The 144179-nt window shown below is 44.1% G+C and overlaps 1 protein-coding gene across 1 annotated transcript; it reads left to right on the top strand.

The window, feature by feature from the left end:
* Nucleotides 1–80581: 80581 nt before the first annotated feature.
* Nucleotides 80582–133740, top strand: KCNK12 (potassium two pore domain channel subfamily K member 12). Its single transcript, XM_006273922.3, has 2 exons — nucleotides 80582–80937; nucleotides 130909–133740. The coding sequence occupies exons 1-2, from the start codon at nucleotides 80592–80594 to the stop codon at nucleotides 131802–131804; spliced, it is 1242 nt and encodes a 413-aa protein (XP_006273984.1). The 5' UTR covers nucleotides 80582–80591; the 3' UTR covers nucleotides 131805–133740.
* Nucleotides 133741–144179: the final 10439 nt, after the last annotated feature.

The following is a 144179-nucleotide window of genomic DNA, read 5'->3' as shown; positions in this document are numbered from 1 at the left end:
CCTTCTTTAGACTATTATCTATTTTTGCAAGGGACAGGAGTATTTAACTTTTGATAGCACAATATTTTTTCTTTTTAATTGCAAGCAAATGGCTGTATGAGGTATATGCCTCCTTAACCATGAACTTCAGGTGTCCCAAAATAAGAATAATTGTTTGCTATTACATAGCAAGGTATTTTCTCATTCTTTTACCTTGTTCAGGAATAAATGATCTCCATGTAGAAATAGTGTTACTATTTGTTTGCTTTCAATGTTCAACACTTCCTTTCCATAGGGTTTTCTTTTTTTTTCATTCATTCTCACAGTCCTTCATGAGTGCATAGAGACCTAATAGCTAAATGTGTATGTGGTTCCTACCCAGGCATGCTATGGCATGGGCAATTGTCACCCAAGCTTCCCACCATCTTCTTGTCCATGTGTCTTAGGCCCATTTTGAAGATACTATGTCTAATAGCAGGAAGGATTTTATTTTCTCTTTTAGGCTTTCATCTCTGCAGAGATCACCAGTAAAGGTTCCCAGGCTAGGTACAGATATTCAAAAAGCCTGAGGTGGAATTGATCTAAGTTATGCTGTTTTCTGTAAGCAGTATAGTTAAGATTGGAAGTGAACAGAACGCACACTTGCCCTTTGGTGGGAGGGCAAAAAACTTAGACCGTGTTCTACCATTTTTAAACCAGTCTGTGTGCACCAAACTTCTGTCCTGTTACAAGTATAAACCGGTTTCTGATTGCTTATATCGGTAGAAGTGTTATGTCTATACTTTACTGTGAAGAAACAGGGAAGCTGATGGGTTTTATGATATGAACACCATGAGAACTAGAAAGAGGTCACCAGGGCATTTTACATAAAGAATTTTTCTTTTAGACTGCTAGTTTCCTTGCAGTGGAATCATTGTAAAAGGCAGTATAAAACTGTACATAAAGTAGGGTTTCATAGTTTCATAGTTTCACAGTAGGTAGGGTCAGAAGGGACCTGAGCAGATCATCAAGTCTGACCCCCTGCCATGGCAGGAAAGAGTACTGGGGTCAAACGACCCTGGCAAGATGTTCATGCAGCCTCCTCTTAAAGACCCCCAGGGTAGGAGCCAGCACCACTTCGCTTGGAAGTTGATTCCAGATCCTAGCTGCCCTGACAGTGAAGTAGTGCCTCCTGATGTCTAGTCTGAATCTACCCTCTGCCAGCTTGTGATTGTTATTTCTTGTCATTCCTGGTAGCTCTTGGGGGAACAGGGACTCCCCAGTGCCTGCTGGTCCCCTCTGATTAGTTTGTAACAGGCCACTAGATCCCCCCTCAGCCTTCTCTTGTGGAGGCTGAACAGGTTCAGGTCCCTCAGCCTCTCCTCGTAGGGCCTGCCCTGCTGACCCCTGTTCATGCGAGTGGCCCTCCTTTGGAGCCTCTCCATGTTGTCCACATCTCTCCTGAAGTGCGGCACCCAGAACTGGACGCAGTACTCCAACTGCGGCCTGACCAATGCCGCATAGAGGGGGAGGATCACCTCCTTGGACCTGCTCGAGATGCATCTGTGGATGCATGACAAGGTATGGTTGGTCTTCCTGACCATGTCCCCACACTGTCGACCCATGTTCATTTTGACATCAATAATGACTCCAAGATCCTTTTCTGCCTCTGCACTGACGAGAAGGGAGTTCCCCAGCCTGTAGGTGTGCTGCTGGTTCTTCCTCCCCAGGTGCAGCACCTTGCACTTGTCAGTGTTGAAACCAATCCTTTTCTCATCTGCCCACCCCTGCAACCTGTCTAGGTCCAATTGCAGCCTATTCCTCCCTTCTAGTGTGCCCACTTCTCCCCACATCTTAGTGTCATCAGCAAATTTGAACAGGGTGCTTTTTACCCCCCTCGTCCAAGTCACTGATGAAGATGTTGAACAGTGCGGGCCCAAGGACCAAGCCCTGGGGAACCCCACTGCCCACATCTCTCCAGGTTGAATAAGGCACGTCCACCACCACTCTCTGGGCGTGGCCCTCCAGCCAGTTAGTGATTCATCTGACTGTGTAGGTGTCAACACCATAGTCCCCTAGTTTTTTAATGAGAATGGGGTGAGAGACTGTGTTGAAGGCCTTCCTAAAGTCCAGAAAGACTATGTCCACCTCGACACCTGCATCCAAGGATTTTGTGACCTGGTCATAGAAGGCCACCAGGTTGGTCTGACAGGACCTGACTCTAATGAACCCATGTTTGTTGCCCCTAAGCATAACCTCCCCTGATGGCCCCTCGCGGACATGCGCCATGATAATTCTCTCAAAAAGCTTACCCAGGACTGAGGTAAGACTAAGAGGCCTATAGTTTCCTGGGTTACCATACATCTAAGTTTTCCCGGACATGTCTTCTTTTTGGGTCCTCCCATCTAGGTGCGGGAGGTTTTTTAAAATATCAGCAAATGTCTGGGATTTGGAATTTGCTCTGCTCAGCATCAAAGGTTTTCCTGGCACTTCCCAGGTAAGTCTGTAGCGGGTGGGGCTTAGAGGAACAAGGCTTGGGATTGTCTGGGTGTATGTGTGTGGGTGGGGGGAAGGGCAGGGTGTGTGGACGGGATGGGTATGTGAGGGGGACCATGCTGGCCAGTGCTGGGGGAAGCTGCCCAGATGCTGGGGCTGCAGCAGGGCAGGGGAGGCACCTGCCCCTCCAGCAGGGGAAAGGGGGCAGGGAGCCTTTTTGGGGGCAGCAGGGAGCTGTGTAGCCTAATCCAATGGCACTGGGGCTGGTGCCCTTGCTTACAGGGGCAGGGCAGCCAGGAGATGCTGCAAGGCTTGTGGGGAGCAGGGGTCTGTCGGTCAGGAGTGAGAGGCACTGCAGGTCTGCGGGGGACTGTGGTTTGGGAGTGAGAGAGACTGGCGGGTGGAGGACTGGGGGCGGGAGTGCGTGACACAGGCAGGTCTGTGGGACAGGAGTGGGGTTGGGAGTGAGGAGCACCAGCATGGTCTGGAGGGTGAGATGCTGTGGGTCGGGAGTGAGGGGCAGCAGCAGAGCTGGTGGGGGGGATGTGGCTTGGGATTGAGGGGCAGATGTAGGGTATGAGTATATCACTGTCCCCCCACAATCACATTACCTCTCCTCCCCCCCACCCCCCTGACACGTGTCGTCTTTTTTGAACCTGGAAATATGGTAACCATGATACAGGGAGTTCAAAACAGTGAACCCAACGTGTTCTGAAAAGTGCTTTGTGGGTGTACTTCTAAAGCCTGTCCTGCTTTTTTGCTCCTGCAGTTTGTGGTTCAAATAATTACAGCCATGATTGATGTCTAAATATATGCAGGCTCCATCAGGTAAATGGATCTCTTAGTAACATCAAATGTACCTACAAATAATTGTGCCTGCAAAGCTCTGAATCTAAAACATCAGAGGCCAGAAAAAGGCCGAGCTGAAAATCAAGCCAGAAGGTATTACTGTTGTTGAATTCTACTTCCCACTTCATTCCAGACACAATCCCCTATTTTCGAAATAACCAAATACATTTCCATTAATGTGGATACCATGTTATAAAATGAGATCGCATAATATTTCAATATTTTTACTCTCATTCTCCTATCACCTTGATACGTTTTGATTTATGTGCCTTCACCATTTCCTGACTGCTTGGAAACCCCTAGGATTTTCCCATTTGATTGGAATGAGAATCTGAATAGTTCTTTAAAACAGCAGCTTACAACTGGAAGCCTACAGTCCACTGATGAGTTGTTAAGGTGCTGTGGGTGGGCTCCAAGGACATATACAGTGGGGTTGGGTTATACTACTCACTGTTCCCCAAGTTGTGATGATGGGTTTGCAGTTGTTAAGGTGGGCAAGTATATCAAAAAGGCTGAGAACCCCACTGCCTTTGATTGTCCACTCTGTGGCTAATACCATCAAAGGATTTAGGTGAGTAATGTGGTGCTTTGGTGGAAAGTAGGCATCCAAGCCCAAAATCGTGTTCCTTACCCTGAACACCCCTGACTGTTGCTACTTGACCCTGAAGGCCCTGTACTTTTTGATTCTGAAGTTTTCCAGAGTCGCCCCTAGAGTTGCACCTTTACATAGGCCCCAAACTGCTTCTGTTTTGACAGGTCTGAGCAGCTTATGCATACGCTCACCAGAAGCTCTGTATTCCTCGAATTTCCCAGAGGGGCTTGATGCAGGAGGCATTTTCAGAACAGGTCTAACATTTCACCACAGCTGTTTTATAAAAGGGAAAAAAAGAGAGGGAGAGAATGACCATTCTTCATTTGTTTGCAAGAATGGACATAGGAACCTATTCTAAGGACAGGTTCCTACTCTAAGGACAGCTGTGCATGCCAAGTGATGAAGATGCTTCCTTGCAGCCTTGAGTAAGGCAATTCAGCCCCAAAATGGGCAGGATTTCAGACAGTGCTATTTGTTGCAGGTAACTGAAAGCCAAGCACGCAGACTTTAGATAGCTTCCTACTCAGAACACTGGCTGAGACAGACCAGATGTTGAGGCACTGAAGTCTCCTTAGGCACTGCACAGGCACCCAAGTGCTTTAAGACAAAGCTTAGGCATTGTGGTGTCAAACACTTAGTTGCAGAGATCCTTTCCTGTATCTAGCTCTTTGATCTAGCTCAGTGAAGTTGAACCTCCATCCTACAAACTGAATCCAGGCTGTGGGGGCATGTTATCTGCCCCCTGGGGATCCCCACAGATCCAGAAATTTGGCAAAGGAGAAGGGGTAGAGGCATTAATTGTGGCAGCCCTGGAAGTGTCTCTAGCCCTGGAAATGGTGCTAGAAGCTATGGCAATGAATGCTGCCACCACTCCCTTGCCGCCAAATTTCCAGACACATAGGTAGTAGGGCTGTGTGAAACAGCACCATTCCATTTCAACTTCTGTTTCAACATTTCTACAGAACAGTATTTTGTTTCGAGTTTTGCTGATTTTGAAAGCACTATTCTGTTTTGTTTTGTCGAAACTGTTTTGCTGTTTTGACGTCTCGCCCATAGGCTATTCCACAGCCAGTGCTGGGAAGAATGGCCTTGTGCCCCAAGCAGCTTGGTCAGCATCATTACAAGTCCTACCCTCCTGCAGAGTTTATTAGTTTTGTGCACCCTAATAGGGGTGCACGTGTAGATTCTGAAACATTTACTGCAGTTAATTAGTAAAATGCGCAGTAAACATCTTGTGTAAATGTGCCCTCTGAGACCTGGCTGGCACAACAGATCACACCAGACTGACCCTGCACCCTGACCTCTGCTGGATCCAGCTCACAAACCAGCCCCACCCATGGGATTTGGCCCATAGACCATCCCTGTGCCAGTCATCCAGCCCATGGGGCTGAAAGGTTGAGCACTGCTTTTCTAGCTCATCTATTGTTTACATGTGTCCAAACCTGTGGAGCCGAATAAAGAACCATTAAATGTGTTGGAAGCACAACTGGTAGAATAAACTACTCCAACATACTGCATGTTTACTAGGAATAGGAAACTCTGGTTGGGATGTTTCTGGCATTCTAGGATTACAATGGCCTCAGAGGAAATAAAGATTTGTTTCCTCACTATTACAGATCAGTGTATTAAGTGGATATTAATCTATTTTCTAGTTTCTCATCAGTCTATAATCAGGTAGGAAACACAGCAGGAATAATTAGAAGCCAGAATGCTGAGCCACGGAAAGAATGTGGCTGGACCTGGTATAATATGAAATGTCCTTAAATGCTTTCACAGTCTTCTTAGCCAGAAAAAGATTACACTAAAACTTCCTACTTCTCCCAAAAGGCAAAGAAGGTGGTGTTCATCACATCACATCATTAGGTATATATTTAGCCTTATAAACAGAGCAGACTTTAGATAGTTTGACTTTTGGCAGCCTTCCACTGTCTAATATTGTCATAAAACTTAAGTAATTGATGGACAGTGCAAAACTAGTGTTTCCACAAGAGAGGAAGGTGGAAAGCAAAGCTGTTAAAATGCTGAACTGCCAGAACATACTGTACACTGGATGGATGAGACATTTGCCTTAACATAGGATTATCTGTTGGCTTAGGTAAAAAATGATATCATATCATTTTCTTCTTTTCAAAATATGAAATTCAGATCCTATTCAGGGAAAGTCGGCCACTAGAAACAGTTAGAGCTATTTCCTATTATTCTATGATACAGCCCAAGCTTTGCTACATCTCCCCAAACTTTTCCCTATGATTTATCTTGAACCTGTGTTTGAGTTCTTTCACAGTGTTATGGAAAAGTTTCAGTTAGGGACATCTGCATCTGTGCTGCTGCTTACTGAAATGTTACTGCTTATAGTCAGTCCTATGGTACGGCAGTGTTAGAGTGATGTTATAGCCGTGATGGTCTAGGAATTATGTGAGGGGCAGGGGTTTCTTAGGGTGATATTTTTTTAAATCAACTGCATCCTCGGAATAGCATTAGGCAAGCTTTTGAATGCAGGGAATTCTTCTTCAGGTCATCTGAAAAAAATGATCAAATAAAAGATGTCACCCTAAGAAACCTTTGCTTCCCTATGCCATTTTGTTATATCTCTTAATTGGCTTTGGTTTATAGGCAGTTCCCTGGAATAATGATGAGGGTCTCGGAGGACATGATGTACTGTTTATGAAATAAGGAGAGCCTTTTGTTTTCTGAAAATGCTTCTTGTTAGAAAAGATCCTGTTCAATTCTCCATGGATTAATGCTTGTTCAGTCATTTGCACTTGTACAAAGGAGATGTAAAGTTCCAACATTTTCATTGGGTGGCATCTCAGAATTACTTTGAACTGATTTTCTAGAGCTGTAAACGGTTACCCAAGGTGCATAAGATGGGGAATCATGCTCCCCATAGGTGAAAGTTACTCACAAGCACATACAGGTATGTATACAAACAGAACTGGTATGCTAAAACTCCACCCCATATTTCAAAAGGTTTTACCGTTTCCAGAAAGATCCAAATTTAACATGGAGAATCCAATTAGAAACAGTAGAATTTAAGTGGAACTTTTAGCATAGGTGAATTATAATGATAGAAATGGCCCATAGACACATGAAATTAAAGCATTTTCAAATTTGCATGGGGTTTTACCCATTAAGTTACTGAGAAATCCATGTTTCTTAAACAATGAGGTTAGATTCCACAGTACAGTGAAGCTGCTCCTTTATGTTTTGTTTTAATTCTACATTTTACTTTCAGTGACTGTACAGTATTCCTAATATTCTTGCATCTGCAGGGGTTGCTGTTAATTCTGAACATAAATCCACAGTGTCTTGTTTAAATTAATGAGCTGTTTACTGTTTGAAGAAAAATCAGTTTTCTCATTTAAAGATAGTTCCTTGCTTAATTACAACATTTTGTAATGCACAATATGCAAAACTATATTAGAAATTTCTGGGAGACAGTATCACGTTGTCTTTTAGATTTAGTAAAACACCTGAATCTCATTTTGAAAATGCCAAATATCCTTTCACTATATTCTCTGGCAAAAAGCTGTGCATTTCATTATATTAAAGAGGCATTTGGCACCGGTGAAACCTGGAGATTGAGAATAAGGAAAACCAGTGCTGTGAATTTAGCTGTCACTGGTTCTGTATGCCTGTGGGCAACTCAATCTCTTACTTTTATCCTTAACATGAAGATGATAATGCCCATATGCCAAACATATTGTATGGATTAATTATTCTTGTAAGAAAGATGTAAAGCACCATAACGAACTTAGTATCACTATTTCAGATAAAATTTGATTGGGAATTATATTCTGCCATTAGTAATTTCTTTAACAGAAAATCGGTGGAACTTGAAAATATCTGAAAGAAATTAGGCTCTTACTGCAAACCAATTTCAAACACTTCCAAATAATAGTAACAAATAATAGTAACAGTAGTTAATCATGATGTTTCTGTTGGGTCACATTCAAAAGAGGGTTTTTATCCCGAGTGCCTGAGAACGAATGAATTATGACATTATCTGAGGAATTCAGCAACTACCCCTGTGACTGAGTGCTTGGCTTCCTACCCTGCTTGAACATTGGAGGAGTAGGAAGACTTGCAGTTCCTAATGGTTACCTCACCGTGTTGTGCTGCGTGATTCACCACATGAGCAGCACCAGCTCAATTGCAGAACAGATGGAAATCCTGCAGTGACATAACATTGTCTCATTACTTGCTGCTGATGTTTATAATCATCTAGAAAACAAAATGCTTTGCCTGAACAGGGATTAGGAACAGCAACCGGCAGGCTGTTCTATCTCAAACATGAACTTTTCTTTCTTCCATACATGCCCCACTAGGCTCTGGCACCGGCCTGATTGGATTGGCACATTCCAACATACACATTTCCACAGGGAAAGTGCCCCCTCAACTGGTTATTCTGATTTTCTTGCTCAATGATTTTGCAGTGGCTGTTCAGAAGTGAGGGACAGAGCTGAGTTGAGCTGCTAAAGCTACAGTTCTGTTTTAGTTCACATCCCATGTGCCCAGGTAAGCAAGAAGCTGCTGGTAATAACTATAGAAAGGAGTAAAGCTACTGGACCCTTTGATTTTTCTCTAGTTCCCTGACTAAATGCTGTGTTGCCTGATATCACCTTAGATAGGGTTGCTTTGGCCTGTCCTGACCTAAGCATTGGTGGAAAGGGTACCCAGCAAGGTGACACTGCACATCTCGTATTTGAAGATAATTCACAAGAGAGGCAAGCTGGAGCTGTCTTATTGCAGTGGGACCATGGACTGGTAGATGGACCACAGCCAGTAATGGTTTTCATCACCTAGAAATCATTGCCACCTGTCTGCACCTTCTTGACGATCTTTGGGTATCTTGACCAGCTTGACCACTTTCAAGTTCAGCTCCATTGCAAATATGAAAAAAGGATGATAGGTCTTCTTCTTCCACTGGTTTGTGTCTTTTGTGGAACTCTACACCAGTGAGAAATGAGCCAATAGAACAATTGGTCAGATTGCATAACATTTCCCATTCAGTTTGCACCTATTGAAATTGCTACAAGAGAGGCGAATCAGTTCGATAATATCTTCCTTTTTGTGATTAGGGCCAAGATTGTTTCTAATAAGACCCATTGTTGTGGTTCAGTGGTAGAATACTTGTTTGCCACATGGGAGATATGGATTCGACTCCTGAGCATGCATGTAACTACAGCCATCAAGTCATCAAATGTCTGGACTTTGTCTGGCCTTTGGATCCTGTCTCAATGGTCTAAAGGCAGGGTGGACGGTCTGGGTAGCCTCCCGTCCCCCTTACTCCTGCCTAGGCTTATGTGTCAAAGGTCCTGGTGACCTTTCATACATTCACCATGATGCAAAAGGAGCAGCAGTTCCCTACTACTATTTCTGACAGGGTATGTTTAATATACAGCAGTGCAATTGTATTTGTGGCACACTGCCTGAGCTTTAAAGGGCATTACATTTTGTAAAAGACAGGCCAATATCATATAAACTACAGAGTAATTTTCTTCCTACAAAAAAGAAAGCATGGTTTCACTTATCAGTGAAAAGAAAATTAATGTTGTCACTTATACATATGTCTTCCTTTTAATTTTAAGCTTTCAGGAATGGCAAGAAACAAAATGCTGGAAATTGAAAAGATAGACTCCAGCATTTAAAGTGAAAAAAGTACTAGTTCCTGATAAAGAACAGCATGGTGATTCGGAGTCCTAAAGGGAGTCCTTCTGCTACTAAATATTTTGAATATTACAAAGCTATTTATACACCATAAAAGAAGACCGAGTACCAATCCTCCTCATGAACCCACAGTGTTATATTTCTGTGTTACACAATGAGCAATGGGGGTTGAAGGCAGTAGCTGGAGACTAAAGAGTGTTCTGTCTTCAGATAAACATGAAGAGGTCCTGTTGTAGGCTAATGTCATGCTTACATTATGGATTTTTACTATTCTTCTCAATATTATCATAACAATAATATTTCAGAATATTGTATAAAATCTTCTCTGGATCAGTTAGATTGCTGGCACCTCAAGGGCTCACCAGAGGAAAGCGAGAAAAGTGTGCAAAAAGTGAATTTACTATTGCAGTCTGTGCATACGTTATTATTATTATCCACTGTTATAGTACAGTAGTGCATAAAGGCCCCAAACAAGATCAGGATACCTGATAGTGGACATAGGGTAAGAGAAGGGGTGGATCCGGGAGGGAGCGGGGCGGAGTGCAGCACTGTAGTGTAGTTGCACCCTCTTTTGATTATTAGTCCACCCAAAGTTTAAAACCAACTGCTTGGCAGTGGCAGAAGCACTTCTATTCAGGCATCAGTGAGAGAGTCACTTGACTTGATGGCTCATTATAATCTACTAAATCCCTTCTAAACTCTTCATTCTACAGTTGTTAACAACCCTCTCTCCTTTTTAATGGTCTTGATGTCCACTAATCAACTTATTCTTTCTTCTGCAATCCTGCTGTCTATTAGCTGCTCCTGTTAATGAAGCTCCTATTTCATAGCCCTTCAGACAGTTTTTAACTTTAACTAAAAATATTAACTCAGATGTGAAAATAATTGTCAGTGAAGCACTGGATGCACTATCAAGATGCTGAAGAAAGCTAGATTTTGATCTGAAAGAGATACACATTTAGTTCTAATGACTACAGGGCTAAAGAAACATCTTGTAATGGTTTTGCCATAACGTATGGCATAGCAAATTAATGCATATTGCAGTAAAGATATATTTGTTTTTGCTTCAATCTTAAACTGAATAATATAGCCCTAAGGTCCTAGTATATTAGTATATTAGCAAAGTTTCTAGTTTCTTTTTACCTGGAGAAAAATATGTGTTGTGTTGTATGTGATGATGATGCATCACAACATTTGTACTCCCCCCTTTTCAAAATCCTAGATCTACCCATGGGTAAAAGACAGTCTCTGGCCCAAGACAGTTATCTATAGAAAACAGTCACAGGGTACAACAAATGTAGTATTATTCTCTTCAGTTTCCAGCAGGGCACACAGATTTAGTAAACTGCAAAAGTTCACGAGGAAAACATTTGTGGAAGAGATGGGAATTGTGTTCAGATATGTCGCATTCTGGCGTAGTGCCTAAACCACAGGTTTATTCCAGTCCACTGAAACTTTTGAGACCAGTCCACACCAAAATCTCTCCTGTGGTAGAAGAAGCCTCTTTGCAGCCAGCAGAGTTAAATCACCTCTGCTGTGCAAAATAATGGTTCTGCTGCTGTCCAGAAGCAGGTAGAAGGCACACCTAAATGTTTTCACACTTTCTGTTGCAGGCTTTCCAGCACCTGGTGCCTTACTGGGATGCATGTTGCACTCTGTCAGCCCTGCTGCTGAGTGAAGCCATGTGGAAGCACTAGAAGCACATAGATGCAAGTATACTCTGGTAACTCAGTGGTGACAAATAAGTATAGACAAGGTTTTTTCTCACCAGGTCGAAGACTATAAAAAGGCCAGGGGATCATTGCTTCCTGAAGGCAGTGGACAAGTACTGCATGATTCCCCGGAGTGACTCCCATGTGTTCCCTCTGCTCCTGTGAGTAGCTCTGGCTGTGTCATCTGTGAAGCAGTCTAGTCATTTGCAGACTATTTTGCAGCTGAGGTACTGCTCCTACCTTTGCTTTAGTGTGCTTGGCATAGGCTGGCCTCATTAACGCATGGGCCAGCTGGGCCTAGGCCCAGGGACCCCTGCCTTGGCATGGACAAAGCCAGTGGCTGGGCTGAGCATGCCCAATGCAGCAGGCCATGGCTACCAGGAGCTGTTTGCCAGGCACCACTGCAGCCGGACTGAGCGGCAGCATGGTAAGGTGTCACCCTCAGAGCATGGCTCATGCCACATGCACCTGGCAGGCAGCGACTTTGCACCCCCCGCACTGGCTGCAGACCTGCAGGCAGGGGTAACTGTGGCTCCTGCCTTGGGCCTGGTGGGCAGCGCATCCTGTTCCAGCTGCTGCTTCCGCTGCACCGGATGGGGATGGAGCCCGTGGCTGTGGGGCAGAGCATGGGTTGGGTGGGGGCCCTGGGCTCAGGGCCCCAGTAAATATTAATCTACCCTTGGATTGGGACATTACAAATGACACAGCTGTCCTTAATATTGGAGTTTCCTCAGGACCTGATCCATTACTAATATTGGTGCACAATAGGAGCCAGATTCTCTGGTCTGCTAAGGCCACTTTGTGCCACAGAAGCAGAGTGGCTTAAAACAGATAGTGTTAGCCATTGGAAAAATTCTTCATAACAGGGGAAGGATAATATACAAGAGAGGGTGTGAGCTACTGTGCTTAAGAATAGCCTCTGTGCAGTCCTGACTTGACCTGGCTTTTGGAAGTCTTGAATCTTGGGTCTGCAACTAAGTTCATGAAATACTTTCTCCTCATCCACTCCCTCCAAGGAGAATCAAGGCCCTTGAGTTTATGAAGTAGCATCCTTAATCCTATAGCTACTCAGTTATATACATTCTTATCAATATTAGTACTCAGCATACCAAAATATGGACCTGTTTTATTTTTCTGATACCTGTATATACCCTTTTGTCTTTTGATGAGAAGAGGAGGTGTGGTTTGAAGGCCTCATCACTATTTTTAACTAAACATTCAGGGCCCATGGGAGAAGAAATCCAAAGATCCAGGCCCTCCATGACTGTGGAGAGGATCTCTTCCCGTATTGTTGTCGCATCTGCCTCTGAGAGTTTCATATTTTAATGCCTAATTAAATACAACAACACAAATGTGTCTCCATGAGGCAGAAATGTTGCTAATACTGTTTGTTTAGGCAGTATTCACCAGCATGCCCTGTCTACATTTGTCGAAGGGCTCCAATAAGCCAGACTTCCCAAGGAAACAAGCTTTTAAACACGTGCTTTTAAACATGTAACATTAGCAATTACAACAATATTTTTTTGCTGGCTATCACAGAACCAGAGAAGCCTAATGACTGTACCAGAGGGGGTACATGGATGTGTAATACACTTTATTTTGATTAATTAGTTAATGTTTGTAAAGCAGTTTTTGAAGAAGAAAAATGCCAAGTATGATCATTATTGTCAACAGCCCCGTCGGTCTCCAAATTGATGCCAGTAATGCTTTTAGCTTTGTTTTCAGTGTAAAATTAAGCAGCTTTGTAATTCGATCAGGCTGCATGGTAAGAACAGCCAAGTTGTCTTGTTTTTTTAGCTCAGTGCTTCCCAGTGTGCTTTGTTTTTGCTTTTATTTTTCTCCTCCATGACATTGTGTATTCTTCTGTATTACAGGAGGCTCCTTCCTTACCATTTTCTTCACGCTGTAGTACCTCTGGTTCAGAAAAGTAAAACAAGTGATCTGGAAAACAAGTCCATTATTGTGATCTCAGCCATATGCAAGTCTTTAGAACAAATTTGGAAGGAGAAAATTATTTAAAATATGAAAGTAAAATGGAAAATGGGATCAACAGCAAAGTTAGATCATGCTAAACTAACCTGGTATATTTCTTTGTGAAGGCAGCTGGCTTTTTACACGAAGGCGACACTAGCAAATCATGATATAGCACCATGGGGAAAATTATTAGTTAAAATAGAGGACATGAGGATTTGTACAAGAACCAGGCGAATAAAGAATTGGCTAAAGGGAAGGTGACAACAGGATGTGTTGAGAGGGGAAATATCAAGCTGGAGAATGGAGGCTGTTTTTGGTACCTGGTTCATGATTTTTGAATTTTTATATTGGCAATAGGTGTACACCCCTTTATACATTTCAGTTTGGAAATGGAAGTATCTTCTTAAAATATTAAGGTACTAGAGATAAGGGGAGAATTGACTAAGAGGAATGGCAAAAGGGAGAAAAAGGTTGCGGGGGCGGGGAAGAGCGTAGCAGAAAGAGAACATGAAGAAAAGAGAATAGCTGGCAGGTCATACTTTCCATTTGCACATAGGGTATGTGACCTGCATAATTCAAGAGTCTAGATCAAAAATGTGTAGGACAAAGCAATGTGGTATTGTCTTCCTCTGAGCTCTGAGTGTAAAAGGTTTGCGTTTGTTATGAAGTTTGTGGGTAAAACTGTTTCTGTGAGTTCTGAGTTTTATTGAAAGGATCTGAGTGAATGTATTATGTCTCTCCTGAATGTTGTAAAAAACCCAGAACATTGTGTCCTGGTAACCACAATGTACTAGTATTTATTTTAATAGCAGCCTTCATAGATAATCTCCAGGGGTTATCAAAGTTAAAATAAGCATGATAAAAATAAAACTGAATGCAAAAGAAGTGCCCTGTATTTCAATGTCAACTTTTATGATCTGCTGCCATGAACCAGGTACTTTGCCTGTTTTACTTCCATTCAAACAGCTATTCCCAACAAGGAGACAGTAGTATTCTTTTAATTAGGTATACACTGTGACATCGGAGCAATATCAACAGTAGAAGTGGTCAGCGACATATTCCCTGTATACTTGACTGAGGCACCGTAAAGACCTGAATGATGCCCTGAGTGCATGACTCAGAATAGTGGGTGTTAAGAGCAGGCATCTGTTAGATTTATTTTGTTTTAGACTGAAGCTCAGCTTTTCTTACAGGGTAGCATTCTAGGGCTGTAGGCTGGTGAAACTAAACTCAGTTGAGCTACAAATGAAAAGACAGAGAAACGCTTGAGAGGACAAGTGTCTCTGTCTGATTGAGACATGGAAGAGAGAGGTCATGTTGACTGATCATAGTCCAAAACACAGTGCTCCCATCAAAGTCAAAGATAAAACTGCATTTCTGTAAATGAATTTATATTAATATTACCAAAATGATGACAAGTGAGTGTGTGTACATGAGACACTTTACTGCAAAGTAGCTTAGTTTACTGTGCACTAAGCACGTGCATTTACACTCACTGCACAGTAAACCTCACTAATCATGAAGAAATTTGCTACCTGCAAATGCACATAGCAAATTTATTTGCAATTAGTAATGGTGCAGTACCACTTCTATTGACACCTGACTGGGAGCAAATCTGTTCCTGGTCAATCATGCACCAGGGGGTGGGAGATTGAACCTTGTCCCTGATAAATGCCTGCAGCCAGGGCAGTTCCACTACCAGAGCCCAGGCAGAGGCTATGTCCCCCTGCCCCAGCAGCAGGGAGCTCCAAGCCCCCCGCTCTGAGATCATGATTGGGGATCAGGGCATCTCCCAGCCTCCCAGCCCCCACTTTGCCATCATGATTGGGGGGTGGGGATTTGGGAGATCCTTATCTCCCAGTGCCAGCTCCACAGTCACAGAAATGACACTGGGCAATCCTTATCTCCCCAGCCTGTTTCCCACCCAGCTCCACACGGTCATGGAAGCAGGAGCAGGAAGCAAGCCCCCCGCAACCAGTTGCCCACCCAGCTCCATACTCACGGAGCTGAGCGGGGAACAGGATCCCCAGTCTCCTTCCCACAATCATGGAGTGGGGGCTGGGAACTGTCCCAGTCAGGGGCAGGTCCCAGCTCCGTACCCCAATCAGGAGATCAAGGCACAGGGCTTGGAAAAAGCTGCAGGTGTAGGGCAGGTCCCAGCCCCCTGCCCCAATCTGCCAGTGGGGCAGCTAGTAGTGAGCTAGCTGCTAGTTGCCCCACCAATGGATGGAGAGGGGGGCTGGGAACTGCCCCTCCCCTGCAGCTCTTTCCAAGTGCCCTGCCCCTAATTGGGGAGCTGGGGCCAGGAGCTCCCTGATGCTAGGGAAGGGGGACATTGTCCCTGCCCGGGCAGTAGACAGCACCTCCAGGGCAGGGTGCATTCATAGATTCATAGATTCATAGAAGTAGGATCGGAAGGGACCTTGTAGATCTTCTAGTCTGACCCCCTGCCTGGGCAGGAGAGAAAGCTGGGCTCAAATGACCCCAGCCAGGTAAACATCGAGCCTCCTCTTAAAGACCCCCAGGGTAGGAGTGAGCACCACTTCCCTTAGAAATTGGTTCCAGGTCCTAGCCGCCCTGACTGTGAAGTAGTGCCTTCTAATGACTAGTCTAAACCTACTCTCTAGCAACTTGTGGCCGTTATTCCTTGTTACTCCGGGAGGCACTCGGGGGAACAAGGTCTCTCCCAAGCCCCACTGGTCCCCGCTAGTAAGTTTATAGATGGCCACCAGGTCCCCCCTCAGTTCTCTCGCGAAGGCTAAACAGGTTAAGGTCCTGTAGCCTCTCCTCATAGGATCTGCCCTGCTGTCCCCGGATCATTCGAGTGGCCCTCCTTTGGACCCTCTCAATGCTATCCACATCTCTTCTGAAATGCGGTGCCCAGAACTGGACACAGTACTCCAGCTGTGGCCTGACCAGTGTCGCATAGAGACATTGTCCCAGCTCCAGCCAGGAGACACATTGCAGGGCCCCAGGAAGTGGGAACAGTTTGCTGCCATTAGCAGCAAATCTGCTCCTGCTACCCTGCCTGTGTGGACGCCTGTCCAGGAGCACTTATTCATGAGTAGTTCACTCACAAGCAAACTGATCCCGGATCAAACGCATGGATTACACAATTGTTACTGCACAGTCATTTAGTACTTGCTTAACCAAGTACTAAATGACTGCACAGTAACTGCGCATAATCCTGACACTGCATGGTTATTTTTAGATTCTACTGTGCACTAGCAATGAGCTACTGCGCAGTAGCTCATTACTAACGCGCAGTAGTATTGCCATCATGGTTCATTCCTGGCAACTACTCATTGCTTCTGCACCATAGCATCTCATGTAGATGTGCTCAGTGTATAGCAAGTGATACCAACCAAAAGATTTTAAATAATAGTTGGGAAATCCCATCTGTATATCTGGCTGAAGTCAGGAAGGTCAAAGAACAATTGGAGTTGCAGCTAGCAAGGGATGTGAAGGGCAGCAAGAAGGTTTTCTACAAGTATGCTGGTAGCAAGAAGAGAATCAAGGAAAGTGTGGGTCCTTTACTGAATGGGGGAGGCAACCTTGTGACAAAGGATGCAGAAAAAGCTGAAGTGCTTAATGCCTTTTTCGCCTCAGTCTTCACAGGCAAGGTCAGCTCCTCGACTATTGCACCAGGCAGCACAGTTTGAGGAGGAGGTGAGCAGCCAGAAGTGGAGAAAGAACAGGTTAGGGACTATTTAGAAAAACTGGAAATATACAAGTCCATGGGGCAGGATGGGATGCACCTGAGGATGCTGAGGGAGTTGGCTGATGTGATTGCAGAACCACTGGCCATCATCTTTGTAAATTCATAGCAATCAGGAAAGGTCCCAGATAATTGGAAAAGGACAAACATAGTGCCCATATTTAAGAAATGGAAAAAGGAAGATCCAGGGAACTACAGACCAGTTAGCCTCACCTCAGTCCTTGGAAAAATCAAGGAGCAGATCCTCAAGGAATCCATTTCTAAGCACTTGAAAGAAGAAGGTGTTAGGAACAGTCAGCATGGATTCAGCAAGGGCAAGTGATGCCTGACCAACCTGACTGACTTCTATGATGAGATGACTGGCTCTGTGGACATGGTGAGACCAGTGGATGTGGTATACCTTGATTTTAGCTGGGCTTTTGATACAATCTCCTACAACATGCTCACAGGCAAGCTAAGGAAGTAGAGGCTGAATGAATGGACTGTAAGGTGGATAAAAAACTGGCTGGAGCATTGGGTTCAGAGGGTAATAATAAATGGCTCGATGTCTGGTTGGCAGCCAGTATTAAGTGGATTGCCCCAGCGGTCAGTCAGGGGCTGGTTTAGTTCAATGTCTTCATCAATGATCTGGAAGATGACAGAGAGTGCACTCTCAATAAGTTTGCAGATGACACCAAGCTGGAGGGAGTAGTACATATGCTGGAGGGTAGGGCTATGATTTAGAGTGACCTACACAAATTGGAGGATTGGGCCAAAAGAAATCTTTTGCGGTTCAACAAGGACAAGTGCAAAGTCCTGCACTTAGGATAGAACAATCCCATGCACCAGTACAGGCTGGGGCTGACTGGCTGGGCAGCAGCTCTGCAGAAAAGGACGTGGGGGAAACAGTGGACAATAAGCTGAATATGAGCCAACAGTGTGCCCTTGTTGCAAAGAAGGGTAACAGCATATTGGGCTGCATTGGCAGGAGTGTTGCCAGCAGGTCAAGGGAAGTGATTATTCCCCTCTATTCAGCATTGATGAGGCTACATCTGGAGTACTGTGTCCAATTTTGGCCCCTCGCTACAGAAAAGATGTGGACAAATTAGGGAGAGTCCAGTGGAGGGCAACAAAAATGGTGAGGAGACTGGGGCACATGACTTATGAGGAGAGGCTGAGGGAACTGGGCTTATTTAATCTAGAGAAGAAAAGACTGAGAGGGGATTTAATAGCAGCTTTCAACTACCTGAGATGGGGTTTGAAAGAGGATGGAGCTGGACTGTTCTCAGTGGTGGCAGATGACAGAGCAAGGAACAATGGTCTCAAGTTGCAGCAAGGGAAGTTTAAGTTAGATATAGGAAGAATTTTCTTACTAGGAGGGTAGTAAAACACTGGAACAGGTTACCCAGAGACCTTGTAGATTCTCCATCCTTGGAGGTTTTTAAGGCCCAGCGAGACAAAGCTCTGGCTAAGATGATCTAACTGGGGATGGTCCTGCATTGAGCCGGGGGTTGGACTAAAAGACTTCCTGGGGTCCCTAACTTTCTATGATCCTATGTATTTTAAGAACTGCTCAGGCTCCTTTAAAGTGTAATTCTTTAAATCCCCAGTAGACATCAAACAACTTTATATAGTAATCAATACCAGGGTAGAAACAAACACACATAATTTAATTAGTTCCTTATATTTGTATCATAACTTTATTTTCAGAAACGAAATTAGAGTTTCATCAGCCCAGAGACAGCACAATAAAAACAAGAGAATTACTCTTTCACTGCCTGATGAAAGCTTTATGGCTCAAACTGCATCTCTAATCCTTTATGTCCTGTTTCTGTGATGTATTTAATGAATGATTTCCTTTCCTCCCCTGTAATTCATTTGACAGCAAAACAATGGCATATAACCGCCACTACAAAAACTGTTATATGTGATCGCTCATGTCCCCCCTCTCATTTTGCAGTTAACGCCTCTTCTCCATTTCTTTACCTTCCTTCCTCCCCTTTCCACCTTTCCCTCAAACACTCCCTTAGGCCTTGTGCCACTGTCAAACAGCCACCTTTCTCTCTCTGTGAAATACGCTTGCTAGTAACTGTCCTCAGGGATTGGATGTGCCATCTCCAGAAATGCCAGCTGGTGATAGAGACAAGCAGCCTAATAGCTTTGGAAAATCAAATGAGGCCCTACTGTGCCTCAATAGACCAAATGTGACCCTATCATTAGGACATTTAGCAAAACGCCTTCCTGCTGAATATGGGACAGAAAATGCATACAAGACAATAAGGAAGCCATGAGCTATCAACAGGATTAGAGGAAGTTTTCATAAAGATCCTCAGCTTGCCAAAAAGAGTGATTTTTTCTGGGATATGTTGTAAGAGAAAAGTGATTCTCAACCAGGGTGCTGTGGCACCTTTACCTTCACAAATGAGCCTTAATCCTGCAGCAGTTCCTGCTGTTAGCCTAAGCAGCCACTGTCAGTCTCTCAGAGTCTTATTTCAAATTAGTGAATTGGGCAGTTTAAGTTTCAGAGTTGTTATAATGAACCTGTTTCTCCTTCCTCCTGTTTCTGCCTTCCCATGACTGAGAACATGGAAGAAGCAAGCTCAATGCATTCAAAGCGAGTCAAAAGATCACAAAGTAAACTCTACTTGGATATATATCAGAGACTCTGCCCTGCACTTGAGATTTACTAGTCTAACATCATTGTGGCTTCACTTTATGCCTTCTCACTTCCCTCAGTCGTATATATACACACTAGGATCAGGCTAAGCAGAAGACTTTGTTGTGTTGTCCCTGACTGCCATTAGGCATCACTGGTTCTTTAGCCTATGGAGAGCAGTTGGTCTGAGAAAAAGAGAAGGTAGGTCTCAGCGTTTATTGCACTTGAAATTCGTTCAGCATTACCAGCTCTTGTGATTTTATCCTGCGTCTAGCAATATTTGGTGTTTCTTTTAAAACCCTTAGCTCTCTAGAATGCTGTGTTTGCAAGAGAATCTCAACTTCCATTCATAAAATATATGTATAGCTCTCACCTAATATATTTGTAAAAAGGTGAACATTCAGCCCTCAAAAGCCAGAAAGCAAATTAAAAAACCTAAATGTATTTATTTTTCAATCCCATGATTTTCAGAGGCCTGACTCATGATTTTTGAGTGCTGGGGACTGGCAAGGAAGATTGATTTGTTTTCTCCTTATTCTTAATAATTCCTTTATTTTATAAATGGGTGATGCATGTTTGAAGAACTTTTCCATTCTTCATTTCAGCAACAAGATTAATTTCCAGCTTCCTCTAGAAGAAGCTTTATTATGTGAAATTACAGCATGGCGATTTATATAGGGTGGGGGAGGAAGTAGAGAGCAGGACTGCTGAGGCAATCTGAAAAGAATCTGTTGCAAATGACTTTTTTAACCTTTACAAAATGTTCCCAAACCCTTTCTGTTCCTTCATGTTTCTTGTCCCCATGCTTTCTGACTCACCTAGTGAGCCAATTGATGTTTGAACTCCTTTCCACCACATGTTCCAATTCAATATTTGAAGCATAGCTGAGAAAACAAACCTCCAGAGGGCAGGGAGGGCAGTGGTAATGTGGGTATGTTGAGGCTCAGAGTGGTTTCTCAACTTCCAAATAAGCAAGAGAGCTGCAACAGATACAACCTTTTTCTGCACCACAGGGTGCATTTACACATGCATTTGATCCAAGATCAGTTTACTTGTGAGTAAACTACTCTCGAGTAAATGCTCCCAGGAAGGCCTGTATACATGCAGCGAAGTGGGAGAAGATTTGCTGCTAATAATGGCAGCAAACTGCTCCCGCTTCCTGGGGCCCTGAAATGGGCCCCTCCTGCCACCAGGGGAGGCTCTAGGCTCACCCTGAGTGCTAGCCCAGGGGCTGGCAGGGGGCACCAGGCTGGGCTGGGACATTACACCCTGCCCCTGGGAGCTGCCTGCTGCTGGGCTGAGGAAAAAATCCCCCTTCCCCAGCAGCAGGGAGCTCCTGGCCCTGGCTCGGACTTGGAAAGAACTGCAGGGGAGGGGCAGGTCCCAGTCCCCTGCCCTAATCCACCGGTGGGGCAGCTAACAGCTAGCTCATTGTTAGCTGCCCCACAAGCAGACTGAGGCAGGAGGCTGGGACCTACCCCACCCCCACAGCTCTTTCCTAGCCCTGTGCCTCAATCATCCAACCATGGCATGGGGCTGGGACCTGCCCCTGGCCAGGACAGTTCCCAGCCCCCACCCTGCACACAGGGCAGAGGCTGGGAAGCCTGTTCTCTGCTCAGTTCTGTGAGTGTGGACCTGGGTGGGGAACAGGCTGGAAAATAAGTTGGGGAGCTTGTTCCCTACTCAGCTTCACCAGCACAAAGCTGGGTGGGGAACAAGCTGGGGAGCTTGTTCCCCACTCAACTCTATGAGTGCAGATCTGGGTGAGTTACAAGCTTCTGTTACAGCCTGTTCCCTGCCTAGATCTGCACTCATGGAGCTGGGCAGGGAATAGGCTCCACATCCCCTGCCAGCATGGAGCTCCCAGTGCGAGCTCCACACCATGGGGCCAGCACTGGGAAACCCTTATCTCCCAGCACCAGCTCTGTGGTTGCAGGGATGGCACTGGGACCTTGCAGCGCCAGCTCCACAGTTGCAGAACTGGAGCTGGGAGATAAGGGTCTCCCAGTGCCAGCTCTGCAACTGCAGAGCTGGCACTGAGCAATAAGGATCTCTCAGCCCCAGCTCCCCAGATGTCAGAACAGCGGGCTTGGAGCTCCCTGCTGCTGAGGCAGGGGGACGTAGTCCCTTCCCAGGCTTCAGAGGTGGAGCCCGCCCCAGCAGAAGGCAGGAGCAATCTCCCACCCCTGGGGGATGGCTGACCAGAAGCAGATTTGCTCCTGGTCAGATGTCTACATGACTGCTACTATACCATTACTAATCAAAAATAATTTTCCTACTTGCTTTTGCAGGTAGCGAGTTTACTCACGATTAACGAGGTTTACTGTGTAGTAAGCATGTGCACATGTAGACACGCATGCTTACTGCACAGTAAACTACTGAGCAGTTAAGCTTCTCATGTAGATGCGCCCACTGTGTTTTTCTAGGCTGTAAAACTAGTGAAAACTATCAAAGATGTATTTTGTCCCCTCTCTTGAGATATTTTCCTCACCACTTCAGAGTACTAGTTACAGTAGAGATGCAGGGAAAGCATCACATCCCCCTGGGAAAGACAGTAGGTATCTACACAGCAAGTATCTAAAACAGTGGTTCTCAGTCTTTTTTAAACTTGTGGCACTCCTCCATAACTTTTGTGAATTGAGCAGCATCCCATTTCAAAAGCTATCTTATTTATTATAATGCTTACCTCCTGGAGGAGAGGCTAGGGAAAAGGAGGAGTAGTCAGCAGGGCAGAGGTGAGTGGTGTGTGGGGTGAGGAGGAGAGGCTGAAAGGGAAATGCCACTTATCTTCTCAGCTCAGTCTGTCCTTATCTTACTTGACCAGGATGCCGTGGCACCCTGGTCAAGAATCACTGGTCTAGATCCTTAACAACAGGAAGAGATTCACAACTTACCTCTGTAGAGTACTTCACCAGTGAAAACTTAGGGCATGGGCAAACAAGTTGCCGTAAAGTAAAAAGGGTAGAGATTTGTGGCATGTCAGCTACTACACAGTAATTGTCCAGACGTGCACTCTTGCCTCAGAGCAGGTGAAAGTTAGACCATGATAGCTTAGTCATCACTGAAAGATGAATGAACTATTTGCATGTTAGCTTCAATTTACCATGAGATGGGTGTACACATGGGCAGTTTCTGTGGAGCATCTCATCCATGGTAAATATCTGGCTACGTTTACTTCACAGTAACTTTTCTTGCATGCCCATTGCCTATGCCTTTACGAGGCAAGATTTAGGCACAGGTTTTATGGATGCAGTAGCACCTACACATTAGAATTAGGTACCTAAAGAGATGTGCTGAGTGTGGCCTGTTTAATCCCTTCAGCCTTATGATAATTCCAACCCTGCTGACCACCATGTAGGTGTCAATATGCTCCCAAGAGGATGAAATATCCATTTTTCAGTCTGTTTCTTTAGAAACCGAGGGAACACTAGTCTTTCAACATGCATCCTTCAACAACATTAAAACTAAATGTAGACATCTTTTGTCTCATCTTTTCTTCTATGTTTACAAACTTGGTCTTTTTGAATTTCTGCTGTGAGTTATGCCTCCCCTTTTTCTCAATACTTCATGGAATCTTTCTGGTTTTATCACATTACTTTATTTATCTTAACTGGTAGTACAATGCTTTGTCCAGTTCTGATCGCCACCTTTTAAAAAGTATATTGAAAAAAACAATCTTTTGGAAGGAGTACAGAGAAGAGCCATAAAGTGTTTCAGAAGTTGGAGAAAAAAATACCTTATGGTGAGAGAGGTTTAAGGAGCTCATTCTATTTAGTTTATCCAAAAAAGAAAAAAATCAGAAGGTATTAAGTGCCTTCAAAGAAGAAAATACTAGCTAATGAAGTGCTTTTGAATCTAACAGAGGACAATATCACACTAACTAATGTCTAGAAACTAAAACCAGAAAAATACAAATTAGAATAAGGCACATTTTTTTAACTGCAAGGGTGACAAATCTTTGGAACAGACCATTTAGGGAAACAGTGGATCCTCAATCTCTTAAAGCCTCCAAAACTAGACTAGATGCCTTCTAAGATAGATATTACGATCTAATAGGGATCATAGAGATCTGGTGGGACTCCTCACATGATTGGAGCGTAGCCATAAAGGGCTACACCTTGCATAGAAGGGATTGGGTACGAAAGAAGGGTGGAGGCATTGCTCTCTACATGAAAGAGCAGTACACCTCCTTGGAGGCCAACATCGGCTCCAAGAAAGAATGGCTTGAAACCCTCTGTGTCAAGCTGTGGGGGAGGGGACGCAGGGGGCACAGCAAGAGAGACCAAACTGTAGGTGTATACTACAGACCACCAAACCAGGGGGAGAAACTCAATCTAGACTTCACCTGAGAACTGACAGAGGCCTCACGTGCACTAGATATGATCATCATGGGCGACTTCAATTATCCGGATATCTCCTCGGAGGAATACTCGGCCAGGTCGGATCGGTCACATTCCTTTCTGACCTGCATTAAAGAGCTCTTCCTAGCTCAGGAGGTGCATGGGCCAAAGGTGATGCTCTGCTGGACTTGGTCCTGGCCAAAGAAGAAGACCGATTTAAATATAGAGGGCAGTCTGGGTGACAGCAGTCATGAAACCATCACATTCACTGTCCATCACAAGGCAGGCAAATCTGATAGCAGGGTTGAAGTCTTGGACTTCAAAAATGCAAATTTCAACAAGCTCAGGTCATTAGTAAGGGAAGTGTTGCAGGACCAGGGACCAAAGGCAAAAGGTGTGCATGAAGAGCAGTCGTTTCTTAAGGACACAAACCTTGAAGCACAAAGGAAGTCCATTCCCATGTGGAGAAAAGGTAGCAAAAGGGCTGGGAAGCCCTCTTGGCTAAACAGGGAAATCATGATCCTGTTAAGAAGGAAGAAAGAGGCTTATAAACAATAGAAGCTCAGGGCAAGCCCCAAGGAGGATTACACAATGAGAGCCCACACTTGTAGGGAACAGATTAGAAAGGCTAAAGTGGCAACTGAACTTAAGTTAGCAACGGGAATCAAGGACAACAAGAAGTCCTTCTTTAGGTACATAGGGAACAGAAGGAAAACAAATGGGAGTGTGGGGCCATTGCACAACAACTCAGGACAGCTGGTTACCAGCCCTCAGGAGAAAAGTGAACTCCTGAATGACTACTTTGTCTCCATATTTCACCGGGCCAAGGGGAAAATCATGCCGGGTAGGGTACAGAATGAGCAGGGTAGGCATGACCGCCTTCCTGCTATTATTGTAGAATTGGTGTCTGATCAATTAAAAAAATTAGACATATATAAGTCAGCAGGACCGGATGAACTTCATCCGGGAGTGCTCAAGGAGCTGGCCGAAGTCATCTTTATAAATTGCACAGTTGTTACCATATTGTTAAAATGGTACAAGTTATATTAGTTAAAAGCTCAATTAAAAATACAATATTATATTTGGGCATCACTCTTAAATTATACTGAGATACTTTAGAGAAGGAGTGTCAAACTGGTTTGCCCCCCTGGACCAGATCTGGGCCATAGGGCTCCTCTGGGACCAGAACCTGACGCACCTTTGGCAGCATGGAAAATGGCCATGGCAGCAATAGCAGGGAGAGTAGTATCAAGAAGCTACAGGGATTAAATACAGACATTACTTGCCTCCTGCTGCTGAAATGCATCCACATGAGGGCCCTGTATCCTGGATTTTGGTGGTGGGCCACTTCCCCATGTTCCTGACCCATTCAGGAGCCTACCATGCTAGACAACGTGGCTCCGCAAGCCAGATCCAGCCCACAGGCTGTATGTTTGACACCCCTGCTTTAGAGCATGTACCATAATAGGCTAAAATTCAGTAACTAGGATTTCCTCATGAAGACCAAGGCCAAGAACATTCAATATTTAGAGCCTTGCTATTTTATTCCTTTAGGTAGGGTAGTCATGTGTATTACTAACAGGGAACAATAGTGTTTCCTACACACTTTGCACAGGCAGAAATGACAATGTGCAAAAGAGTATACAATTCATCATGCCCATATGATGATAGTGTAGTTCTTTGGATGATTGCTGTAATAATTTTTCTAAACATACTGGTAGTTTAGGGAATCCAATTTTCTGACTCATAATGCATCTTTGTAGGGAGACAGGTATATGGTGGGGGAGGGGAGGTGGGAAAAGAATTGCACACTCCACACCACAGGCTTGGAACTATTGAGCATTTGGAACTATTGAGCATTTTCAAGTACAGCATAACCTCATAAATCTGGATATCAAAAATCCGGAATTACCAAAAATCTCGCACTTTTAAAAACTACACTCCATCAGGGAGTAGCAGTGACCAGTCCCAGAGCAGTGGAGGGGGAAGCTTGCACATGGCGGCTGCCACTGCCATCCACCACCCCGTGCTGCCACTTCATGTGTGGCCGCTGATCCAGGACCGGCCACTGCTCCGGTTTCAAAAACCTGGAATTTTCACATTTCTGGCAGGTGCTTGGTCCTGAGCATGTCAGATTTATGCGTTTATGCTGTACTATTAAAGTTGAGTTAAGTTGAGCATCTCACAGGATGTATCACAGTACCTTGAATAATTAAACCTGATGCTGTCTTCTACTGCTTAAAGAACACCTTTTACAGATTTTAGGCTCATCTACCCTCAACCCTTACTCAAGCAAAATGTTCTATAGAACTCATTGTGACCATTCATGGACTATTCTCTGGATAGAGTGGGATTGAAATATAAATCTAAAGAATAATAACAGCAACAACAATAATTATATTTCTATGAGAAAGGGTTGCAGAATGTGGCCCCCATTCAGCCCAGCCACTCACAAATATTTCAAACCATGCATAAGCTGAAGGGTATTTTTTAAATTATTTTAACCACTCATAGTATTTATGACCATGGTGACTGAAGTGGCCATCTTCCTGACTGGCAAGATGATCATTTTAATGTGAGAGCTGAATAGTAAAGCGTATGTCATTTAATTTTTAGAATAAAAACAACTTTTTAGACCAATTTCCCAGTCCCTTATACCAGTTTCAGCTGTGGGGTTTTGTGAGTTTACTAATGCAACTGGGAGGAGGATTTTGAACTGTGATAGTTATTTTGGGATGGCCAAACCACTTAACTCTTCTAGTTGCAAACCAAAACCTAGAGACATCTAACAAATACAGGACACAAAACTTTGGAACTGTACATTCCTCAGAGTCAATGATCTGTATACAGTGCCCCAGCTCAACCAATAACTTCTCATGAAATGTCTGTTTTCAGCAGCCACATTTAAACTGCCCAGGAACTGAATGAAGCCCATGAACTGCAGTGGGACCACCTTTGTTTTATGTTTTCCGTACACAAAGAGCAACCATCTCCTTTCAGTCTTAATGGCATTTATTTTAAGTCAAGGAAAAAACAGCCCTAAGGAAAAAAAAGTCAAATTGTGTTAGAAAACAGAATGTGTACATGAGACTCCTTTTTAGCAGCTGCAGCAAAATGGCTCCTGTCTTTGCAAACAGAGTTCTTAGGAGGTAAAGATGCTGTACCCAGAAAAGCAAGGAAAGGCTGTTTTACAACTACACATTATTAAAGCATAATGATCAAGTCCTTCCTCCTCAGTCATTTAAATCAGCATTAGTGCAGACAATAAGGGTCTTTGCATTACAAATGGCACTGTTTTTAGCATAAAAGGCCAGCTCTGGGAAACTAGTCAAAATGTCAATCAAACCTTGCACTTGATAGTATATTTTTGGTAATGCACACCTCTCATTTCATGAACACTCAGGCTCTAGGGCTCAGAAAAAAATGGGTTTGTGGCAGTTGAATTATATTCTGCATGCTCTAAAGCAGGTAGTACTCTATATGCTGAGTACACTCAGCAAAAGATCTACCTGTACCCTGTCAGTTACTGTTTCAGTCTCTGCTGGAAAGACTGTTGAAAGTTGACCTTGATTCAACCTATCTGAGTGAAGTCCCTTTTAGCATTGGTGAAGATGAGGTGAGAGTATTTTATACGTGCTCCACTGTCCATAAGGCTATTTGCTCAGTGTTTTGTATTGACACAGATATGAAGCTGACTACTACTTTTTCTGCTCCAATAACAGTTCTTGTCGCACCATGTGCGATCCATTTATCTTCTCGTTCCTCTGCAACCTTCATCCGCCTTCACAGCCATTGAGATTCTAACATCTTCTTCCACCTGCTCTGCCATTGAGAACTTGTAGACCCATGGCTGAGGGCTGATCAGACTTATTATAGTAGCTATCTGTACTCACCCTGTCACAGCACCATCAAAGGATATATATGGCTTTTCAGGATTGACAAGGTGAGGGAAATTATCAAGCAGATGAAGAACGACAAGGAATCTGGAGCAGATGGAATCCCCATGGAAATCTTGAAGCAGGGATAGAGGAGCTTACATTACAGCTTTATGTCCTTATCTTAAGGATCTGGAACAATGAGGAAATCCCAGATGACTTCAGGGATGGCCTGATTGTGACAATCTTCAAGAAAGGAGAAAAGTCGAACTGTGGAAACTACAGAGGCATCACCTTGCTGTCCACCACATGAAAACATTGCAAGAACCATCTCCTTCCACTTGCTGAATCATCTCCTTCCACTTGCTGAAGAGCTCCTACCAGAATCTCAGTGTGGATTTAAGGCATCAAGAATCACAACTGACATGATCTTCACAGCTCACCAGCTGCAGGAGAAATGCAGGGAACAACATTAGTCTCTCTACATGGCCTTCTTTGACCCCATGAAAACTTTCAACTGTCAAATGAGAAGTGTTGTGGAGGATCTTTCTGAAGTACGGATGCCTACCAAAATGTGTTACCATTCCCTTCCTGCTCCATGACGATATGCAAGCAGTAGTTCTCAGTAACAGATCTATCAAAGATCCCTTTGAAGTTAAGCAAGGCTGCATCATCACTCCCACACTCTTCACAATATTCTTTGCTGCGATGCTACATCTGACCATCAACAAGCTTCCAGCCAGAGTGGAGCTAAACTACCGAATGGATGACAAGCTCTTTAACCTCAGCTGACTCCAAGTCAAAATAAAGACCACTCAGACCTCAATCATTAAGCTCCAGTAAAATGATGATGCTATAGTGTGTGCTCACTCAGAAGCAGAATTTCAGGCAATCATTGGTGTCTTTACCAAGAAATACAAGAAAATGGGACTGACACAACATTCAGAAGACTAAGGTCCTCTACCAACAAGCTCCTTCTGAACAGTCCATCAGCTCTGGTAATACAGATCCATGGTGAGACTCTGGAAAATGTTGAGTTTTACCTGTACCTCAGAAGCCATCTCTTACAGAAAGCTGACACAGACAAAGAAATTCAACATTGCTTCAAATGTGCAAGTGCAGTCTTTGGATGCCTGAAAAAATAGGCATTCAAAGATTGCGACCTCAGATCTGAAAAAAAGCTCATGGTTTATCAAGCAGTTGTAATCCCCATCTTTCTGTACAGAGCAGAGGCATGAACAATGCACAGGAGACATCTAAAGCTGTTGAAGAAGTACCATCAATGCTGCCTGTGGAAGATCCTCCTAATCCAGTGGGAAGACCAGACACACCCACACTAGAGTCCTCCTGCAAGCAAACACCATGAGTGTTGAGGCGATGATCATTGTACATCAACTTCATTGGGTTGGACATGTTATCTGGACATCTGAGTCCAAACTCCTGAAGAAAGTTTTATTCTCCTAGCTCAGCCAAGGTGCATACTCAAGAGGAGGGCAGAGAAAGTGCTTCAGGGATGTCCTCAAGGTCAACTTAAAAAAATGCAACATCAATGTCAACTAGGGCTGTGTGAAACAGCACCGTTTCATTTTGACTTCTGCTTCACCATTTTGATGGGATAGTGTTTCATTTTGAGTTTCATTTAATTTTGAAACCCCTGGTCCATTTTGTTTAGTCTAAACTGTTTCACTGTTTCAACACTGTTTTGACATTTCACCCATAAGCTATAATAGGGAAGCACAAAACTGCCTATATCTTTGTCATTTTTTGGCAGATTTGGATGAAGATAGCAGAAATGGTAGCCCCTTCTGAGGCCACAAAGCCTAACAAGTTTCAAGGAGATAGGTGGAGGGGTTTCTGGGAAACTGCACCTCAAGCTGCTGACAAGGAAAACTCATGTCAAGTGTGTGAGTGAAAGCACAGCAGGATGAAAACTGCAGGCATGGTAGCCCCTGCTGAAGCCATGAAATTTGCCAGGTTTCAAGGAGATAGATACAGGGGTTTCTGGGAAACTGTGCCTTAGGCTGCTGACAAGCAAAACTTGTGACGTGTGACTGTGTGGGCACGTCCACATGAGTGCACACGATATCCAGGGGTCTAAAAAATTCGATGTTTAAAAAAGTGGGGCAGGGCACACTCCCTGACCGTGCCCTGAGGCAACCAGAGGCTGGGTCCTCCATGGAGATGGTCTGGCTGCCAGTGTCTCTATGGTTGGCCCTCGCCGTGGTGCTGAAACATGCGGTCAGCCAGGCTATATATTTCAGCACCAGGGCTCTGGTGCCAGTGAGTAAGGGGTCGGGGGGGCTGGAGGAGGGGGCAGGGGACCACGGGGTCCACTCCCGCAGCCCCCCTGACCCGTGCCAGCCCCCCTGAGGCTCCTGACCCCTGCCAGGGCTGGCCCATCCTTTGCCAGCCCCCCCGCTGCCCTGTGTTGCCAGGGGGGCTCTGCCAGGAGGCCCTGGAGCCCCCCCCACCCCTGCTTCTAAGGTAAGCAGAGGCTTTTTTTCCCATTTTTTCCTGGGTTTTTTTCTGGGTTTTTTTTTTAAATGATGGTGCCTGGGGTTGTGGCGATAACCTTGGGGGGCCTGGGGTGCAAGTTGGGGGGTGAGGCTCGGTGGGGAGCCATTGGGGGGTCTGGGGGAGCAGGGCTGGGGTTGGGTGGGGCAACCATTGGGGGGCTGCAGCAACTAGTGGGGGATGGGGCCAGGTGGGGCAGCAATTGGGGGACTGGGGTGGGTCATGTGGGCCTTGCAAGGGGGGGTGGTACCCCTGTGGGGGACATTTGGCCTCTATTGGGGGTCTGTACCCCTTGTGTGGGGGCTGAATTTCCTGTTGTGGGGCTGAATCTCCTGTTGAGGGGTTGAACCCCCTGTTGGAGGGGCATACCCCTTGTGTGGGGGCTGAGCCCCCTGTTGGGGCCCATACCCCTTGTTTTGGAGTTGAATCTCCTGTTGGGGGGGGTCGAACAGCCTGTTGGGGGGGCATACCCCTTGTGTGGGGGCTGAATCCCCTGTTTGGGGTCCATACCCCTTGCGAGTGGGCCAAATCCCCTGTTGGGGGCCTGAACCCCCTGTTGGGGGGGCCACACCCCTTGTGTGGGGGACATCGCCCTGTGGGAGGGCAGCAAAACATGTATTCATGAATTCATGAAACATGTATTTAGAGTTTGCTTTATTATTATGAGACTTGCTTTAACAGTGTAAGATATATCAATAAAACATTGTTCAAATGATCGCTGTCTCTGTCTTGCTTTGTCTTTATAGTGGTCTTTTGTTTTACTTGTGGAAGAACATAGATTAGCGGGTATTTTACAGAGTGACTTTGGGATTTTTTATATCAGGGATTTTTCAGTTTTCCAATAGGAACCACCAGAATTCCTGCTAGGGAGGCCAGTGGCAGAACCCTGCCTGCTCAGAGCTGGCACCTTGGACCCATCTGGCTGTGGCTGACCTCCTGGCCAAATGGGGAACATCTTCCGGGTGATAACTGCTCAGATGGCTGGGCAGGGGGCACACATGGCAGTAGTGCTGCACAGAGGCCAACTCTACAGCCACAGCCCACTGGCAGCTGGCCCAGAGGGCAGATGCCTCTACTGGCTGTGCAGTCCCCATCCGAGTCTGGCAGGTGTGCAGCAGGTCATAGCCAGGCACCAGCCCCCACTGTCAGACTGCTGCAGTGGGTAGAGGGTGCAGGGAACTCTCAGGGCTGCTTCAGCAGTCCAGCTGGCACAAACAGTAGTGTCTCCAGGTACCAATTGGCTGGGCCCCAGAAGCTCCTGAGTGCTAGTAGCCCTGAGCTACTTGCTAGGGCAGCTTTTTATACGGCTAGGGCCAAGACGGGGCAGCTTTTAATAGTGCTGGGGACAGCACAGGTGCTGGCCCTGGGCTCTGCCTCCCCCTGGCTGAAGATCCGGGAGAAGCCAGGCAGGATTATTTTGCCCCAAATAGCACAATTTGCTCCACAACAAAGTGCATGTCTGAGCATGTGCGCTGAAGCAAAAATCCCCAGCTCAAATTTGCACTGCTTCTATTTGAGGTGCTGCAAGCACATGTGCTTGCATGTGTGGATGTGCCCTGTGTGTGTTAAGGCACAGTGGGGTGAAAATTGCAGGCATGGTAGCACCTGAGGCCATGAAGCCTGCCAGGTTTCAAGGAGATGGGTACAGGGAGTTCTGGGAAACTGCACCTCAAGGTGCTGACAAGCAAAACTTGTGACATGTGTGACTTTGTGTGTGTGTTAAGGTGCGCCCTCACTGGCACTGGGGTCTCTACATGACATGGTAGTGTGCTGCAATGAGGTCTCCTCCTCCTGTACAGCCTCATCTCAGTCTACCACTTTAAATAATAACAGGTAATAATAACTTAGTGAGCACTAGCACAGTAGCACAAGCAGCATCTCAGGCATCCAAACTGTGACAGAGCCTTTCTTTCCTCTCCTGCAGGAGCTTCTTCTCCAACAGCTGCCAGAGAACTCTCCTTGCCAGTTCCAGCCCTGGGGCTTAGTTGTGCCCAGGGCCCTACATCCTTCTGGTCAGGTAACCAGGAACAGGTGCTAGGGGTGTTTTTCTAAGGAAGTGGCACTGGCAGACAGGGTTCTCTGGGTCAATCTAATTTGGTATCTTTTAGCAGACCAACTAAATAGTTACAGAAATATATCCTAGCAAGGTTTCTGATTGAAAAACCCTTTGTCAGGCTGAGGAAGCACCTGCAGTTGGTGTGTCTGTGTGCTGTTCCTGGATGGAAGGAATAGTAAAGCAGTCAGAGGCTGGCATGCAAAGCAGGTAAGAAAGTCAATCAGTGAAAATGGAAATGGAGGCATCAGGGGGTGAGGGACAGGCTGGGGTGGCAGGGGAAGGGAGATGTAGCAGCACAGGTAAAAGTGGAGAGGTACCTGGGGAGTTAGATGTCCAGCAGGTTGTAGTGTGTCAGAACTCTAACATCTATATTGAGTCAATGGGTTTCTGTACCTAGGAGGTTGATGAAGTGCAGTTCATAGGCTTGTCTGTGAAAAGTGGTTTATAAATTCAAACAAGCACTGAACCTTGCTAACCTAACCTCATCAGCAGAAGTCAACTTCCTACAGCTCAAAACACACCAAATGGATCCAGGCCATGCCATGACAAAACATGCAAAACCTGCCAACAATATCTCCAGTATGGAGGTATCTTGACAATACAATACGTATCTCCATCAGGTGCCCTCATGGAAGATACGTGGAGACACCAAGCAACAACTGTGCACCAGAATGAGAGCACACCAAAAATCTATCAAAGACAAGAACAGAACACCACCTGTATCCAATCTCTCAGGCCAGATCCTCAAAGGGAATTTACATACCACTTTTCACAGACAGTCTATGAACTTCACTTCATCAACCTCCAAGGTACAGAAAGTCATGGACTCAATATAGACATTGGAATTCTGACACACTGCAACCTGCTGGACATCTGACTCCCCAGGTACCTCTCCACTTTTACCTGCACTGCTACATCTCCCTTCCCGCCACATCCCAGCCAGTTCTTCATCCCCTGATGCCTCCATTTCCATTTTCACTGACTGGCTTTCTTGCCTGCATTGCATGCCAGCCTCTGGCTTCTTTACTATTCCTTCCATCCAGGAACAGCACCCACACCAACTGCAGGTACTTCCTCAGTCTCACAAAGGGTTTTTCAACCCAAAAGCTAGCATCCCAGGCAGCTAAGCTGAGCTCACCTGGAGCCTCAGAACTCCACTGCAACCAGCAAGCATCAGGCCTGTCAAAGACATAATGGGTCTGGGCTTTCCCACTGTGTATGTGCATGTGGTGGCTGGAGGTTATGGCACCTCCTACCCGTCTTTCACCAGAGAGGTCCTCAGTCCTGCCATTTCCTGGGGCTGCCATGCTGCCAACAGTCCCACCAGGCCTTCCAAACCTGGCAGAGTGCAGTTTTAGGGCTCATGCCCAGGACCTGGGGCCTCCTCCTTCCCCATAGCCCCAGTCCATACCTCCATGTTCATCCTGGCATGGGAGCTCAGCAGGGACATGTTCTTCCCCTGCTGGCTGGTGATGCAGTGAGTACCCTCTCCAGCTCTGAGAGCAGGGCATTAAATGGTTTTATAAAAATGAAAAAAAGAAATAGATGCGATCAGAGTGAGGAGGGTAGCATTCACTCCATCTGCACCTGGAGCTTGGGGAATCCCAACAGTGGGAGGTTCACCTTGAGGAACAGCAGCTGCTCCACTAAACCAGGATCCAAACAGGTACGGTGGGGTGTCACAACATCTCCAGCAATGCTGAACACCCTCTCACTCAGAACACTAGTCAATGGATGGGACAGGTGTTCCCGGGCAACTGTGGCCAGATCTGGCCACATCTGGCTGTAGCTTGCCCAGTAGGCCAAGGAGTTGCACAGCAGTGGTTCCACATCCTCAGTGAGATAGGCAGCCACAAAGGCCTGAGTGCTACCTGCCTGATGGTGGGGGCTGGTGTCTCAGGATCTCACCATGGAAGCCATGCCCTTGGCCCACATTGGCAGCATCTATGGTGGAGGAGGAGACTGGCTGGTGGATGGTGTGCTAGCATGGGACAGTGGATCCCCGTGTTCCACATCCCCCTGCCTCCGCTATTCTGCCTCCCTGACTGTCTTCACCAGCACCTCCATCCACTGATTCAGGCTTTGCCTGCTGCCTACACTGCCCTTCACCCTTGGGTTACACATGGTGGCCCCCATGATCTCTGTTGCCATGTGGGACTCATCCATTACCCTGGCTTGAAGGAGAGCCCACCGACAGCCTAACTGGTCATGCCAGTGCCCTGTGAGGGAGAGGCATCTACAATCTCCACCCTGGCTGCTCCAGATGTCCGAGGTGAAATGTAAAGCCGCCTGCAGACCTCCCTTGCACATCAGCATCCCCGTTGGTGCTCATGTGTTTTGTTCCCTTGCCCCAGCTGGTTTTGGCTTGGCAGTGCAGGCAGATAGCATATGTGGGATCATCTGCCAGCAAAAAATGATGCCAGACCACACTACCCACTCACTTCTGGGCTGCGGGTGCATGTACAGACACTGCCTTCTCCCTCTCCTCAGCAGGCAGAGGCACAGCAACATGAGGAACAAACTCAGTTGAGCCACTTGCCTCCTCAACCTCTACCTTAACCTCCTCCAAAGTGCCTTCTGGGGAAGGAGACCTGGCTTTAGGGGAAACTTGAGAGGTGTGAAGCACAAACTCAGATGATACCCCCTCCTTCCCCAGAATTTCCCTTGATATGGCACTCAGATTTAGATCCAGCTCCAGCTCTTCTGGCACTGGAAGGCTCAGCATGGGAAGTGAAATGAGGGTGGAGGAGACTGTTGTGCTGGTGCTGCTGTTTGTTGTCATGGTGGTGGTGGGTGGGGTTACGGATGGTGCTCTTGGAAGGGATGTAGACTCAGGCACAGGCAGTGGCAGTGGCACTGCTCTCCTCTCCTTGCTGCCTGTAGAACTAGTGGAAGCCTAATGCCTACATGTTGTAGCAAAAAGGCTGTGTCTCAGTTTGCGGAGGGGGGGGATTTACAGCTCTCCCTCTACTCCCTCTTCTTCCCCTCCCTGAAGGCTTGCCAGCTGCCTTTCCAGCATGCTTCATGGTGTGTTTCATAGTGTCTTTGCCTTGATGTGCTGGAAAATCTGTGTGTTCTTCTGTAAAATTATCTATGATTTATGCACTATATGTAGATATTAAGATAATTGTATGTATGTGTATTTATGTAATGTATGTATGTTTGTATGTATTTATTTATGTAATAAATAAAATAAAATATATAAATGTATATGTGTGTTTTCCTATATACGTTTGATATTATGATATGCAATATAATAAATAAAATAAAAATATATAAATGTATATGTCTTCCTATATACATTATATATTATAATATGCAATATAATTATGTAATACTTCCCTGCACAGTGAATGGAATGCACACTGTGAGAAAAAGCATAGATTTGAAAAGAATCCAAATATACTAACAAAAACAAAAAGAGAATTTTGGGGGAGGAATAAATTGAAATTCATTGCAGAGCCACTGGCGTGAATATTCGAATGCTCGTGGCGCACGGGCCAAGTCCCGGAGGACTGGAAAAGGGCTAACGTGGTCCCCATTTTCAAAAAGGGGAGGAAGGAGGACCCAGGCAACTATAGGCCAGTCAGTCTCACCTCCATCCTTGGTAAAGTCTTTGAAAAAATTATCAAGGCTCACATTTGTGAGAGCCCGGCAGGGCAAATTATGCTGAGGGGAAACCAGCACGGGTTTGTGGCGGGCAGGTCGTGCCTGACCAATCTAGTCTCTTTCTATGACCAGGTTACGAAACGCCTGGACACAGGAGGAGGGGTGGATGTCGTATACTTAGACTTCAGGAAGGCCTTCGATATGGTATCCCACCCTATACTGGTGAACAAGTTAAGAGGCTGTGATGTGGATGACTACACAGTCCGGTGGGTGGCGAATTGGCTAGAGGATCGCACCCAAAGAGTCGTGGTGGATGGGTCGGTCTCGACCTGGAAGGGTGTGGGCAGTGGGGTCCCACAGGGCTCGGTCCTTGGACCGATACTCTTTAATGTCTTCATCAGCAACTTGGACGAGGGAGTCAAATGTACCCTGTCCAAGTTTGCAGATGACACAAAGCTATGAGGAGAAGTGGACACGCCGGAGGGCAGGGAACAGCTGCAAGCAGACCTGGATAGGTTGGACAAATGGGCAGAAAACAACAGGATGCAGTTCAACAAGGAGAAATGCAAAGTGCTGCACCTACGGAGGAAAAATGTCCAGCACACCTACAGACTAGGGAATGACCTAGTGGACTCCAAGATGAACATGAGCCGGCAGTGTGACGAAGCCATCAGAAAAGCCAATGGCACTTTATCGTGCATCAGCAGATGCATGACGAATAGGTCCAGGGAGGTGATACTTCCCCTCTATAGGGCGCTGGTCAGACCGCAGTTGGAGTACTGCGTGCAATTCTGGGCGCCACACTTCAAGAAGGATGCGGATAACCTGGAGAGGGTCCAGAGAAGGGCAACTCGTATGGTCAAGGGCCTGCAGACCAAGCCCTACGAGGAGAGACTAGAGAAACTGGATCTTTTCAGCCTCCGCAAGAGAAGGTTGAGAGGCGACCTTGTGGCTGCCTATAAGTTCATCACGGGGGCACAGAAGGGAATTGGTGAGTATTTATTCACCAAGGCGCCCCCGGGGGTTACAAGAAACAATGGCCACAAGCTAGCAGAGAGCAGATTTAGATTGGACATTAGGAAGAACTTCTTCACAGTTCGAGTGGCCAAGGTCTGGAACGGGCTCCCAAGGGAGGCGGTGCTCTCCCCTATCCTGGGGGTCTTCAAGAGGAGGTTAGATGAGTATCTAGCTGGGGTCATCTAGACCCAGCACTCTTTCCTGCTTATGCAGGGGGTCGGACTCGATGATCTATTGAAGTCCCTTCCAACCCTAACATCTATGAATCTATGAATCTATGAAAGGAATCAATGAATATAATAATCAAATAAAAGGGTAGAGAAAGAAAGCAAAAGATACTGTGGAATCCCACTTGCTAGGCTAGCAAATAGGAAATCAATGGTAGTAGCCTTTATTGTCTAATGCTGCTGAGCTTCTGGAAGATAGATCAGTAACTGACCCCAAGGCAGAAAGCATTCCAGTTCAAACAATGCTGCCTTTTATGCTGTTTCTCCATCCCGCCCCCAGAGCACTGGGATTGGAAGGGACCTCAGGGAAGGATCACAGTCACTGGCCAGCTATACAGTCAATATCAGAGCAGTTTTTCCCCCCTCTTTCCCCTCCCTCTCCTTACTTTTTGTTTCCCTGCAGGCAAGCCCAGCTTCAGCTTTTTTCATTTCGAGGCTGTTTCAAAGCCCTTCGTTTCATTTCGATTTTGCTGTTTTGAGCTCAAAACGAGTTGAAACAGCATTGAAACGAAACAGCTGGAGAAATTTTGCACAGCCCTAATGTCAGCTCATGGGAGACTATTGCCCAGGACTGCCCCAAATGGAGAAAGAGTCTGCTGAAAGGATCGAAGTACTTTGAAACCTCACGCCAACAAAAGGAGATGGAAAAGCAGGAGCAGCAGAAACAGTGTGTCATGGACCAAATCAAGAATCCAGCACCACCCACCCCAAATGGAAACACATGTCTGAGCTGCAGTAGAATCTGTTGATCCTGGATAGGCTTCCTCAGCCATCTTTGGACACACAACTAAGACAGTCATGGAAGACAATCATTCTTGACTAGGAGGGATTACTGAAGAGAATACCTGCCCTTATAAACTCTTCTCCCTTCTCCTTTAGAATGGATTCCATGGCTATAGACTCTTGCTGCAATACAGTTTCTCTTGATCTGGTGTACAAAACCAGGAGAGCCCTTCATGAAGGACTAGAGGTAGAGCTGGTTTCTTGCAGCAAGTAATAAATACAGACTGAAAAATCTAAGTACTGGGATGTGATTCTGCTTGCCCATGTTGGTATAAATCAAGAGGCAAGGCTTTTTGTGATATAAAGCAGGAGTAACTCTGAATCAATTGAGTTAAATCTGATAAAAACCAGCTTCAGGGAGTCCAGGAACATGGCCAAAGAGTTTAGAATATAGTCAGATCTTCAACTCATGTGTGTCAAGCTAGCACCGCTGATTCTCAGACCCAGCTGGGAGACTTGTCCCTACATCTGATAGTCCTAAACTTAATTTTCCTCTATTGTCATAGTACATCTAAATTTCTTTCTTTGCAACTAGAAATTAGGTTACACTAATTTTATTCTTTATCTTATTTTAAATTTCTGGAATCCATTCAGAGGAGGGCTGAGAGGAAAAACACAAACCTGAGTGATTAAACTGAGTAAATATAAATGGAACTATGTCAGAATGGCAGGAGGTTTCAAGTGGAGTCCCACTGGGCCCAGTGCTGTTCAAAATGTTTATAAATTACTTGAATGCTGAAACTGAGAGGTTCTTGAGAAAATCTGAAGACAAAACAGAACTGGGAAGCATTGCAAACATGTTGGAGGACAGGAATGTAATTCAGAAGGTGGACTGGAAAGTTTGGCTTGAGTTGAAGTTCAGTGCTGCCAAATCCAAGGTGTTACTTCTTGGGAAGAATAATCAAACATAGAAATACAAAATAGGTGATACCTGGCTAGATGGCAGCACTATAGAGAGGGATCTAGGAGTCTTGATAGACCACAGATTCAGTATGAATCTGCAGTGTGATGTAGCTGCAAAAGGCAAAATGCAAAATATGGTTTTGGGCTGTATCAATAGAAGCATTAAGTACAAGACAGAGGAGGTGATAGTGCCTCTTTACTCAGCACTGGTTAGGCCTCATCTAGAGCACTATGGGTGTGTCTACATGAGATGTGTTAATGCGCATTAGCCTAGTTTACTATGCAGTAAGGGCACTCATTCACACGTGTGCCCTTACTGAGAAGTAAAAATGGCTAGCTGCAACTAAATTTGATACCTGCAGTAATGCATGTGTAGACGTGACCCAACACTAACTTCAGTGCTGGGTCTGCCCTACCACTAGGGGGCCAGCCTGAGCCCAGCCCCAGGGCTCCTGACGGCATCTCATGCTTCAGGGCTGGGCTTCTCTGTGGCACCCCTACCTGCAGGCTAAAAGCCTACAGACATTTTGGATCTTGGGGCACACACACCAGGACCTTGGAGCACTGTAGGCCTGTTGTGTGCCCCCTGGACAGGACCCACGCTGTCTCTGCCAGTCCTGTCCCCTAGCCAGAGCTCCTGCATGGCTGCAGTTGAGTGCTGCAAAGGGCTTCCTGCACCCCTTGCCTAGCCCTGAGATCCCCCTAGGGCTGCTAGCTGGCTGTCTGGCAACAGGGCCAGCACCTGCTCCCTGCTGCTGCTCACCCCCAGCTGTCTTCTGTCCTTGTGGGTTATGTGGTGAAGTGCCTCTGTCAAATGTCTCACAGTCCTTGGCTGTGCCCCTATGCTGGGCACTGCTAGCAGCTGTCCAGTGCTGGTATCACAGGGACAGCTGTGCAGGGGCCCATAGAGCTTGTGCAGGACATCATGTCTTCACCATCCTCCCTGTCAAACCCTGGCCCTGCACTTGTGCTTATGCCTGTGCCAACCTGGGCTCCAACTGAACACAGGAGGAGGTTGGCAACCTCGTGGCACTTTGGGGCAGTGCTGAGGTGCTGAGGCAGTTCAAGTGGGGTGGGTGCTCAAACACCTACGTTTATGAGGCCCTGTCAGATGGTAAGCCAGGGCAAGGGCTCTCCCAGTCAGCGTGGCAGTGCTGCGTTAAGGTCAAGACCTTGCGGGCACAGTGGATGGCCGTGACTGCCTATACGTGTTGGTCTGGTCATGCCTGTTAGACCATGGCCTTTATACAGGAGCTGACCCAGATTTTGGTGCCCTGGGGCCCAGGCCACATCTCTGCAAGTTTCACCAGCAGGGGTGACCTGCCCAAGCCCTTGCTCTGTTCTGACCCCTCCAGTGACATGTCATTGGAGGAGGGGACCTTGGACCTTGAGCACCCCAAGCTGCCCTCCTCTTCAGCTGCTGCATTCACTGGCAGCTCAGGGAGCCCTGGCTACTGCCTCATCCTCGGTGCAGCCCCAGACCCTGCCACAAGGAGCAGCTGGCAATGTCACCTTTGGATGACAGCAGTGCCAGGGACCCTGGCCAGGCACCAGCCTACCATGCACTGTGGGCCATGGACACCAGGAATAGCCAGTTGCCCTCACTGACAGGGAGGCCCATGTGGAGCCACCAGCCTCACCAGGTCCAGACATGTATTAAGTCCCTGCTCAGTGCCCCTGCCCCCAGTCCTGGCCCCTGCCCCTGGCCCTGCCTCCTGCTCCCTTTCCCTGCCTAGTCCGCCCACACTCCTATGGCCCTGGGTCCCCTCCCTACAGCATGCAGAGAGGTAGGACAATTTATAACTTTATTCAGCAGCCTGTGTCCCCACAGCTGGGCAAGCATGGGCCTCTCACACCCCAAGGAAGGCATTGGTGCCAGTGGTGATGTCCTCCTCAGCAGCAGGGAGCAGGGATGTATAGCACTGCCACAGGTAGCCCTCCAGGTGGCAGCAAAGGTTGTGGGACAGTTCAGGCTTGCCCCCTGCACCATTGTAGCTCAGGGTCCCAAACCAGGAGTGCAGGTGTGCCCACAGCACCAGGAGGATCAGCAGCAGCAGGAGTCATGGATTGGTCACCCTTCAGCCTGCACAAACAGCTCACTGCACACTGACTGGGGCACACACAGCAGGGGCACACTTAAGGCACAGCAGCAGTATGGGGGGGTGGCCCTAGGGTGCCTCCCGTGAGAGGCCCCTAATGGGAAGGGTGGGGATGGAGCAAGACCCTCACCCCAGTTGTCTGGGAGCCCTGTGCACCCTGAGCCCAGATGCCGTGGGCTGGGCCACAGCACCGCAGAGCAGGTGTCCTGCAGGGGCAGAGTGGGGGAAGCAGGTTCTGGAGTTAAGGCAGCAGGTGCTGCCAGAACCCTGGCCTGTCCTGCTTTGGGAAGGGGGCAGGGTAGGCAGGCTGCCTGCAGTCAGCACCTAACGGGCCACCGGCCTCAGGGGAGCAGGCAGGGATGGGGGGCTCAGCTGGTGGCTGCCTGGGCCCAGGCCTGCCCCACCAACTTATTATGGTCCCTGGGCACCTGCGCACAGCTAAACCCTGATCTGAGGCTGGGCAACACATAGCCCCTGATGCAGAGCATCTTATCTCTGAAATATTACAAACTCTCACAAAAGGCTTCTGTCTCTTTCCTCTGCAGGGCCACCATCTGGATGTGAGGGAGAGCCCAGCAGCCCCAGTAGGAATGCGGGCTCCGGGTCACCACTGGAGCCATCCAGATGCTCCAGCTGCACCAGTGGTACCACTGCATAGGACTGTCCTGCTCCAGTGGCTGGTGGTAGTGGCAGAGGAGCAGGAGGCACAGAAGCAGGCCTGCCAGGTAAAGGATATCACCCAAGAGACTGTCCAGTAGGAGGCATGAGACCGGGCACAGCGGGAACACTGGGCATGGATGGAGGCCCTGGAGTGGAAGCACGTTTTGCTGCTCTGGCAGCAGGTGGGCCACCAGGCCTGGGTTGTGGAGGCTGAGGATGCTGTCCTGTCCTGGGCCTGTCACTCACATCTATGACCCCCACTGCCTGGCCCTCATCCATGGCCCCACAGGGCCCCTGGGTCCCACCCTCCTTCCCACAGCAGGCCCCCACCTGGGCATGGAAGGAGGTCCTCCAGTGCCTCCTGCCTGCAGAAGCCCCTGGCCTGACCCCTGCCCCAGACCTGCCACTGCCCACCTGGGCCTGGCCCCACCACCCTCCCCCATGCCACATGCCTGAGGACCTAGGTGTGCCTCACAGGAATGCTGGGGCTGCACTGGGCTAGCCAGAGGAGGAATTGCCTGCCCTTGGGGAGTGCCATCCCAGGTGGCCATTGGGGTCACCATGGCTCCCAGATCCATGGGGGAACAGCCTGAGGCTGGGATCCTGGGCACCTGCTCCTGGCCTCTGTCCCCTAGCCCCTCCCCCCCCGCCCCGCCATGGCCTCCCAGTCTGGGACAGAAAACCAGAGACATTGTAAATAGTTTTGACATCATAAGCAGGTTTTTATTGTTGATGGATGGGGAGGCTGGTTGAGGGACTCTGTTTGTTGGAGAGGGGAGCAGGCTCTGTTTGCTGATGGGGGAGGGATGGGGGTAGGTGTTGTTAAGGAAATACATTTTTTTTTCTTTCAAACATGTGAATGGCCTAAGATTGGTGCTGGGGGTGGGCAGGGGTAGGGGAGTGTGGGTAGCAGGGCAGGTGGGCTGGACTGGGGAGTGCAGGAGAAGGGGGTCAGCCAGGGCCTCCCACACTTGGTGCCCTCACCCCTGCTGGCGGATGCACGGCTCTCCTGGGGCCTGTTGGGGGGGGTGCTGCTGAGGCCAGCACCATGGCCAGCAGGAGTGAAAGGGGTGACTAGGCAATTTTGCTGAGTGGTTAGACAATAGATTTAGATAGGATGGTTTGAATAGGGATGATCGTGCCTCAGGCAGGAGCTTGAACTTGATGACCTCTGGAGATCCCTTCCAGTCCTACTTCTCTATGAGTCTCTGATTCTGTGTTATAATTGCAGTAGGAAGTTTTCCTTTGTGTCTTCAAAATCTGTTAACTCTTCTGTATATAAATTTTACTTCAACCAATCAGCTCAGAATTTAAATAACTTGAATTTAGAGTTTTAAAAAGGGATTTTAAATGTAGTATTGATCATAAAATATGAGATAGAAATATATTGCAAGTCACGTTGGGATCAAACATTTTTTTATGACAGTTTCATTTGTGCGCAACTACATGCGGAAAAAGAAGAGGGTACAAGGGGTTTTCACTACGTACATAGCCAGGCTCCATCTGGTAGGAGAGCAGAATTGCTGCCCTTTGCTGGTGCTGGTGCTTTCTCTATCTTACCAAAACAAAACAGTAGCACTAATCTAATATGGAAGAGATCACTTGCTACATCCTGTTGCAGAGTGAAAGAGCATGTACTGCCCAGAAACAGGGCTAGGCAAGTCAGCCTGTGGTTCCTTGTAGGATGTCGACTGCAGCATATCCCTGCCTTCTTCCATGATCCTCAGGTGGCTTGTGCCGGAGCAGCACAATGTTTCTGTTTATTCATCATTTCACAGGACTTCTCTCACTTCCACTCATAATGGAAAGCAGGGCCTGTCAGTCAGCATTCAATATCTCAGACTTTATGGTTTGGATGTTTTCCAAGTCTGGAAATATTTGGAAAGGTGGAGGGAAGGGCAAGGCAGAGGAAACATAATTGTGGGATTTGTAAAATCAAGGATAATCTATGAGCGGAGTCTGATGCTGGGACCTGGATGGCTCAGGGCATGAGTAAAGATTGATAGATCTTTTCAGCCTTCCCCTGCTCCTGGGTTCAAATGCAGGTAAGACTGGTGGCTCTGACTATATGATACATGATTACTAGTGCATGTTAAATGAAGGAGCCTTCACAGTTTGTCATGAGTTAGTCCCCTTGCAGATATCAAGGAGTGAAAGCTGCTCCATCAGCTATCAGGATGGACCCTGCTGCAATAGCTAAAAGAAGCATGTTAGTAGAAATACATGGGGAAGCTTGCACTCTTCACTTTCAATGCTATTTTTTACCATTGCATCTAAACTCAGTGGGTGATCAGAAGGATGTAACTTCCTGGTAGAAAAGGCACAGGACTGGGACTCAGAAGTGCACACAGTTTCAGTCTCTGATACAGGCATCCCACTGGACCTTGGCCAGATCACTTAATCTCTAGGTGCTTTTCTGCAAAGGGAGAAGATAATGCTTCCTCTCTGCCCCTTTGTCTCTCTTGTCTTGTTTGGACCTGGGACTGTGTCTTCCTTTATATATGCATAGTATCTACCCTTATCTGGCACTGGATTCAGTTGGCTCTTTTTAGCATTGCTATGCTGGTGGTTGTGGCAGTGGTGGTGGAAGTAATAATATCATCCTGGGAGAAGAATAACAAGTTCTCCATTCTGATAAATAAGTATTGAAAGACTGGGGAGAATCAGCTCTGGCATTTTTCTGTCTTGTACATCAAGCACATTACTTGTGCTTAACGTGTAAATAATAATAACACAAGCCAAAAATAGAAGCAATTAGTTAAGGATCCAGTAAACCCTTTGTCCATTGTGTGTGACCATATCTGTCATCTTCACTAGTGACAAGAGTTTGAAAAGTAATTCATAAAATAAAAATCACACTCTTACCTAACAAAACTTGGTCATATAATTATTAGTCACTGTCTCATTCTGAAGATATTGACTGAGGAGACATTAAAATGTGAAAACAGAGTGAAGGAGGGAAACCAATCTCTAGTGACAAGAAACTGAAAAGCGATCGATACAGCCAAATGTAGAAGCATACGTCCTAAAAATCCCAGCATCATTGTTAGCAAAGAGCAGTTGTCTCTGACCTTTATTACTTCCTCCATGGCATTTCATGTTATAGTTTACTAAAATAAGCCAAAGCTTGTTGGACCAAGTCTGAAAACTTCCCTGTTTGGGAAGGTTCAGCTTCAGATTTTTGCTTTCAAGCTTCCCAGTTCAGGGATGTTTGGATCTGGGCTCTTTCAGAGATATGGGGCCTCAAGCTAACGTCATGGTCAGACATATAAATCAGGAGTCAGTGCAGCTGAGCCTTGTATACCTAGTGCAAGTGAGATCAGAATCAGACCCACAGAAAATGCATCCTGTCTGAAATTTGGACTGGGCTTTTGATTTGTGTTTACCTCTAGTTTTTGCCTGCTTTGCTCATAAAAGACTTAAGGTACCTTCATACAGCTCCAGTTCCCAGGATCACCCCTACTTCAAGCTCATCCTGCCCACCCATTCCCACTTTGCATGTACCAGTTGTAGAAAGGAGGCAGTATAGCCAGGCTAAAGGCATCCTCTGTCACCACTGACCACTCACTGTTCAGTGTTGCCAACTGTCTGTAAATTTACAGCCAGTAAAAAACAAACAAACAAAAACCCTAAAAAAGCCTATTCATAAGTTCTGTTAAAAATGGAGCAGTCTGTAAAAAACGAAGTATCCAGGAGCTTGCTTGAAGCTCTGTCTCTGAACACAGCTGGATGCAGAAAGACAAAGCAGAGAAGTATCACCTGGTGTCTGAGAGGGAGCTCAGCCGTGCTACAGGGAACATTTTCTCAGGGCTTGGTAGCCTACATAGCCCACTCCATCCCCCAGCTATGTGCTGCTGCTTCTACATCCTGTCACTTGCCTGTAACACTGCTGGATTGCAAATAGGCATACAGTAATCCCTTTTTGGGGGTCTGTGCTGGGACATAGTGGTGGGGAAGTAGGGGTAATGCCAGGGAGGTGGGCTTGTGGGGCAGCATGGTGTGAGATATGGTTGGGGGTGAGGATAAGGAGGGGGCCCCTGGGTTGGGGGCAGCATGGTGCTCTTTTTTACTGATAAGCTGCAAACATTTTTCTGACAACAATAATTTTTACTATGGTTGGTGTTAAATGTGTAAATTTGAACTTGGCACCTGCCCAAGGCCTAGCAGAAGGTTGATATTTCCATTCTGTAAAACGTATGTCAGGAAAAAGATATATCAATAAAAGTCTGGTTGGTAAAAGGTTTGCAACTTATCATTAAAAAAAATTGGCTTGGGCTGGCAATCGTGTCACTGTTCCCAGTATGTCTGAGAGTAGCAGCAGGGGATGCCCTCAGCACAGCTCTACTGCCTTATTTGTAGGACAGATGTGTGTGGAGGAGGTGCAAAGGAGCAGGGTGTGCTTTAGATCAGCATACCCAGTGGAGCTGAGGAAGTGGTGTAGACAAATCCCATACTATCCTGACGTGAGTTCTGCATCCTGTCTCTAAAGCATTCCTCTAAAACACAAGGTCCAGAAGATAAACCATCACTGTAATGGCAAGGGAGGCAGGGGAGGCACCATGAACGCTGAAGAGCATTGATATTATATGTAAAAGGATCTCTGGGTTGCAGGCTTGGCCTCAACAGTTTTGAGCAGTTTGTTGTATACTAGCTATCTATGTAATGAATCAAGCAATGGTACTGACATGCTGAAGCAGCCTTCAGGAGGCAGTTTTTTGTCAGATATCAATTAAAGCCATGGTAGCTTGGTGCTTCCATAGCCTGTCTTTCAGTAAATATTCTCTTTTCTTCTCAGTGGAGAAAATTCCTTCTGGGGGCTGAATTACAGAGGCCTGGAGGAGCATTAGTGTTATGTAATTTAACAGATAGATTTCTCTTTTTACTTGCCTTGTTTAACACCTCTGGTAAGCTTTCCTGAATCCATTTCCTTACTCTTCTATGACTTCTAAGGGCTTGTCTATACCATGTCAGCACCGGGTCTTATGCAGGAGAACTGAGCATTCTTCCTGCACCTGCGTGCCTCCTCAGCAGGTAAGTCCCACCTGGCCGGGGCCCCACTCAACTTACCCCTGCTCCTGCCTCTGCAGTGCTCTCCCTCACCGCAAGGGCCTCGATCTAACCCTTGCCCCTTCCCACCCCCATGGACTGACCTGCTGGGCTAGGGCATGTGTGTGCATGCACATGGGCACTCAGCCCCCCACCCCAGCCTTGGATGAACTCCAAGAGGCTCTGAGATCTACCTCAAGAGGCTTCAAGATCTACTGGTGGATTGAGATCCACTGGTTGGTGACCACTGCTCTAGAGTGCCGGAGCCTATGAGGTGGGTGGGGGTGTACTCAGTGCTATCCTCCATGTGATCCACTGCCGATAAAGAATAGACAAGCCTTAAAAGTGCAAGATGTGAGGTAAGGTTGGTATTTACTATAGTGCAAGGCTGTCCCTGTGGGCCCTGTCCTGTCACTTGCAAACACTCTGTCCTGTCACTTCTGACTCCTCAGCTTGAATGGCCAGGTAATCATTTCCAGCTGGGCCTGCCAGCTGCAGCCTTTGACATGAGTCAAGAGCAAAGCTCCAGTCACATCTCCAGAGCATCTGTGAGATACCTCAATCCAGGGGTAGGCAATATATGGCCTGAGGGCTGGATCCAGCTCACCAACTGATTGATCCGCCCTGCAGGGGATGCCTGCCAATTGATTCGATTCAGTCCACAGCTGTCTCGGTGGTGCTCTGCATGGAGCCAACCCCAGATCAGAGCAGCTTGCATCATACTCTCCCATCCATGCCTGCTGACTCAACCCTGGCCCCAGCCCCAGCCTTAGACAGAGCACACAGCTTTCAGCAGCACAGTGACAGTGGGAGCTGAAGGCAGAGCCCGGGTGCTGTGCCAGGAGCCACCTGAGCCACCCTGAAGCTTCCTCCTAGCCAGGAGCAGCGCAGCAGGAGAGGAGCCACTGGTGGCAAGGGGAGTGGAGCAGCACCCAGGTGCTGTGAGCACTGATTGGGGCTCGGGCTGGGCCAGCAGGTGTGGGCTGGAGCATGGTACGGGCTGGAGCATGGCATGGGCTGCCCTGGTGGGAACATCCTGGGCTTGGCCCCATGCAAAATGCTTACCACCTGGGCAGGCTTTAGTGCACGTATCCCAGGCTTAGCACCCAGGCAGCCCCCCACACATGCAAGTACACTCACACATGTGCACACAGCCTCCCACACACCCTCCACACCCCTGTAAACTCCTTCACACCCCCTTACACCCCCCACACCCCCTCCACAAGGCAGGGGCCACCCTGTGATCCCACCCCATGATCCCTGCCTCACCTGCCCATCTTGAGCCCAAACACCGCTCCCCACCCATCCCACATAGGGAGTTTTGGTGAGTTGTTATGGTGGGGGTGGGGGGAGGAGTGGGAGCAGGAGGGGAGGTGCTGACCCAGCCCTTGACAACTCATCAAAAGTGCCTATGTGGCCCCTGGGCCCAATAATTGCCCACCCCTGCCTTAATCCCTCCCCTACTACACTTTAATGTTATGGTGGGCAGGCTGAATAGCTCCAAAAGGGCCAGATCTTCAGCATAGCTCCTGACCAAAGTCTAGACTTGGGCACTGAACAGGTAAATTGTTGTGGGCATTAAAATAAATAGGAAAGGAGCTGTGAGAGTTAAACTACAACAGCATTAACTACTGACTGGTGCAGGGCCTAAGCAAACCACAGACACAAGAGACAACCTAAGAAAATGTAATAAGAAAAAGTCTCTGGATTTCTTGAGAGCTCTTCCTTGATATATGTATTGGTGTTGATACTCTAGCTCACTGTCAGAAACCAAGCTGTACTAACAGTGAAAAAGCAGCCTTTGCTGCAAGTCTACTGACAGATCTCCAGACACTGCAATTCTTCTCCCTGTTTATACTGCCTGGGACATGTGTAATGTTGTTTCCAATACAGTCTGTTTTGTGCCTGTACTTATACTTCCAAATACACTGTTCTGTAACCTTGCTTTTTGCATTCTTCCTGCAACAATTTGGAAGACAAGATGATCTGCCATGTAGGTATGGAATGAAAGTCAGCTAATATAGTTGTATCATTTTATACAGTGTACACCCCCAGACCACGTCTGGGAGATCAAGCTGATGGAACTCTGTGTTATTCAGTTGAGTGTAGAAGTAAAAATTTGGAGCAAAAGCTGATAGGCAGAGGTGGATCGAGGTGGGCTCAGGGAGTGCAGTCACACTCCCCGTTGTCTGTGTGCCACATGCACAGTAAGCTCTCTGAGCCCACTGGCTTGTCTGTGCAGCTCCTTCCAGAACTACTGCTTTAACCCAGCTCCAAAATTCAGGGGGTGAAAGCTGCTGCTTCTCACCCCAACTCTCCTTGTCTCCCTGCCACCAAATTTAGCAGGGGGCAAATGGTTCCAGAGCTGTAACCGCCTGGGTTCCAGAGCTGTGCCAAAGTGATGGTTCTGGCAGGAGATGCACCAAGGAGCTGGTGAGCTCAGAGACTCACTGTGCATGCATTGCACAGCTGAATGCGGGTTGTGACTACACCTCCTCCCCCCACTCCTGGATCCACCCATGCTGACAGCTGTGGATGGATTTCATCTTACATAGCACATGCTACACTTGCAATGTGCGCCCTGCATAAAGGCCTTTTTCTCAGGGTGCTAGGTGTTACAGCATTCACTTTAGCAATGAGTTCATGCATCCAGGGTGAGGTCCACATTTTGTCTGCCTTGTTTTCATAATAATAAATACACTTAGAAAGGTACATGCCCTGGGCCAGCTCCTCATCAGGGAATGCCTTGGGTCTAGTGACATCAGTGGAGTTTGGCCAGTTACATCAACCAAAGATTTGGCCTTAATAATTTGAGAGAGAGAGAAAAAAAATCCCTTAATAGGAAACTCCTTTTGTTAAAACAAAAAAAAAAACATCTGCAAATTATGATAATCAAAGTTAAGAAAACATTTAAACAAACATTACATTACTGCAATGCAGAGCTGTGGTACTCCTAAGAACCCTGCCTCTGCCTTGGTATCACCACTGTCCTGTACATCTGCCTTGTAAGACAGAGATGGGTTCAGAGCTAATGAAAAAGAAGAGAGCAGAGGACTAGAGCTCACATCTCTCCCCCTGCCTGAGGTCAGTGCATTGAGAGCTCTCACTCCTTTCTTAATGTAGTATAAGCGACCTGTGTGTCTGGACAAGCAATTCAATAACAGAGCTAACTCAGAAAATGTAGTAAAGCTTCAAATTAGATACCCACCAAAGACAAATGTAGAGATAGTGAGCATGAAAGCACTGTATACAACAGGGGTGGCCAACCTCTGGCACGTGAGATATGGCTGGGAACAGCAGATTGGGTAAAGAGAACAGGAAAGGGAGCTGAAAGTAGAGCATCAAATCAATCTGGCCCATAGACACCCCCCCCCCCCCCACACACACACACTAGTATACACATGGTATACACCCTGTTTTGTAAGTATGTTTCTTCCTGATTTTAACCTTCTGGCTTCTGTGGGGCTGTGCACTTTGAAATAGATGAGAGAATTTGGTTCGCAGCCTTACAATCTACAATGCCAATGGCTTTCTATAAGCTGTGACATATTAATCTATCAGCTAGGCAGCCATTGATCATCCTGGAACAGGGTGTATGCGTGAAAGGTCACCAGGACCTTCAATATATACACTTAGGCAGGACTGTGGAGGAATGGAGGCTGCCCAGACCTTCTATCCCCACTTTAGGCCTTTGGGATAGAATTCAAAGGCCAAACTGAGTCCAGACATTCAGTGCCTCCAGGGCTGTGAGCATCCTGGAGTCACACCTGAGTCTCCCACGTGGCAGATAAGGATTCTACCACAGAACCACAACAGCAGTTAGTGACTAGGAAGGCACAGGCATATAGAAACATTGTGCAATGCACCCATATAAAAACTATATCTCCTCATCAGCCTAAGAGTAAGAAGAGAACTAGTACTCTGTATCCAAAGAACTACAAAAGGACAGTTTGGGCTTGTGCCAGTTTTAGTCTAAACAGCATGCAGTGCCATCAGAAGCATGGACGACTGGTGCCTCCTGAATCTGGGGGGGCACCAGATCACCAATGGCGGGGGGTCCCCCAGCAGCCAATCACCAAGCCAGAAGTGAAACCAAATGTGTACTTCTGCTGGAACTTCCCATTTCGCAGCTGGTACTTCCAGGGGGTGCATGGGCAGTCTCAGGGGGTCCACATGCACCTGCGTGCACCCCCTCCCTATGCATCGCCAGTGATGAGAAAGAGTCAGTGATACTCTGAGGCCCATGGTTCTGAATTTCCTTGCTTCCACAGCATGAATTCCTGACCTCTGATCTTGGCTCTGACATCCTAAGCCTGTGAAGCTTTGACCAAGATACAGGCTAAGGGAAGGGCCATGAAAATGATCTACTGTAAAAAGGGGGTGGGGTTTTACTGTGTGTCCGCTGTTCACCAGTAGCTGCCACTGTGACACTCTTCCCCCATGGTAGATGAAAACTAAACTACACTGCTGCAGTTTACCTTTCTTCACCGCAGGATAAGAATGTGCGTGTCAGCAGAGACTGGGGAGCAGCTGATATGTGGGAGATCCCTGCCCTTTTACCTTGTGGCAATTAGTCTGTGAACCCATTCTCAATTGTTTAACAAAGGGTCTGTCTATATTGCACAGTGTAGTGTCTTAGAGAGCCAGCAAACTCACGTGGGAATTAGCCATATTAGCACTGTACTTTGCCTGGTCTAATATACTCTTGCTCCTTAGTTAACATGGGCATACTGGTACACAAGCTCTACCTGGCACTTCACTGTGCAGTATAGGCATATCCTAACAGCCTGCTACCAGTAATAGACTAAATCTCCTCCTATCACCAAGCACGGTGGAATGGGTTTGGATCAGGTTGTGGACTTCCTGTAACATTTCTGCACCTTTGGAAGTACATCTGTTTTTGCTGAGATTGCAGTTGTGGTTACTCCCTACAAGATTCTTGGTGGATCCACTGATCTCCCCAACTTCTCCATGCCCCCACTCCCATGTGTTTGGGTAGACATAACTCAGTGGAGCATAGCCCTGTAGCATATAGACCGTGAGAAAACCCCTGCCTACTCTACTGGAATGTTGTAAATACATCCCCCCCATCTACTCTTCCCTAACTGGGCACAACCTCACCATTCAACCATGTGTTTCCCTTCTGTGTTCTTCAGCTTTCAGGGTCCAACTTTCCTGCATAAGTGTGAGTGCCAGAACTTACCCAGTACATCTTCAGAGCATCATACTCTGTATTATAGGGCCCTACTGTCATTTCTTTGCCATGAACAAAGAATCAAGGAAGCTATTCCAGTCTGTGCTGTGAGTGCATATTAATGAAACCTTATGCAACCAATAAATTAATAATATATGAAAATTTTATTTTAAAATGGCTTTATATTATCAAAGTGACCATACTAAGCATGGGGTTCTTAAATAATAAAAATGTAATCACTGAACATTAATTGGCATCTTCTAGCATGTCAGTATTCTAAGAGCAAAGTATCATATTTTTTCACATACAACGCACACCTTTTACCTAAAAACCATCTGGTGAAAATTGAAATGTGCGTTACAGGTGAGAAATATGGAAAGAGCAGGTTCTGCCACTTATTGCTGTGATGCTCGAAGTATGGCTCCTGGAGCCAAGTCATCTGGCATGTGAGGTTCCCCACAGGTCCAGAAATTTAGTGGTGAGGGAGCAGTGGCAATGTTAATTACCATGGCTCTGGAAGGCATAGCAATTAATACAGTGAATGCTCACCAGCTGTCAAATTTTGGGCCTGCCTAGCTGGATGATATGGCCCTGCGCATCAGGTCAGGCTGACACATAGGGTTGTTGTAAGGCTGGTCCCAGTGTGTGGGGTGAGACCCAGAGCATGGCCCCAGACACAGTGGTTGGACCTGGACCCAGTATGTGACCCTGAATACCAGATCTGGCCCATAGACTGGCTATGCCCCACTTACCCAGCCTGTGCAACTGCAAAGGTTGAGCACTTTTGGCTTACTATGTGAAACTGAAAGTAAAATCTTCAGTAATCCACAGGAAGCAAAACAATGAGCAAGTTTGGCTCTTTTTTACTTTATTCTACCTTTCAAAAACAAGGTGCATATTATATTACATGTTTTGTTGCATGTGAAAAAATATGGTACTACTGTGCTACTAAGACACATAAGTTGCACATAGTTTTTAGGCATTTAATGTCTCCAGTGACATTCTATGTCATCTCATGGAGCAGCATGAATAGCATAAGCACACCTAAGTGCCTTACACAACTAGACTTTTTCCCTATATAACTGTAACCCTACTGCACATGCTTGGCAGCAATTGGTTGCTACCCTGGAGACATCTAAGTCCATCTATGGAATACAAGCTTGCTGCAAACATACAGAAGTTCTGAACACACCCCACACTGTATTCACCCAAAGAGAAATCAAGTCCCCCATTTTTCATCCAGCAACCTAGTGGTTAGAGTACCCGTCTGGGACAGGGGAGACCCAAGGTCGAGGCTCATTTCCCTTTACTTGAACACTGTTGTCCACCATCCAAGAACAGTTACCACTGCTCCAGCAATCTCTTGCAATTGTCTTCCATGACTGTCCTATCTATGGGTCCTAATATGGCTGATGAGGCCAATCCGGGATAGACAGACTCTGTTTTAACTTTGGCATGTATTTCCAAATTGCTGTAACTAATGTTACATTTTTTCAAGTTGACCTTGAGAACATCCTTGAAGCACTTTCTCTGCCCTCCTCTTGAGTGTACACCTTGACTGAGCTAGAAGAATAAAACTTGCTTCAGGAGTGAGTTGGACATCTGGATGACATGGATGACCCAATGAAGTTGATGTCAGGTGGTCATTGCTTCAGTGCTCATTGTGTTTGCTTGCAAGAGGACACTAATGTTGGTTCATCTGTCTTTCCACTGGATTTGAAGGAAGCATTAGCGTTACGTCTCCAATGACTTAACTCCTGTATGTTGTCCACATTTCAGCTCTGTACAGTAAGGTGGAAATCACAACTGCTTGACAAACCATGGTTTTGAAACTGATGTTGTGATCTTCAAATACACATTTCCTCGGGCATCCAAACGCTGCATATTCACATATGAGGCGATGCTGGATTTCTTCGGCAATGTCAGTCTTCTGTGAGAGAGGGCTTCTGAGGTATGGGAAATAACATTCTCCAGAGTCTCACCATAAATATGAATTACTGAATCTGGGAACTGCTCATTAAGAGCTTGTTGATGGAGGTCCTTAGTCTTCTGAATGTTAAGCATCAGTCTCATTTTCTTATATGCCTCAATTTGCCTCAGGCATACTGATTTAGCTTCCTAATCACTGGGTCACAGATCAGCCTGGACTACAAGTACCAGTCTGAGCTAGATACTGAGAAACCAAGATGGAAATCACTCTGGAAACTGAAGGGGAACAAACAAGAGGGAACCTTGTTGTATAGCTCAGGGCAGTGGCTGCTTTCCTTACAGGAGGAAAGTGAGCCCTTGTTTCCAGTGTTGTTTATGCCTCTTGCATCGCAGTCATGAAAAAAACTGCTTAAACAGCATTGGGGAAAGAGTACGGCAGTGGGGAAAGAGTGCTGCTAGATACTCCTTCCAAGAGCCTGGAATATAAATATGCCTAGGCTGCATAATTTGGAAAAACTTCAGGTAGAAGTCCTCAGAGTACTTCTTCAAGCAGAAAAGGCACTGAAGAAACTATTACTTTGAATCCCTAAGAGGAAGGAGTATGTAAACTTTGCTTACACAAGGGAAAGTGAAGCCTGGTGGACTGATAGCAACAAACCTCAAGGGCACTGACTTTCCTTTCAGAAAACGAAAACCCTCATATTTAAAATACTAAGCATTCTCTTGCCCTCTATCATTAGCCAAGGCCAGCTGATTCTCCCCATGTTTAAATCTCTCCTGAAAGCATATTTCTCTAAGTGTTTAGTATGGTTTGCAATACTAACAGACTAAATTCCACACCAGGATTCCATGACTAGCTATTCCCTTACCTATTGCCCTGGACTGTAGGGCCAGGATTGGACTTTTAAGTCACCTCAAGACCTATAAACGAGCCATGGGAGAGATCAACCTTGAATCAAGGGATTGTAGATGCCAAACTGAGGAGTTGATGTCCAGTTGCTATTTTTTGGAAATAACTATTAGATCAGGCCTTGCGCAAAATGTGGCCCCTTGACTAATAAGTCAGTAGTAGAATAATCAGCCATGATGTGGGAGACCCAGACTGAATTCCTTTCTCTGCCTGAAGAGATTCCAATTAGCCTTTCTACTAACTTCCAATTGCAAAGGAGGGCCCTAATCATCAAACTATGCACTATTGTAGAATTGGCTTCTTTCACTGTCTCCCATTCAAATTCGAGGTATAGGTGAATAGGGAGGAGAGCATGACCCCTCCCTTAGTGCTTAGGGCAATCCACTGGGAGACAGTGGGCCTGAGATCCATTCCCAGCTCCAGTAAATTCTCCCTGGCCTTTCTTGTACATAATAATGAAATTATTTCTAATAACTGCATAGGAGTAGCTGTAAAATAGTAGCAATGGTTTATGTATTGAGCCCTTAAAAACAGAGAACCTTAGGAGGGCTGGGCTTTGACACATTTAATTAGTTCCAACATGATACTTGAAGATAAAGACTGTGAATATGCCATCCCGCAAACACTTCCTTACAGAGGTATTGATTACTGAATGCGTGCTGCTTATAAGTTTCTCCAGACTATTGTGGCTAATAGCCAGGGCTAATTTCTGGTTCTGTTGTCTGGTACCTTGGGTAGGCACTTGCATCAGCATAAAGAGGAAGATGAATGTAAAATCTATGCCTGATTTCATTTTTGGGAAAGTCTTGATCAGATTAGTAAAATCTGAACAAGTTATAAATTCTGACTATTAGGCAAAGAGTAATGTGAATTTTCTCCTTTAGTCTCTGTGACTGTCTGGTTCTATTGCTCAAGTTATGTGCAGGTCTGAACATTTATTGTACATCTCTTATCAAAATTACGTTCACATAAAAGCTTTAAAGTGCCACATAAGTTCTTACATATGCTTATAGCGGGACAGAGAGAGAGAGAGAGAGAGAGCAATTAAATCACACAAATCCTCTTGCATGCAGAAGAACTATTAAAATAGAAGCTGAGGATACTGGGATCTAAACCAGAAGGAGTCAACATTTCTGAGAATGAGAAAACAAGCAGAAGTCTCTTGACCAATTTTCCACTTGTTTGAATGTTTCTATGTCTGGTTGTGTTTATGGGCCAAAAAGCATATATACCTGAAAAGCAGGAAGATAGTTTTCTTCACTAGCTGATTTTTTTTTTTTATTTCTTTCTTACCTTCTTATGGAGAGCTTTAGCAATGTTCTCATGCAGAGTATTTCAGACATTTGCAAGGCAAGATTAAAATTGCTAATTGAATTCAATGTCAACCTGACATCACACAGTTCCTCCCCTTCAAATTCTTTAGCAATTACCCAAAACAAAAACATTACAGATTTTGGTATGATTCTCTACACATGTAACAATGCTTTGGGTCAGATTCTCCTGTTCCTGTTGCTGATATAAATCAAGAGTTACTCCTCTGAATGAATATATTACAAAGCTCATAACCTAGCATGCAAGGCAAATCAGACCCATTTTCTGCATTTAGGATACCAGGAAATGACTTAATGGTGCCTTAACCTCCTTCATTTACCTGAAGTAACTGAAATGCAATCTACCTCTATTCCATTTCTGGTTTGTCAGACCAAAGCCTTCTGGTGTTCATTGAACCTGCTCCTATACCCCAGTTGTCCTCCAGTGCCCCAATCAGAGGGGTGGCCATGATTGTTGTTTCTTTCAGGGGATCATAAATACATCTAGATGGACAAGAACCCCATAATAGTGGGGAGAGAGGTTGTATCATTAAATCTACATGAACAACACATCTCAAAGACTCACACCTACCCTGAGGTCAGTAACTGTTCTTTCTTTTGTGGGGATTGTCCATATGTATTCTGGTGACTCACCAGCAGTAACTAACATCCTGAGGGGGAGAGGTTGAAATCTACTGGAACACAAAGAGCACATGTACATGTGCTGCTATGGCACTGTTGTTACTGCACATTCATTTAGTACTTCCTAACAGGTGGAACTGTGCCATGTGCACTGCACATGGTTATTTTAGGCACTACATCACTGTAGCAATGTGCTATAACAGGGGAGCGCATCAGTACACTGACATAGCTGCGGTATCACAGGTTTTGCCCACAAACACTATGTGGCCAAAATTTTGTTTTATTTTGCTTAATTTTGTTATTTTGTTTTATTTATTTTGAAATAATGTCCTTGTAAGTTGTTCTGTGTCTTGTACTATAAACTGCCCGGAGTCTTTGTTGGGAAGGGTAGCATACAAATTGCATAAATAAATAAATATATAAGATATTCAGATTTGTATTCTTGAAAATATGCTATACATATAAAGTTACTGAAGACAACTGTGTAGAAGCTAAATATATAACATTTCCTTGACAGAACTAAAAAATAGCCCTGAGGGTCTTTCAGTAACATATTTATAATACCAATGCAAGTGGCAGCAGTGGGCCCAGTCCTATGAGATACTGAGTCTTGATGTCAAGAGAAGGAGAGGGATCTCAATATTGATGGCTAGAAAATGATATTTAGAGGTTTGCTTTTAGGAATTGGCTTGTAGGTAAAGTAAATATTGCATTAGAACAATGGTCCAGGGGAACGGCAAGGATTAATTGGTTTCTAAGAGTCTGTTTGTGACAAGGTTTCAGCCTTCAAGGCAGACACCAAGTCTGAGGTTAATGGACATATACAGGCTGGGAAATTTAAGATATGTGCCACACTCTTCCATAACAAAAGTTAGGCTTGCCACATTGAAGCCAAGTCACAGTGACCAGCTGCAGAGTCCCTAGGATTTCTGGTTTTGGTGGACAGACCAAACTAAGACACCAGTAAATGCCCAAATTAATATGCATGCATGTGGTAGGTTTGGGAAACAAAGGAATATGCTGACAGAACAGAACGTGGACAGTATGATGACTACAGGGAAACCAATCAATGGTACCTTGAAATAAAGAGTCATCAGGGGAGAAAGAATACAAAGGAGGGATTTAAGAGCAGCAAATAGTTGCTGAGAGGGGATCCTGAGGCCACCATGGACAGACGCCACACCACCAGCCCATCTTACCCACCCCACTGGTGGGGGTAGGCCTCAGCCCTCAACCTCCAGGCTGCTGACATCTATCATTCAAGAAGAAACAGAGGTTGAAGCTCACATACTGGCCAAGCGTACCTTCCCTCTGTGACAGCCTTAGGTATATATAAAATAGATATTATTTGTAGAAATAGAATCAGGGGGGAGGAGTATTTTGTTTGCCTTGCCTGTATTATTCTTGTCTGCTATCACTGTGTATCAATAAAATTTTCCTTTTATCAAATTAAAGAAGTCATAGTATATCTGAGGGTTTGGGTCTGCCCAGAATAAGGTATCTGGGTCAAAAATCCAGTGCCACTAAATATCTTGTGGTTAATGTTAGCACCATTCAAAATAACAACCTTAAAGAAACAGAACAAACATTCCCTCCATACAACAGCAAAATGTTTTCCAATGACTTTACAAAGTCAGACTCCATTTGCTGCTGTGTTGGCCTGATATAACTGGGCTTATAGAGCTCCTTTCAAATAATAAGAAGATGGTCAGATAAAGATGCAAAACGTTATGAATATATAAATAAATCAATGGGGTTTGGCAGTACACATCTCCTTGCAGGATCTGGCTCTAGAGGATGCCAAATTACAGTTTTCTTCTGTAATAATACTTCAGGAAATAAAAAGTGTTTCTGTAGTTTAACATGAAGCAGAGTTTCTAACACATGGTATCCAAAGGGCAGCATACTGAAATTACTGTATTTCTCCCCTCCCCCCAACCCACAGGAAGCAGTTAGGTGATTTCAGTGTAATGCAGTGCCTCTTATTTATCATCAGGAAAATTCAGGATACTAAAAATGTTTTATTGCTTTTGGAGTAATAATGAAATGTATACTTGTCTTCATATTAGCCACTACTGTTTTTCCTGTGGGGTTTGTGAGAAACAGAGAAGGATGAAAATCAGCATTATTATGTTGTGGAGTGCATTTTCAAAGGAGTGCTCAGGGAGTTAGCTGCATTGGTATAAATGGGAATCATGCAGTTAAATCCCTGTTCACCACTTTGAAGATTTAGGGAAAGGAGAACCTTGGTCATAAACCATGAATAATGTCAACACTTTCTATTTTAGAGAGTAGGCGTATATTCGCCCTTATTAGAAAAGAATGTGCCATGCTGGCATTTGGGCAGAAATGAGGCCAGTCTACTGAAGTGCACATTTTTGCTCATAGTTTAAGTTGGAAGTAAGCCAGCTGAAGTGAAATGGCAGGTTAAATATTAATTTAGCTAATTAATCACAAATCTTATTGCATTAGCAATTTATATTCATACTGTTTTAGAATGCAATTAATGCAGAATCATGCTGACTCTGACAAGGCATGAATTTTCCATTATGTTTTTAATATAATGTAAATTATATTATCTTTTTTATTAATATTCAGAATAGTCATATGAGACTGGAAGAACTTGAGTTATACTTTACCATGGACTTATCTACAGTAAAGCATCAGTCCTCAGTTAGGACAGAACTGAGCACAAGCTGCTCGCGTCCCCTCAGCTAAGTCTACTGACACTTTCCAAAGCCAGAAGTTTGCTCATGAGGCTACTCCCAGCTCATCTGCAGTGCTCACTGTGGTCCAATGGGTCTGAGAGCAGGCGCTGGGAATGAGTCTGAAGTAGCTTCTAGGTTCTGGAATGAGTCTGAAGAACATCTAGGTTCTGGAATGGGTCAAGGGACTTGGGCAGGCAGCGTGCACTCATCCCATGCTCCACAAGACCCACCACTGACAAGGCCAGAGAAGACTAGCTTGAGTTAAGCAGTAGCTTGAGCCAATTCAGTTCAGGTAGGTCATGAAAAGTACTGTTAACTGTTTCATGGACAAACAATCCAGTTTGTACTCTATAAGCCATCATGATTGTTTGACTTTAAAATGGTGAAAAACTTAATGTGTAAAGAATATATAGTCCCAAATGAAATTTGAGGTTCTGTAATTTATCATTTCTTAGTAGATTCTTAAGCTGAAATTGTACTCATATTTTCTAGGAAGTTTAAAACCACATGATGAGAGAGAGATGAGAAAGAGAGAGTCCCTTCCCTGAGAAGTTCATAATCTGAACAGGTAAAGAAAAGGGGAGGGGGAAGTAGGGACACAAAGAAGAGAAGAAACTTTACTGAAGTTACACAGCAAAGCTGTCTAAATGACATGACCTTTCCCTGAATTAGTGAGTTCATGTATTAGAATAATTTAGCATGGCACCTCACCCAGCCTGGCCACATCTACATGAGACTGACTGCACAGTTAGTGGGGAAATACCATGTATCTGGGTCCATGAAGGAAGTTTTCCTTAAGCGCTCCCAGGGATAGCTGTTCTTCTGGTGTTGTTTAGTACCTTCTGAGGTGTTGGGGCTTAAAGCCCACTTTATGGAAATGGGAGTCTCCTCCCTAGCTTGCTCCTGTGGCCATATGGCTGAAGGCAGGCAAAACTTGGGGGCATCTGACCCCCAAGCCTCCGGGCTTGGGCCTGCATGTAGGATGCCTGTCAAAAGAATTTGGAAATATCTGAAGCCCCTGGTTGGGGGTGGAGGATGTTTGCCAGCTGTAGGGCCATTTATGGTTCTGGACTAACTCATGGATTTGGACTTGATTTGGCTGATTTGGTTGAAACATGAAAAAATTCTTTAAAAAAAAAAAAAGTTAGCCCATGACTATTACACTGTAGCATCGCATGTCAGCAAGTGTGACACGATGCTACGGTGCAGTAGCCCAAGAATAGTCATATGAGCATCATGAAAAACCCATTCAGTGATGCTACTGTGCAGTAATTCCAGTTGTACAAGTACTAAATGACTGAGCAGTAATGACTCTATAGTCACTTTCTTGTGTTGACACAGCCCCTGACTGATAACAGTGGGAGCCTCTACATGAGATGCTACGTCACCGCAATGATGAGCTACAGTAAGGTAGCTTGTTGCTATGGCAATGTAGTGGCAGTGGATACTAACTGTGACACCGCCGCTACTGAGCAGTAGCTCGTTGCTACTGTGCAGTAGGGTTGAAAACAACCTGTGCACCACCAGGACTCCACAATACTGGTGGGTACTGTGCGGTTATTAAGTACTTACTAAAGAAAGTACTAAATGACTGACAAGTGCTAACCAACTGCGCAGCCAGCGGCACATGTAGATGCACCCCTGACTGCATGTCTACATGCGCCCGGTGCTTCTAAGCAGGACTATGTGACAGAGGTGGAGCATCAGGCCCATCTGGCTATGCTACTCCCAGTACCTGAAATAGCTCATAAATGCATCTTATGGGCAGAACTGGAATAAATCTAAAGTGATTTCTTTGAAGACAGTGGAGCTGTTAAAGACTAAAACTTCTATAAGGTAAGTCACTTTCCCTGTCCACCATCCAGTTTACTTATGCTGTACAGTTATCTGAGTACAGGTATCTTCCCATAAACTTCATTAAAAGAAAATTAAGATTGCTCAACTTTGCCTCTTGCTCTTCCACATGTGGGCAGTAGGCCAACTTATACCACTGAAAACCAGGAACACTTACACCATTGAGAACCAGCTGACACTTGAAACACCTTCATTATACCCCTCACCCCACATCTGACAGTACCCATCGTGACTGGTTTGGTCAGTATAGTGCTGTCATAAGTCAACCTAGAAAATGTGCCATCACTTGTGTCAGATGCCACAATTTTGAATCCAGCATTTATTTCAACTTCCTAAAACAGCTGTGAGATCTTGTCTAACTTGATAGGGCTGGTGAGGAGAGCAGGTGGGGGAGTGAGGTCCTGATGTTAAAAATAGCCTGTGGCCATGTAATTAAAGGTGGATTCATAATGCACGCACACATGGGGATTGAATTAAGATTACAGGAGCAACATTAAGCTTGTCATTTCCTAATATTTGCATACTTGACTTAGTGCCCTCACAATTTTGATGTAGTTATTTGTATGTAATTATAGATATAATGTGTGGCTATATATAGATGAGTAGTTTTCAAACTTCCTAAAGTCATAGAACCTTTTCATATCAGTCCTACTGCCATGGAACCCCTACCCTGATTCTAAAGACTGATGTAGAGCAAGGCAACCCAGTCCCGCAATGACAGCACATTGCCTCCCAGCCCACTCTGCCATTATCTCACAATCCCTCCGCAGAACCCCTGATGACATTTGTGGAACCCCAGGATTCCACAGAACACAGTTTGAAAACCACTGGAATAGATGTATAGCTTCTATACATTATATGTACATTCCTCCCAAGGATCACAACCTTGACACGGTGGAGAGGTGCATGTGCTACCAAGGACCTTGAGAGCAATGCCATCTGGAGTTTTATACTCCTGGTAGGTGCACCCATGGTGACAAGGTTGAGTGCAAGGTTTCCAGACTAACAGTGACCCAAAAATAAAAATGAAAATAAAAGTCATCAATGGCAGAGCAGGTGGATGAAGAAAGGTGGATACTTCACAATAGTTGCAAAAGCAGATAAAGGCTACAGTGGAATAGCAACCTCTAGTCATCTAGATTTTCCTTGCCATCAGATTAAGTTTTCCTTCCTGCAAAGTATAATGTGGTAGCTGATATGCAACAGCATCTCCACACTAAAAGAAGACAAATGCAGGTGTCTTCCTTCAATAGCAAGTGCTACAGCAATGGGCAAGTGGCAATGGGGCAGGTGCTAGCGACTACCCAAAGCCCCTAGTCGTAAACCTAGATGAAGGCAATGATTTTGTACTTGGAACTTAGGGGGGCGTGCAATTCAATAGCTGCAATCATTGAACGCGGATATTTAGGACCCACCCTGCTCACCCTGTACAGGATTCAGTCTAGAAAAGGTGTTGTAAACAGAGTCTGTCTCATTTCACCTGATTAGAAAACTGTCCAGTGGGATCACACAATCTGTGTTTCAAATCAAATAATAAAGTTTGCAATCTAGAATGTCCTTACCTTGATGTACAACACTAACAGTGACCAACTGGAGTGAAGGATAGCACTCATAGCCCAAGAAACTTGCACGATTTGATATTGACATTGCTGCTCTTAGTGAGACCAGATGTTCAGGAAGCAGGCAGTTCACAGATCATGGTGGTAACTACACTTTTTTGGAAAGGAAGAGCCAAAAAAGGCAAAGACATCCATGACACTGGTTTTGCTATCAAGACCAGGATTGTTACTCAGATGCCAGAATATCTGGTTGACATCAATAAGCCTCTCAAGACCCTTTGTCTTCAACTAACTAACAGACAATATGCAACAGTTATCAGTGCATATGCCCAAACCCTTCATGCAGATGACAAAACAAAAGAATTCTATTCTAACCTCAACCAAGTCCTGTCATCTGTCCCCAAAGAAGATAAGATAATTCTTCTTGGTAATTTTAATGCTGAACTGGACAGAAAGTCTGAGCTATGGAAAGGTATACTTGAAAAGGAATGGGGTGAGGAAGTCAACTCAAAGGGAATTCTTCACCTGAGAAGTGTTCAAAACATGGCCTCATTATCACAAACTCTGCAGTCAAATACGTGTATTTTGTATTGGCCTCTTCAGTCATATAAACTCACCAGTGACTTCCCTATTTCCTGGAAGACTGTTATCCTTGTATCAAGCCACTGTCAGCAACAAGATTTAGACTTCAGGAAGGCCTTCGATACGGTATCCCACCCCATATTAGACTTCAGGAAGGCCTTCGATACGGTATCCCACCCCATACTGGTGAACAAGCTAAGAGGCTGTGATGTGGATGACTACACAGTCCGGTGGGTGGCGAATTGGCTAGTGGGTCGCACCCAGAGAGTCGTGGTAGATGGGTCAGTCTCGACCTGGAAGGGTGTGGGCAGTGGGGTCCCACAGGGCTCGGTCCTTGGACCGATACTCTTTAATGTCTTCATCAGTGACTTGGACGAGGGAGTCAAATGTACTCTGTCCAAGTTTGCAGATGACACAAAGCTATGGGGAGAAGTGGACACGCCAGAGGGCAGGGAACAGCTGCAGGCAGACCTGGATAGGTTGGACAAGTGGGCAGAAAACAACAGGATGCAGTTCAACAAGGAGAAATGCAAAGTGCTGCACCTACGGAGGAAAAATGTCCAGCACACCTACAGCCTAGGGAATGACCTGCTGGGTGGCACAGAGGTGGAAAGGGATCTTGGAGTCCTAGTGGACTCCAAGATGAACATGAGCTGGCAGTGTGACGAAGCCATCAGAAAAGCCAATGGCACTTTATCGTGCATCAGCAGATGCATGACGAATAGGTCCAGGGAGGTGATACTTCCCCTCTATAGGGCGCTGGTCAAACCGCAGTTGGAGTACTGCGTGCAATTCTGGGCGCCACACTTCAAGAAGGATGCGGATAACCTGGAGAGGGTCCAGAGAAGGGCAACTCGTATGGTCAAGGGCCTGCAGACCAAGCCCTACGAGGAGAGACTAGAGAAACTGGATCTTTTCAGCCTCCGCAAGAGAAGGTTGAGAGGTGATCTTGTGGCTGCCTATAAGTTCATCACGGGGGCACAGAAGGGAATTGGTGAGTATTTATTCACCAAGGCACCCCCGGGGGTTACAAGAAACAATGGCCACAAGCTAGCAGAGAGCATTAGGAAGAACTTCTTCACAGTTCGAGTGGCCAAGGTCTGGAACGGGCTCCCAAGGGAGGTGGTGCTCTCCCCTATCCTGGGGGTCTTCAAGAGGAGGTTAGATGAGTATCTAGCTGGGGTCATCTAGACCCAGCACTCTTTCCTGCTTATGCAGGGGGTCGGACTCGATGATCTATTGAGGTCCCTTCCAACCCTAACATCTATGAATCTATGAATCTATAAGATGTATGCTGTCCTTGCACTATCCTTTTACCCATTTTCCAGTAGAGAAAAGAAAATGGAAAATTGGCGTCAGTAGGAGAATGGCAGTGGCATAAATCTGGTGTAGCTGTCCTACTTACTCAGTTTCCACTGCCTATCTGTGCTGGTGGTACAAGGAAGTATGGCCAGAGCTGCAGGACTCCAGTCATCCATGGCTGGTAGGCAGATTCTTCAAACCATTTCAGCCAGTCATATCTAAAAGCAGAAGGATGGAAAGGTCATATAACATCACCTTTGTTCTTTATCCTCTCTGGTGCACCATGAGAGATTCTGGCACAGCTGAGAATCAAGCCCAAAGAGCTCCATTCTGACATCGGTCACTCCAATGTCAACTGGGAGTAAATCCATTGAAGTCAGTTGATTTAGATCACAGTAAAATTGATCAGAATCAGGGCTGTAATCATGGTCCATCCATGTGTGTATTTTTCTCTCTCCCTCTCTATTTAAAGCTTTCTCCAGATTTGACTCAAACTATCCTTGAATGCAGTTGTGCATGTCTTTCCTGCCACCGTTTCATATACTTAATGGTTTGGCAATTCTCTTATTTCTGTTGTTCCCCTTCATGCATAAAACATCTTTTACAGGGCTGCAAATGCTTAGCAAATCTCATCTGGAGAGAAAAGCTACTTCTTTAAATGAATCCAAAATGCCAAGCTGGAATTTTTTTTAAACGTATTGTTGCTTTAACATATGTCCTCTCTTGCTTCAGCATGTCATCAAAGGAAGAGTGGGATATACATTCAACTGGTGCTTGTAAAGGATAATGTTCTTCTTTTCCCCTCCATTTTCCAGCAGGGCTTAACAAACTCCATCTCTAAAATCAAGCATACCTGTACTACTCTTCCCTTGCCCTCCCACCTACAGATCCCAACTGATTTCTGCACAGATGACAGATCTGTTCCCTGAAAAAAATAATAATAGCAATAATTAATTAGTGACTTAAAATGCCAGCTTTTCCCAGCATTTCCTAGTTTGGACCTTGAGACCTGTTTGTCATGCCACTCCTCCACACCGATTTCAATGGATGGCACTCATTTAAGGCTTGCCTGGAACAGTGGTAGTAGCAGTTTCTCAGCTGGATGCAAGGCTAATGGGTGAGTGGCAGGTCTCTATCCGTTCCCTCAGGGAACTGCTTGCTAGATTTCAAGATTTTGTCAAACAGCCTGCTGCTGCTTGGGCTACTATTGTACTGTATGTCAAACAAGTGCACAGACATAGGGAAATAACTCAGAAAGTGAGCCACACTTCCCATATTGGGCATTGTTAGAGGAAAACAGGGATATATGGGCATAAATAAGACATCTGGATTAAAACACATCAAATAATGGGGTAGCATACATATATATGAAGTTATATAGGAGGTAACACTAGCTGTTGCAATGGTCCCTCTTTCCAGCTTTTAAATCTGTGAAACGATGAATATTTATGAACAGCTCTCAAGATGAAAGTGCTGCTACAATTTCGACTGCGATGTCATTCAACCAGCTGTAATTTGATTTTTCTCTTCCATTTTCCTTTCTCTCTAACTTCCAGGCACAATCATACAAGTGTCCATCAGGCATAGCTCAGTGTGTGAGGAAAGTGGAGACAACTACTCCCTGGGAATCTTGGGTAGGAATGGCTTTCCTAACTCCTTGGTGCACTGGGAAGGTCATGGCTACTGCTGCATAGCCTGTGGGTATGCAGCTCTCTAGCTGCAACAGGTTTTGTCTGTAGGCTGCTCTTAGGTGGCGGCATGTGACCTCTTTCTTTACTCCCTCACTCCCTCACCTGCCCCATCCAACTCAGAGTAGCCGAAAGACAAGAATTGTCCCAGCCATGTCATGGGCCTCATGCCATTGTGAGTACATTCAGAGGAGCACACCAGCCAGTAACTACCATTCTGGCACCCAAGTAGAGTGGCCTGACTTTCAGAAATGCCCAGCCCCACCATGGTTCTCCATGGGAATAGCTGTCTGCTGAGCACTTTTGTTGCCTAAAAGGGAATCCTGTCTTTTTTTTTAATTTTGGAAGATCCAGGCACATCAGTAAGGGACCTGCTGGGTGCCAAGCTTTTTTGGGGCTGGTTGTGCTCTACAAAGGGAGATGAGGTAAGACTCCTGAAGAAGCTGAGGGTGCAACTGTTATTCTAAATGAATTATTCAAGCTGTGAGTTGTGTGCAGAATGTATGTTTAGCAGCTTCCCATTAATATTATGGAGCCATTTCCCTCTCAATGAATGTTCAGAATAGTGTGGGATCTTACTAGTATTAAAACTTATTAAAAATACCTTGCATGTCTTGTCACTGGGAAGGGAAATTTCCCTGTGCAATTCAATAATGCAAAATGCATTAGCAAAATGAATGAAGGGGAAACCTAATCCATCAGGGTAGAAGGGTCAACCCATGAAATGTAAAGTTTCATGCTTCAAAAGAGTTAGAGCTGATATTGGGTGTTAGAAATATAGGCGCAATTTTGCAAGGTACTAAGCACCCTCATTTCCCATTGATGTCTGTGACAAAGGAGGGCACACAGAACCTCTCAGGCAATGCTCAGCTTCTCACAGGAGGCTCAAGCCTTTGGAAAGCAGCTACTCATCACGCTTAAACTGAATTTAATTGTAGAGGCTGTACAGTTAACAAGATTATTCTCTCTCAGCGCATGAGAAAGCACAAATAAACTACTTCATAGCTTGGGGAAAGAATCCCTTGGTTGCTGTTTATAAAATAGCAGAAAACAGTGCAGAAATCTTTAAAATTAGGAACATATTGCCAGAATATTACTGGTATGCTGGGACATAATTTTTCTATTAAAAATGTTATAACTTTTGTTAGCAGGGTTTCTGTCTTGGACAGTCTAGTTTAGTGATTCTCAGTAAGGATGCTGGGTGTTTTCTGAGTATACTAACGGTGTTTTGACCCTAAAATGGTTGAGAACCACTGGTCTGGTTTAATGGACTTTTCTATCAGTTTTGGGCACAGATTTCCAAAACGTTCATACTGTTAATTCCCATTTATTGCCATTGACTTGCCTGGAAGTTGGGGGTATGCAAAGAAGGCAATATCATCTTATTAACTGCATGTGCCCTACATCCATGAAAGTTCAAACATTCTAGTGACAGAATGACCGGGCATTATGTGTATCTCAGCCATCTGATAAAACACCAACAGTTCAAGATTCAGCGCAAGTCACATACTACCCTATCTGCTACAAGGAGGCATATTTAACTTGAAGCAGGAATGAGTATCTTAGCAATTAACCTGAAACACTCATTTTCCCTTCCCTGGAAAAGATGGTGCTAATACAGATAACTCAAAGAGAATATAGCTAGCCAGCTCATCTTATCAGTCCAGTCTTCTCCTTCAAATCACAAATAAACACTTTGAGGACAAAAACCTGCATTAGGAACATCTGAGATAATAATTAGAATGACTAGTCACATCTTCCCCCCTTTTTTTCTATGTGGTACAAGATTCCCTGTTTTGTTCTACCCCTTGCTATAAGGAGGTTAACAAAAAATCACGGCTGTATGGAAACATCCAAAGTTGTAACTTTGTAACTTGAATGATTTACCTAGAGAGGGTTGTGATTGATGCACCTGTCTAGAATGTCATCAGTGCTCTGGTTGCTTTGATGGCACAGACCAGCAGCTATGCCATTTATTCCTTATAAGCACTGATTCATTCAGAGAAAAAAATTGCTCTGTGTTTTGTTTTTAACAAGGAGCAGTAAAGAGAAAGAAAAGGAGAGGATTATTACTTTATGTAAATGGTAATGGAAGTAGGTTGCTGGGCTTTTAAATCAACTGTAAAGAAAAAGACAGCTCATTGAAAACATCTGCTCCATGTGCAGTGGTGGTCAAATAAACAAAATACTAAGATTTTGTTGCTTAATGGATGTCAATTGCTTGCTGGCTAGCTAAACCAGCTGATGCCTTACTGAATTCACCCCTTTAAATGATTAAATATTTAGGAGACAGTTTAGACTCCCTAAATAAATGTTATTAGCACTAATACATTCAGCACTTTAGCATAGAGCATAGAGAATAAGAAATTAATAGACACTGGCTTCTTGTCAGTCATCCTTCAACTTTCCTCCTGGGGCAACAGGACACAGTGGATGATGCCTCAGATATCTATTTCTCTTCTTCCTTCCAGTATGTGTCTAAAGGTACTTTTATAGGGGAGGTGCTGCTAGGAAAAAGGCTGGATATCTTAGACTGTTTCACAGAGGCCCAGGAAATAAAGAAGCTTGGAAGGCAATAATTAGGCAAGATTTAGCACTCAAAGATTTGGGAGCCGGCCTCATCTCTGGTGTGCACCCAACTCACCAGTAACCCGGACTTTCTGACCTCTTTAACATCCCTGAGCCCATAGATTTGCTCTTTCCCCTGCCCAACGCTCTTGATCTATTTTATGGTAACAGGGTTAGCAAGTATATTAGCATGCTAGTTCTTTGCACCTTTGGGACTCTTGGGACAGTTGGGCCAAGAGGCCATAGGCATGATTTTGCAGTTATACAGCAATACATAAATGATAAAAGGTTACAGTGTTTGTTATATGTTATCAATATGCTAACAATGTTTTTATCAATGTATGCAGTTTTGATTACTTACAGCCAGGATCAACACTTGTATAAAGTGTGGGAGAGAAATAAGTGTGCATGATTATTCAAAAATACCTGCATAATCGTTAAACACATCTCTTATCCATTACTGCTTACAAGTAGGGGTATGACTCTGTATAGTAACTTCGAAATAAATGCAGTGTTTGAGGTGGGAATGGTACAGTACAGCTACGGGTATATTCTGAGACAATTCCATATCAATACAAGGATTAAAACAGGGCTTAATCTTGAAGTTGTATCTCAGTTTCTGCTCAACAAAGGTTCCCATTGAAGTCAATGAGAATTTGAGTGAAGTTTGAGGTAAAACATACAGTCTGGCTATTCAGTCCTTAATCTCACAGAATCATAGAACTGAAGGACCAGAAGGGACCTGCAAGATCATCAAGTCTGGTCCCCTGCCATGGACAGGAAGTTATTGGACTTAAACAAACTCAACGAGGTGCTTATCCAGTCTCATCTTGAACCCGTCCAAGGATGGCAGCTGTACCACCTCTGCTGGCAGTGTGTTCCAGATTCTGGTAACCCTTCCAGAAAAAAAGTTTTTTCTTATGTCCAGCCTAAATTTTCCCTCTATTAGCTTGTGCCCATTGGTTTTAATCCTCCCTTTAGGTGCCTTCTTGAAGACTTGCTCCCCTGGATCACTTCTTGACCTGGTCCTGGCCAAAGGGGATGACCTGGTGACTGCGGGCCAGGAGCGATCCGGGCCCTTTTTCGCGCTGTGCGGGCTGTGGCCAGCAGCCCGGGCACGCTGGGTCGAAGAAAATAGGCGGCACGCTAGAATTAGGCACGGACTCGTAATGGTTAATTCAAGATTGTTTACTTACACCGAAGATGGTCGCGGTGTAGGCTAGACAGTTTCCCAGGCACAGCTCCGCTTAAATCCTCGTTTGAGGACTCAGACAATATTCGGATCACGCCCATGGAGTTGTCGAGGCTCCGTGGATCCTTTTGCGCGCAGGGAGAGGGATACATCGAGGATTGTGAATGGCGACGGGGAGAGGCTAGAGGCTGATCAGACCTCTGTTGTCTGCTTGAAATGCGCTGGGTCCGATAGGCTCCGCAGCGCTTAGAGATCTTCACACAGCGTGAAGTCTCCTCCTCCTGGTGTTCCTGGAGTCCTCCAACTTGGGCAGAAACCACTCAAGCCTTTTATACGGCTAGCAAGCCAATCACTAGCCGCCACATGTGAATAATTTCACGCAAGCCAATAATGGGGCTCGAATTATAATACAAATGGCGGGAACTCTTTGCACCATGCATCTCTATGCTGCAAAGAAGAAATGCACACTGCAAAGAAAGCTACAAATTGGCGGGAAAATAATTCAGTGGTGCCAAAGCACACACAAAACAAAAATCACACCCTTGGGTTGTGACAGTGACTAACTTAAACATAGAAGGTAGCCTAGATAATAGTGACCATGAAATCATTATGTTCACGGCCTGTTGCAAGGCTGACAAAACAGATACTGAGCTCTAAGTCTTAGACTTAAAAAATGCAAATTTTAATAAGGTCAGGTCACTAGTAGAGAATGCCCTGAGAGACCAAGGACCACAGGTAAAGGGAGCATGAGAAGAATGGTTATTCCTTAAGGACACAATCCTTAAGGCTCAGAGAAAATCCATTCCCTTATGAAGAAAAAGTAGCAGAAGGGTCAAAAACCCCTCTTGGCTAAGCAGGGAAGTTGCAGCCCTCTTACAGAAAAAGAAAGAGGCATACAAACAATGGAAGCTTGGGACAGCCTCTAAGGAAGACTACTTGACAATGGCGAGCACTTGTAGAAACCAGATTAGGCAAGCTAAGGCAGAAACTGAACTAAAACTAGCTACAAGAATCAAGGACAACAAGAAGTCCTTCTTTTGCTACATAGGGAGTAAAAGGAAAACTAGTGTGAGTGTGGGGCCGCTACTCAATGCCTCAGGATACCTGGTCACTACCACTCAGGAAAAAATGGAACTCCTAAATGACTAGTTTGCCTTGGTCTTTCACGAGACCAAGGGGAACAACACGCCAAGCAGGGCACAAAATGAGCAGGGTGGGATTGACACCATTTCCACGATTGCCATAAAACTGGCAATTAAAGAAATTAGACGTATATAAATCAGAAAGATCAGATGAACTCCACCCAAGAGTTCTGCAAGAGTTGGCCAAAGTAATCGCAGAGCCCCTGGCAAAAGTCTTTCAAAAGTCATGGGCCTCTGGAGAAATCCCAGAGGACTGGAAGAGGGCCAATGGTGTGCCCATCTTCAAGAAGGAGAAGTGTGAGGACCTGGGAAACTACAGGCCAATTAGCCTAATTTCTATTCCAGGGAAAATACTAGAAGCATTCATCAAAGAGGCTATATGTGACAAACTTGCAGAAGGCATGATACTGAATGACAGCCAGCATGGCTTCATTGCAGGCAGGTCTTGTCTGACCAACCTCATTTCTTTCTATGATCAGGTGACTCAGGAAAAGCGGTTGGCATCATATACCCTGACTTCCAGAAAGCCTTTGACCTGGTATCTCATGAGGTACTGATCAGAAAACTGGAAGTTATTGGGCTCAACTGCAGGACTGTCAAGTGGGTGCAAAACTGGTTGCGGGGTAGGACGCAGGGAGTCCAAATGAATGGATTGGTGTCATCCTGGTGAGATGTGGACAGTGGCGTACCCCAAGGGGTCAGTACTTGGCCCAGTGCTGTTCAACATCTTCATCAACGACCTGGATGAGGGGGTGAAAAGCCCATTGGCCAAGTTCACGGATGACACCAAGATATGGTGTTGTGCAGACACACCCACAGATAGGCTGCAGATACAAGGCCTAGACAGGCTGGCATGTTGGGCAGAATGGAACCAAATGAGGTTCAATGTAGAGAAATGCAAAGTGCTGCATCTGGGAAGGAAGAATCCCCAGCACACCTATAGGCTGGGCAACCTGACCAGCACTACGAATGAAAGGGATCTGGAGGCAACAATAAACCCCAGCATAAATATGAGCTGGCACTGCAACGCAGTAACCGCTAGGGCCAATAAAACTCTGGCATGCATCAATCAATGCATCTCCAGTAGAACCAAAGAAGTGATTCTCCTGCTTTACTCAACATTGGTGCGGCCACAGCTGGAGTATTGTATCCAGTTCAGGGTGCTGCACTTCAACAAGGATGTGCTAAAGCTTGAGAGGGTCCAGAGAAGGGCCACCCATATGATCAGAGACTTGCATGGCAAGCCATATGAGGACAGGCTGAGGGATCTCGGACTCTTCAGCCTTAAGAAAAGAAGGCTGAGAAGGGACCTGATTGTGGCTTACCACTATACCAGAGGCATACATCCAGGGCTCGGTGAGCAACTGTTCACCAGGGTGCCCTGGGGGAAACCTAAAAACAACAGCCACAAACTCCTGGAAAATCGTTTCTGGCTGAACATTAGGAAAAACTTCTTCACAGCTAGGGTATCCAGACTATGGAACAAGCTCCCCCCAGAGGTGGTGCAATCACCTACTCTAGAGGTCTTCAAGAGAACACTGGACCATCACCTGGCTGGGGTCACCTGATCCCAGATGTCTTTCATGCTCTGCAGAGGGCTTGACCCAATGATTCGATGATTCTATCTTGATGCTCACCCATAACATACTTTTAGGCAGCTATCAAGTCAACTCTCAGTCTTCTCTTACTCAGACTGCACAGGCCCAGTTCCCAGAGTCTCTACTCATACGGCCTATCCTCCAGGCCCCTAATGATATGGGTGGCCCTCCTTTGTACACTCTAGAGCTTATCCACTCTAGAGCTTATCCTTCCTGAAGTGCAGTGCCCAGAACTGGACACAGTACTCCAACTGTGGCCTCACCAACACTGAATAGAGAGGGAGAAGCACCTCCCTGGATCTATTGCAACACGTCAACTGATACACACCAGAGTTCTATTTGCCCTTCTAGCAACCTCATCGCACTGTGGACTCATGTTCACCTAATGGCTGATTGTGGCCCCCGGGTCCCATTCAGATGCTGTGTCAGCCAGTGTGCCAACACCCATCATGTAGTTATGCTGAAGGTTCTTCTTACCCAGATGAAGAACTCTGCACTTCTCCCTGTTAAACCTCATCTGATTCTGTTCCACCCATAAATCCAGTCTGTCAAGATCATCCTGGATCTTTACCCTATCCTCTGATGTGCTCGCATTTCCCCACAGCATAGTATCAGCTGCAAACTTAACCATTGAGCTTTCCACCCCCTCATCCAAGTCATTAATAAATATGTTAAAGAGCATGGGTCCAAGCACAGATCCCTTGCCCCTCCAGAACGAGGCCATCCCACCCATTACAACTCTTGTTGAAGTCAACACAAGTGCTAGCTAGAGAATGCATTCTGTAACTAGGTCCCAAATGGTGATTTCATGTTTTCTTAAACCAACAAAAAAAAGGGGAACTGAAAATGTTGATGCTGTTCCACATGAGGAATTAACAATGAATGTGTATTTTAAGTTTTAAAATACTATACAGGAGGCATGTCTGTCTATACATGCATTTATGCCAGCTTAAATTTACTGTGCAGTAAATTACTGCACAGTAAGTGGAATAGGCCGGCATCTACATATGCAGGCATTAAAGCACATTAACACTATGTGTGGACTGACTTGGGACTAAAGTTAGTCCCAAGTCAGTCCACACACACAGTATTAGTGGGCAGTAAGGTGTCTACACATGTGTTACTGCACAGTGATTAATCAGTATCTAATGCAGTATCTAATGCAGGTATCAAATTTATGCTCAAGTTGGCATAAGTCACCATATTTACTGCAAAGTATGGGAGTGCACGTGTAGATGTGCGCCCATACTGCGCTGTAATTTTGGTTACTGCACATGTGTATACACATCCAGAATGATTTCCCTTAACAATGGAATATGATGTTCTATGTTACGACCTGTTTCCAGGTAGCAGTTTAAATACACTTCTAATAAATTTATCTCCTTTCTTTGCATATGCCTCAGTCTAAACAATAAAGTTATGAATGTAAACACTGCTGTTTGATTATAAAAATAATTGCTTTAATGAATCCTGGTCTCCTGAAATGCAAAATGGCTGACATGCTCATATAAGCACAGAAAAGTGGGCCTTATTGTGTTTATGTTGCAGTTCAGATTTTAGCATAACAACAGGCTTGAGTTTTAATAATCAAATGGTTATTTAAATACCTCCACTGTATTGCCAAATTATGGTATAGACAACAATGCATAAACTATTTTTTCATTCTGTATTATCATTGGGCTGTACATTCTTGTCAGCATATTGATGCTTAACTGCAGTGACATTAATGGAAATCGCCTGTTATATGAATATATCATACTGTTATAGCATAATAAACACAATAAGCAGGTACCAACTTCTTCTGAACATCAACATTTATTGGCCTGAAAAGTAAGCACTGAATTTGCAATTGATTGCCCACTTTATAAAACATCTGTTCTGATGCAAATGGTTTAGAATCATCATAATATTTTGGCCCATCGCCTGGAAGTATTAGTCACCTAATCAAATGACCAAGTAAAATAGTCCTATGCCCAAGTAACTTAAAGTTTTCATCATTTAAAAAAAAGAATGTGGTGAATGCTGTGTGTTTAAAGGTCTGAATGCTTGGCTTTGACGGGAGTAAGATCTCAGTAGGAACCTTGGGATTTTTTTAAAGAATTTGGGGTGCAGAACTTACAAAAAGGGAGTTGTGCTACATATTTAAGTCAACATCATTTACAAATGGATGATTAAAATCAGGAAAATTTCACTCTCTGTGGAGTTGCTTGAAAAAAACCAGACATCGTCTTTCTGTAGCTTTTTATGGGAAAAAATGATCTTTTTTCACATAAAATAATGAAATATTTATGGAAATTTCAATCAACTCCACAACAGGCTGAACAATAGGATGAGCTATTTGCAAAACAATTTCAATCTCAAGCCTTTGATTAAATAAGAAGTATTATTTAAGGGTATTGTCAAAACTGACAATTCTTGGCAAGCCTCAAAAATCTAATGCTTAGGAATCAGGATATAGTAACTTCCAGAGTTATTCAGTATGCTTCACATTGGTTACCTGATCATGCAGGTTACTGACAATCTCCTGTTTCTAAGTGGCCTGATCCAGTAAATATTATGCCTTATTTCTGTGGGAAGAGGGGTTGGTTATCTGCAGCAAGGACTGAACCTAGGAAATCTGACTCTAAAAGCATGAGCCATAATTGCCTGTGAAGGTTTACTTATGCTGCATTTACAGTGCTCTCGGGAAGGCATGCTCCTAAGCTTGATCTGTCCAACCACTTATACTCACAAGCATTAAACTTGAAGTCACACTGCTGGAGCTACTCCCAGAGGCATCCCCACAACGGTACTCTTCAGTACTCCAGAGACAAAAGGGTATTTCACTGATACATTTCTGGGTTTGCTGCCTGTGAACAGGAGCAAGTAAGTGAGGCAAACCAAGCTGTATCCCTTCCAGAGGACACCGCAGAAGCAGTAGAAAATATTCTAATAGACCCCGTTATGTTAGCCAAGCCTGCAACCAGTTCCACCGACCCTTATTTGCAGGCACCATTAAGGGTAGACAGAGCAGTAGACTGGGGTAACAGAAACATCATGCAAATAATTTCATTGAATGTCATCAGCATGACTCATGGGAGAAGACCAGGTTGGCAAAATTGGGTTCACTGTCTCTCCTGGGAGGTAAAGCTACTGGGAACCTTCAGGTTTGAACCCTTAGTTTTCCGTGTTTTTGGCATACTCACTAGACCTGAGTTCCCTTCTTATTTATAGTGGTATGGCATTTAGGGACCAGTCTCTAATCTCCTCAGTGAAGTCAGTGACACTACTGTGGATTTATACCAATGGAAAATGAAATCACTACCTGGCTCTGTGCAATGCCCTTGGCACCAGTGACCTGATTTCTGGTGCCATTGTCTTAAATGAAATACTTTCTATTGTCTCAGCCCCTGCTGGCACTACTACAGAAACAGTTGACTCCTTTGCTATACTTTGACATATTTTTATGGGTGCCACATGACTGCAGCCCATTTATCTCCAAGCTGCAAGTATTCAATTGCTTCTCCTTGCTCCCACCTTTTTGTTGCTTTAGCCACAGCTATATTGACATTGAACTGTCAAGGCCCATCCATTCTACACTGTTGCTTATTAGGGGTATTGTGCTAAACTACTCAAATTAATCTTTCAATTGATTTCAGTAGGCTTTGGATCAGACTCTGGATGCTTTCCTCTTTCATTTCAGTGTCCATTGGCCCCTCTTTTTTCCCCAGCTGCTGAGTTCAGGATTTACTGACAAGCTCTACTTGTTTGAAGGCTACTTTATGGCTTGTTGCAGCTAATGGGATATGCCACACATATTGTGTGGCTGGTGAAGGTCCCTGCCCAAACTTCCGAGTTACTCTGCATCTACATATGACAGATGAAATCTTTTTCTCTTACTTTTATCTTCACTTGTTGTTCCTCCTGTTATATATATATTTTTCTTTTTCTGAAGTCACTCTAATCTAACATGTTTTTCTGCTAGGGAGTGATATTTCTTTACCTGTTTGATATTAATTCTCCTCTGCCCCTGTGGATTATGGCCTTGGCATACGTGTCCCACCAACCATGCATGCTGCCACTCGGCTCTGTTTGCCCTCCCATGTGAAGTGGCCTGTAAACAATATCATTTATTATCATTCAGTCAAAAATATGTTAGTTCCAGGCTCAGAAATAAAAAGAAAAAAAATGTCTAAAGACAGAAATGGAGAGTACTGAAATGCTTCCTAGACACTTAATAATATTAAAACCTTGAACTTATATAACAATTTTCCTCTTAGGATTTTAAAGCTTCTCACAACATTAATAATTACAATACCCCTGTAAATCTCAGATTGCCATTCTTGTTTTACAGATAAGGATACTGAGAAAGAATACAACTACAACATATTCAAGGTCTCAGAAATTTAGAGGCAGGACTGTGAGTAGAATCCACAGGGCTAGGAACATAGAAAGTCACTATCTTTCCTAAATGCCATTTGAAATAGGCCCATTCTCCATGGAATTTTCCTTCTGTCTGCTGAAGAAGAAAACTTGACCCATGAAAAATAATGGCAAAAAATGACCATTAAATTAATAACACTTCATCAATTAATACATCTTCAAATTCATTCAAAACACTGTATTCCAATGAGCTTTCATGACAAGAGCTATTTGAAAAGTGCATAATTTTCTTATTAATATTATTATTTAGGACAAAAGATGACTTGACACAAAGGACTGAAGACCTGAAAGCACCCATTTTAATTAATTGAGTTTACTTGTAAATTCTTAGAAAAGTAATTCTATGCCCAAAATGCCATAATTAGGGAGCACACAGTATATTCTTCACTCCTTTCACATTCATGTAATCAGCCAACCCTAACTCTGAAACCATGACTTCAATGTTTCTGCAGTAATATATATATTGGATTGTAAGCTCTTGGGGGAACAAGGACTGTTTAAAAATTATACACACAGGGTGCTTAAAACAAGGAGGATGTGATTCCTGATCAATCTCTCTAAAAATTACTGCAATATAGTAACTATTGCTCAAATATTTGAATGCCATCCTAAAATCATCATGAATTTTGCCATTGACTTCAAAGAGATCATATTCCACTTCAGAACAACAGGCTCATTTAGTATGCAAGCCTTTTAACTTCTGTGTTTGTTCTTTAAGTGCTTATTGGCTCTAGGAATGTTTTTTTAGAAGCACAGGTACAAAGCTCAAGTCGCATACTTCTTTCCTGATGAGCATGAATATTTCTGGTTTGAAACAGGCAAAAGCTCAGCTTCTGTGTATGCTCCAGATGTATGTGCCCTGAGGATAATTAAGCTCTGGTATGGAGCTTTGGAGCCGATGAGAAAACACTCAGACTACGTTACTCATCACTCAGATTACATAGGTGTGTGGAAATGATGCCTTAGGAAGTGCTGTGGTAATGGCCCAGACATCATTACTCATCTGGAAGGACATCAAGTGATTCTATGTAGATAGTGAACATGCAGATAGCAAAAAGTAAAACTGAACAACAAACCAAAATGGAGATTAATAACCCTCCCAGAAAACTCTGACATTGCTGTGAACTGATCCCTGCACTTCCACATCTAGGTCCAGACCCTGTGAATACTTCTACATGGGAGTGGCCCAGTAGCATATAAACATTTGGGACTAGTCCTATGTTCACTATTAGCCTGGTGTAAATGTGTTTGGAGGATAGGGAGTAAATGACACGGTTGTGTCATTCCTGTCCCTTTAGCAGCATTCACATTTGAGTAGGTTTCCAAGCCCTTTTTTTGATGATAAATGTTACAATTTCAATTACATCCTTCACCACTGTAAAAATGACTGCAGTGCCCTGGGTGACTTCCTGGATAAGTGTGGGACATCAGTCTTGTTGTGGACAAACAGCAGGAAAAAATAAACATCCCTCAGCTTTGGGAAAGTCCTAATTCTTTCAATGAAACCAATTGAATGGAAAGTCAGTCCTAATACTGAACCAAGAGGGGCTGGCATTGCCCCAGGCTTAACACTGCATACTTCATAAATGGGAACTCATGATCCTGTAGCAAAGATGTGAAGAAATTAACTGTCCAATAAGTGGGTGGATTAATCAATGCCCCCCCCCCCTTACACTGGAAACCATCCCTGAACAGGCTATCTTTCTCAGGGTGGTTTTTCTGTCTGAGAGAAACTGGTGTCAGTCTAGGAAACATATCAATACATGTAAATGAACACAGGTAAATCCATATGTAAATAAATATGTAAATACATATCAACACATGTAAACAAATGTGTAAATACACATGTAAACAAATACATGCATAAATAAAAATTGATACAGGTGACTAACTAAACATGTGTAAATTCATATGTAAATGAATACATATGTGGATACCTCTGTACATAGATGCTCATCCATGCATGTAAATGAGCACATGTAAATAGGTATGAAAATAAAATATGTAAATGCACGTTGTTATGTGTAAATGAACATATGTGAATACATATGTAGATGCCTATCCATGCATGTAAATGAATGGATCAACACATGTAAATGAACACACATAAATGCATATGTAAATAAATATATACAAAAAACTAGAACCCTTGGTTCCAAAATGATACCTTTTATTAGACCAGCTGGAAAATGGCAAGAAAACTGTCCTTTTCTGCAAGCTTGTGTATTTATGTACATAAATACATATGTAGATGCACGTGAACACATGTAAATGAGCATATGCAGATGCACATGTAACTGGTGTAGGTGCACATCAATGCATGTAAATAAATACATACGTAGCTGCACATCAGCACACATAAATCAACACATGTGAATACACCTGTAGATAAATACATGTGCAGGTGCCTATCAGAGCATGTGTGAAAGCACATGTACATGATCACATACATAGGTGTGCATCAACACCTGTAAATGAACACATATAAGTGTGTCTGTAAATAAGTACACACCTAGATGCACATTCACACTCACAAATGGGCATATGAAGATGCATTTGTAAAAGATGCAGATGTAAATGGGCATATGAAGATGCACGTGTAAACAAACACATGCAAAAGTTGCACATGTAAATGGGCATATGAAGATGCACCTGTTAATTAACACATGCAAAAAAGGCAGCTATAAATGGCCATGTGAAGATGCACGTGTAAACGAACACATGCAAAAGATGCAGATGTAAATGGGCATATGAAGATGCACCTGTAAATGAACACATGCAAAAGTTGCACGTGTAAACGGGCAGAGGAAGATGCGCCTGTAAATGCACACGCGCGTAGGTGAGCATCAAGTCCTGCCAGTGAGCACGCGTGAACGCACCTGTCCGCGGACACACGTGCAGCTGCCACCGCCCCGCCTGCCCAGGCGCCCCTCGGCGGACACGCCGCAGCCGCACCGCGCGGGGAGCGGGCCCGTGCGCGGGCAGGGCGGGGAGGCGGCCGTGCGAGCGAGCCCTGGCGGCGCCGGGGCGGAGCGGGGCGGGAGGCGCTGTCCGCGGTGCTGAAGGAGGAGGTGCGCCCGGACGGGGCGGGCGCCAAACTTGGGGCTGGCGGCGGAGGAGCCGCCCCCGCCCCGGCGGCGCGGGGCAGCGCGGGGCTGCGGCGGCGCGGGGCGGGGAGGCGGCGGCGGGCGGCGGGCGGCGCGGGGCGGCTGAGGGGCCGGGCAGGGAGCAGGCGGGGAGGGAGGGAGGCAGCCCCCCATGAGGCGGGGGCCGGCGCCGCCCCGCCGGGGCCGCTGCTGCTGCCGCTGCGCCGAGGACACGGGGCGCTTCGTGCTGCTGGCGGCGCTGATCGCCGCCTATCTGACGGCCGGCGCCAGCGTGTTCTCGGCGCTGGAGCGCCCGTCCGAGGCGGCGGCGCAGCGCCGCTGGAACCGGACCCTCACCGACTTCAGCCGCCTCTTCAACATCAGCCTGCCCGAGCTGCGCGCCTTCCTGCGCAGCTACGAGGCCGCCATGGCCGCCGGCATCCGCGCCGAGGCGCTGCGGCCCCGCTGGGACTTCCCGGGGGCTTTCTACTTCGTGGCCACCGTCGTCTCCACCATCGGTGAGTCTCGGGCTGCTGCTCCCCTGCGCCCCGCGGGGCCCACGCCGTGCCTGCCTGGCGCTGCGCAGAGCGGGACCGCGGGGTGGCAGGAGCGGTCCTGTCCTGTGCAGGGGGCCTGTCGGTGCTCACTGCAGTGACTTGCGCCATGGTTCCTCTGCACGCGTGTTGACTGCGCAGTTCAGCAGTTGGGTTCACTTTGCACGCACGGCCCCACTTCCTTGGCACGCGTGGTCAGTCGGTTGGTCTGCCTTTATTGCGCGGGGCATCCAGGAGTTGCGCAATGGTTCTTTTGTGCATGTGTCGGGTCCACCTTTATTGCACGGTTCCGCCGTTGTGTCACTTTGCACTCGTGGCCCATCTGCACTTATTGCGCAGCTCACCAGTTAGCTGTGTGAGCGTGCCTTTGTGCATATGTCTAGGCCACATTTATTGCACAGCTCACCAGTTAGTTGTGCAATCGTTCCTTCGTGCATGTGTGCAGCCCACATTTATTGCGCAGTTCAGCAGTTGTGTTACTTTACACGCACTGCCAGGCTTCCTTGGCACACATGGCCAGTCTGCATTCACTATGCAGGTCATCATCAGTTAGTTGTGTGATTGTTCCTTTGCTCATGTGTCCAGTCTATATTTATTGCACAGTTCACCAGCTGTGTTAGTTTCCACATACAGCCCAGCTTCCTTTGCACATGTGGTCAGCCTACATATATTGCGTGATTCACTAGTTAGTTGTGCGATTGTTACTTTGTGCATGTGGCCAGTCTACATTTATTGCCTGATTCAGCAGTTGTGTGACCATTACTTTGCACACGTGGCCAGGCTGCCTTTGTGTGTCCGGTCTAAATTTATTGCGCACTTCACTAGTTGTGTTACTTTGCACACAAGGCCCAGGTTCCCTTTGCCCACATGGTGGGTCTACATATATTGCACAATTTATCAGTTAGTTGTGTTATTGTTACTTTGCACATGTGGCCAGTCTACATTTAGTGCCCAATTCACCAACTGTGCCTGTCACTTTGCATGTGTGGCCAGGATTCCTGTGCACATGTGTCTGGTCTACATTTACTGTGCAATTCACCAGTTGCATTACTTTGCACATGTGGCTCATCTGCCTTTATTACACGGTTCACCATTTAGCTGTGTGACTTACTTTTCACATGCGTCTGGTCTACATTTACTGCTCAGTTCACCAGTTGTGTGACCGTTGCTTTGCACATGTGTCTGGTCTACATTTATTGCATGATTCACATGTTGTGTAATTGTTACCTTGCACACATGGCCCAGCTTCCTTTATGCAATAAATGTAGTCCGGCCACGCGCACAATTTGCCAGGTAGTTGCATGATTGGTACTTTGCATGTGAGGTCTGGCATCCTTTGCACATGTAGCCAGTCTGCATTTATTGCCTGATTCACCAGTTAATTGTGTAATATATGTAATGTGTAAGCAGGGTCTTTAGCCACTCACCATGGGATTTCCAAACCTTTTCTTTGTGGTGCAAAATCTATGGCGGGGAGGGTGGGACAGGGAATGCAAGAAGCCCAAAGGCAGAGTAGAAGAGTAGTGAGGAATGGATGTCTCTCCCTATATGTCTATGCTAACCTAGTTGTGGAACTTGACAACTTCCATTGCAAGACAATGCATTGCAAAAGTTCCTTTGAAACGATGTTAAACTTCTCCTCTGTCTTTCTCTCTGCTCTGATTGTATTGAAATAAGGGGGAGGGAGTGAAGCAGGAGGCAAGGCTTTCTTAGGGTAGATATCCTTTATTGGACCAACTATCAAAGCTAGCATACTAAGAAAGCCTTACCTCTTGTATAATTTCTGGACCATCATGGCTACAATTTCACTCTTATGCTACCATTGTAGGTGCACTTACTCTCCAAGTGTTCATCTTCCCTTTGAGATGCTTTCTTTCCATATGATTTCAGGGCAATGCTTTTTGTCACTTCCAGAGAGATAAAGGGGGTGGGGAGGGGGGGAGTGGATCCGGTATTAATACCAGACACACAACATCAAGTATAAAAACAAAAGAAGTTGCTATGCTGTAAAGAGCCAGATGAGGTTGTTATGGTGATTAAAGTTTTGAAATGACGTGAAAAAAATCTCCTTTGGAAAAAGGGGGGGGGGGGGAGGCATCAGGTTGCTATAGCAACTGGAGTTTTGAAAGTGGTTTAGAAGTGAAGATGCCACCTAAAGGACCACGTTCATGTTTTGGTTACAGCTTGCTGACTTCAGGCCAAATCTTGTACAGCACTGGTGCAGAAATTTATCCTCAGCCTCAGGCTGTACACTGCTTTTCTCGTGTGCTTGGCCACAGGTCTGGCAAACAACGCATTCACAAAATGCACGCTCAGATTTCAGGGCAGGTTATCTGTGACCCTTACTCACCCTGAGATGTATTTTAGAAGGAGCACATTGAAATCAGTAGGACTAGGTTCTAATCAGTGAAAGATTTGCAGAATCTGGCTCTTGGCACTTTTGCATTTGCTGTAGATTCCTCTTTACACTCCCATGGTTACAATCAACACGTATAATTGCAAGTAATTCATATTTAGTTTCCTCTCTGTATGGAGTATAGAGCAGAGATTAAGGATCTTAGTTTAAATTATAAAGCAAGTGCTATCTAATTTGAAAAGATTTTTGCTAGGCTTAATCTGTTGGAAATTTCTCAATACCTTAATTTATTCTAAATAGCCACCGTGTTATAAGAGTCTCCAGTAAAATGCTTTTTCATAGTAAAGGTTAGTGTAAGATGAATACACAAAAATGCTGTGCAAGTTGCTTGATGTTTCAACCCATACTTCTGTAGATCAGATGACAGAATCTATTTTAAACAAATGTATTGATAATTTGGAATGTTCTCTACCATATGGGATTTTGTATTAATTTAAACGCAATGCATATATTACATGTCTATAGTTATATTTTTAAGTTGTTTTTTTTTAAATTGGCAGACAATTAGCATGCTGAAATGACTGTGAAAAATGTTAACATTCAAGAACAGGGTACTTTATTCCTTCTGAAGTTAAAACAGATTAAAACAGCCTAATAATGCAAATTATTTACATGAAAATGCTTGTTGACTGCATTGCTGTAGGGAGACTCAGAATAACATTTGACATGTTTCCTTAGAAGGCAAATAAAAATGCTAAGCAATGCCTGGTCTATCAGTCACACCAAGTTAAATGTGCACCCAAATTTCAGCTTCATCAGCAGTTAGAACAAGACATGTAATGCATTTGCATAAATAAAGTTAAAAGGTATATGTAAGGCCACATAATTTCTAATTTATAATAGCATATGTTTTCAATACATCATTGACCAAGTTTAATTGCTATTAGCTATGCCTAGTAACACTTTAGACAGAGTCATGATTCAACAGGATTTTTTTTTTTTTGTTCTAAAACAGCACCCTCTAAAATTGTTATGTAGAACATCTGGATTAAATAAGTCCAAGCCAGAACTATTAACCATTCCTTATACTGTTCATTTTACTATAGAATGGATGTTATACTAATTTTGTTTGAAGGGGTTCTGTCAAGTCTTTAGTCTTGTAACAGCCAAACTGTGATAGTACTGCTGAGTCTAAATAGCTTGTTTTAATCCATTTCAGAATTGCAGCTCTTAGTTGCCGTTACATTATGCAAACCTTTTCATTATATTCTGGAAGTGTTTTATCAATAACACAAATAATCACTATGGTAGAGTCGTAATGATGAATATCGCTATGTTGACTGGCACTGTAACCTATTTTTGCACTGAATAATTTAGTTCAGTGTTTTCAAACAAAGTACACTTAATTATCCAGCCATTAAAAATACCAGCAAGCATTAGATTTTTTTTCATCAACTGAACATACATTTTTAAATGACTGTTACCACATGTTATTACTACAAACTGAATGGGTGAAAAAACCCCCAGTATGGTATTAGAACATGATCCTTCATTCCCAACATTTATGGTAGTGGACAAAAAACCTTAACAGAGGTGTGAAGGCAGATGAAGTCAGTTTCCACCTATTAAACTTTTGGTGAATCCTCTCTCTTATTTAAACTGTTTCCTTTTCATTTGCTGGTGTTTTTTAATAATATGCAAATGTATAGAAATGAAGAGCTTGATTCTCCCTTTCCTTGCAGCTTGTAGAGACATTTACACCTGAACAGAGAAAATGCACTACTCACTGGAAAAAATTTGCACCAGCTTGGATCGGTGTAAATGACTGGAGAAAACGTAGCATTTGTCATGTCGCTCCACTTTATCCTCTGGTGTGTTGTCTCGTATATGTAGTGGTACTCAGTTCTCTTTTAACACGACCTTTGAATAGGAAGACAAGTGTTTTTTGTTTTGCTTTGCTTTCTTGCTGAATAGAAGGCTTGATTCTGCAGTAAGGTGCTATTCTCCTTACTCCATACAGTAATTTGAAGAAATGGTGGGCTAGGGACAGTGCCATAGCAAGGAGGGGGGTGAGCAGGGCGACCACCCCAGGCATTGAAGCAAAGGAGCACCAACAGGCACTGCCCAGCTGGGGTGGGACATGGGACGGAGCCATGAGCGACTTATTTGGTGGGGCACAAGGACAGGGGAAGGGCAGCTCCTACCTCTGTGTGCATTCCCAGGCAAGCATGGAGGCATGTGCCCCCTGGATCTGTGCACGCGGTGAGGGTGGGCTGTCGCTGCAGGCTTAACCCTGGGCACCGAACTTCGTTGCTACGGCACTGGCTAGGGAAGATGTAGGGTCAGTGCAAAGTTACACTCTTCTAGATGCTGCGCTGGGAGGCACTTTGCTTTAGGCAGGTGCGGTATGGAATGTCCCTTCTTATGGTCTCCATGCCTAAAAATCAGAGTAGGCTAAGGCAGAGCCCAAACCCCACCTCCCTATGGCCTCTTCAGAATGTCAGAAACCATTCCTATACCCTCCTGAACACAAGCAGTGCATTTCTCAAGGGCCCTACATGCTACACAGGAATTTGGGGGCTCTTTCATCTTCCTGCTTTCGCTGCACACCAGAGCCAGTCACGACCGGCACTGATTAGCTAATAAGAACATACCTCACTACAGCTCATAAATGAAAGGTCCTTTATGTGCCACTCAATTTATTCTTCACCCTTTTATACATGGGTGACTAGTGCCTTATGACTCTGGGAGGTACCAGCAGCCAATCACCGACTGGGAGCAGGTCCCCCAGCGGCCAATCACCGACCCCGGAAACACCGGCAGCAAAACCAGAAGCACAGCCAGCCCTTCCTGGGGGTGGTGTGGTGGAGGGGGAGTGGGGCCAGTGCTCCCCACTCCCTGGCCAGCAAGAGCCAATCTCGGGGGGGTACATGCCCCCTGATGCGTCGCCTGTGCTATTGTAGCTGGCCTTCGTACAGATGTGCATGAGAAAAGGTGTAGAGAATTTTCCTCCTTCTCTTTACTTAGTCCAGATGAAAACCAGGCACATTTCCAGTCCTAACAGTTAGGGTCTCCCTCTGTACTCTCCAAAGGGACGCAGCATCACTGTTCTGCTTGCCTTTACGAGTCTGTACCCAGAGAGAATCAAGTAGGGGAGGTCAAGTGAGTGGTATACCTGGAGATTGCTGTAGGTTTTACTTACCTCGAAATACTTCCCCAGGAGTGCTGCACCTCTGCATTTCCCCCACCTCCCCTGCACACACACTGTAGTAACAAAGGCACGATCAGACTTTAGTTAGCAAGCTCTTTGGATTTCCTTTTATTTAAATTCAATGTTAACTGCATTTTCCTCTATCCCCCACTAAGTGACCAACTGTGATAGACCCCACTGTCATTATTTTTACATTCTTTAACTAATTCATTGTTTATTATTGAATAACTATACCTCCTTCTTTATAACCAAACACTTCATTCAAAATACTAGTTGCCTACTCCAAGTTTTTATGGTTTATTCGGTCACTACTTCACATTTTCAGAAATATTTTTTTTATAAGCAATTTTTCTTTTCTATTCCAATGTTTTTAAATGAGCAGGTGAATTGTGTTCTTGGCTCACTGATCCAAGTGTCAGCAAAATTTGTTTCTTGGTTAAGTTTTGATCATTTCCCAATTGTGAAAAAGCTTCTGTATTTCATTATGGAGCAAAGCCAACATGGCTTGGATTAACTTTCTTCCAGTTATGTATAGGTTTCCCCTACAGAATGCTAAGAGAGAAGCACTGTGCTTAACAAATAAGCACTTCGTTTTCTGGTTTGACAACGGGCCCAAGAGAACAGGACTCCCACTTTTATGGATTAAGTTTTACATAAAGGGTAGTTTCCCCTCTTGACAAATGAGTGGATCTAATGATTAAAACATGTTGAGACATTGCATTTTTTTTTTACATTCTGGATTTGAGCTACTTAGCAATAACTATGTCAGTAGATACATTTTTTCAGAGTTTTTGAGAAAGTTAGTTGGACTGTTTGCTTTGGAGAAATCCACACTTAAGCGTAAGAAGCAAAAGACAATACGTAAATACTATGGTATGTAAAGACTATCAAAATTAATTAACTCCAAAGCTCCCTGTACTGTAGAATGTAAATGAGTTTGCATTAGATTATGACTTGAACTACAGGCTATCACAGGGAAAAAATAGGAAACAAGAACCTTCCCTCACCGCTCCTTTGAAGCACTATGTTGCTATCGGATTTTAGTGAGTGGGTGTGCAGAAACAAGCAGGACTACACATCCACTGACTCTTGGTCCTCTGAGCATTGGTCAAGCATTAGGGTAAAAAATAATGCAGTTCTAAGGAAGAACTGGAGATGCTGCAGATTACACAGCTCTCAGTGTCCAGGGCTGTGCCTGAAATTGCAGGATAACAGTTAGTAACTTAGCTTGTTGTTATTATCAAATTTCTTATAATTGATTAAAAAAAGTAAGTGCTAATTATTATTCATAATAATTTGTCATTCCAGTATATACAGTGCTAATTAAAATGAATCCTAAGGTAACGTAAGGTAAGGTAATGCTTATAATACAGTCTTAATATTGTATTTATGGGGATTTATTAGGGACTTGGCAATAAAACATCGTAACCAGGTAGAATGAAATTTACCCTCCAACACAAAGCCTTAGTAAAACAGCAATTAGGGGATGAAATTAACCTTGCTCCTCTTCAAAAAAAAAACTCTTGGCAGACCTTACACTGACTTAATGCACGGGATGGAATACAGACCATTAGCAGTATGCATAGTCTATGTTGGGCGTGTCTACATGTGCCCCTATGGTGACATTGTTACTGCACCATCATTTAGTACTTCCTTTTGGAAGTACTAAATGATAATGCAGTAACAGCCTGTACTGTGCTATCCATGTGGTGCATGGTTATTTTAGCCACTACAATGCCATAGCGACACACTATACCGAGGGAGCAAGTCCCAACCCAGCGTGCTGGCTGGGCAGCTATCCAGGATGCATGCATTCTTAGATGCAGAAGTTTCTTTACACAGTTTGTAGGGAGCTTTTGTGCCTCACATACAGTTTTAAATTCCACCCTGGGGACCAGGTGCCTGAATGTTAGATGCTGCAACACCTGATATGTAAAAGTGCCTTTGTCTTTTGCTGAATATAGCGCTTCATCTTCTAAAGTCCTGAATGAGGGATCAGAGCTGTTAAAGGTGCTGAATTGGAGCAAATGACATGCAAGAGACAATCTGGTGGCATTTTTTCAGAGGTTGCATTGCACCATGTAGCAGCCAATGAGTTGGCCTGCATAAGAGTGAGCTATGAATTTAATAACTTGGCAACAAATCCCACAAATAACCTAGACTATCTGAAGGGTAGGGAGGAAAATGTTATTGGATTTATCCAGTCTTCTTTAATGATGTAGTCTACCTGACTGACAATCATTTAAGAATATAGATCTCTGTGCTCACAGGGTAACATTCATCACCTCACTGGCACAAGACCTATGAACACAGCAAATAAGCACCATTTCAGCCTTATTTTGAGTGTTTAAGTGGGATATAAATGATAAGTAGGCTTAAGCTGGCTCTTTGGGCAAAAGAGAACTATGCTCATGGGTACTTCCTGCACTGCCAAGTTGCAGGAGTAGAGGCAGTATCAAAAAAAAAAAACAATTACCCTCCAAAACCTCTCCTGACCATGCCTCTCTCTGTCTTGGCCCCCTCAAAAAAAAAAAAAAAAAAAAAAAAAGATCTATATATAGATTTCCTGGAGTAGTTACTGTGAAATATTGCTCTGAAGTATTTAATAATTATTATGTAAGAGGGAATCAATTTTTATGTCTTTGAGAGACAGCATGCATCTTGCAAAAATTCTATTGAATGTTTTCTAAAGTCATATTAGCTCCAGAGAATTACAACAATAAACCATTTATCTATTTTAGTGCGACAGGACCAGCGATATTCATGTAGTCCCACAGAAACCAGATGCAAACCAAAGAGCAATAGTCAAACCAAAATGTAATTCTGATGATAATCATCAAAATGATGTTTTCCTAAAGCTCTGCAATTATATACTGGTGGTTTGCACAGGAAAAAGCGATTGTATTATCAGGTAGACCTGACTGTCTTGCAGTAAAAATAAGCAGTCGGAAAAGCAAGCAACGTAAAGCTTTGCTTGCCGAGCTGAAATGTCAGATGGCTTATGGTTGCTTCCGTGTTACTAAATGTAGTTAGGAGCTGGCATGAAAGTATCTATGTTTTGTTTTGTTTCTTCAGAATAGTCTGTTATGGCAGGATTTGGTGCATTTGATAATGTGATGATTTTATCAATGTGCTAGTGGACATCTGGAAGCTGTTTAATCAATCTGGTGTTCTCAGTAAAGATTAAAGAGACAGATCCTGTGTTGGTATGAATCTAAATAACTCCATAGACTAAATGGAGCTACAGTGATTTATACCAGATGAGGACCTGGTCCCTATACTTTTACCTGGCCCTAAAAAACTTGTCTAAACATTCAGAGACTAGTACTACTAAACAAACCCAGTAGTTTGAAGAGTAATAACTATACAGAAAGGTGCCTCTTCCATATGCAATATTCGATGTGTTTGTCTGTTTATTAATTGCATTTATATGAATAGAAAGTACAAGGCATGGTTAAAAAGGTAACATACTTTTTAAAGAAATTTAAATAAAAGGCCCTAATAGATTAATTTTAAAAACATCACCCCAGTAGTACATTATCCTTTGCAACACCCTTGATAAGTAGGTATTGCTTTTTTCTCCCCTACTGTTAGAGGAATTACACCAGAGGAAAGAGAGAAATCAGATTTTCCAAACTTGTATCCTCAATACTGAGAACCTCACTTGAGAGGAGTTCTGCAAACAACATCTGGCAGAGCATGCAGAAGTATCCCAAATTGGAGACCTAAAAATTCAAGTCCACTTTTAAAATCAGGACTTAAAAGATTTGCCTAAAGGGACATGCAGGATCTGTGGTAATTTTTTATTTACTGAATAGGAATAGGTTCAGGACCAAAGTGAAAAATGTCAAACATGAGATCAGAACTGACATAATTCTTCATTGTTACTATTTCTGTGCTCCCCTTACCTTTCTTAGAGGGGTACTTCAGCTCACTTACTAATATGTTTCTAACAGATATCCATGGTTTATGTTCAGGCACTTTTTTTTAATGCCATAGTTTCTCAAGAGTTTAAGGACCTGCTGTCTCATCATATCTTTTTGATTTTATCTGTAGTATTATTTCATTTAAATTAACAGAGTCTACCCAAGGGTGGGTTTGGTCCAATGATTTCCAACAGTTGACACAAGCATGCATATATGTCCCAAGTTCTTCAGCATACTAGGTACCAATGGCATTTTCCCCCTTGCTCTCATTTCTTCCAGATAGCAATTTCAACAATTCTTTATGCTTGCCATTCACTTCACTAGCTGTCAGTTGAACTCATATGAATGACTCCAGCCAGTTCATTTCTTATTACTAGGCAACCTCACTGTGCCTAGTAACTATGCCTGTAACAGCAATAAGGGGATCATAATTACTAGGCTTATCACCTGGGCTAGTTACTGCTGACTTATAAATCTAAACCTTTACCAGAATTCTATGTGGATTTTTCTTGTAGAGCCTAGATCAGTCACCAGTCTCTACCTCCCATATATGCTTTGCTGTTTCATTTTCCTAGTATTCTTTCTGCTGCCTCTTTCTGTTACAGTTTATTTAATGCTCCCCAATCATTTGCCTTTTACAGACACTGTAATTCCTCCAGCTTCTGTTGCTTCCTCCTCAGTTTGCCAGGCTGCTCTCTACTGCTGATTTGTTTCCTTGATTAAATTGTTAATATTTGTTTCAGGCCCCTTACAATCTTTCAAGTTAATAACCACCAAAGAAATAGGGAGGGGAAAATGGAGCCCTGCATTTTCTTCATGGAACTTAGCACCCTCAAGTGTCTCCAGCTTTCTTTCTCAGATAGACCTCTATTTCTCTGTCCAGCTTGAACATTTCTCTCTTTCTGGTTTTCTCCACAATCCATCACAGAACACTGCAAAGATGTAACAAGCATTTTTACTCCCTGGACAGTGGTGGCAGCAGCCAGGCCAGCAGTGGTGGTGGTTGCCAATTTTGTGGCCCCCTCTAAATTGGTGCCTGCCCCTAGTTATGTTACTGGAATATCGCACCTCATAATTTCTTTTCAGTTCTATTGAAGGGACATCCTTGCAAACACGTTTTCTTGGGGGGCCGGGGGTGGGGATGGGATTTGATAGGTCAGCAGCTCTTCAACGTACAAGGAGAAGGAAAAGCACTTAGGAAAAATAAATTGCCAACTATCTTAATGAAACAAGTGTCTTGTCATGGCAATCTAGTGTGGGCTGTTGTAGGATTTCCAAAGAATTCCATTCCAGTCTTACTCTGCTGGTATTAAAAGTTAACATACACCTTACTGTTGGTCTTGACAGTAGCAGATTTGGGCCAACATCAAGCACATTTGACTATCACAACCATATTTCTAGCATATGGCCAGAACATTTTTACTACAGGTATATCCCATTCCTGTCTCTTTGCAAAAGTCTATCCCTCCAGTGGTGCATAGGAGCCTTGTCTATACTACTAAAATTATCCCTTGCTGATGAAAGTTATCAAAAAATGTGTTCAGCTGAACTACTATTGAATACCATTTCACTGAAGGTGTGGACAAGGACAAACTGTCCATCACAAGACATATTTTCTGCACTACTGCTGCTTCAGCTGCATCTGCTGCTGACCCCTTTGTCAGCAATAGTTAATTTGCAAAACATAGGCACAATCTATACTTGGTATTCACCTATTGATAGTCTGAATATAATTGCATCAATGCAAATCCCAAGCACAGGCAACAATAGCTGGGAGTTGCAAAAATTGATTCAAACCCTTTTTAAAAAATCAGGTAAACTCGTCTGGTGCAATCTGATTTTCCTTGTTTGCTGTGCTAATTAGTGCTGTGTGTGTTTAGTGCAAGTGCACTAAATTAGTGATTCAGGTGCACAAGGAAATTAGTGATTTCCAAGTGCACAAGGAAAGTGCACTTGCTGTGCACTTTCCTTGTGCACAGCACACACTTTTTAAAAAAATCAGGTAAACTAAGGCTGCTTCTTTAGTTGTTGCTACTGATGGCTGATCTAGGGCTTATCCTAAGTCTAGACAAGACCTTAGCCAAAGTTAGTCCAGTAGATAGTAAAATTTTCACTAAATATTCACAATCACAACAGGTTTTGAATAACATTTGTTTTTCCTTAACAACTGTTGTAATGTATAAAAGTCCCCCAAATTAAATGTGTTTGATTTTCTATTGCAGTACTGGCCTCTTTCTGTTCCCATTGAAACCAATTGATAAAACAGAGCGGAGAGCTTTAGAAAATTCCACCCTACACACTTTACTGGCATATTAAGTGCATAACACAATTCATTTCAAGCACTTTTTTAACATATCTAGTACTTACTGCCATGTTTGTTGCCTTATTAATTTCAGTGGGACTGCTTATGGTACATGTACATGAATAGGCAATTTTACATCTAGGTGTAAATGTTCGCAGGATTAAGCCCAATGTTTATAACTTTGATCATGGTATAAAGAAAAATATCCATCAATATTAAAAACATACATGAAAAATAGTTGTAGAACCACCAACTTTTTCAGACAAATAACAAATGTGGAGTAGAAAAACAGACGAGAATGCAAAAGGCATTTTGTTATCCTGATTACTTATACAGGTCATAAACTGTGATTACTTATGTTTAAAGGTCCACAGTCAGTGCTCTTTGCTCATAAATCAAACCAACAGTAATAATAGCCTGACAACTAATCCAGCATTGTAGTGATTCCTCTAATGAACCCCAAACTCTCCTGAACTTGGACAGAGTTGGCTAATTCATCACAGCAACTTTTTCACATTTACAGATTATAGGCCAAATTTCAAAGCCCTTTCTTAGCATTTGCTCAGGTAAAGTCCTACTGAAATTAATGCCAATTTGCCTGAGCAAAAAACAAGCAAGAATTTCCAAATTCCTCAAAGCACTGTATCAAAGCTCTATGGAATTCTTACAGTCATTCATTTTAATCAACCAGTAGTCTGTCATTTCTCTGCTGGGATGGGGACTACTACATGAGCAATGGTTTTGGTCCCTGAAGGTCTTCCACAGCTCAACAGAAACCATTACAGTGGTTTGAGGAATTGTGTAGATAGGATTAAAAGTAAATCCCACTTCAGTTTTTGTGAGCTGGATGTTTGCTGCAGTGTATTAGTCTTAAAGGTGAAGGGGTTTTAAATTGGAGGAAAGGGACTCAGATGATAAAATAGGGAATTTACTTATAAGGAGGATACAAACCTGAGTGATGATGCTTCTTCCAAAGTTGAAGTTGGGGCAATTTAGTGATGCAAACAAGCTACAGGGTTATGCATACAACTGTTACAGCTTAACAAGTTCTGCAGTCTCCCAAACAGCAGCTCCTTTTTCCCTTTTGGAATTGCTCCAAGTGTATGTTTTTCTATATCCATGGTAAGTCGTGGATGATAATTGTTCTTCTGTACTTGTCACTGGTGAGGCCTCAACTGGAGCATTGTGTCCACCTTTGGGTATTAAACTTTGCAGAAGACAGATAAATAGAAAAGAGCCAAGAAGAGATCATGACAAAAAGCTTTAGAAAAAGGCTTGTCAATAAGGAAAGAATTGAAGAACTGGTTTTTAGTCTAAGAAAGAGAAGACAGAAGGGGATATAATAGACTCCAAATATGTAAAAGCTTGTTATATGTAGGACATCAATCAGTTGGACAAGTTGTAAGTGGGTTAGTTTGCAACAAGGGAGATTTAGTTTAGATATTGGAAGGCATGTCTACACATGCATTGTGCTTTTCCTAATACACATTAAATTTAGTACCTCCAATATGAGGTACTATATAAATGTGCATTAGGCTGTGCTAATGTGCAGTAGTGCAAGGACATTCTTTTTAGGTGACCCTTAATGTGCAGTAGCTTATTCTACTGTGCATTCGTGTATTAGCATGATTTTTTGTGCACTGCTTTAATGTGCAATAGAATAAGCCACTGCACATTAAAAGCACATGTGTAGATGTGCCCAGGAATAACTTTCTTGCTGTAAGAGTTAAGCAATGGAACCAGTCACCTAAGGAAGTTATGAAATTTTCATCTCTGAAGGTTTTTAAGATAAGGTTAGACAAACTTGTGCAATGATGGAGCAGGTAAATTTGATCCTGCCGCAGTGCAGGGGTGGTCTAGATAAGCTCTTGAGATCACTCCAGCCCTACATTTCTTTAACAGGTATGAAAAAATTAGATATTCCTGGCTTTGTTAATGAGGCAAGGGATATGCTGAAGGAAAAAATAGAAACACCTTTAAGCCAGGTTTCAGCAGTATCTTTTAAAGTTAAGGGCTCATGAAGCTGGAGTGATTGTGCTGAAGCAGAGAGTGTAAAGCCAACTGAAAAAAGAAGTACTTTCCAGTTCCTTTTCAAAATGGGGAAGTGGTCAGTTCTAATCTAGAATGGTTGCATTGGCTGAAACCCATTATTTGCTTACCTCAGCTGGAATCCCGCTACTCAGACATCTAATAATCTAGTTTTTTCACTAGTAGCAAGGAAGAATTGCTGACAATACACATTGTTGATCCTTAAGAGAAAATGGTTAAGAGCCAACTTGTGGCCTCACTAGAAGGAGCCAAGGCCACTTTAAGGTGGATTACATAGGCTATTGCTATCACAGTAATAGTGCAGGATGGGAAACAGGTTCCTTGGAGCTCTTATGAGCCCCTGGCTGATGTCTTCTTAGGATGCTGAGTAGTAAAGTTACTCTCCAAAAATCCCAGTGTAGTATACTTCCTCTTTGAGAAGCAGGGGAACCCATAGGGCAACTGTGACTTAGAAAAGAATCAAGTGTTCCTTATGCAGCTTTGTGACAGAGAGCCATCTTGGGGTCAGGTCTCACATCGGCCTGCCCACCTGTCTAAGTAGGGCAGTCTCTCCAGTCTCACCTGCCATGACTTGCTGTACCTTAAACTGGTGTAAAATGTGTGAGACTGCCTACTTTAATGACCCAGTGCCAGAGGGCACTACACACGGCTCCAACCTGCCATTACCATGTCCCATGTCTCACAGATGGCATCCAGATTATTACAGCTCCAGCTTAAGGCCAGGCAAAACTTGGTCAACAGTTGGGCCTCTCACAAACTGCCCCTTTCAGGGCCACATTCATACTGCCCCCCTCTCACGGGGGCCTATTTCTCACTGCCCCTCATTGGGCCACTCACAACCTGGCCTGCTCCCTTGAGTGACCCCCTTGGGTCATCAGGCTTAACTACCTTTGTGCGGGCAGTGCACACACAGTCCTTTGGATTGCTCATGCTCCCCTACTTTACTTGGCATCAGCCTTGTACCTAACACTGAACTGACTCTGCCTATAGCCTCTCACCAGGTGACTTTCCACATCTATATACTCATGGGAGTTGGTCCATGTGCTGCCCTTCTGTCTGTCCTTCAGCCCTACTCAGTACACCTCCTGATGCAGCCCTTCAGACTGGCCTTCAGTCCTACTCTATACCTTGCTTGTGCACAGTCCTTCAGGTCATAATGTCACCCCCTACTCTGTGCAGGCTCCCATACATAACTGCCCCCATTCAGGGGCCACTCTCTTACCCTATCTCTGAGCCACACTACTGCCCTCTCCCTGGGACCTCTGAGATCTTCCACCCTTGTGGGGCTCAGGTGTCCAAAGATGTGCCTGGCCCCTGTGTCTGTCTCTTAGTCTGGGTTACCCACCAGGATGTGGGGGCTAGGGTTTTAGGCATCCCTCCTCGCCTTTCACTGGGGAGGCAATTGGCCTGGCATTTCTGGGGATCCCCTCCCCTCCCCCCCACCACCACAGGGAGTCCCACCAAGCCATCCTTCCCCAGCAGGGTGCAGTTTTCAGTCATACCCAGGACCAGGAGCCTTCTGCCATTCCCATAGCTCCTCCCCTTACCTGCAAAATGTTCTGAACAACAGCTCAACCGAGTATTGCTCTTTTGGCTACCAGCAGCAGACTGCTGCCTCAGTCCTGTGGACCTGGATCTAAAATGGCTGCCTCATCAGGGCTGACCCGCTCATGCTGGCTGCCTGCTCTCTTTCTTAAAGTGGGGGGCACCCACAAATGCCCTGCCACAAGCATAAACACACATCCTCCTCTGCAGCAAGCAGATTATGGCCCTTCCTAATCATGTCATAAATCTGAAATTTCAAAAGAAAAAAGTCAAAATTAACTGTGTTCATTTGATCTTGCTTCAATGTCATTGTCACTAACAGATTTCACATGCTTCCTGTGCATGAACTGGCCCTTGTTCACTTGTAGGCTAGGTATAGAGGTCAAAAAGCCTGAGGCTGAATTGATTCAGTCTTTCCAGGTTAGTCTAAACTGCACAGATTAAATTGAAACAGAAGCGAGCAGTCATTTACCTTTGATTCAGGAAATGCAGCTTCATGCCTGCAGTAGCTCAGGCTAGAAGCTGGGGGGTGCTAGAGCACAGCTCTCTGGCTGTGAGTTCATTTCCTTTTCCTGCTGCCTGTGAGGTCTTTGGGATTTGTAGTCCAAAATTACAGCAGCAGGACTCTGCAGGATTGACTCTGCTCATCACTTCCTCTTCCTCCTTCCAGGTGCCTCTGGGATTTGTAGTCCACAATTGCAGCCAACAATAAGTTTGAGTGGGGGAAGGGATGTTAAACCCCTACTCCCTGGCCCCAGATCCCAGCCATGATTTGCCTCGGGGGGAGCAGTCCCTGCCCCCCACCCCTCTGCTGCCATAGACTGGGCTGCATCCCCAACCCAGGCTTGCCCCCTCCCTTCCCTCCCCACCCCCCATCCCCAGTTGTCAGCCAACCCTCACTGCTCCAGCTAGGGAGCAGAGGGGCAGGGCCAGCCCTGCTCTCTGGAACAGACAGCATAGCCCAGACCAGGGCTGAAAAGGATGCTGGGATGCTGAGGGACTGTGATTTAACTTGAACCAGGAAGGGGTCTGGGACAGAAGTTTCATAACCCCAGGGGTGACACATAGGGGGTGCACGTGGGTGCATGTGCACTTCCTGAGCTTGGCAGTGCACCCTCTGCAAAAAGGCACCACAAACACTGTTGGCAGTGCCTGTGGCCAGTCGCCGCTCACCACCCTGCCACTGACACCACTGGCAGCATCTGCAGGCAGTCCACGATTGACCCTGGCCGTCACCGATGCCACCAGTGGTGCCTGTGGGTGGTCAGTGACCCCTGGTCGGCGCTTGCCACCCCCACCCCTTTGCCACTGACAGCACTGGCAGCATCTGCAGGAACTCCCCCACTTACCGCCAGTGGACTCCTGCTGCTGCCACCGTCGCAGAGCAGCCGTACCCCCCCCCCAGCTGCCAGGTCCATGCACCGTTTATGCATAAACCAGTTTGACTGAAATCAGTTAAGTCTGATACCACATTCAGACAGGTTTATCTTAAGCCAGTTTCCGCCATTTTGAAACTGGTTTATGTGCACTGAGCTTCTGTTCTGTTACAGGTGTAAACCAGTTTCTGATCACTTAAACTGGTTTAAGTGTAAATTCTGTCCCTAGCCCAAAGGACCCTACACTGTGGCAGGACTTTCACCAAGAAAACTCTGAGCCCTAAGTGTGCTTTTTCAGTTCCCATTCTTTTGGTTTGAATGGGATCTGGATCCAACTTTTGACTATAGCAAGTCACCAAAACTTTAAAATTGTCAAAGACAAATTTTATTTAATGGGATTTCAAGATGGAGGCTTTTTTTAATGTTCTTTGGAATTTTGCACTGAAATGTATTGTTTTTTTAAATGTAAATGGTTTTCGTTGTTGATATGACCAAGTCATGAATTTATTTATTGATTGATTTTTAAAAAATCTCACCAAGTATCTAAGCTGGCCAGTAAAAGCTATCAATGAAAAAGCCTAAAACTGAAAGCAGTAGATGAAAACCAGAATAAAGATGAATGACAAACCAAAATGAAATCATTCTGTCCCCAAAAAATGAATATACAACATATTTTCACAAAAACTTCCATTTTGAAAAAAAATGACCCAACATATTTGACAAGTTCTAGCCTTCTCGCAGCTCTAATAGCAGATGATCTCCAAAGTTTGCAGATCCCCTAATAATTTTCAAATGTCCATGATTTTGAATTATTTGAAGGCATTCCATTTTCTCTGGAGATTTTTTGTTCCCAATTCTGGTAGCTAATCAGCACTCATGACATTTGAAAATTGATGATGCAGGCTGTTTCTGTTATTTTTAGCTGAATTAGAAGAATTTTCAGCATTTTAAGGGAGTCTCTCAATTAAATCAGATTTAAAGCTTATTTTTCTTAAAATAACACCAACAGGATAAATAATACAGAAGAAAACATTGGATTTTGGTCCTCCCACCAGTTTGTTAAAGTAGCCCATAAAAATATTCATATTTAAAATTTAGCTCCATAAAAATGATAAATTAACTATCAGTCTACAAATAGTCATTTTTATGAACAGTAAGCCCCAAGACAGCTGTCAAGGAATGCTTATTTAGGGGTGCACAAATATATCAGTTGGCTATCAGATTGGCACAGATAAAAGGAGAAATTATGTTATTGGCTATCGGCTTTTTTTGGTCGTTGTAGCCGATAATTACAGCCACATGCCCAGAGCACCCTGGCGAGCATAGTCAAGTCCCTGCACCCCACTACTGTCCCAAACCTGTGGCAGACTAGTGGTCCTGGCAAGCAGCAGAAGGAGGATGGGGTGCTGGGAAGCAGTCACAGGGTGCCATGCTCAGCAATGAAGAGATCATTACTGGCTCCTGCTGCCACTGCTATGGCGATGCCATGCACACAGCGGGGGCCTGAGTGCCAGGGCTGCTGCAGAGATGTTGGGCTGCACACGGGAGGGGCAAGGCACCGTGCAAGGGACATTTCACTTCACCAGGGACCAGGTGCCTTTGCAAAAACAGTTTCTCCTCAGCGGCCCTGGGAGCTCAGCTGCATGGGGCCCACCGGCACTGAGGCAGCTGTGTGCTCAGGGGCTCCAAACGCACCCAGGCCACTGTCCATGTGAGGGTCCTCCCCGCCCACCCAAGACAGCAGCACACACTGCACAAGGAGCCCTCGATGAGGAAGGTGGTGACTGCCTTATTCTCATGTACATCGCCCCCTTGCGCACAGCTCCTCCCTGCTCCTATTCCCCGTTGACCTCCCTTAATAAATTTATAGGCGGCCACAAGATCTCCCCTCAGCCGTCTCTTGTGAAAGCTGAAGAGATTCAGCTCTTTCAACCTCCCCTGCAGGGTCTATCATGAAGGCCACTAATCATGCGAGTGGCCCTCCTCTGGACCCTCTCGAGATTCCCCACATTCCTCTTGAGGTGCGGCGCCCAAAACTTGACACAGTACTCCAACTGCGGCCTGACCAGTGCCGCATAGAGGGGGAGCATCGCCTCCTTTGTTCTATTAGTCATGCACCTGCTAATGCATGACAAGGTGCGATTGGCCTTGTTGATGGCCTCGTTATACTGCCGGCTCATGTTCATCTTGGAGTCAGTTATGACTCCAAGATCCCTCTCTGCCTCTGAGCTGCTGAGGACACTCCCCAACCTGTAGGTGTGCTGGGGGTTCCTCCTTCCCAGGTGGTGTACCTTACATTTATCTTTATTAAATTGCATCATATTTCTCTCTGCCCATTGATCCCACCTGTCCAGGTCAGCCTGAATCTGCTCCCTGCCCTCCGGTGTACTAACTTTGCCCCATAACTTGGTATCATCAATGAACTTGGAGAGGGTGCTCCCCACGCCCTCATCCAAACCGCTGATGAAGATATTGAATAATATTGGTCTGAGGACCGAACTCTGCGGAACCCCACTGCCCACCTCCCTCCAGGCTGAGAAGGAACCATCCACCACCACTCTCTGGGTGCGGTCCCTAAGCCAGTTGGCCACCCACCTGACTGTGTAGGCATCCACTCCACAGTCTGCTAGCTTCCCAATGAGGATAGAGTGTCGAAGGCCTTCCTAAAGTCCAGGAAGATGACATCAGCCCTGGCTCCCGTGTCCAGGCAGTGTGTGACCTGGTCATAGAAGGCTACAAGGTTTGTCAGGCAGGATCTACCTGTGACAAACCTGTGCTGGTTTCCCCTCAGCATCGCTTCCCCTGCTGGGCCTGCACAAATGTGTTCTTTGATTATTTTCTCTAGCATTTTCCCAGGACGTTTCTGAGACTTATGAAATTCTAAGATAAGGGATACAGTAATTGCTCAGTGCCCTGGTACCAAGTATGAAGCAGATGTTCTGGAAAGGATGGCACCAGGCCACCTGAAAGGGTTCTAGCACTTTTTTTGCCAGTCACTGAAATAGGTGTCACAATGATTATCATTCAAAAGAATAGGTTTTCTCAACCATGATGAAGGTGATGACAGCATATGATTAAAACTTGATGCCCAATGCTAACTACATCTTCCTTCCTTACACACAAAATGATAACATCAACATATATTTTTGGCATTGAATGGTGAATGTGTTTTACAGGCTTGTAGCATGTTGCTCACTTTTACATATTTTTTTGTTTGGGTGGTATTCAAAAAACATGGCCTACTAACTAATGAGACCATAAAACCTTATAATGAGACCTATAACTAATGAGACCTATAACAAAATATGGATTATCAGTATTCATTTTTGCTGCCAGTTCAAATAAATTCCTTCATTGTACAGTTTTGGCATCTGAGGTAGAACTGAGGCTTTCACTACACAGCAACAACAAATATGAAAAAATAATGTTTGAAAATACAGTTTAAGATGAAAAGGCACAAGTTACTTCTTGAAGGGTGTTGCTTAGATACACAATTATCTGCACATGGAAAAAACATTCTCCAAAACATTGGAGAAAAGCAAGTGTAGGAACAGCTACAAAGCCTGAAAATGTAAAAACCCCAGATAAATGATTTCTGAAAAGGTGCTCACCTCTATCACATCAATTATATCAAGAATTTAGGAAAATCAAAGAAGGCAGCACTATCATGGTTTTAAGTATACAAATGCCAAAGGGAAATTGAGCCAAAGGGAAATGGCCAATCTTTGGGGGTCAAAGAAATAGCCTTGCATACACGCTGATATAATTGGAATCAAAATCTACCCCAATTCGCTACAAGTACTTTTTGTAGATGCTGTCTTTTTCAGTGGGACTTTGGGACACTGTAAATATCAGCTATTATCATTCCAAAAGTATATGCCCTCTTTATGATATAATTAAATCTTGGCTGTATAGATCAGGTGCTTCAGCAGGGCTTTTTTGGCACATTTATCTAATAGCTATTGAGTCAGCTTTAGATAAAAGCACCATAAAGCCCTGCTGGAGCGTATGATCTATACAGACACTGCAGAGCCGGGTCAAACTAATGTGCTGCCTCTTTTGGTAAGGCATGGTTTTGGTTTGTTTTTTCACGTCTGTCAAGAGGCTTTAGAGAGCAAGAGAGACATAAGATCTGCAGGCTTTGCTTACTGCTCCAGAATAAAACCTGTTGTGTTGTTCTTCTCAGTCATGTATGCCTGTGTTTACTGAAGCCAGTGATCACTAGAACAGACATCCCAATGCAAGTTAAAAGGCCTGTTAGGCTGCTGCTGTCAGGCACACACACCTACACAAAATCCAATATTAAAATGATTGGTGTCCACATATAATACTTAAGGAGTTCACAGTGAACCACTTTCAAAGAGTACTTGATTTTCCAGGTGTGCTTTTGAGCCATTCTGGGCAGCTTAAAGCCAGTTGAACCGGCTTGTATATCTGTCTGCTTCAGACTTAAATGACATTTAAAGAGAGCTGCAAAAGCAAGCACTCAAGAGTTAGGTTGCCAGTTCAAACTTAATTCAGCGCTCTTTAAGTGTGGACACATGTGACACCTAGACTGGTTTAAATGCCATTTAAGCCTGAAGCGGACAGATATATAAGCCTGTTAAAGTAGCTTTAAGCTGCCCAGAATGATTCAAAAGCATATCTGGAAAATCAAGTACTCTTTGGAAGTGGTTCACTGTGAACTCCTTAAGTATTATATGTGGACACCAAGCATTCCATGACATGCATGTGGTCAGTCCTCCAAGTATCCCCACTGCATCACTTCTCACCCACCTCACTGCTACAACTGGCCACTTTGGTACACAGCCACCTCCTCATCTTTTTGACAGTTTTTATGAATTAACTCTCTTGCGCTGCTTTCAGTACAAGCTATCCTTTTAACAATGAGCTGTGTCCTCACTCCCTACTATATCACATCCCCTCGTCATGCCTCTCCCCCACTCACAGACCCTAGGAATGCAAAAGCATAGGGTCCAAGCATTTTCCATCAGCCACACAAAGCCAGGTAAATACAATGCAGAGTTTGATCAAGTACAAGCTATTGAAGTTTGTTGAACTCATGTTTAGGAGAAAAAAGAAAGCAGAAAAGTAAAATTACCCCTAGTGGCAGGTCCCCCACCCCTTGTGACCTCCAAAGCATGAGGGTGAGCTCTCCTCCCTCCCTATTCACTGCAAGGCATACTGAGCTGGGTGCTCACTCCTACCCCTAATGTCAGAGCCATAGCACATCATACACAATTGTGAACTGGTTCCCAACCAGTGACAACTAGGAACAGTTTAATTGCTATGTGTGTCCACACCCTGTGTGCATATGGATTATGATACAATCTTTAATTATATAATCACATACAGTTCCTCCATCCTGATCTCAGCATCCTTCAATGTATAGGCTGGACTTGCTTTTGGGAAAAGTGGCAGAAGTGAGGCAAGAAGTAGAAGGGTAGTGAATGGTGCAGAAGACTGCAGAAAGAGAAAAGGAGCACTCAGATGATTAAAGCAGTTAAATGATATCCTGAAGAACTGGATTTTATCCCTAACTCAGGCAGAGTTTCTATCTTATGTTAAGCAAATAATTTAAAGCTGAACTTTTCACAGGTAATTTCAAACTGCCTGCTCCTCATTTTCTATTTGTACAATTTGAAACCCTGGGCACGATTTGAAGAAATGCTGAGCCGTCACAGGGGCAACTAATGTCAATAGAGGCTATGATTAATTATATATCTCAACTACATAATAGTCAGTACTTAGAAAAAATCAGGTCCTAGGTGTTACAAACTGGGAATGCAAAAATCAGTGGATAATTTATCTTAGACTGTCTCTCCAAATTCCAATATGAAATATCAAGATTAAAAAGTTAGATCATCTCATAGGGATGTTATGAATTAAAATTAACACATTTAAGCATTCCAATACAATAGTTACAAATGCCATAGGAAAGTCTGTGAGAAATGAATAATTCTTTCTAAAGAGCAAGATCAGAATAATGTGGCATACATAAGGTGTTGGGACCAAATGTTCAACAATGAAGAAAAACAAAAATCCTACACATTAACTGATTACTGTTCATTCTGTGTGCTAAATGAAGTAGATCTCTTGTGAAAAGAATAGTATAATCTTGTAATTAAAGATTTATCAGAATGGCCATGCAAAAGCAAGCCAAATCCAGGTTGATGGGTGTCCTTAATTCAAGCATTCACTACATTTGGGTGTTTGATTTGCTTAATAGTATTCTTTTACCCTAGCTTTTTTCTGTCGTTTCCTTTGTAGACCACTGGGGGGATTTTTAGCTACAAAATGATATCCAAAAAAAAAAAAATACCATCATCATCAAAATGCAAGTCTTCACATGATTTCTGCAGGAGTAATCAACTGGGGTATGTTATATGTTTCCTACAGGGCTTCATCCACAGAGAACATAAATCTCTTAACAGAGATGGATTATACTCTGGCTCTTCAGCTCAGCTTCTTATAGACCACATTTATTGTTTTAGAATGTTTTTGTCCAATTGTTAGACAGTGGAAGCTTCTCTTGGATTCTGAGCTATTGTGAATTTCAGGCACTTAGAAAGATCTTTCCATTAGATAAAAGAACAAGCTGGTTAGTACTTAATCGTTCTTCTCTTTGTTTGAGCCCCCAGTAAGTTTCCTAGGATGTAACCTGTATAGCTCAAACTGGAGGTCCTGAATTCAATCCTGAAAAATGATGGCTGTTAACAGAGACACACAGTCAAAGGAGTTAATACTCACGGCAAAGTTGCTGGGTTTTCCTTTATGAGGGTGAAAAATCAGATACAAATTTATCTGGATATGTTTATAAGTGTAAAACAGATGTGTTACTATAATATCCATAAGGCACAAGCTTTCAGCAAGGCAACAAGCTCATAGCAAATGAATTTCAAGGGTAAATGTAAGATAAAAGAAACTCTAGGAATAATTACATTTTATATTATCTTCATAGTGGAATTCCAAGTATCATTCACATGATGAAATATATACATACTCAAATAATACCAGTAGCGTTTCATTTTAAATTCTCATATATGTCACTCATTTCCTTGTACCGAAAGGATGGAGTTCCTTAGCCCTCTTTAGCATTTCATATGTGCCCTGTGGGTCAATTTTTTTCTCCTTGGCTCTTTCTTCCCTTTTCTTTTCCTTCCCTTTCCTCAGGAGCTCTTGTCCACTTCATCCTGAGAACAGCTGGAGCAAAAGAGAAATGCAAGGGCAGCTAGGGTGACCAGAGGACATGCCACAGATACCAAACCAAATAAGAATAAACTTGGAAGGCACTGCTGCCTCCTGGAATTCACCCCAACTCCTTGTCTTCAACACCAATCTCTGGCAGACATCAAGAGACTGTTCTGCGACTGAAGTTTCTCCTAGAAACTGAGTGTCAGTAGCACTCGCTCCTAGGATAGAGTGAATGATAAAACCTGATACTTTGTTCTCGGCTGCTCACCCTGGTTAATGCTCCATTGGAGTACAGTCCCAGAAGGGACAAAGGAAGACCTACGCCGAATTACAAGGAGAGCACTTTTTGCCATCCATGGGGAGGAACCAAATGAAAAAGGCTCTCACTCAGATGACAAGGTGATCTGTCATCTTCTCTTTACAAAAAGTCCTACCTTTTTAAACTGAGGAAAAAAGGTACATGAACCTGAAGATATCTAGAAAAGAACAGGGAAGGGAGGAATCCAGCTAGATCCCCCACTACCATCAAACCCACTGCTGCACACCAGCTTCCTTCCCATCTTGCATTCCTACCCCCTCTAATAAGGTAACATTTCTACCATCCTTAAGTGCTACCACTTCTTATGCCATACAGGTAATGTCCAAAAGTGCACCAACTTGCAAGGCCTGTGTACCCTCACATATACTTAGAAGACTAGATCTTTCCTCATTAAGATGCCAGATCTTTCAGATTTGCTTAGAAAACTCTGGGGACTGCCACTGCTGATACTCTTCCCCAAACCCTAGGAAGCCCCTCTGCCAGCCTGCACACACTTCCAGAAGTGCACTCTGCTGTGAGTGGGCAGGCAGGTGGATGCACAGATGAAGCTGTACTTTGCAACCTGGCTCATCCTCTTCACTCCTCCAATGCTCCCGAGGCCAGCAGAAGGGGCCACAGGGGTGGTCACCATCCTGGAAAACCTTGCAGGAGCAGCCTCAGCAATGGGGCTGCCCTTGTCCCCTGAGGTATAGACAAGGGGGAGGAAGGAGGCAGACAGTGGAAAGAGTAGGGTGCAGCAGGATGAGGACCTGCACCCTAAGACAGTGGTTCTCAACCTTTTTTGTACCAGGACCCATTTGTAAACATTGATGGGCAGTCCTAAATCAGTGCCCATCAGTTCCAACCCTGGCTCCCAGTACCCAGCCCCCAGTGTGTGGGGCAGGGGGTGGGTGTGTGGGGTGTATGGGGTTGGGGGGGGACAAGAAGCCCCTTGCAGGCTGGAACTCTGCCAACTTGCAAGTGAAATGCCACAGTTTCCCATGTTTTTTTTTCCTTTAAAGGAGAAGCCATTTTTAAAGTTTGTTCATGACCCTTTCGTATATTCTTTTGGGTCATACCCCACAGGTTGAGAAATGCTGCCCTAAGGGGCACCAGCTGGATCAGTGGTTCTTAACCTTTTTAGCTGCAACCTTTTTAGCCCCCTCTGTATCTTTTCTGTGATTTTCCACTGGAATGCCACAAAATTCAAAAAAGTTTTAGGGCGGTGCCTTGAGGCTAAAAAGGTTGGGTGCTTTTACACATGCTGTGGGGGGGGCGGGGGGGAGAGGGGGGCGTGGGAGTCAGTGCTTTAAATAATGCGGCTCCAACAGCTGTTCTAATTAAAGTGATGCTGCATCTCCTGTATCAGCAGCCCCATGCTTAAAAATGGCGGCAGGGGCTCTTGAACTAAAGTTAGTTCAACAAGCTTTAGTTCAAGCGCCCCCGCGACCATTTTAAAGCATAGGGACGCTGATACACGAGATGCAGGAGGCTTCTGGAGCATGGTAATTACCATGCTCCAGCAGACTCGATTAAATCAAGTCTGCTCCAATGCACTGGAATAAATCGATTAAATCAAGTCTGCTCTGATGCGCTGGAATTCCAGTGTGTCGGAGCAGGCTCCACACTCATGTATAGGCACCCATTGAAAACCACTGGTATAGAGACTAATCCTTTGCTTAAGGAAAGATGGATTTGCTGTCATTTTTCTAACAGTACGTCTCAGCACCAGTATGATTTCCTCTGGAAGGGGAATGGAATATGTTATCTGTTTTGAAACATGTATGGCACACATGCCCATACACACACACACACACACAACTAATTGGGTGTAAGAGTGAAGTGTGCTGCCAACTTTAATACAGAAGAAAAAGTGTGCTCCAAGTATCAGAAATTTAGGAAGCACTGTCCTAACCTGTCCTCATCTGACGTTCTTCCTGATATATTTCTTAAGGACTCACTGAAGGATACACCATGTGCTACCTCTCGTATACCTGTTGCAGCTTCAGCTCCATTTACTTCTCTGTCTCCCTCAACTTCAAACAAAAAAAGCTCATCATGTCTTTATACATGTACATCCCATTGGCAGAAGCCATACAGAACAAAAAAGAGACATACAGAACAAAAAGAGGAGCGGTTGCTTCCCAAGCAGTCAGTCATTTCCCAAGTATACTTTCCGAGACAGCAGGAGGTGCCTCAACCTCTTCACATCCTCCTCTTGCCCATCTGAGCCATTTTAGGAGTTCCCTAACCAGTTTCTCATATTAACTCTGTGGTGCCTCATTCAAATTTGCCTAACGTAAGCCACAGCCTCCCCAGCTTCAGTGGTCCACTGCACTGCACCCCATGTTTCCTCAAGATTTGCCTTGCTCCCACCTCACCATGACCTCATAGCACTTGACTCTCATCTGGCTCCTCATAAGCAGTTAACAGGATCTTAGATGCTCTTCCCTCATCTTTTGCCTACACAGGCATCACAGCTGCCTCAGGGGTCTCTTGTACAAACCCTTAGCCCACGGAGCACAGATTACCTCAAAGACTTTGTACCCAGCAGTTCTCCATCAGCCATGGACTCACCAGACACACTCCCTCAAAATCCCCTCTCTGTACCCTCACTACCCTTCTCTTAAGTTTTAGAGTCTCCCTTCAGGGCACACTGTTTAGATTCAGAAGCCACTTCATCATATTCCCACTGCTGTCATTCCAGCCTCTTTATCCTCAGCCCCTACTCCAACATTTGCTTTCAGCCTCAGTGCCCCTTACTGCTGCCTCAGAGCCCACCCCTACATACCTACATTGTACCTCTTAAGACCCAAGAACCTCAGACAACCCATTAGCAGAAGCTATCAAATATGTAAGATATGAACAGTAGCAGACTCCTGAAGACCGGAGCCTGAAATTACTTTCCTACTCTTCAATTCAGTCGCTATAAACCAATTCAGGAATTGCCTTCTGGCCAGTACAGGCTACCTAAGGGGCTTCCTACCTAGCTCTTCATGCCAATCTTTACAGATCAACTCAGAGACATATCACTCAACCCCTTCCTCTCAACCAAAGACTCCCACAAATATGAACCTGCTTGGTTATAAAACCTGTTAACTGTTCTTTCAGTTTTTATACTACTGTGATTTTTTTTTTTAAATCAGAGACTTTGTTTTCAAGTTTAGGATGTCCTTTGTAAAGGCAAAATCCACCCTGCAATTTGTCTGATTTACTTGTCAGCTGGGAGAAAAAAGCTATAGTGAGTTTAAGAGGTTTTTTTGGCATAAGCAAATCCCAAAGTGGAGTAAGATGAATGGTCACATCTACACATGTGCTTAACTGTGGAGTAGACTAAATAGCTGAGGAGTAAAGCATAACCATCTACACATGCGACAGTATTAGCCACAGTAAACTAATTAATAGGGGTGTATGAAATGGGCTGTATTTGATTCAGATTCGGATTTGGTCTGAATCAGGGACAGTGATTCAATTAGTTGATTCAGATCACTGTCCCAATTCAATTCGGCCAAATCCAAATCTGAAGGTTCGGTGCTGATTCAGAGAATCAGCAATTTGGCCATAGACATAGCTTTAGATGTTTTTTCTACATACCTCATGTTACCAGGCACAGCTCATGAACACTGCCATGCTAGGGCGGATGGAGCATCCCACAGGAGTGCGGGGGGGGGCCCCCGTGTGCTCGGCGGTGAACCCAGAAGTAGACCAGAAATATTTCTGGTCCAATTCTGGGTCTGCCACTGAGCTCACTGCCCTCCCCCTCCTCCGCCCCCCCCCCCCCCCCCGTGCCCTCCCAGCTCAGCAATCGGCCACAGAGGGACCCCAGGTCCTCCCCCAGACCCAGGAGGTACCAGTCGCCTAGTCAGGGGAGTGCAGGGGGGGCCTCCCCACGTGCTCCTGTGGGACACTCCATCCGCCCCACCATCTCAGGGTTCACGAGCCACCTGATACCTTGAGGTACGTAGAAAAAACATTTGAAGCTGTGTCTATGTCCAAATCATCGAATCCTTCTGAATCTCTCTGAATCAATTCAGAGGGTTCTGATTCGATTCGGAGAGATTAAAGGGTCTCCTGATTTGATTCAGATTCAGAGATTTGGCCACTGAATCAGGCCGAATCTCTGCTGTATTGAATCAGCAACTGAAGCTTCTCACAGCCCTACTAATTAACACCACAGTAAGATAGTACTGTTGGGGACAGTACTATCTTACGCCCGGGTAATTAAGTTCCATTAAACACACGTGTAAATGCTGACCACACGTGTAAATTGTGCCCAGTCAGCCCAGCCAGCCAGGGACCAGATTCCTGTCTGCTGCTTAGCCACACAGCTCTGCATTTTCAGCACTCTTGTGCCCCATCCTGTTCTGACACCACCACCCGGAGCCTGGGGCTGACCCCCCATGCCTTCTGCCAGCCTGGGTGTGCTCCACCCTGGCTCAAATTGCTGTTCTCCCAAGTGCTAGTATAGATGCTGTGTCTAGACATCCCCTGTAAATCCTTTATTAAATTTTCCCCTTTTCTCAGTTTTTAGCATATGTAATAACATGAGGAGAAGGAGGGACAATCCCCAGATAGTTAAAACCATCACAGAGGTCTTTAACAGACAGCATAATTTAAAGCAGCCCTAAGGATCAGATTAGCACATCATACCCCTAAGTACAGGGGTTTAAATTATCTTTAACTTGGCATACCATGGGGTATGGAAGAACCTGTCCAGATAATCCAGTTGCCCAGGTTTTAATTTTAAGTTATGTTAGATGTGGTTATCCTAATCCTTGAAGCATAGATATTCAAAGCTCTAAGAAATTTAAGTCTATGGGCACGTCCAAACAAGTGTGCATGTATGGTATGCAGTGCCACAGACCCATCTGTGGCACCATACACCACACATACCACACATGCAGGCATTCCCTGCACTGCTAGTTACCAGCATGGGGGAGGGGCGGGGGGTTGACACTGGGATAACCTGGTGTCAAAAAAACCCATGCTGGAAAAGGGTGGTGCATGTGGCAGCAGCATGCGCTACACAAAACTCGAGCCTGGCCAGCCAGAGCCACACTCCAGCTGGTGGGTATGCTCCCTGCTGCTAGGTCACCACTTCTGGAGTCCTGAGAGATCCCCAAGACTCCAGGTAAGGCTGCTGGGGCCAACCTGGGGCAACTTGTTGTGTGCCAGAGTGTACAGGCATGGGCATTGCCCAGAAACAAGGAGCAGTGGCACAGCTATGTGCTGCTGCTCTTTGTCCCCAGGGAAACACACATGCACATTCGTCTGGGCATGCCCTAAGAATTCAAATGGTAGCACTTCATTAAAGACCACTGAAAACAAATGTAAATGGAAGGCAACTTTTTCACTGAGAGCTGTAAATCTACAAATCCAGATGTAACAAGAATTTCATGCTATTTTCACACTTCTTTCCTAAAGTGTTGTAAAAGGTAGAGTAGTTTTCTGTCTACAGCAGTTTCATCATTAATAGCTATAAGCTATGACCCTGTATCCAAGGCAACTAGTTTCAAATATTAGGTGTTAAGATTATATAGAGTAAATGAAAGGTAGCTGTAAATTTCGGAACTATAATTCTATCAGGGAGTTATGATGATATAACAGTCTGTGAAATGGGGTTCTGTGGATACAAGAATCTCGATGTAGAATTATAACCTCATAATTCAAAGTATGCTTGTTCCCTGATATATTACATAGATTAAACAATAAACCCTGACTGAGGATAATATGGGAAACTCTTCAGGTAAAAGTTATATGGAACAAAGGTAACTTATTTCTTTATTTTTTGCTATATCCCAACTATATACTAGTCTATACTTGATGCTTCAAGAACTTTTCTTCAGCAGTAGCATTTTGACAGATAATTTTGTTTCTTTCTTTGTTTATATATTTCTTTTTTTTTTTTTTGATGAAGAGAAGCCATTTGATGCAAAATCATATGCGGCCTTGGAGCCACTGACTTTTCAATGGTTTTAGTCTGTCTATATTCCTTCATATAAGACTATCTAATTAAGGGATATGATAACATTCCCCTGACTTAACTGATATCATACACAAGTATTTAAAAATAATTATATCCTGCTGGCTTGTGGTATAAGTAGTCATGTACACTGATAAGGCACTAGCATATGCAACAGCTAGGAAGGTTGACAGTGCAGACTGAAGTTATGTTTGTCATGCAGTTAGCTCCTTGAAACCGGTCTACAGCTGTGGTAGAAAATACAACAGGATGAAACCTGTTTGCCTAGAGAAGAGGGAAAACAACAGTGCCTGTAGTGTCTAGCAAGTTTTTCCGCTCTGTAGTCACTTGGTTTAATATGAGTTCCCAAAAGGGGGTGAAACCTGTTTGCATGAAAAAGAGGGAAGTTTTTGACCTGCATCTCAAAAAGCAGGAGTTCAGAATACATTGTTTTTCTCAGCTTGAACTTTAGCACTGCTCTCCTCTCAGGTCACAGACAGAAGTGCAGCTCCCCACTGTAACTCATGGCACTTCTCAGGAAATGCCATAAGTTACAGTATTCCCCTGGACCCAACAGACATTGGCTATTGCGTCTGGGGGCTTGGGGGATCCATCAACAATTTAAAGCAGCTGCAGGTCTGCAGTCACTCTCCCCTAGCCCCGCCAAACCAAGTGACTATAGAGCAGAAAACAGTGTCTGTAATGTCTAACAAGTTGTCTTCTATATTTTGGCATTTAGGACCTTTTTCTGGTTGCCCCTGGATGATGCAGATCAGAAAAAAGTGGAAAGGAAGAAAATTTGTGCCTTAGTGGTAGAAAGTACGAAAGGATGAGAAATAGAATATATGAAATCCATATAAAGCTACTCAGCAGCTATAGAGGAAGCCAAAAGAATGTACTTGCATTGTGTCACAGCAGAATCTAAGCCACACCAAACACACCAAAATTTGCCAGATCATGAAACATTTTGTCTGTCAACATAATTTCCACAGGGCGGCTCACACACATCAAGGATGGACAATGCTTCTCTGAACCATTGTCCATCTCAGCTCCAAGTAGTTTTTACTTCACTTAATAACTGCACTTGAAATTGTATAGTAAAAAGCAGCAGCAGCAGCAGCCATCCCTATATTCTTGCTGTCACTGGATGTTTTAACAGCAATTTGCTAGCAAACATGCAGTAGGCAGTTATCGAATACCACGTGTACAATGTCAATGTAGGCTGATAAATTTCATTTCAGCATTTTTTTTGGCTGGCTTATGTTTTATTATATATGGATATCCAGTATTCCTTATAGCCCTTAACCATGTATCACAAGCACTTTAGAAAGTGTGTGTGTGTGTGTAATTAGACACTATGTTATTGAACTACAGCAGGAACATTTTTGGGGTACTTGGAACAACATTTGGAAAATGATTGTTTTTAATGTTAAGGTCTGTAAATGTAATTTCATTATACAACACAGAATAGATCTCTGCATGCCCCTCTCACTTATTTGGAATAAATCTTTGAAGAGTGTGTAGGTATTGTTTCTCAGATATGAATCCAATCATTGCATGACAAATCCTGGTTGGCAGAAGCACAAAGTCCACGCATCAAATAGCTTGTATTAATTGTTTTACAGCAAATATGGATACATACATTTGAAAAAAGGGATCCTTTATACTCACTATTATTTTTGTGCATGCATTTCTTTACAGTTTTATAATTTTTGCCCAGTCTGGCTTGAGGCCCAAGGTAGTAAAAAGCTCAATATGAACACACTTTTCAAATTTATCTTGCTCACATTATCATTTTTCCCTGGTACACTGTAAGCCTCCTGGACAAGGACCATATTTTCTTTCTTTTTTCCCATTTTTTTGTAGTTATAATAACCCCTCAACCCTGTCTGGGTACTAAGCATTGCTACAATATAGATCTTCATAGTATCATTGGTAAGTCCTGCTACCTTAATCACTGGTGCGTAAAGGTCTTTGCATCTAATCATCATCACTTTAACTGTTGTGAGGTTTAAGTTTTACTTCTTTTTTTGGAATAATTATAGTAATCTGAAATCAGCTAAAACTTTTCTTGAGCACAGTTACATGATCCAAATACAGATACTAGTTTTGGCTACATATAGTAGAAAGGAAGCCATAAATCTCTCCATTCTGTTTGTCCCTGCTTTAAGTACTCTATAAATCTTTTATGTTTTTTCATCCCATGAGGAAGGCTCCCATCAATTGCTTTGTGCCTTTCGTTCCTATCAGTGGAAACTGTTATAGAGTTTCTTTAGAGATATCTATCCCTTTTTCCAAGATATTAATATGATCACAAATATCCCCTTTGCTATCAGTACTTCTATAAGTGATGGCTTCAAGGCTGGATGAGACACTGCTGTCTACAGGCCTAGAGAGACAACGCTCACTGTAACGTACATCAGTTTTGTACACTGCTATAAATTACACAATGAACCAACTTGAACATGAAACTACAGAACAAGACATCATCCATAGACTGAATTGTGTTAAGCCTGGCCTTGGCAGAGACTCTGGATTTTTATCCCATTCCCTGGACTAGCTTTTGCAACTACTGTGTTCCTTAGAGATGGGTTACTTGCTTTGTTTATTCCTACTGATTTATGCAATCCAGCTTCACCTCTTAGCAGTGCCCCCACTCCCCATCCTTTGTTTTTAAATCCCTTCCTAATTAGAACCCCTGCTTTCTGCAAGTTCATCTGTCAAAGTAAGTGTCACCTACAACAGCGTATGCTTCTCTGAATCAGAAAGGGCCCTTTTACACATGCTTCAGGGGCGGGGGGCAGGGCACTTGAATTAGAGCTGCTCTCATTAAAGTGCCGCTGCATCTTGTGTATCAGCATCCCTGACCTGAGCTTAAAAATGGCGGCAAGGGTGTATGAACTCAAGCTTGTTCAACAAGCTTGACTTCAAGTACCTCCACTGTCATTTTTAATCATGTAACCACTAATGCATGAGACGCAGGAAGCTGCTAGAGTGCAGCAATTGCTACACGCCAGAAGACTCAACTGATCGAGGCTGCTCCAACGCATTAGAGCAGCCTCTGCACTTGTTTATAGGTGCCCCAAGGTGATATTTCTGAAAGGTGATGTTTTAGAAATGTTATCTGCCCCATTTTCTGTCAAGAAGAAGTTGCAGAGAAAGAATGCCTGCACCTGTGTAACTTACAGGGATGGAGTTTTTCCACGATACTTTCAGGCCTTATCCCACCAGGAAAAGAGTGAAGTAGGAATGTGGACTAGCTCCTCAGGTGGCATCAGTCAACATACCTATATCAATTTCATTAGAGCTGTCCTGATTTATATTAGCTAGAGAGCTAGGGAAACACAGGGCATTTTGATTATAGCCTGAGTAGAGGAACATAGTCTGTTTGCCCCTCCACTTATTTTAAAGGAAACTTCCATCCACTAATACCATCCAAAAAGCATATACCAGTAAAGGATGGATTACATATTTGTGTTTCTTGTTACAGCCTCCATCCAAGCCCCCAACTGACTTAGCCAAACCAATAAGGAAATGAAGAGGGAAAGAAAAGCCAAACTATCTTCTTGGGACTTTGCACTTTTTTTATACAGGGAGGTATGAGCTCAGTACAAATGCCTAGTGACACAAACAGACTAAAATACCCACAGAAAACACAGCAAGAGTAATAGGAAACATACCACAGGGACATGGGGATTACTGTTTGCCCTTTATCCATTTGCATTATTGCTTTCCCCTAAAACTCATTTATACCCATCACTAGTTCAAATAAACAAAGCAATATACTGAGAGACCTGGCAATGATTATCAGATGTGTTATATACATCAGAACAAGCGATTCGCTGATGGTGCTGAAGGGCACAGTTAGTGAGTTTGTAACAACTCATTTCCATTAATGATTTTTTTTGAGGAAAGGAAGTGTTGAACACTTGAGATTAACTGTACCGTTGATCAGATCTTTCAAAAGACTAGGCAGAGAAAGCCAGAATTTGTGTGTCTGTTTGAAATATTGAGTGCTAATAGATATTGCATATAAAATAAACTTTAATGTGCAAATATGTTAAATGCTTGTCTGTTCCTTCTCTGTTTGCATTAAATCAGAAGCAGGGACAGTTCTGAAGGGATTTTTTACAGTTAAGGACTGAGATATTTTTATACTTGAGAATAGATTCAGGTCTAAGATTTACTATACAGTGGGAACATCTACATGTGATGCTACTGTGCAGTAGCGTTGGTGGGCACTAACCATACGGTGACAATACTGCACAGTAGTAATGAGCTACTGTGCAGTAGCATCTGGAAAAAAACATATGGCAATGGTAATGTGCAGTAACGCCGGTTACTGTGCAGTCATTTAGTATTTGCTTATGCAAGTAGCAACTGTGCAGTCCACCAGTCATATAGACATGGCCAGTATCCACTAATAGTGACCCCTTGTGAATAGAGGGGCACCAAAGAGATAGGCAGAGAATGTAGCTGGTAGCTGGCTATCTTCTTATTCTGCTGACTAGTGCAGGAGTTAGCAAGGACATTTTTCATTTCCGTGGTCTTACTTGCTATGCAGGTCTCAATTCTCTGGTTGCAGTGATCCGTAATAGCCTTTCACACTGTGCTGCTGGGATCTATACTAAACTTTACGAAAACATGTTTCAGAATCCTTATGTGAACAAGGTTTCTTGAAAATGCAAGAGATGAAGCATCACCAGGGAGTATCTCTCTCTCTAAAACAGATGAGCATCTACTGATTGCCCTAAAGGGCCACTAGCCTGGATTAGCCAAGTAATTAAATGTGCTCAAACAGCACACATGTAAATAGACCCATTAACTTAAAGTGGACTGCTCACATGTTTACAGCTAAGCACATACTACTTACAAGATAGACTTAAAACCTAAACGCTTTAAGTAATTGGGGCCCATGTCCCATAGATAATAGTTGTAACAGACTCATTGGGCACATCCAGACAAGCACACATGTGCCTATTGCAGTGTCTTAAAGAAGCTGGGAACAAAACAATGTTCTCTGCACTGCATATTTGCAGCACAGACTCTAAACTTGATACCAAGAAATCCTGGTATCAAAAAAAAAACCTGTGGAAAAAAAGCAACTGGAGGCTGAGTCCTTCAAGGAGACACTATAGCATCTGACCAGAGCATCTCTATGACTGCCCCAGCATGCTGCCTCAGGTGCCATCCCCAGTAAGTAGGGACATAGGGGTGGGGGGCTGTTGCTGTCATCCAGGGTCCCAGCATCACATACAGGGGCTGCACATTAGGCCGGGCCGGGTCCTGCCTCCATGGAGCCGGCCTGGCCTGACAGTGTGTAGGATACTTCGAGGCAAGACCCGGCCTGGCCTGACATGCAACTCTTGAATGCAGTGCTGGGACCCTGGGTGACAACAAGAGCAGCCAGGAAGGTGCACACCCCAGGTCCAGGCCATGCTGGGCCCACGCCATGTAGCACAGGCAGTGCTGGGTCTGAGGCGGCCAGGGCCATATCGTGCCATGCAGGGGCTCTGTCAGCAGCAGGCCCTGAGCGCCCAATGACTGCTGCTGCTGCTGCAGGGCAGCTAAGCAACATGCAGGGGGGTGGGCGGGGCCTTCCTTGGAGCAATTTCCTCCCACCCCAACACAGTCCCCCCAACACCCACAGTCACCCTACACCCACAAACTCCCCACAACCCACCCACAAACCCCACACCCCAAACTACCCCCACAAACCTCCCACCCACCTACCTAGCCACAAACGCCAAACCCCCACACAAGCCCCATACTCCCCTACAAACCTCACCCCCACAAACCCTACACCCACCCACAACGCCCCCCTAAGCCTTCCACAAACCCAACACATACCACCCCACACTCCTTGCCTCTTAACCCCACATCCTCCCCACAAATCTCACACCCTGAGTGCCCAACCAGCCAACTGGGATGGGACAGGACCTGCTGGCAGGAGCCGTGTCTCCAGGGGCAACTGCCACACTGCAGCCCTACCCCATGTCCACACCAGTGCTGGGACATGCAGCCCCAACCTGGGGGACTCTTGGCCCCAGGAAGCATTTGGGGGGTGTTATGGGCTGGGGGGAGGGGTAGAAGTGGCAGCAAGAGTGTGTGTGTGTGAGAGAGAGAGAGAGAGAGAGATGGGAGTCAGGGGTGGGGGAGCACTTCAGGAAGGAGAGGCTACCAGAACTGGGCTTAGAAACCCTCTACCCCACTAGAGCAGTGGGGGAGGCCAGCCTGGAAGGGAAGGGGCTTGCCCAGTCCAGTCCCTGAACCCCAATCAAGACGTTCCCAGGAAAGGCATGGAGGTTGCTGAGGCCTGTGCACAGGGAACAGAACAGCGAGGGCTGGCACTGCTCAGAGCCACAAAGCAGTGGGTGGAACAGCTGCACCTAGACTCATGTCCTGGTGCTGGGACAGAGCTGCTGCTGGGAGGGAGCGAGTGGGGGCAGGCAGGGGCTGTGGGTCAGGAGTGAGGGGCACTGGGAGGGATGTGGGTTGAGTGTGAGGGGCAAGAGCAAGAGCAGGGAACTGGCATATTGGTGCTGCTCAGCACCCCACATCCTGGTGAGCGAAGGGGGCGGAGGCATCTCTGATTTTTCTATGATAAAAAAAACAAAAGCAAGCACCAAAGTGTATAGATATTTAGAATTAGTTTACTATGATCATAGAGGCACTGGTAGCTTCCAAATTGCTTCAAAATTGTAAATATATCAAAAAACATTGCCCAACTGATCTCTCTATATATAGTGGTGTTTCATTTTAATCATGGAAGAACATGTATTTGGGGTATTTAATGAGAGAATTCAGGTTTTTTATCCGAAAATTTGAAATTTTTAAGCAGAGAACACCAGGATCTCTGGTGATAAGACAAGTGGCAAGACCTGGGCAGAGGAGCCAGTCCAGGGCCAGCACCGGGAACCCAGCTGGAGGGAAGACAAGGTGACTGACCTACCTATTTGGGGCCAGGAGGACATGCTTTTACAATTCAAAGCTTTTACAATTCACCATACCAAAGACATCTTCTGGGCGATAGCTGCCTAGGTGGCAGGGCAGGAACACTAGAGACATGACAGCAATTCTGCATGAAGGCCAACTGTGCAGATATGGCCCACTGGCAGCTGGCCCAGAAGTGCAGGAGGCTCTGCTGCAGTGCCCATACCACAGCCTAGGCAACCCTGTGGTCCCCATCTAGATCTGGCAGGCATGCAGTCATGGGGCTGCATGTTGTCACAGGTGGCAGCTGGTCACAGCCAGGCAGCAGCCCCCACTGCCAGACTGCTGCAGTGGGTAGAGAGTGCAGAGGCCACTCTAGGTTAGAGCTGCTTCAGCAGTCCAGCTGCTACAAGGGGTACAGTCCCCAGATATCAACTGGCTGGGCCTCAGAAGCTCCTGAGGGCAAGTAGCCCTGAGCTGTTCACCAGGGCAGCTCTTAATACTGCTGGAGCTAGCACAGGTGCTGGCCTGTGTCTAGGTCCCCCTGGCTGAAGACCTGGGAGGAAATGGGCAGGGTCCATTTGCCCCAAGTGGCACAATTTGCCCTCCACCTAAGTGCATGTTCAGGCACATGTGCTAAGGCACAAATCTAGTTGTCTAGTTGGCAGCTGGTATCAGTCCTGGGGACAGTTTTGTTTAATATATTCATCAACAACCAGGAAGATGGCATGGAGTGCACCCTCAGCAAGTTTGCAGATGACACCAAGTTGGGGAGAGTAGTAGATATGCTGGAGCATAGGGCTAGAATTCAGAGTGACCTAGACAAATTGGAGGATTGGGCCAAAAGAATCTCATGAGGTTCAACAAGGACAAATGCAAAGTCCTGAACTTAGAATGAAACAATCCCATTCACCAGTACAGGGTGGGGGCTGACCAGCTCTGCAGAAAAGGACCTGGGGGTTACAGTGTACAATAAGCTGAATATGGGGGCTGGGGGAAAGGGACTTGGTAGTGGGGGTCTACTATAGCCCACCACACCACACCTATTCTCATAAATAAGCTGAGCGGCTGTGACATAGATGGTCAGGTGGGTGGCAAATTGGCTAATGGGACGCATCCAGAGAGTGGTGGTGGATGAGTCAGCATCAACCTGGAAGGCTGTGGGCAGTGGAGTCCTCCAAGGTTTGGTCCTTGGACCAGTGCTGTTCAATGTCTTCATCAGTGACTTGGATGGGGGCATGGTGAGCACTCTGTCCAAATTCACGGATGACACCAAATTATGGGATAAAGTCAACACACTATTGGGCAGGGAATGAATCCAGGCAGATCTGGACAGGTGGGAGAAGTGGGCAGAACAGAATAGAAAGTAATTCAACAAGGACAAATGCTACGTGCTGTACCTAGGGAGAAGGAATCACCAGCACACTTACAGGCTGGGGGATGATCTCTCAACAGCACTTTAGCAGAAAGGGTTCTCAGAGTCATAGCTGACTCCAAGATGAACATGAGTCATCAATGTGATGAAGTGATCAGCAAAGCTAACCACACTTTATCATGCATTAGCAGGTGCAACACTAACAGGTCCAGGGAGGTGATACTTACCCTTTATGTGGCACTGGTGAGGCCACAGCTGGAATACTGCATCCAGTTTTGGGAGCCATACTTCAAGAGGAATGTGGATAACCTTGAGAAGATCCAGAGGAGAGCCACTCGTATGGTTAGGGGCCTGAAGGTAAGGCCCTTCAAGGAGAGATTGAGGAACCTGAATCTTCTCAGCCTCTGCAAGAGAAGGCTGAGAGGTGATCTTGTGCCATCTACAAATTCATCAGGAGGGGACAGCAAGGGATAAGAGATACTCTGTTTACCCTGGTGCCCCTTGGAGTGACTACAAATAATGGCCATAAACTGACAGAGAGGAAATTCAGGTTAGACATCAGGAAGAACTTCTTTATGGTAAGGATTGCCAGAATCTGGAATGGGCTTTCAAGGGAGGTGGTGCTCTCCCCTACCTTGGGGGTCTTTAAGAGGAAACAGGACAAACACCTCACTAGGGTCATCTGACCCCAGCACTCTTTCCTGCTCGGGACAGGGTGTCAGACTCGATGATCTTCTGAGGTCCTTTCCAACCCTAATATCTATGAATCTATGAGCCAGTAGTGTGCAGGAGCTGCCAAAAAAAGGCTAACAGCATACTGGGCTGCATTGGTATGGTAGGTGTGTTGCCAGTAGGTCATGGGAAGTAGTAATTATTCCCCTCTATTCAGCAGTGGTGAAGCAACATCTGGAATACTGGGTTCAGTTTTGGGGTCCCCACTAGAAAAAGAATGTGGACAAATTGGAGAGAATCCAATGGAGGGCAAAAAAAATGGTGAGAGGGCTGGGGGACATGACTTATGAGGAAAGACTGGAGGAACTGGTCTTATTTAGTCTAGAGAAGAGGAGACTGAGAGGAGACATAATAGTATCTAACTACCTGAAGCAGGGTTTGAAAGAGAATGAAGCTAGGCTATTCTCGGTGGTGGTAGATGACAGAACAAGGAGCAATGTCTCAAGTTGCAGCAAGGGAAGTTTAGGTTAGATATTAGGAAGAATTTTCTCACTAGGAGGGTCATAAAACACTGGAACAGGTTACCCAGAGAGGTGATGGAAACTCCATCCTTGAGGGTTTTCAAGACCCAGCTAGACAAAGCTTTGGCTGGGATTATCTGGGTGGGGCTGTTCCTGTTTTGAGCAGGGGGTTGGACTAGATGACCTCCTGAGGTTCCTTCCAACCTTAATTTTCTATGATTCAATGAAATCCCTGGAACAAATTTGAGCTGCTGCTATTTGAGCTGCTACAAGTGCACATTCCTGCATGTGTGGACACATCCATTCGGGTGGGTCTACATGTGTAATTAATATGCATGAATAAATGCCAGAGCTTATTGTTCTGGAGTTTTTTGCTCCTGAGTATTCTGTCTGAACATGCACCTGGGAGAAAAAAAATTCATAGCATATCGCTCCAGAGTTTATTTGTCTTGCATGCAAAGCCCTGTTGGAGCTGCCCGGCTGGCAGGGGACCTGGGGGGTCAGCCTGTGAGCTCAGGGCTGATCCAACTGAGCTTCACATAATGCAGAGGGGCTCAGTGAGGCATGAGGGTGCTTCAGCATGGGGGCTGCCTGCCAGCTAGCCCTATTTGGAAGTACCCTATGCCCCAGGCAGCCAGGGCAGCATCTATACATGTGCTGTTGTGCATGAAAAAACTCAGCAGCAGAGCAGTACTTGTAAATAAACAAAATAACTACAAGTACTACCCTGCTTCAGAGATTATTACTTTTACTTAATAGGGGAGCACATGTAGACACCAAGACATTTACTGAACAGTTAATTGGTCAACTGCACAGTAAACATCTCATGTAGATGCACCCATTATCTTCTTCTGTGAAACAGCAAGTGAGGGAAGATAAAGACCCATGTTGTGATAATGTGATTCATACAAGCAGCACCAGTGATCATGGAGAGCTGTACTACATCAGACAGTAATTCTATCCTAGACAGACTACCAACTGAAAAGGAAATTAAGACAGGGACTTTTGTGTTAGAAGCAACATAGAACCCACAGAGGAAATTGGAAGCATGGAGCAAAATTTCAGGTTTTTATTCTGTCTGTAATCATCTGCAATTTCTATGCCTCCATTTAAAAATAAAATGACATTATTTCCACTATGAAGATATTGCCATTACAACTAAACATGTGTGCTGGTACTCAAATATACCCATGCAAGCAAAATCAGTAGCTACAACTGGAATGCCAACATCCTCCTGTGCATTCATGTAATTGAGGTATGTACTTTTAAGTGCAATTCTCAGATATTGTGGAGTTTTTTAATCACAAGGGAAGGATTTGGCTAGCATCTCATTAGACCATCTTTAATTCCACAGCCTTCTATTTACAGCTAGATTGACTGTGCATGACTTTTGCCACTAGGGAAGATGAGGGCTTGAACTAACACCTGTAAAGCTGTAGCAGGTTTCCCTAATTGCACCACCACCATACCAAGATTGTTAAAAGTAACACAGCCACAATCCCCAAAAGCTTGGAATTGCCAAAGCTAAAGCTGAAGTGACAGCCTGTATTTCTGTTACACATATGTAGAAGTTTTCTATTTTTGCTTAAAGGTGTAATATAGTAATAGAGATGGTTTAATTATTCAGTGTAAATAAATCAGCCAAAGAATTAAGTCCTATTTCCTCTATGTAAATTCTTTGTTAATGAAGCCTAACTTTGCTTAAAGCATTTCTTGCTTTTCTCTTCAAAGAATAGTTAATGCAAACAAATCTTGGCATATTCTTTTTTTAGAAACCATTCACTTCAATTATTTGTAGTTAATTATTCAGGTATGTCAGCCACCTAAATCATGTGCAACTCTTTCCGTTTTCTGATTGAATATGCAAAAATTCTAAAACAGAAGAGTACCAAAATAGCTAAGACAGTACTTCTGTAATTAATTTTCAGATAAATTATTATGACAAGATATGTTAAACTTTTGCTATTCATGAACATTTTCATATATCAACTGATAGTTCTCTGAATAGTCACAATCAGCAAATAATACAAAGAACACTGTATTTACTCTCATAACTATTTTTAAATAATTGTTGGTGTTATCTGACAAACTTTATTATACCAGTATATTATAAGTCACTACTACTTAAATTTAAAAGAACTATAAAATTAAAACTAAAAAAATAGACATGTTATGAAAAAGGGCTGAGTTAAATACTGCTACTGGGTCCTTAACTTTAGCATGTACTGATTTTGCAGTTTAAATATTGTAGCAGTAATATTTCATGAACACATTCATTTGAGTTCCATTAATTAAGTAATCAATCAGTAGAAAGATGAATTGGACTGAGAAAACAGATCAGGCATGGTTTTGAAGTCAGAAAGGATAGGATGAAGAAAACATTTCAAAAATTAGAATCTGGATGGCAATTATGGAGAACAGCATAATTATTTTTAAGGCTTGTTTAGTGAGCAAGTCTACACTAGATGCTTTGCTGCAGAGCTAATGAACTCCGCAGTAAACTGCCACTGTCTACACATGTGGCGCTATTAGGCCACAATTAACTAATTAACTCTACTGTAGGATAGTACTGCCAACAAAAGTATTATCCTTCAGCAGAGTAGTTACCATATTTCATGGTGTATAAGTTGACCCCAAATATATATGGTGTATAAGTCAATCTTTGCTTTGATCTTTGTCACAAAAAAAAAAAAAGGATCGGGCCCTCATGTGCTGGTGGGCTCCAGGGAAGTTGGATTAGGCCCCTAGGATCTCAGGCAGCACCCAGCCTGCCAGCAATTCCCCAGCTGGGCCCCGGGGGGTGCCACCACCGCAAAGGAAAGGACCAGAGCCCCTGCAGCTCAGGGGCTGCCCCCCAGCACGTCACCCCCTGGCCCTGAGCAGGCTCTGCTAAAACCAGGATCAGGCCCCTCACTGCTTCTGCTTTCAGCAGGCTCCTGTGGTTGGCAGGATGCCTGGGGCCACCCAGGAAGGGGCTGCCTCAGCATGGGCTATTGGGTAAGGGTGGGAGGGAGGCTGGCCCTGCCCAACACCTAGCCCTACCCAACATCCCTAACTTTCCCCCTGCACTGCCCATGGGATGAGGCAGCCCCTTCCTGGGCAGTGCCAGGTGTCCTGCTAGCCACAGGAGCCTGCTGAAAGCAGGAGCGGCAAAGGGCCTGATCCTGCTTTCAGTGGAGCCTGCCCATCCCCACTCCCCTCCAGCTGGGGGGAGGTGAGCTGCCAGTGGGCCAGGCAGCCTCTAAGCTGTGGGGCAAGGGGGAGATGGGGGATGGTCCTCCTCTCCCCGGCAGCGGTGCTCTCCAAGCCCAGCTGGGTGGGCTGCTAGCTGGCTAGGTGCTGCCTAAGCTCCCAGGGGTCCAATCCAACTTCCCCGGAGCCCAGATACGAACTTCCTGCTGGCTAGCCCCACACTGTAGCACCCTTATACCATAGCCAGCCCCTCCAAAGGATGTTAAGCCACATTGCAGTAGCTCTGAGCTGGCAGGCTGACCCCCAGAGCTCCCTGCCAGCCACCCCGGCACAATGTGCTATGATCCCAAGTGAACATGCAAATGCACCCAGGGGCAATACACTCTGGCATAAACTGTGCTTGAGTTTATTGCTGTGTGCTAACTGCCTATGTAGATGCACCCAGTAAGTAAGAATGAGCACCACTTTAGGTGTGTGAGAAGGCACATAAAGGAAGGCCAGTACAATTCTTCTCTTTTTTTAAAACTCCCCATTCCTTTTCTAGTTCATGGTTCATTTTTTATATCTAATGTCACTGAATAATCAACTGGATAAACAGATACTCAAGTCTCAAACTCCTATTCCACACTTTAGAAGAGACAAGCAATTTTCCATAGGACCCTGATGCAGGGGACAAATCAGAAGCAGATTTTACATCTGAGAAACTGCTAGGACCTTAGCATAGGACCTTATAAATCTAACTGGAATATCCAACTATTAGAAATCTTTGTGGTATTTGCTTCCCACATGAGTCCATATCTGTAAAGGACAAAACTATTTTCTTCTATGGATTTTAAGAGGATAAAAAAATCCTGGAAAAAGTCAGTTTTGATCATCTCTTTTTTTCAACACATGCCAAATAGTAATATATACTGTGTTCATATTATTTTTGTTTGTAGTAGGGTTGGAGCAGTGTTGTAATTGTGATGATCCAGGAAATATTCAAGAAGAAAACATATGTAGCATATACAGTTGGTCCAAATGAAAATATTACTAAAAATGTTGTTTCTCTTATTTTCTTTGATAGTGCTGATATTATTCTCAGTAATCTATGGTTAAAGTCACTAGGGCTCCCACAGACATGCAGCAAGGATGCTCCGACGTTCGATGTAAATTCAGCACGTTGGAGCAGATTCAATTAATCGAGTCTACTGGAGTATGGAAATTAATGCATCATGTGTATCAGTGTCCCCGTGCTGAAAAATGGCAGCAGGGTGCTTTAAATTAAAACTTGTTCAAAGAGCTCTAGTTTAAAGCACCCCACTGCTATTTTTCATCATGCGGATGCCGATGATGTGCGGGCACTTTTAATTAGCGCAGCTTGCCAATTAAAGTGCCCCACCTGCCAGAGCATGTCTATAAACACCCTAGGTGCTTACATTTATCTCATATCCATCAAAAGCTATGGACTAATTCAGTGGGGGCCAACATTTCTGGTAGCCATGCCACAAACTAGCCTTGCACCCTCCCTAAGTGCCACTCTGATCCCTTTCCCCTGCCTGATCTGCCACTTTGTTTTCTGCCATATTTGCCATTGTGCTGCCTCTCTCCTCCCCAATCTGCCGCATGCCACCCACAGAAGATGCCCATGCCACTTGTGGCACCTGTGCCACAGGTTGCCCCCTACCCCTGGACTATCTAATTCAATCTCCGGTAGCTCTTAATGGAATGGTGTCTGTTTGGACACAATAAACCTAATATACCCCATATGTTATATTCTTTACACCAGTGGTGTTACACCATGGATGAATGTGCCCACTTAACTTTCTTATACATTCATTTTAAATTTGGATTATACTCCTATTATAAGAAAGTTAAGTGGTCACATTCATCAATAATTCTTAATTCTCCCATCACTAAAACTGATCCTGTGGGGTCCCATAGACTGGCAATCACCTGCCAGGTTGTGGCCTCAAACCTGGGGCTTTGGCCTGCCACTCCTGAGCTGGCCATTCAGGCTGGGCAAGGCAGGCTGTAAACCTCCATCAGGGCCTAGCCATCTGCACACTCCCTGCCACTGGAGTGGCCAGTCAGGGTCAGCTGACCCTTCACTTCCCTCCATATCAACCTCTGCACAGGAACAAGAAGGGTCTGGACAACAGGGCTCAATTTGAACCTGTCCCAGCCACCTGCGGAGGGCTTGGGATTGATTGAGAGTGTGGTCAGGGGGTAGAAAGGTAAGAAAGGTTTATTGACTTAACAAAAACACATTATCTGTCTTAGTATACTACACGTAGTATGACAGACAATAATGACAGACAGTAATAATTCACGTCGGCAACTTATCAGCAGTCCCCTCTGTTGCCTGATGTATGACAAGTTTCTCTTTCCATAAAGCTCAGCGAAGTCAGGCATCCCCGATCAGCACTGTCCGAGGGGTACCGGGAAGGGCCCTGATATTCAGTCCTTGGGCTCCTCGAGATCCATGGGCCCACCAATCCAGGTCAACAGCTAATTAGTAGTTCCTTTCACAGAGCTGTATCTTCCTTCTAAATGATTTCTGGATGTGCCAGGCAATTTATAACTTCTGAGCTATGCTGATATCTTACAGCCATTCAGATTCTTTTTACTTCGACTGTCCTTAGACTGACCAATAGCAGTACAAGCCTTGCGTTCTTCTGATAAAGTTAATTTTAATTATGCCACAGGGCCTACCATCACTACTACAAGGCTTTGCTAAATTTACTAGGCCTCATACTACATACAATGCCTTACTACATTTTAGACTTTAATAAGCTCTTAGCAACAACATATAGCTTAATATCTGAACAAATGACAGAAAAATACTTGATCTAATCTTCACAGAGCCTTCAGCAAGCACTTTTATCACACAGGCATAATTTCAGCTGTCACAGAACCCAGATGGCCTTGCTTTTCCTTCTGGCTTGTGCCTCTGCCTGCACTCCGTTTGATCTCCAGACTTGGCTTGCCCTCTGACTCTGCACTGTCCAATCCTTTGGTTTCCTTATTTGGCTTGTGCCTAGACCAGTGGTTCTCAACCTTACACTCAAAGCAGCCCTTGTTTGACTCAAGGCACCCATCCATAACTTTTGTGAATTGAGTAGCACCCCATTTTAAAAACTATAAAAACAATTTACCTCCTTGCACTTACCTCCTTGCCGTGGGGATGAGGGAGAGGCCAGGCATAAAACTCCTAAACTTGCCCTTATCTGTTCATTTCCTCACACCTGGAGCCTGAGCCTAACCTTATCTTGTTTGTCTCCTCACACTTCCTGCAACACCCTTCAAAAGATCCTGCAAAACCCCAGGGTACCCCAGCACCCTGGTTGAGAATCACGGCTCTAGACCCTACTCTGTTGTTTGATCTCCTGGCTTCCCAACTTGGCTTGCCCTCTGAGTCTGTGCTGTGCTTGGTCCTCTGGCTTCCTAACTTGGTTTGTTCTCAGATCCAGTTTTCAGATTGACCTGGCTTCTGATCCAGCTTGTTCCTGGGGTCTGCTCACACCTCCTGACTCCAGTCATCCCCTCAAATCCTAAGTGACACCCAGACATGGCTACCCAAGACCTGGCAGGACACTGCCCCTGTAGCCCTTTCCATTGGTCCCAAGAGAGTTTGAGGAGCGGAGGGGATGAGACAGGTTGTAAAGTGCCCTTCTGGGAGGGTGGGGGCAGCTGGCATAGGGGCTGCCTGGGACAAGGGAGGGCAGCAGCAGTGGCAATCCTTTGAGGAACTGCTGCAGGCACTGCTGGGGTAGCTGGGGCAGGCACAAAATGCCAGACAGGACAGGAGAGCACTTATGTGCTCACCCAGGGGTCGGGTGGCACAACAACCTGAATGGGATCTTGCAGCATCCTGGTTAGGAATCACTGCTCTAGATGATCTTAATTTAACCCTGCATTGAAACAGAATTTGTGGCCTACCTAATGAAAAGCCTCAGCTCAATGGGAGTCAAGTAGCCCATATGTTTACACTGTCAGATAGTTGACATTTCTCTTACCATATTATCACCTTACAACAATGTCTGCAATATATCAATAAATACCTGGACATTTCCCTTGGTGCAAATAACCAAGTATTAATTTACTTAATGAATAATGTGTCTGTTTTATTGTTAAAAGTGTGGAATACAGTAATAGGTTTTCAGACTTTGCTAACACCTTTAGACCAGGGGTGTCAAACTCCTATGGGCCAGATGAGTGGCTTGGGGCCGGTCCTCAGGCCAAATCAGGCCCACACACACCCTCCTCCTTCCCTTCCCTTCCCTTAGGAGACCTCATCCAGAGGCTGCTCCAGTGGGCCTGGGACTACACTGCATGTAGCATGGATCCTGGAGGCTGGAATGGACACTGTGTGCAGTGCAATCCAGCAACAGTGGTAGACGTGCTGAACACGTTGGCCACCTGGCTGCTCTGGGAGTGCACCACATGCAGCACCTGCTCCAGCCAGTCTGGGATCTGTGCTGCTCACAGTGCACTGCATGCAGTGTGGCTGCTGCTCTGGACAGACAGCATTGCACACAGTGCCTGTTCCAGCTTCCAGGATCCATGTAGGATCTGAGCATAGTCTCAGACCTGCTGGAACAAGCCATTGGATCAGGTATGCTGGGGAAGAGGAAGAGGGAGGGTGTCCGTGGGCCCAGTCTGGTCTGTGGACTGGTTCTGCACCACAGGTGCATATTGTGCCCTGCGTGGATCTGATTAGACCCAGGAGAACATCAGGGGCCAGATGATGGGGCCCCATGAGCTAGATTTAGCTCATGAGCTGTATGTTTGACACCCCTGCTTTAAATAACTAAATCTACACTTATCATTGTATCATCAATATTCACAGTAGCCTAGTATTTCCTACATCATATATAAAGTGATTCAGAAAATGACATAATGGACCCATTTTATTTAAAGAAAGAACAGGGTAATTTTGCATAAATCGCTTTGAATTTTTAATAAAAATTTTTACTGTCTTTTTCCCTTCTCTGTGACAAATGTTCACTTATTTGTTTCACCAGCTTCATACCCTCAAAATATTCTGTGGGTGATGAAAATCTTAAATTTTGTTAAAGTATTAATCTAATAAATATCACATTTAGTCTGTTTTTCATGGCATTTTACAAAGAGGCAGTATAAATCAAAAACACGTTCCCAAAGTATATACTCAGTACATTAACAGTATATTTAAACTCCGAAACAATATTTTATTCTTTCTTGGTTTTCATTCTATACAAGGAGCTTGCCAGTCTGATAGCTTGTTTTAAATATACAGATTTCCACAATTCTTGCTGTTGCTGTAGTTTAATAGAGGTCTCTCTTATTTTTCTATTAAAATGCAAAAATGATATGATTATATAATATAATTCATAACACATTCAAAATTCAAATAATGAAACAGAAAATTACATTGAATCAAAATATTTAACACAGGCAACAAAAAAGAACAGATCCGATTGAACAGTATCAGGTTGAAGATCCAGGTACAACGCTATAACAACAGTAAAGCTATACAACCAATTTACCACAAAGTAAGTTAGGGTGTAAACTTATGTCACATCAGAGTTCCATTAACTCCTATGCTCTTATTCTGTAGTAAATGCAAAGTAGCTTTTACCACTTCCACTGAAGGAAACCTGCCTCACCCTTACCAGGATGTAGGTATGCACAGAGATAATTGCCACAGAGTTGATAACATGCTTTAAGTTCACCCTAGTTTACTTCATGATAACTGGTGTAGTCATACCCTAATAGGTTATACTTAATTTCCTATGAACAAAGATGCTGTACTGGATCAGACGTGGGTTCATCTAGCTCATGATTTGTTAAGAACAAATCACACAAACCAACTTGATCTACTCCTCTGACAATGTAACTAGTTGAATAGATGAAAGGAATGAAATGGATATAGCATATTTGGACTTTAGTACACCTTTTGATAAAGTTGTACATGAACTTCACATTAGCAAATTGGAGAAATGTGGAATATATTAAATTACTAGAATGTGGATAGTTAATTGTCTTAATAACCGTGATAAAAAGGTAATTATAAATGGATTAATGTCACAATAGGAAGAGTTTTCAAGTGGTATTCCATAGTTTCCTCAGCAAATTTGAAGATGACATGAAACTGAAAAGGATTACAAACACACAGGAGTAGAATTCAAAAACTTAATTGGAGAGACAACAAGATGAAGTTCAGTGCAGACAAATGGCAGGTGCTACTTCTAGGGAAGAATAGTAATGCTGAAGTACTAATATAGAATGTGAGATAACTGGCTGAGTGGAAACATTGCTGAGAAAGATATTGAGGTTTTGGTGGATCGCAGACCTAATATGAGTCAGCGACATGATGCAGTAGCAAAAAAAGCAAAAGCAATTTTGGGCAGTTTTCAGGTATCTGAAAGACTGTCATAAAGAAGAGGGTGAATGACATGAAGCAATGGCTTCAAATTGCAAGGAAGTAGATTTAGATTAGTTATCAGGGGAAAAAAAACTTCCTTGCTGTTAGAACAGTGAGGCAGTGAAATAGACTGCCCAGGGACATTGTGGAATCTCCTCCACTGGCGGTTTTCAAGAAGAGATTGGATAAGCATTGGTCAGGGAAGATGTAGGAGGAGGATTCCTGCATTTCTGCATGGGGTTCAACCAGATGACCCTTGAGGTCCCTTCTGACCTTATGGTTCTGTGATTCATTATCCTTTACCTCACAGTGGCAAAGAGCGTGGATGCTAAGAGGAAGAGCATGTATAAGGACCTATCCAGACTGATCAATCTCCTGCCCAGCTTCCTTTCAAGCTTCCAACAGTTCTTCCTCTCTCTTGGATTCTAGTCATCCTCTCCTGCATTCCCTCACTCTTTGAGAAAATAGTTCACTCTTGAAGTGAGTTATAGAAAGCACTATTTCACTAGCTGGGTTAGCATGTTAGAACTCAATTGTTGAAGTAAAATGGGAAGCGGTGGGACAAGTTTCACATAGGCTATATGCTGGAATAGCCATGTCATCATTGTAACTACGTTATGTCGGTGCCTTTGCAGGTTTTGGAATGACCACACCAGCAACAGTGGCTGGAAAAGTGTTCCTCATCATTTATGGTCTGTTTGGGTGTGCTGGGACTATCCTTTTCTTCAACCTCTTCCTGGAGCGTATTATCTCTCTTCTGGCTTTTATCATGAAGACTTGTCGTGAGAGACAGCTGCGAAGAAGTGGTCTTCTACCTCCTAACTTCCGAAGGGGTTCAGCAATCTCTAATGTGGGCAGTCTTCCTGGCTGGAAGCCATCTGTTTATCATGTGATGCTGATTCTGGGAATTTTTGCTATCACACTTTCGTGCTGTGCCTCAGCTATGTACACTGCAGTGGAAGGATGGAACTACATTGACTCCTTATACTATTGTTTTGTTACCTTCAGCACCATTGGCTTTGGAGACTTGGTAAGCAGTCAAAATGCTGTGTACCAAAATCAGGGATTATATAGATTTGGAAACTTTATGTTTATATTAATGGGGGTATGTTGCATATACTCTCTTTTTAATGTCATATCAATTGTAATCAAGCAAGTTTTAAATTGGGTGTTGAAAAAGTTTGGATGCAGATGTTGCTCAAAGTGCCATAAATCAAGTGCCCGCCTTGGACGACGCAACGCCATTACCCCTGGAGCACGCTTACGCCGGCATAACCTCTCTATGGAAACTGACGGACAGTACGACAGTGACACAGAGGGGAGGAGGCTTTCTGGTGAAATGATCTCGATGAGGGAGCTCACAGCTTCAAACAAAGTCTCCTTGGCCATTTTGCAAAAGCAGTTGTCAGAGACGGCTAACGGCTATCCTCGAAATGTCTGTATCAACACCAGACAAAATGGCTTCTCTGCAGGAGTGGGCGCTCTCGCCATCATGAACAATAGATTGGCAGAAACAAGTGATTCTAGGTAGAGCTTTTGAAATTCTCATCTGTGAGAAAATGACACTTTCTTATTCTTTATTTAATAAAAATAAAAAGGTGATTGGGCTACAGTTATTTAAGGCAATTTTATCAAAGTCCTGAGTTTAGAGATAGACCTGCCGTTTGTTTGGAGTTTGTTTGTTTTTTAAGTTGTCTCTGGGGTGCAATGCTATCTATACCCTACTATTTTATTCTTCACGTGGCTGATGTGGAGAATGACATCCTATAGCACTTGACAGATTTGGAAGAGTGATCTGCCTCATTAAGACAGTGTCCCTATCAAGGGGCTTTCCTTCATTGTAAAAAATAGCCAGAAGCAAAACTCTAGCTATGTCACCAAACTGTGGGATAGTTCAGATCTAGACTCAAACTTCACAGGGATGGGACAAACTAACATCCCATCATTGAATAACCCTGTGCCCACACTTTGCTGAAGTTTGGGTCTAGACCTGAACTTTGTACCTTGTATTCCCCAATAATTCATTATAAACCTGTCCTATACAGAGCACACAAGTGTGTGACAGCAGATAGACCGGGTTTGTACCATGCTCCTATTGAAGTCAAAGAAAGGAATCCTATTGATTTTAGTGGTGTAGGGCCAAACCCAATAAATTCACACAGCTATGAATGAATTTTTCAGCACATTTTTCATATTCTTGTCTGGAGCACTACCCAATAACTGACTTTAAGAAGTTGCATCACAAGCTGTTACAACTACTAGGCTGTATATGTATTACTATTCCTAGCTGTTCAGAGCAACTGAACAGCCAAGAGGCACATGCATCACTTCACCTTCATTGCTGACCTCATTTCATATAAAAGCAGCCAATAGTTCCTTCAAATGTTTCCATCTTCTAGAACATACATAGTCATCATAGCTATCATTTATTTTATTACCAGTGGTACAATTTGCTGCTTTCATATGAAAATGAATTATTACATTAGAATAGGCTTCCTCCCACCCCAAATTTTACATCTGTTCATGCTACAAGTATACATTTCTTACTTTAGAATATTTTTGAATGTAGTTTCATGGAGCGATACCTATATTTCCTTTGCAGTTCTTTGTGGTTCTGTAACATTAAATTTGCTTTGAAAAATCTCAAAGATAAGCTTAGGTGAAATAGTAGCTTTTTACTGGAGACCATCTGGAAGCTAACTTGCTCTAAAATTTTGCATGTAAATTATAGATTGGCCTAGGTCTGCTGTAACCGTTATCTTGTATGCAGCTAGTCTTAATCTAAAAAGCCCATAAACCCTAGGGAACCTTCTGATAAACCTGGTCTGAATTTCTTATTTGTACTGAAAAAACTGAACTAAGAGGGGTTTTGTGCAGTTTCTTTGAGAAACATTTCAAAGCACTAGTTTATATATATGTATTCTCTTTTCTATGGGTCTAAAGCTAAAGGCTTCCAGGGATTTCAGTGAGCTGTGGATTAGGCTGTATTGCTCTAGCACACAAATGAGTATTTAAGTGCTTAGCAAATAGCAAGCTAAGAAGCCACCATTTGAAAAACAACACAGATCAATATTACTTATTGGAAACCACTCAGGTACATATTAAGTAGGATTACAGTTAAAGCATTGATTGGTGAATAAGCAGGGAAAAAAAAGATGGAAACAGGTTTACGCTAAGATACTGGGAATTGTTGAAAATATGTTCATGAAATGTAGCACAGACTTTTTTTTTTTCATTTTGCATGGTTTTTGGTCCTTATTTTGATTTCTTTTGAGGTCTACAAAATGTTTTGAAATCTAGTTAGGAAAATCCACTTCTAACTTGAAATGTTGAGGTTTTTGCACTTGAAATGTCTAGCCAATGTATAACAGCAACCATATTTGTCAACGTTTCTGAAGAGAGAAGAGAAGATACGATAGACCTATACGCTGAAATGTCATTTGTCTATATAAAACATGTTATAAGCACGTGGATCTGTTGGGATTGAACCCAGGGTTGTAAGCATTCTGACTGTGAGTCTGAAAGGGCCGTGGGGGGTCTGTACAAGTTCTGATCCTGCCAGTTGGGGAGAAATTGTCCATGAGAAGAAAGCAAATTTGAGACTGAGTGGGGTTAGATGAATGAAACAGCTGATAAATCAGCCAGATTAGCATCAGAAACACTTCCCCATCTCTCTTCAGTGCACCCAAAACATTAATGAGTTTTATCACCATGAATACTCTCACTACCAGTGGAATAAAATAAAAACATATGTATTTCTTAGCATTAATATAGCCCAAATGCCTGCAGAAGCATGCCCTAAGTTAGCTTCTTATAGCAAAAGTACATGAGAAGTAAGAATGGATTACAAAGTTACTTTTACATGAGCAAATTAAATATAAAAGTGAACTGTACACCTGGTTTGAAAGATCAACTCTACATAATTCAAGTGATAAGAGAAACCAATTGAAGTTCTGACTTTGATGTTTGGCCAGATTAGCTAAAATTCTGGAGGACCACAACAGCTCATATATCCAAACACAATCATCCTTCAACCTTTCCTGGGGTTATCTTCTTGTGGAAAAGGATACTGGCTACTGTCTTCACTCCCTCTGGTATATTTGGTAAATGGATTGCCTTCAGTAAATGGACTGCCATCTTCTGACATTGCAGGAGAAGAACCACTGACTTGTTTAGAGAGGAAGGAGGGAAATAACTGGTCTTTTCCTCACATAAACCAGCACTGAGAACCAAATACTATTTTCTGACTGACTGAGTACATCTACATGTGCAATTAGTGCATGTAAATAAACTCCAGAGCTTGTTGCTCCAGAGTTTATTGCTCCTGGGTGCACCATTTGAACATGCACATGGCAGCAAATAACTACAGAGCAATTAGCTCCGGAGTTTTTTCATTCAAAACACATGGAGCCTGTTCAGAGCAGCCGCAGCTGGCAGGGGGCCACATGGTCAGCCTGCCAACCCAGAGCTGCTCCAACCAGGCTAAGTGTGGTGTGGAGGGGCTGGCTGGGGCACAAGGGTGCTTCAGTGTAGGGCTAGTCAGCAGGCAGCCCTGGCACTGAAGCACCCTTGTGCCCCAGCCAGTCAGTCAGCATCTACATGTGCACTGCTGTGCATGAAAACACTCTGCAGCCCTAAAAGGGGCTTTATTAAAACTTTATTGGAACTTTATTAGTTTCATGCCCTCTAATAGGGGCGCACATATAGATGCCGAGATGTTTACTGCACAGTTAATTAGTCAACTGCAAAATAAATGTCTTGTGTAGATGCATCCACTCAGCCAAGTGTGGGGTCATGTATACCACTAGTGTATTAGTATCCAAGGGGAATGAGTAGAGGCTTTACTCTTCTATTTCTGTTAAATTAAGACATGCATGTTGTGACACAAGTGGCTTACACCTGGTCCATGCAACAAGTGCATCTGCCCAGAGCTCCTTTTATAGTAAAAAATTGAATTACTGATTGAGTGCTTTTCCTCACACGAATAATCCTGCTGAGCTCAGTCATTTATTAAAGTGTTTTCAAGTTTAGGCCACAGTGTGCCTATCTCTAGCAGTAATCACAGTCTCATAAGCAACATCTATTCATGGAACAGAAGGTACATACATACATCTGGAGGAGATTAGAACGGCATACCCCATTTCAAAAGACTTTAAAAGGAGGTACAGAACTTCCATTACAAAACATTTGCATCCATCTGAAATATACATGAATTCGGCTAGTTTCTTAGCAGCTAACACAACAACTAATTGTCAGCTATTTGCAGCTCTCAATATTAGCAGAGTGGATCAGCAAAGACCATGATCAGTAAGCACTAAATTGCTTCACCTTGGATTATGTGATATTGCATTATTTACCTCCTGGTATTTTGGCTTTTAACAAATAGATGTCCTGTCTGACCCAGTATAATGTGGCATGAGATAACATAACCTTGGCTCCCCTTAGACCAGAGCTTTCCAAACTTTTCATGTTGGTGACACACTTTAGACATGCATCATTTCGCGACACAGTAATTCAGTTCCGGGGGAGGGGCCAAGGGAAGCAGACGCAAGTAAGGGAGCTCCGCGGTGCCCTTCCGCAAAATTTTCTGCATTTTGTGCGACACACCTACACACTGCTGCCGACACACTTATGTGTCGCGGCACACAGTTTGGAAAGCTCTGCCTTAGACCAAGCCAGGCAGAAAATAAAAGCAGCTGAAGCCCATTCTAAAAGCCATTCAAAATAATTTTAGTTGTAGCTGGGCATTATTTGACCAAGAGCATTCATTATACATTCTCTGTTCATAGGCACAGTCACCACTCATAGGGTTTGACTGGTTCTTGCATAGCTCAAAAGCTAAATATTGCAAGTAATTTTTTTCCAGTGGTAGTGGAATTGCTTCTGTAACAGCCATGTGGTTTACAGAACCTATATGGTGTGGAATAACTATGCTCACTTTGTTCTCAGCAATATTATTGTTCTGTAAGATTTTTTTTTCTTGGACATTTTATATGAAGTTATTGGGCATACATCTCCTCTAATTCATCTGTGTTTTCTACAGGTGAAAGTGAGAGTATAATTGGGCCTATTGCCTCTAAATTCTTGCTCAACTCATTACTGAAAGAAGAGCCTAGAGGAAAATTGTGTGTTTGTTGTCAAAAACACTGAAAGCCCTGCAGTCAAGACATGTATTATATACTTAATGTAAGTCTGAGCATTTGCTTTGAGTGAATTTGCAGTCAATATATTCCTGCATACAACCTGCCTGGAAATGGAGAGAAAGTTCTCACATCCGTTTGCTTTTTAGCTTCTTAATTAGAATATTTTTCAGGAAATGATTGGCCTTCTATGGAATATTCACAAACTACATATACCTACAACTTGCATTCTGTGGGTTCCAAATGTGTAGTAAATCATATGGCACTACTTCTCTTCCCTAACTGAATGATTAATGTAACTAACCAACACTACACAAACTGTGAGTGTTATAATAGAATATACAGTTCATGCTGTGTTACATAATTCATCTAATTAGAGTATAGAAGCGATACCAAAAGAGTTTCTCAAGTAATCCATAGTGAATTACAAACTGCAAATTGTGCAATAATATGCAATTATGTTTATACTCACAACATTTTAAATTAAATTTTGCTTCTTTGAGTAGTCTTGCTAAGAAGACAGCAACGGTTCAAAGTTTATGGAAACGTTCGAACAAGAATAGGTAGAGCGACCACACGTCCCGATTTGGCTGGGCCACTCCCAGATTCTGACAATCCCGGGTAGTTGGTCAAAAGTCCTGAGCTGGAGTCCAGCAGGGAGGTGGAGCAGCATGGTGCACCCGTCAGGTGTCCGGGCAGGCACCGCTGGTGCTGTACGGGAGCAAGACAGGCAGACTGGAGCAGGCACCACCCCACATGCATGTGACACATACTAGCTCCTGCACAGCACCAGTGAATCCTGCCTGACACACCATGCCACTCCGCCTCCCCACCAAACTCCAGCCCAGGACTTTTGACCAAGCATCCAGGACCAGGCAACAGAATCTAGAAGTGTCCTGGCCAAACTGGGACATACAGTCACCTGTGAATAGGTCACTTGAAGGAACAGTTACATACTAACAATAATCAGTGGGGTTTTTTATGCATCATAAATACATTGTATGGGACCTAAACTGAGGAACTTCTACTCCAAATTCCAGACTGTAGTTTTATATTTCAAAATATATATCCTTTTATGCTATATATTTGCATTCTACCCTTTCACTACAAAATACTTTAAAGCCAAGTGAATGAGTGGATTGTTTTTTGCATTAGTATTATACAGCAATATAGTCTAGTTTCAAAGTAACCTCAGAATGCTCAGCTGCATGACGCCAAAACATGACTTTTTTTAGCTGAAGGAGGAGTTAAGACTTGCACTGTATGAACCGCAATCATGTCAAATCATAACAATTATGCCATATTGCTACACTGTCCCAAGCAAAGGGAAGATACAAGATATAAGTATACAGAAGGTATCTAGTATTTTCACAATTTAGCATAAGTAACTAGATGAAGAAGAATGTGAAGGGGATAATTGTATCAAGAAAAGGGTCTTCATCATCTACCTAATTCCACAGGTATTAGTGTCCAAGGGGCCCAAGTATGTACACTTGCATATTTCAAATACTTTTTTTGCTGTCTGTATTGCTGTAACTTCATAATAGAATTGCACCTCAAAAAAGAACACAGCATGTTGCAGCTTGGGGAGCCAACCAGATGTCCTAGGAGATCTTAATTCTTGAATTGTTTTCCTTGTAATAATCATAGAATCATAGAAAATTAGGGTCGGTAGGGACTTCAGGGGATCATCTAGTTCAACCCTCTGCTCAAAGCAGGACCATCTCCAACTAGATCATCCCAGCCAAGGTTCTGTCTACCCTCATGTTAAAAACCTGTAAGGATGGAGATTCACAACTTCTCTGGGTAGCCTGTTCCAGTTCTTCATTACCTTCCTAGTGAGAAAGTTTTTCCTAATACCCCTGCTGCAACTTGAGCCCATTGTTCCTTGTTTTTTCATTTGCCATCATTGAGAACAGTCTAGCTCCATCCTCTTTGTACCTTCATGTAGTTGAAGGTTGCAATTAAACCCCACCTCAATCTTCTCTTCTCCAGACGAAATAAGCTCAGCTCCCTCAGGCTCTCCTCAGAAGTCATGTGCCCCAGCCCCTGAACCATTTTGTTGACCTCTGCTAGACTCTCTCCAATTTGTCCACATCCCTTCTCTAGTGGGGGCCCAAAAGTTGACACCATACACCAGATATAGCCTCACCAGTGCCAAATAGAGGGGAATAATCACTTCCCTCAATCTCTATCATAATAGTATGAGAAAGTATCAAAGCATATGCTCCACTATATGTCATTATAACATTCATGTTGTATGCTGTTTGGAGGAAATTATTTAGAAGGATATGGAACTGTATTTGTGTTACATAAGAGGTGCACAAAATAAGAATTTGATCCTACAAAATCTTACCACTGGGAGCATTACTCTTGTGAGTAGTCCCAAGTCTCCTTCTATTCAGTACAGTCTGGTACTAAGGATTGTAGGACTGGGCCCTAAACCAGTGAAGGATATATAGTGCATCTAAGAAATACAGGTGAAAACTTACACAAGTACTTTCTTCCCCACAACTTGTAAGATGAATTATTAAATCTGAGAGTCCATCAGAATAAGCATTTCCATCACAATATATGCTGTATGACTTGGAGATAATCACTAATATTTCAAACAATATACCAGAACTATTTAAACAGCAAATATTTCATTGACTGCTAGAGTCTCCCAGTTTCTGCATTACAGCATCAAATTTATTCTTTACAAACAGAATATGTTGAGGCATTTTTTGAATACTGTAACATGCATAGATTCAAAGCAATACAGTACTTCCATTTTAGTCTTACTATACATTTTAGTGTTGAAAAGCACAACTTTTGAAATATGTCAGATATGTATCAAGGCAATTCTGATTTAGAGTGCTAACCCTTGAAAAACTTCTCTTCCCTGTAAGGTACTTGTATTTTGTTCAGTAGAATACACTTGCTCGTTTATATACCTAGAGCAATGAAAAGTACTAAAAATATAGTTTATTAAATATATCCCCATTTACAAAGTCTTGAATGATTTAACGATGACATGCTGCAGCTTTACCTTTGTTTATTCTTAAAGGGGCACTGTCAGGTGAAAAACTATTAACTTCAGACCACATCATCCTCCTAACATCAAAAGAACGTTATGAACTTATTGTCTATGTTTCTATTTGCTTCCTTTTTGCATTTTACTTAAGGGGGACAGTGGCAATAGAAGAGCTATTGGTTTCTAGTCAGGCTCATTGTCTAATTTGTGCACATAGACAAGCTATACAGTGTTAGGACTGTGCAGTGATGTAGCAATGTGCCCAGGGACCCAGAGCACAGCGGGCCACCACCACAACCATGCAGCTGCCAGCAGCAGCCATTGTTGTTCACCCCTCCTTCCCGCAAGTCAGCACCCAGTGTAGTTGTCCCAGTCTCCCTGCCCTAGTTATGCCACTGCATCTGTATACCTGCCAAGAATTTTTTCTGAACATATTTAAACTAAAAATAACATCAAAAAAACCTTTTACCCTTAAAATTTTGCACTGAAAATGTGGGGATTGAACAGAATCACAGCATCCCTTTAATGTGCCCATTGAAATTTATTCATATGACTACTAGCAATAGCACTCTCTCCCTGGCGCTAAACCAATGTATGAATGATAAGGAGACATATTTATGGAGATGGTAACCAAACCGCATAATTCTTATTGCCTTGCATAACAGTTTATCTACCTGAAAACACTTATAAAATCATGTGAAGCCCACCCGTAGAGTTTCGAAATTACACATGTGTTTTATAAGTAACATTTCTACAAGAAAGTGAGATTGGGACTGCTCAAATTAATGGTTAATACTGTAAAATTATCTTCAGCTGTTTGAAGCCCATGTTTCAGAAAAACAAAACAACCCAGAATATTTTTGCCCTATGCTGACTGTAAACTCTTACTCATGCAAGTAGTCCTTCTGAAGGCCAGCAGCCTTTTAGAGTTCCCGTGAAACAACTGGCAGAGAGACTAATGGTTTCAGGATCAGAACTAATTTCTCTCATATAGTGACAAATCTGATATTTGGCAGCATGGCTCGGTAGCTTGGGAAGTAGACTAGAGCTCAGGGAACAGTGGTTCCATGCCTAGGTCTGTCATTGCCTGGCTGTTTGACATGCAGTAACAAACTTCTCTATGGCTGTTTCTTTATTTGTAAAATGGGAAAATGGTACTTCCTTTGCAAAGTATTTTGAGATCTTTGGGTGAAAAGCAGTCAGAGGTTTGATAATACTGTTACTAATGATTTCTATGAAGAAATGGGATCCTAGTTCAAGAACTTTTTATCATTTCTATCACCAAGGAACACAGAAGAAATAGCTAAAGGGAAAGAAAGATAAATTGAACTTTGTTTTTCACCTAATACATATATAAAAATAACAAAGCACTGCATATTTCACACTCCATTCCATGATGCTTATTGCTGTTTCTGGACTTTGATTGATTCATATGGCTTTTGGTTCTCTTGGCCTGTCCTCCTGAAGTCTCTTATATTATAAGACTTGCTGTTTGAAATGTTTCTAAGAAACAATAGCTGGTGCTTATTCATTTTAAATTCAATCTCTGATTCAGGAAAGCACTATATCTGTGATTGTTACTAACACTTGCTTGGGTTTTCATTATTTTTTCATGTGATGAAAGCAGATGTTAACGTTATAGGAATAATAAATAACCAAGTCCATTTCTGACTAAGAAGAAAACACATGTTCTACTGTCTCACAACAGAAGGCACAATAATAGATATATTTTCTGGTTATAGCAACAGATTATTTTGGCCAAAACCTCAAGTGCATGATGCAAACAGCATTGCACACACACAAATTTCTAAAGTCCAAACCTACTCCGTGCCAAACCAAGCCAAAATGTTGAGGTGAGGCTCTTGTTTTCTGTGGCACTGAGGCAGCAAGGACTTAAATTTTCTTTGTCTATAAAAAATCAATACATAATTGTGTCAACATGCTTTGGTCTGGGCAAGGATTACTATGGGACTGGGAAGTTTTTGAGTTTCCTTGATCCTGGAGTCATTACAGCTCCCCTGCATAAAACAGAATAACCTCAAGGTTGCTCTAATTTGTAACTAGTAGTCCTGAGCTTACAAGGACTATTTTTGCTACTGAAGATCAACTAGATGGATTGGCACTATGGAAAAGGTTTCCTATTCTGCATTGCCCCCTTTGGAAGCAGGGCAGTGGAGGGGAGCTATTATAGGAACCATTACAGAAGCTGTCTACCATCCCTGGAATCTACCACATCCATTACTTTGCAAGCCAATAGGCTGGAACAGTTCAGCTGCAATACACTTATAAATTAACTTCTTAGTGGACTTTACAATGACCTCTATATTGTATATAGATTCTAATTATTCAGAAAGTGCTTGACTATATATAACAATCATACAGAATTACTTGATTTTCAAGTTTCCTCACATACACTTGAGTGACTACATTTAATGCCTGTCCTATAACAGCCTTGCTCTTTCTATTCAAGGCCTTTCCTGATAAAGGCCTGCCAAGAGCCCAGTGGTAGCTCTCTCAATATTTTTGCAAAAATCATGAAATGGTGACAACTCCATATACATTTTCTGGTTAATACCAGCCAGGTGCTCTGTTAACATCAAGAGAGAGTGCAGCTCAAGAGGTTGAAGATGGAGTTTTTGGAGCAAGAACTCAAGGATCAGATCCCATTCGGTCAATGCCCAGGAGGAGGCCAATGCTGCCATGGAATTGACACAGTGTGAGAAGGAATAGTTTGTACAGTTCTCACACTGAAAGTGAGTTTACCGCTATAATGGTGTGTGTCTCAGAGAAAGAGAGAAGAATGTATATTACTGCATGCTTTACTATGAGAAGCTGTTTTACAGGTGTATGTAAGCATTATGATTAACTGAACATCACCATGTGAGAGAAGGCTTTCAAACAATCACAATTCAGATTAAAAAAAAAAAGAGTAGTTACCCTCGCAGAAACGACACTGACATATTTATTGGCATCATGTATTTAATTCTCTCTCTCCCTTCCCACACAGGCTATCTCCTCTCTAAAAGCCTTTCACTTGCACTTTGTCCCTGATGGCTTGTCCAACATCTCTCCCAACTATACAGTTGGTTCAATAAAAAAAATTCCAAAAAAAACCACTTGCCTCTTTCACTTATTAGCCATATTCTCAAATAGCTGTTCACCATGTAATTCAGCATGTAAAAAAAGCCATTCTCAGCCCTATAAACCCTTCTCATGCTTCTCTGAGGCAATTTGCTTGGGTCTTCGATACTGGAAAGAATGTTATCATCGTAAGCCCTCCCCTGAACAACGTTTTTCTCCAAAGCATATAACTGGAAAGCTTACAAAGGATGTAGAAGTCTCTTGTAACAAGTAGAGCATTACTATATATCTTTAAATTGCAGTTCATGCATACCTAAGTGAAATCAGGAAAAACAGCAAGTATCAAAAGAATATAACTGCCTGGAGGGCTGGTGCTGAAGATATTAAGCTTCTTTTTCAGAATCTGGACCCTGGTTTTTGCTAAACCAAACTTTGCGTAGCTTGAAAAAGTGAATGAATTTGCTCTTCCATGAAGCTGCCAACTGAAGTGTGATGGTTTGATTTTATATATTCTTAAAGAAATCAGTATGACCTTCAGGTCACATGATTAAGTAAATGTAGCTAATGGGTTATAGGAATAGATTCTTCTCTCAAATACAGTGGTTTGAATCTGAAGTAATTTTGTTGAACTCAGAATATACTTAATATGGTAATGAAGTAGGCTTAATTGGCTTCAAAGGCTTATTAAAAATCAAAAGCAGCTGTGAGAATTCTTGAGCACATCTTCAATTGCATTTACTGTGTCAGGAGGTGATAAATTCCCATAGATCATTGATTAGCAGGTGTACGTTTTTATCCTCTTTCAGCGTTCCTAGCAAAACATTAAACTAAAATACATTTCAAGATTGAAAACTATTTAATCAAGTGACAATTTTTTTTAAATAATTTAATTCTGGGTTGATGGGAAGTTTGCTTCTAGCATGTACAATTAGATGTAAATGCTTGCAACAGTAAAGAATATTTTTGATGCCAACTCAGGATTTTTTCCACTGTAAAACCTTTGAATGAAGAGGATTAAAAGCCATATACTAAGCTAGTGAAATGGGAATCACATTTCTACAGATATATACAGGTTGCAAACATCAACGGATGGATATTTTGTGTTATGTACCCCTTTGATAAGAGTAATACTCCAAGGGCATGTCTACATACACCACACCAAGAAGTGCTACAGTGAAGTATAGTGCACCTACTCTTTTTCTGTTACAAACTGAAAAATTGTAATGGAGTTGCTTTTAGTGCACACCCAGGATATACTCAGCACTACTCCCAAGCCCTCAGTCTTGGGCATGCCCATCTGTGCTAGTCAGTTCTAAAGCCAGCAATGTCACCTATTTTTGACATATAGCATGCACAGAACTAGAGTAAATTGACGGGTTTCACTTCACAGCAGCACCTCCAGTTGTGGCATTGAAGTGGTGCAGACATACCCTTCCTGATCTAGGAAGCAGAAAGAGAGACTGACAACAGCTACATTGTAAATGGATGGAAAGATATTCATGAAATAATATTACTTGATAATGACAGCCAATTAATAGCTAACAATTAAGATAATGAAACCTGCTAATTGTATTCAATTTACATTCTTATGTATTTTTAATGACATGATGTACAACCAACAGTGAATTCTGTGTACCTGAAAGGATATCAAACTCCAAGACATTTGGAT

Source organism: Alligator mississippiensis, chromosome 1, assembly GCF_030867095.1.
Source record: "Alligator mississippiensis isolate rAllMis1 chromosome 1, rAllMis1, whole genome shotgun sequence".
Lineage (NCBI taxonomy): Eukaryota > Metazoa > Chordata > Crocodylia > Alligatoridae > Alligator > Alligator mississippiensis.
The sequence above is the reverse complement of the archived record's forward strand: the minus strand, read 5'-3'. Positions and strand labels throughout refer to the sequence as shown.

Excerpts from the sequence above, each read along its gene's own strand:
- KCNK12 (XM_006273922.3), top strand. The coding sequence starts at position 80,592 with ATGAGGCGGGGGCCGGCGCCGCCCCGCCGGGGCCGCTGCTGCTGCCGC. Across the intron at positions 80,938-130,908 it reads CACCGTCGTCTCCACCATCG|GTTTTGGAATGACCACACCA; the intron begins GTGAGTCTCGGG and ends GTGCCTTTGCAG.